Genomic DNA, 144,179 nt, shown 5'->3' with positions numbered 1-144,179 from the left:
GTGCCAGTCAGCAATTACTTAGCTGTGCCTACCCAAGGGTATGGGAATGGAGTGGACAGTCATTCTGCTCTCCTTCTACAAGGGCAACACGTGTTTGTCCAGAAACAAATAGGACAGAGGTTTCATGTGTTGTTCTCATCAATGATCTCATTGCTGAAAAGGTCCTGAATAAGCAAGAGGATTATTTTAATGAGTATAAAACATAAGTTTAAAGTAGCTGAGCTAAGTCAATAAGTATTCTTTAAAAGTTGCTAGAATTCATTCTGTGTGATGGGATCCTTAGGGAAATTTAGCTCACATGCTTGATTAAGCATCCTACATTCTAAATAGGCTTTTGAGTGGGCTTATTTGAAAATCATGAAGTATGGTGAGGTTAGAAGAGACTTGGGGCCATATTTTATGAAATGAGCCTGAAGTTTATGTAAGTGGCCAACTAATCTGAGGGAGCAATTCATCAGGTTTTTCCTTTGCCTCTTTCCTATGTCTCTATGTGAGGGGAAAAAGCTGATGTGATCCAGATGGATTGAGCATGCTAGTCAGATTATCCCTGTGGATGCCCTTCATCTGCTCACACTGCTCAGTCAAAAAAATCATCTGGCACACCATATTACATTCAGAAAAGCAGGAAAATGTATACAGGCCAGCTATAATTGAATCTTTTTTCTGAACCAAAAATATGCAGGGTAGGTGACTTTTCAGGTAAACATAATGTTCAAATATTGGCTGTGATATCTAAAGAAGAAAGGTTTGTGATTCCCTGTTATTTTAAAATACCCGATATATTAAAAAATGACATTTAAAAATCATTTATGGGTAGTTTTTTTTATTTATCCTTTTCTCTCTTCATCCCTCCAATCAAAATTGTACACAAGTCTCTGAAGGCAGCTGCCTAAAGAAATTTTTGTTTACAGATTTCATATGGCCCCACATCTCAGATTTTATCTTACTCTTACCTGGAGCTAGGTTTTTTTTTTCCTATATAACCTCTAAGAAATGCTGATCGATAAGAGAGATGTCAAGGATTTTTCTTAGTATTTTTATACCCTGAAAGGAGAAATTATTTCTTGATCTTGGGGGCAAGAAACCATCTGTTGGCCTTTTATACATTTATACTATTTCAGCTACTAAATTTAATTTTAAAGTGCCAACAGAATAATGTCATAACCTGTACGGAATGAATTGTTTTCCCTTTCAGAAGGGCTGGCTTAGACCATTGGATCCTCAAATGATGTAAAACTAAGCACCTCTATAGCTTAGATCATTGCTATAGTATTTTACACCAGCAAAGAAGGTAGTGCAGTTTATACTATATAAAAGTAAAAATAAAAATGAAATAATTTGTGCTTGTATTTGAATATCTGTCTCAAAATGGATGAGACCTTGAGAACTTGAAATTCTCCAAGATTACCTGAATGTGTGCATTTTTTCCCCACTTGATGCCAAGTAACATTGCTGGATCTGAACAGAAAGGTTTGTCTGCTCCTCTGGGAGGGCGGCCTGTCTGGCTCTTCTGGGGCAAAGACCAGTCTGACCCATCCAATCTCCTTTCCTAGAAGATCCCCCTGGAAATGATGGGGGTTGACCTAAGATTGCAGACGTCTGTTCTGCCATTTTTGGCTTGGTGTTCATTGAGGACACTCTCAAGAGCAGTTGCTCCAGACTTGATAAGGACCCTTGGTAGACGTGCCTAATTGCTGTGTGTTTCTGGGGGATAGAAGACGTCTAACCAAATGCAACAGCTATTACTGAAGTTAATAGCTTTTTCCTCCTGTGCAGTTATACAGAACACGTCTATACATCAGGTTTAAGAGTTTAATTCCTCCATTAGCACTGTATGGCTTAAAGATAAAAGGCTGAAGGAGACTTTCTGGTCCAGTGAAACTGCACGAGTGGCTTTTCATTAAAACCTAAGAGGATGTGCCAGAAAAAGGTTGGTTAACTCATGGACACAGTTTTATGATAAGGATTTCCATCCTTATCATGGCCAGTTTTATGATATGGATTTGCTAGAATTCTGTGATCTCTGGGAGAGGGATCACAACAGGTTGTAGGAGAATGAATACATGTGAGTGCTTGAAGCTGAACACTGGAAGGTGTAGGTTACTCAATATCCTATCTGAGGCCTCTGGAGACAGGAGGACACTGCAAAGCAGAGACATTTACTCCAAGGAAGTGGCCTGGACAGTAGAGTTGAGTGTCATCAGTTTGCAGAGCAATGAACACTTCAGAGATCAAAAGCTGTGCCATCCTGAGCAGCATCCAGACCCTCACAGCGATAAGGTGGGGCTGTCAGATCTTAAATGTGTGCTTAATTTTAAGAATGTAAGCAATCCCATTGACCATATGGTTAGAGTGTACTCCAGCCCAGCTTGCTGTGTGCTGCCTGCTGAACAGGCAGACCAGAGGGGAACAGTGCATCACCACCACTGCTACTCACTGGACAGTGGCATATCTGGGTATGGCTGGGCTGGCACCGATATTGTGCACCAGTTGTGTCTCCCTGCCTCCTGTAAACACACAGAAGTTTACAGGAGCGTTGCTGCAACAACACTGTGGTTTAGTTCAAAAAGCAAGTCTGCTGGCAGGCTGAAGAGGTAATCTCCCCTCACTCTCCCATTTGTCTTTCAGCTGGAGGGAACTATGCCAGCCAGTATGTGAGGATTATTCTGATCCTGGCAGGAACATTCAAAATGAAAAGGCAAGTGAATAGGGGTGGAAGGGGGAGGCTTTGATTCAAACATAGTCTTTATTCTTTTTATTGGGTGCCAAGAGCTCTTGTGATCTGAGTGAAAGCTGCTATTACTCAAACCTTTACTCCAAGTCCTCCAGACCTTTCTCTACACCTGGCAATAGGATGGGCGGAAGTTCTATTACCTCACTTACATACCTAAAATTAGTCATCTAAACCCAGGTCAGTCCCCTCAAATCTCCTGGGGAGAAAATACCTCCTTCAGGTGTAATTCTTCATGCCTTAAGGCACCTGGATACCCATTTTTCTTCACTTGGTGTAGAAGAATGCTTGGGGGTATAGAGGTTTGGGTGTTTAGTGTCTCAGAGGACTGTACTTTTAAATGTCTGAATAATAAGAGATTTTCCTTACTAAAATGTGGTAGAAAAATATCAGTAGACATGCTGGATCAGACCAAATTTCACCTACATGGATTTTTATGTGCCTATGTCCAATGGCAGTGTCTGGGAAGGACACAGAAGCAGGGTGAGAGTTCAGAATACTTCCATTCCACTGTAATTCCTCTGTACTTTATGTCAGCAGGATCCTCAACCTAATCTTTCACCAAGAAGTTAAAAATCAGTAATCCCAAAACAGAAACTGTTTGCCCCCAATTCTGCTTTCAAGTACCTGTCTAATATTAATTTATGAGTAGCTTTGCATGCACCCTGAAAGCAACTTGCAACTCTAGTGACAGTGCTAAAAGACATATTGCTTTTTTGATTCATTTGGCTTTTAAGATTATTTAGGAAATTAAGATAAAAGTTGTGCAGTTAAAATGAGAACAAACTGAAAAAATAGGTATTAAAAAAGGGTACAGCCAGAATGTTAAATTTACAAGGCTGCTTAAAAAGATCAGTTCAAGCCATCATGTGCACAGATGCATCCCTACTCAATAATGCTAATTTAAAGGAGACTTGAATTTAATCCAGCGTGATCCTGATCCCTGCATTTCCTTTCCACATCACTAAGCAGCTCCATATTCCACTGCTTATACACCGTGAACATTTACCACCTTTGTACTCCATCTTCACTGCAGTAAGGGATTTTAATTCCCCCACCTAGACTTTGTGTTAACACTTTCAGCAGTATGTCTGCTGCTCTCCCTTACTCTCTGTGGGTGAGCCCAAGAGCTGGAGAAGGGAGGCAGCAGAGAAGGGAGGCAGCCAGCATCTCAGTGATGGTTGATCTCATGCTGCTCTGTCTAAAGGGCAACTTAGCTGCAAATTCTGTTAGTGTGACTTGTCAGCACCCAAATGGTTCAGATATAAGAATGAACATTATCTTCTTTTTATCTCCAGGAGTCCACAGAGGACTGTTTAAGGGTTTTGCTTGCCAGAACTCCCCAAGTTTCAGTACAAAGTCAGATGTGGACTTTAATTTTACTTCATTTATCAAATATACTTGGAGTTTGTCTCTTCATCTACATTTTTTTCTTACCTCTTGCCTCCTTTTTTTCCTCATTACGGTTCTAAAATCTGCTTTATATGGCAGGCCTAGAACCCACATTTTTTGTTGGATGACATTTCTTCAAGCTAAGTGAAGAAACAGTGTTATACTTGAGAGAATCATCTAAAGGTAGTTTATCCAGTATAGCAGAGCCTGTCAGCTGACACAGGAGTGGTGTGTCAGGTTTGCACACAGAACTGGTGGAGCAACACAAGCCAGCTCTCCTTTTATCTGTTATAGCTTCCCCTTTGTAAGTTGAAGGTGTTTACGTGCAGCATAAGTGTGTATGTGCATTATAAACATTCAGATATCTGCTGGGGAAAGAAATTGTACTCAAAATTACTATAATATGTTTGGGATTCCCAGTTTTCATATTACCTAGAAAACTGGAGTCCTCAAAGCAAGGACCTCAGTGCAAAGGTCTTATCAGCGTTCAGACTGGAGTGTCTGGAAAACAGAAGTTGGGGACACCACGAACAGATAATTCCTATGTACTAATTCATTAGCCTCTGTTGACTGAAAATCAACAATCCCTTAATTTCACACAGACTTATTCATCTGGAGTTCTTCTCCTCATCTTGTTTAAGTCTTTTTTGCCAAGAATTATAGGGAAAAGACAGAAAATATAACAAGGTCCAAAAAATTTATCCCGAAACAAAAACAAACTTTTCATTCCCACATTCCTCATCCCCCCAGAAAATTCATCTATCCATTACACAATTAAGTAAACTATCTTCTTCTATTTTTGCTCCTCCAAAAATAAGAAGAGCAGGGTGAGGGGTAGAGGAAGGGTAGAGGGTATCTACACACAACTGGAGGAGTGGACAAAGAAACTTAGGCTATATGTCTGGAAAGAGTTTTTCACTCTTCCAGTGAGAGATGTGTAAAACAGGCCTTTGCAAGACCAAGAACAGCAGGGTGTTCTCATCTGTGAAGGATCTTGTCCAGTGTGATGTTAGTGCAGAGCAGGGTTCTCTGTGTGTGGGCTGGACTGCCTTCCCACACCCCAAGTCCCCCAGCAGGATGTGCAGCCAGGCCTCCCAGGCTCTTGGATGGGGCAGGGGATGGTGGCCGTAAGGGCAGTGTGACTTTTGGCACAGGCTCTACAAGTCTGCCTGAACCCCCTGTTCCTTCAGGCTCTGCCCCCAAGCTCATTCTGCTCTTGCGTGAGCTGGCCTAAAGTTTCCTGTCTGGGACATAGGGACACTTAGATAAGTGCATGTCCAAAGCCAACAGTCCCAGGCAAGCATGGAGCTTGGTGCTGCTGAAGTGAGGCCCTCAGTGCATTACAGTGAGGGTAGGATCCACCTCACCTAAGAGCTGAACGAGTTGGTCAGGCTGCCTTCACACAGAGAGAAATGGGCACAGCTTAACTCCTCCTAAAACAGAGATGATTTGCCCTGGGAAGATGCACTGTGGACATCTAAGGCAAGGGGAAACAAACCCAGGTCTAGAAACCCAGCTTTTCACATCTGTTTCCTAAAACTGTAGCTGGAGTTTGCACACATTGATCCATGTTACACTGGATTCAGTCCATCCATTTTCGACCAGCACAGACTCCAAATGGAGGAAATGTGTTACAAAAATCCAGTCCAACAAACTTTGCTCATTCTTATTCTCAACCATTTCCGATTTTTATGCTATTATTTAAAATTCTAAGTTTGGTGGAGCAGGAAACTGAGTGTCACTTCAAGTACATGAGATCACAAGAGCGACAGCAGAAACCTCTTGAAACCTTACTGGTGGCTGAAACTAGATGCATGTTTCTCTGAAATTACCAGGTTTGTTTATAAACAAGGCACCTCTGTTTACATACAATCTCTAAAGAAATATTATAAATCTATTCAGCTTATAGTTAATTGACTCTTTGTAGCTAGGATATCTCTGTTCTTCTCAGTTAGAAGCAGTGAGTTCCTCTATTTGAGCTGCTTATGAACTCATCTCAAAGAATTAAGTCCCCTTCACAAGGCATTTGCCTTTGCTGCACGTGTATGTACCATGTGAACAAAAACAGTAATCAGGAAATTCACTTGGAGATTGAACACTTTTCATAAAAACACACGTCATAAACATAAACAGTAAATATTTGTAGAAGAAGTTTACATTCTTATTTTTTCAAGTGTAAATAAATTAAATTGAAAGAGGCTATTACATTAACAACTGGAAAGCTGTTCTCTTAATGCCTCATGCTTCCATAACTACAGATCCCAAAGAGCAAGAACAGACACAGGGCATTAACAGCCTTTCCTCCCTCAGCTGACATCTCACGTGCAAATATACACGTGGGGATATAACCCTTGTGTAAAGAATATTTTATTTACAGAGCTTGCTTGGCCCCCCGAGCCAAACCAAGGTCTGTACTGGGGCATAACCTGCATGCTTTATATCACATCCCTTTTCTCAATGGTCTTGGATGGGATAGCCACCCAAGTCAGGAAAAAACCTCTACTGACCTCAGCTCAGGCCAAAGCTCTACATTCTGCTGGGAATGGTGATACATAACTGCTTGACCTTTCCCTCTCCAAATTTTTATTGTTTTAATTCATTTTTGCATCTTACAAATGCCATGTATCCAAACATGTTTGTGGCAGCAATGTTTTTATAAGTACTGCCCATAACATGTTAACATGGCAGAGGGCTAAACTGGCCTTTGAAGGACTTGGTCAAAGACCTCCACATTTTGTCTGCATTACATCTTCACAGGTCCATTGCAGATCTTAATTCAGGAAGTGTTTGCTCCACTTGTTCTGTTTTGAAAGATGTTGAACAAACATTCCAGTGAGAATTCAAGCCAAACAGTAGAAATATTTCTCATGGTTTTCATTTTTCAGAGCTTTCACATTCACACCCAAAGGGTGTTCCAGGATAAACTGAGGACCTTGAGGTTGACAACCTTCTTTAACTTAGGTCTTAAATCTTATATATCATTGCATAGTTCAGGCAAGAAATATCTATTTCAAAATCAGACCTATAGTGCTGGTGGAGTCACATACCAGCACTAGTGATTACTTGCTCTGGAAAAGCAAGCCATGCCTAAGTTAGGCAGCTCACTTAAAAACTGTGAACAGGGGTTTTCATAGGCATTACATGTGTCTTTATTCTCTGAGAAGTTTCCAGCATCCTCAGGCAGAAAGCACAGCAACAGCAATCCCTGAAAAACTGGCAGGAAGGAAACTAGTATTTTTGCCAATTAAAAAGGGTGATAAGTGCATGTTATAATTAACAGAAAAAAATGTTTTGCAGTTTAGTCCCCTCCAAGTCAACACCACACAGCTCTTTTAGCTGATTAGATATATATAATTAGGCTTTGTCTTTCATCACTGAGTATAATTATCTCATAGATAGTACATGGCTGTCCTATTTTCTAGTGGGATTAGCACCATCCTGCCAGTGAACAGAAATGACCCCTCCAAGTGCTGCTCAGTCCTCACATCCATTAGCAAACACCTCCTACAGAATGCTATTCTAATGGCATTTGTTTTGGAACTGTCTGCACAGAAATACTTTTGCCTATCAAAGGGTATGGGTTTACTGCATTATTATATTCAGAGCTATATTATAGCTCTGAATTTGCACAAAAAATTGATGCTTGGTGACCAGTATTTTCTTATTTTTTAAGGTTTTCACCAACAAAGATACACAATGGGTTTATTTCAATTGTGTATCATTTGATTTTTATATAATAAATAGAAACCACATAGACATCTCCATACATACTCTAAAATTCTTTTTGGTTTGGCTTAGAGCAGTGAGTAATGTAAAAAGTTCTCAGGTCATATTAGGAGATCTGAACCACTGCCCACATACTACAGGCTGTAAGGATCCTGTGTTGTAGGGTGTTGGGCACCTTCCACCCACCACCTTCCTGCGGACCATCCCACCAGCCAAGCCACCTTGGCTCCATCTTGGCCTGTGTCAGTGCTGGAGCTGCACACCAAGGCTCCTTCTCTCATGCTTGTCCATCTGCCTGCGTTAGCACACATCTGCAGGGAGCACCAGCTCGTGAATGCGGAAGATGGCACGAGGCTCATGCTGTCCCTCTGTCAGTCTGCCAGTCACTGGCACCCATGGCCACGGCACAACAGGAGCCAGGGTTTGTAAACACAGCCTTGCAGCACCCAAGAGCAGAGAAGGCATGCAGGGTGGAAAGAGCCCTCGCTGGTCTCTCCATCATCCCCAGTACCCTATTCCCATCTGCCAGCAGATGGCACTCATCATGTGTTTGACTCGTCCACAGCCCAGGTGCACTTTGCAGACCACAGTGAACAAAGGTGGGACACTCGCTGTCCTCCCGTGTGTCATGGGCCGTTCCTTACCTTTCACACATTCATCTCATAGTAAGGGCTACGATTTCAGCAGGGTCCATACTCCAAGGAAAACTAGAAAGGTGAGGAACGTATGGACAGGAATGTCCCTTGGTGGCTGTGGCATGGGCTGCAGGGAGGCTGGGACAACCATCTGCCCATGTATTAGGAGCTGCTGGCCATGGCACCCCACCTCCAAGCTCTACGCACCCATCACACGGCTGAAGTAGCCCAGAGAAACCATGCGGTGAGAGGTGGCCAGTGTGGCAGGTATTGGTGAAGGAAGACCACTCCTCCCAAGTAGGGTCTGTACCAGCTAACTGCTGGGCTTGGACCAGCTGCACACACAGATGGCAAGAGATTTATCCTGGATCAAAGCACATCTTTTAGAAAAATACCCAATCTCTCCTTCAAGAGGCTGGGCAATAAAAAATCTGCACTAAGTTACCTTCCTGCTTCAAAAAGTTGGGACTTACTTATTTCAAGTATGAACTGGCCTGCTTCCAACTTCCAGTCATTGGGTTTTGTTATACCCCACCAGAAAGGCTGAATATGCTGATCTGCCATCACAAGGATCACGTCCAGCCTTCAGACTTCTGTAGCTGTCTACATTGTTCTACTTCCTTCTCTCAGGAATGCTTTGGATGTATGCAGAGCCCAGGGTGTTGCACTGCCATGGACCACCAGCTGTCTGTCCCCATTTCTGCAGTGCCACCACACACAAGCATGGCACAGTGCCCTGGCAGGGTCACCTGGATGCCCTTGTCTCCACTGGCCCTTCAATGTTGTTGTATGGAGAGGACTGCCCACTCACTCTTGGTGTCTGAAGCAGGAAACTTCTTGTTCAGTTTTCACAAGAAACATCTTGAGTGGAGGGACATTGATAAGAACATCTGACCCCCATGAAAATTTTAAAACAGAAACCAGAAAGTTTTCTGGACCTCCTTAAGGAAAACTGAAGAAATTGCACTTTTTAAAGACAAAGTACTGAAGACCTGAATCACCTCAACTCCTTTCCTATAGCAATTGCTTTACCAGAAGGTACTTTTTGCTATATGAAGCTGTTGGTTGGCGAAGAAGCAGATCATGCAGATACTGGGACAGGAAGCCCTGTATGATATGTGCTAATCCTTGCCAATATTTTTAGGAGCTACAGGAATCCTGGCATTTAGAAAGGTGCTGGTTAATTGTAGCTAGACCTGGAGCAACAGGAAACTTGTGTCCATCCCTATAGTTTACATTTTGCTTCCTGAGTTGTTCCCCTTTTCCGTCAGTTCACACCTCTGCTCCAAGCTGTCAAGATCATGGTGAACTCTTACCCTGTCTTCCAGTATTTTGGAAAGTTGGCACCAGATATAAATTGAATAAGGATGCTCTTTCTTTCATCTTTCTGGTCATTGAGGAAGACAGTGAATACAGCTTTCTATGGGAGAGGTCTGTTTGTGTATCCAACTTCCAATGCAATGTTGCACCGCTGAGAGCTACTCCTTGTATATGGCTTCCAAACCAGTTTTGCAACTGCTTGGTTCCTATTTGCCAAGCTGTCTTATAAGAATATCTTGCAAAACACTAGGAGAAAACCTTACAAAGCCATGATGTATTGCATCTGTGATTCACCTCCTTCTCAAGACCTGTCATTCTGTCCTTGAAAGGATGAGGAGTGGTTTGAAATTACTTGTCTTTGAGATAGCTGTATTAATTGCTCATGTACCCCATATAGGAGATAGAAAAGTGCTTTCCTTCCATTTTCTTTAGCAGATCCCCTTAAAGTTCAACAAGCAGACCCAAGTCATTGTGTTAATGCTTCAGAATTCTTTTATCTGGACAACCAGCTCTCTTGGTGGTCTGTGGATTTCATGCTGTCTGTTCCCATCTGCTGATTTGTTTGTCTGTTAATCACACCCACTTCCTTGCGTGGGGCTCCCCAGCCTAGGGGCTACCAGCATGCTCCATATACTGTGTGCTGGCAGGGAGCACAAGGGAATTACAATCTTGCAAGAGCTAAAGTGGCTTTTTACTGAAAGGAAAAACTTCCACAGATGCTATGAGCAAGCTAGCACTCAGAGCAAGTACATGCCAGCTGACTTCCTATTTCCCAATAAATCAATCCCATTTTGTCCCACGCTTGGAGACTCCATAGATTCCATGCAAGCTGTTGTGTTCTAGAGTGGGGGAGTTCAGAAACCCAGGTCTGAGTGCCTTCCAGTCTAGGGTGGCCTCATATTGAGGTCCCTTGATTGGAAGCAGCTCATCTGGTATTTGACTCCTTTTCACACCATCCATCTGTGCATGGTTGAGGGAGTTTGTGCATAGGAACCAAGACAGTCCTAATAAATCATACTATTTGCTATGGAAATACTCAGTAGCTTCAGAGTTGTACAGACGGTTATGAAGGGTGGCTGTGAAGCTGACGCCTAAATAAATAGCCCTCTTAAATATTTCACTCAGTCAACTGAGCCTTGGGATGGCTCAGGTTCAGCAGTGAGTAGTTTTACAGCCACTTCATAAGAGAGGAGGGAGGAAAACAGTAATTAAACTATCTCCTTTTGGCAGCACAGCCCCTGTCGCTCAAACTAACGAGGAAGTTTGGTGCCAGACAGGAAAGCACATGGGAGCACAGGGTCTGCAGCAGTCCCCTGGCATGCCCTGTCTTCAGATGCCTTTAAAGGACAGGCTGTACCTGAACTGAATTCAGCCTCACATCTCTCCTGCCGAGTCTGAGGAGGAGGCAGGTGTTGGGGCTCTGAAGGAGAGAAAAGCCTCTAATATGCATACACACACACTTCCAGGTCTCTGGGAAAAAGCTCTGTGCAGATAGTTTTCACTGGACTATCCAATCTCACAATTATTTTATATAATTTAGAAGTTTCTGAGGCTCACTAATTTGTGTTCCTCTCAGAGAGCTGCTGATATACTGAGAAATCTTCATCAGGTTCCAAGAGCTGATGTTTCACTCATACTCTTCTAGCCCCCTCATAGGCTGCTTCCAAATCAGCCATACCCCTGGCCTGTTCTAGGTTACAGTAGTGTTTTGGTGGCTACACAAACCAGTAGATATGGAGATATTTGAGATGTTGGACCTGGACACCAGTGGAGGCAAACCACTTCATGGACAGCCACTGGGACTCTCTAGGGGCACAGGGCATCACCACTTGGACAGTGTTTGGCTGATGGATGTTTGTGTCTGAGCTGTATGGGGCCCATGCCCGGGACCACAATCACCACCCATCACAGTAATGCTGACAGCACTCCCACAAGAATTTCCTCTTTAACTTTCCTTAGTTTACTAGTTCTGCCTGGAAGGCTTTTGTCTTTTGTCTTCACCCAGAAGTGCACACTGAGCTCAGGTCTGCTCTTTCCACTGGCATAAGTCAACACCATTTACCAGCAGGGGCTTGGAGTGTTGTTTGCTTTCTGTTTGTGTTAGCAGCCAAGCCAGCACTGCTGGAACTTCAGCGAGGGAACTGAACCACCTTCTGCCACCTCTTCTCTTTCTTTCTCTGATATGCAGCCAAGCCCCAATGCCCAGTAGTCCTAGGGCAGTTCAGTTTAGGAGATGATGGGAATTCAGAAATAATATATGTTTGCTTTTGTTTCCTTGCCTCAAGGCTTTTGAGTCTTCAAGACTGTACTTTTACTAGCCTGCATTGATCTGGATCACCTTTTAATGAAGATCTAGGCCAGAATTCCTTCACTGTCATGGGACAGTGTCCTGAAAAAATTACATTGGATATTGCACTAAATTAGTCACTGCTTTTTCTGCTTCCTCTATTAATTTTTTACTGTGGAGATGAGGGACACATTTGTGGACGGTTAGTCACATTCTTCTAGTCAGCTGAGACCTCTGATATTTGTCATCATTGGCATGAATAAAGTTGGCTAAAAGGAAAATCTTTGTTCTGAGATCTGAACCCAGCAAACCTGCCTAATTTACTGCAACTGGCTTTCCTGCTAAAACAAAAGACAAAGAAGACAAAGAGATTTCCATCATTTCAGTAACAAGTTTATCCATAAAGCACTAACTACTTTTTGCTTTATGAGACATTAACTTGTCTGTGACTAGCCCAGCACCCTCTATCATTGCAACAGCCCAGTCAACACCCATGTATCCCAAATGACTCCTGTTTAAATCCACACAGAGTGGGAATACAGGCTATATTTCTTGGCTCCAGTCACAAGCTGTGTGGTTTTAGAGACATTTGAGTACCAATATTGGTTTTGAGTTTCGCTGTTGATGCTTTCCAAAGACTGTATATACAGTTAAACTGCCATTAAATGTAATATTTTTCAAATCTGTCTTGCTCATTACACTGTAAGTTACAAGCTGAAACCATATAATCTATGAGAAGGCTGTGTGTCTTCTGGTATTGGGTAATGGAGCATGCTGAAGATACTTCCATGTTGCCAAAAACAACAGCAAAACTAAGAGACAGTGTGTCACATTTCCCTTATAGACTGATCCAGCTCTTCTCAAAAGCCTGGAAAATCACAAGAGTGAACAGCCACAAGAGTTAGTTTCATCAATGCTACTCATTTGACTGCCAGAACCAGCCTAAACGAACCTTTGATAGCTCTGTTTTACAGGCAGGGAACTGAGAAGTGGCCTAAACTGTCTTGAGAGTGCATGGTTTGTCTCTCACCTGACCCAGGCCTCTTGCATGAAAACAAGAGCAGGAAGGAGGGGCACCCATCCATTTGGCTCCACCTGGGGAGTGCTTTTTTCCAGTGAAGAACACCGTGTGGTGGGCTGAGAGTTCTGGTGGTGTTCTCACCTCTAATCCATAGCCCAAATGCCTTTTCTCTTTTGGGGCAGATCTCTCAAAGGCCTTCTCATTTCATGGATTGCCACGAATTTTGGCAGCATCCATGAACCACAGAGTCTTCTGCCCTCCTACCCTAAGGCTCTTGTTGCCAGCAATGTTTTTTGGTTTACAGGGATTTTTCAGCCAACCAGCATCCTCACATCTACAGTGGATTATTTCTACAACATGGCTACATGAGTTTTGTCCTTCACAACACAAAGCATCAAGAGAAATTGGAGAAATGTACCAGGAAATGTACCAGGGCAAGTAGGGTCTCCCTGGCTGGGTAACAGCTACTGCTGGCAGACCAAGTAGTGCAGCCTGCCAAGGAGTCCCAGGCAGGCTCCTATTAGAGAAAAGCTTCCATGGAAAGCACAAGGTAAGGATGTTCCTACTTAAACTGAACACCCACTTTGTGATCAGCTGTGAATTGCCTTGGTTTGGCAAACCTATGCAATATCATTAGTATTATTTGGACATGCTTCAATTTCCTGCTCTTACTTATTTCCTTCTTAAGTTTTGAGAAACTTTCACCAAGAACCTGTCAACCAGCACAGAAGGTCAAGCAGCATGCTTACCACAAAAGCAGCATTCTTACCACACCCTTGAGGAAAGACAAAGTTGAACAAACTCATGCATAGTTACCAATACATGAAGAAGAGGCATATGTGTTGGAGCTTTTTAAAAGAAAAGTGCTGCAACCCATATTAGCCAGTTCTTCATTTAGTTTCAATTAGAGTTGGAAACCAGTTCAGACTAAACATTTTAATTGATGAATATAGTCCCTTCATGCCAGAAATTGCCCGTAAACAGACTATGACTTCTCCAGAAATACGTACTATTAGCTGAAAGTTTTCCACAAGCAAACATCTGTCTGTGGCTCACAAGTTGTTCACCACAACTATTTGTTCATGTATCTGAGATCCAATATTTTAGCTACCCAATTAGTTAGCCAAAGTCACATGGCACTGCATGTCTCTTCAGCCACATCTGACTGCCTACAGGAGCAGCTTCAGCACAATGCTTTTTGAAAATACTGTCTTTACATGATTAATCAGCACTGGCTTGCAGCAAATGCTGTCAAAAACAAAAGCTCACCCCACCAGTGACTTTGATATTAGGAAACATAATAAAATCATAATAGGTTTAGTGTTGACCGAAATCTTAGAAGGATTCTTCACTCAACTCTGGTTTCACCCTAATTTGCCACACTTTTAGCCTGTGTTCATAAAGAACTAAGGCTTCTGTAGTCAGAGCAATATCAGTGTATACCTTTGCATAGGTATCCCTAATAACTTTTAAATCCCCTAGCCAGTTTTTCTCAGATTTGAGAGAGAACAGATGCAGACATCAATTTCATATTTTGGGGAAAGACACGACAGTACAGGAGCTACTTAATTTTTTAGTGCCACCAGAAAAGACAAGACTTCGGTATACCCCTTCCCTTACCGGAAAGACTCCAGAAACTCCAAGTTTGAGCCTCAGCAATTTGAAGCAAATCAAGTTTCACTGGCACTATTACCCACCAACTCATGGATTATCTTCATTTGCAGCATACAAACTAGGTGCAAATTTGGACTTAATTTAGGAAAGGGAAATATGTTCTGTTTCAGATTTTTTGTTCTTTTTGATCATGCCCCAGCCTTTACATATTGTTTTTCTAGGCAACCTCCTTTGCCAATTTCACATGCATCCTCTATCTACAGGCTTTCATCAGTGAACCTTGAACAACCTTGTAATAAAAGCCTTTATGAAGAATGGAGACTTGTCTCTCTTGTCCTTTCAAGTGCCACAAGCAGAAGCTGAAGGAGCAGAGGTAGGAAACCCTTGTGGTCTTGCAGTATGGAGGAGATGAAGCTATGTTTCAGAAATTGTGTTAAAGTTTGGTGTAAAATGCTGAGTAATTATCATCTGAGCATCTTTTCCCTGAACATGTCATCTGCTTTAGTGGTAGAAGTGCAAGTCAGCCTTTATTTTCAGCCAAAATAGGCTTGTTTTCAATCAGCATGATTGAAATAAGTGATTTTACAGTCTGTAGATAAGAAAGTGTATTATTTTCCTACGTGGGAGCACCAAAACTGAAGGCTGGAGAAAAGATGAAGGACTTTTCAAAATCCTAGTCTGGCTCTGACTTGTCTTGCATCAAAATGCAACGCAATACAGGAAGGAACTCTGTTAAACCCTGTTCAAGTATTTTTGAAAACCTCACCCACGTTTTTATAGTGTTAGTTTATATTACTCCAGTTTGCCTACAAACTTAAAACAACTTTTTGGTAATTACACAAGTCTCAGGACATCATGACCTATGAAATGAACTGTTGAACCTCCTTCGTTGTTAAATATTGCCTTCAAAGATTTTTTAAATTTCATGTTGAAATCTGCTTTCCCAGTCTCCCAGCCGTCTCTAAACATTACCATGCTTATGGTGATAACAAGGCATACACTTATTCAGTCAGGACCCTTGGGTGGTTTGTTTGCACTACTGGAACTGCCAATATGACACAGCTGCATTTCTCTGTTCTTCAAGGTCTATGTTCTGAAAACAAGAGTTTAATTTGTTTTACAGGGCAGCGGAACTGTGCCCATTCCAACCCTTTAAAGTTAATAGGACAGGTAATGACATAAATAGAGAAGAACTTGGCCCAGAAACTGCTTATTCAGGAAACTGTTTCAAGAAGGTAGAATCATAGCATAGTTAAGATTGGAGAAGACCTTTAAGTAGACCTTTAAGTCCAACTGTCAATCTAGCACCACCACCATGCTCACCATTAAACCATGTCCTCAAGTGCCATATCCATTCATTTTTTGAACTTCCAGGGATGGTGACTCCACCACTTCCATGTTCCAACGCTTTACAACCCTTTCTGCAAAAAATATTTTTTTAATATTCTCCCCTGATGCAACTTGAGGCCATTTCCTCTTGTCCTGTCACTAGTTGCCTTGGCAAAGAGACTGACACTCACCTTTCAGGTACTTGTAGAGAGCAACAAGGTTTCCCCTGAGCCTGCTTTCCTCCTGGCCAAACAACCTCAGCTCCCTCAGCCACTCCTCATAAGTCTTGTGCTCCAGACCCCACCCCAGCTTTGTTGTCCTGCTCTGGTCTCACTCCGGTGCCTCAGTGAGGGGCCCAGAAGTGGACACAGGAGTCGAGGTGTGGCCTCAGCAGTTGAATACAGGGGGACAGTCAGTGCCATGGTCCTGCTGGTCACACTATTTCTGTCACAGGCCAGGATACTATTGGCTTTGTGGCCACCTGGGCACAGCTGGCTCATGTTTAGCCATCTATTAATCAGCACTTCCAGGTCCTTTTTCCCCAGGCAGGTTTCCAGCCTGTAGTGCTTCATGGGATTGCTGTGACCCAAGTGCAAGACTCAGCTTACTGTGTTATTGAATCTCACATAATTGGCCCTGGCTCATGGATCCAGCCTTCTTCTGCAGAGGATCCCTCTGCAGAGATTTCCTACCTTCCAGCAGATGGACACCCCCACCAACCTTGGTGTTGTCTGTGAACTCACAGTGAGCTCAATCCCCTCATCTGGGTCCTCGATGAAGATTGTAAACAGGACTGGCCCCAGTACAGAGCCTTGGGGTGCCCCACTAGTGGCTGGCCACTAGCTGGATTGAACTCCATTTGCAATCAATCTCTGGGCCCAGCCATCCAGTCAGTTTTTTACCCAGAGAAGAATGCATCCATCCATAACATGGGAAGACAATTTCTCCAGGAGAATGTTGTGGGAAATGGTGTCAAGTGCTTTACTAAAGTCCAGATAGACAACAGCCACAGCCTTTCCCTTATCCACTAGGTGGGTCACTCACCTGGCCATCAAAGGAAATTAGGTCAGTCAAGCAGGATCTCCCTTTCACAAACCCATGCAGGCTGGGCCTGATCTCCTGGTTGTCTTGTACTTGTTGCATGATGGCACTTAAGATGATTTTACTCCATGACCTTACCTGGCACTGAGGTCAGGCTGACAGGCCTGTAGTCCTCCTTCCAATCCTTCAGATAGATGGGCATCACATTTACCGACTTCCAGTCACCTGGGACCTACCTGGTTGACCAGGACTGCTGACAAATGATTGAAGAGGCTTAGTGACCTCTTCTGCCAGCCCCCTCAGTACTCTTGGGTGAATCCTGTCCAGCCCCATGGGCTTGTGCTGGTCTAAGTTGCATAGCAGTTTACTGACCATTCCCTTCTGGATTGTTGGGGCTTCATTCTGGTCCCTGTCTCTGTCTTCCAGCTCAAGGGGCTGGGTACCTTGACAACAACTGGTCTTATTATTATATTCTGATGTTAGCACCTGAGGCCAAAGGTATTCCAACAGTTTCAGGACAATGGTTTTAAAAATCTCCAAGCATAAATTGGACCCCCAGCTTCTTCATGACTAAGTAATTACAAGTGAACCTTACTAAAATTACTGTTTGAAAGATTAGCAATTTTATTTTGGAAGTGCTCCTCATTTTAGCATTCATCTCAGGAAAACACTGGATCAGTTGCATTTGCATCAGAGAATGTATAAGTCAAGAAAATCTTAGAGAACTCTGCAGAGACATATCTCCAGAAGGCCCCAGTGACAGAATTTGACACCTTCCCTAGAGACATCTTTTCTGTTTTGTTTTGTTTTCTCTAGGTCCCCTTCTCATTCTCTCCACACCCATGAGGGCATTTGCTTCTGAGAAATTTTGAAAAGTCTGTATTTCAGTTATTAAATGTTTCTGGTTTTTATCCTCTTGAGAACTTTGCCAAGGTGCTGGCAGCTTGAAAGCCAGTCATTCAACTCCACTGTTCAGCCTCAGCAAACAGCAAGTGACAGAGTATTTTCCACCTATAAGCCTTTGGGAGTCCAAACCTCTCATGGCAGGGAGCCCACTGAGCTTAAGCAGAGCACAAAAGCAGGGAAATTGTGAGGACCAAGACAGCTTTTTGTGGCATGGCATAAAAAAGGGGTTGCGGATGGCTCATGCCTGGTGCTGAGTTGAATGTGAGAGTTGAATCTGGAGTGTCCCCAAGTGGTCATGCCAACGGGCATCTATAAATATGGTATTTATTCTGCTCCCCTTGGTCTGAGAGAAGGGCACAGGCAGACCCCAGGCAGCAAGACATGCTCTCACAGCCCCATCCACATGCATTCAGTAGTTCCAGTGGGATAGGAAGGGAAAGTCACCCAAGGGACAACCTGACTGCTTGGAAAGAGAGGACAGAGGCCAGTGGCCCAGCCCCAGCCCTGCTGCTTCTCACGTTCCTTCTTAGTGTGGGGGCCTCAAGCATGCTGAGCCTTCCCCACACATCAGGATGTACAGTGCAGTGGATTTGGTGGTGAGCTGGATAAGTGCACTCTACTGGGGTGACTCAGAGCACATGTCATCTGTGGCATGAAAAATTGTGTTTACTGAGAGACAGTGCCCAAAACAGCATCCTTCTGGAGACAACTCACCAGTTTGCAAGAACACTCGCAGTAGGCTTGGGATGCCACACAAGAATGTGTTAAGATCCTCTCTGATGTTCATTTAAGTTGTGGCTTTCTGTTGAAGTAATGAACAGTCATGCTCTGGGTTTTATTAATTTTCTGGTGCAGGATACGACCACATGCATCATTTCGTCCCCTCCTGCTCTTTTGGCAGGTGCTTCACCACCATCTGTTGTCTTAGGCCCAGAGGACCCAGACCCCTTCATCAAAGGACAGCAGTGGGAAGCAGACAATCATATGCATTTTTAATGACTCAGACATCAGCATGATGTCCCTCACACCATGGTTGTTAACAAAACAATTAATAACTGACACTGATCCTGCCATACTCAAACCTCTCTTGATGGGAGAGAGTTTTTAAAGTCCTTGCCAGGAGTTCAAGAAACAAACGGGACTCTCAGTCTTCGCTGCTTCTTGATAGTTGTTTATTAACTCTTATCAGAGAAAAAGAGTCACTAGCATGATCCAGACATATAGCACAAAGCAGAGAATACAGGAGAAAGCCCAATTATCAAGATTTACACAGCCTTTTAAAGATAAATTAACCAATAGTTACTAAAAATGTACATTATTTTTACTTTTCTACCAATTATTCAGTAACACAGCCAGGAACTGCGGAATTCTTTGTCCAATCATTCCACACTACTTTTACTGCAGAATATGGAGTAGTAAAAGAAGAACAAGAAGGTTTGGAGAACAACAACAATCTTCCATCTTTATGTTTTTTGCTTTTATCTATTTACTACATTAACAAACCCAAAACCTCTAAATTTTTCACCCTGTACATATTAGTCTATCACCTAATTTACACTAGTGTAGTTTCTAGCTCTTTTCTAAGAGTAGGCAGTTTTTTCCACGGACAGAGGTCAAAAGCTGTGTTGTTCAGGGGGGTGAAACCCCTCAAAACAGGCAGAGAAATATTCTCTGTAGTCTGTGTTCCCACAATAATGGTTGGAAGACAATGACGGGATATAAAAGCATCAGCATGACCTTGTCTAGAACCAACTGCGTCAGACCAATCTGGTTTCTTCCTCTGAAGGGATAAGACATCTGGAGAATAAAGGGGAAACAAGCAAAATTTTCTTGCTTTTTTATAACTCTCCACCCTGATTTTTTTTGTGAAAAAAAGTTAAATAGTCTCTGCTGAACCACCATGCACAACCAGTTTTATAACCATGTGCAAGGAGCAGTTGTCTGTGTGTCATGCTGTCCAATGAAATAGATACCTTCAAAAAGGAAATCCTAAGGTTTGATCTGTATCTTCTCCTATTTTCTATTTGGATCTGGGCATAGAGAGAACTCTGTGAAATTTATTCACAAGACAGACAAGACCAGGCACCAAACCTAAAATTATTTTGGTAAAAAAGAGAGACAGTACTGAAATTTCATCAGACTAATTTTTATTTTTGATTGTGTACAGCTATTTGACCTTTCTCTGTAACATTCTTGCCTGGCTGAATGCTTTCCCCTTTGTATCTGTGCCTTTCACTTCTGTCTTGTAACACTTTCTCTTTCACAAGTTCCCTATATAGCTTAAAGCAGAGGACAAGAAGAAATCCACCTAATTTGTGGCAAAGGAGGTTTTGGATCAATATGAGAGAAGATTGTAATGGAGAGATGGTTGGACTTATCTACTGGAAGCTCTGAAGAGCAGATGTGATGAACATCTGTCAGGCTTGATCTCCCAGGGCTGGATTGGTCCCACATTCCAATGGTTAACTTTAAGAGAACAGCTGTGGATCCAGCAGTTGCACCAAGGACATGTGTCTCTAGAAGTTGCAGAGCAATTGACAGTATTATAAAATCAACAGCTGGATTTTACTGAAAAAAAGCCAGTATTTCCCATCTCTCCCTGCACAGAAGCAAACAAATCATGCTACTCTGTGCCTTGGACAAAGAGAAAAGCTTCTGCTATTAAAGTATAATTGTATTAATTTAGAAGTTCTTCACAGGTATGTTCATGTGTATACATGGCTCTAGGTATATTTCTAGTTGACATTTCAAGAGAAATGAATAAAAGCTGACATTTTGCACACCCCACTGGCCTTCTCAGGACAGCTGTAGAGATGGAGCGAAACAGCTTAGACAGCGTCTTCACTGGCTGAACTCTCCACGCCAAAGTTTGTGCTCAGCTTCCTAGCAGTGGAGGAAAATTCAAAGTGGTTGCCACAAGAACGAGGGGCAGGTCTGGAGCCATGAGACCTCATCATGCCTGTTACAGGAGAGAAAAAGGGAGGGAGAAGGAATGGCAAGAAACGATCTCCACATCTGTTACATTCCCATCCCTCCTGTCACATCCCTTCAGAGGTGGCAGACCCTGCACTAAAAAAAATGCACAATTGAGCCTTGACCACTTCACTGCAATCTTCACTTGACTGCTGCTCTCCATTACCTGTGTCCAGAGTCTGACTTGTCCCACTTTGCTTTTTCAGTGAATTATGTCAATTAAATCCTCCTGGAACACTTGTATGAGCTGAGCCCAACTGCAGGCTACAATGCCAAGTGCTGGCTCTCTGAAAGCTCCTAATGGGACAACAAAAAAAAATGCTGCAAATAGCATGATTCTCTGTGTGTAATGCCTGGCTGAGTAGCTTCCAAGTGCTGTATCACACTCTGAAGGAATGGTGTTTCTGCATTGGGCTGTCAGTGTCTTCAAATAAGAAATTCTGGAACAGCAGGTTTTTGGCAACTTGTGTCCTGGAGGTTGGCAAGAGCTCTGCCAGGCAGGACAGACACCATGGCTTTAACCTCATGGTAGAAACTAAGAATTCCTTTATTTCCTGATGAGGAAAACTTTGCTTGTCTGAATGCTTGAGGTGGCTATTTCAGAAGAGATTAATACAACTCACTCTCATTTTACTGCTCTTGATTGTAAACCATTCCCATGCTGCTAGGACTGGTGGAGTATAAAACCCCACAGAACTGAATCATTACAGCCACACAAATAAGGCTGTGAAGACCATTTTTCATCTACTTCATTAAGTTTATAGCACAAGAAAGCAGCCTTTAGAAATATAAATCCCTGTGTTCTTACAATTAACAAAAGTTTCATTTATTTTGTGGGCCTTTATGGATCTGGCTATAATACTCCTTTAATTTTAATCTTTGCCTGTTTTCCAGCAAAATATTCAAAAATCTTTTTAGAAATGAGAGCAAACTGTCTGAAGGAAAGCACATCAGGCCAATCACACCTGTTAATAAACAAGGTTTCTTTAGGACTTGAATGTCTCAAATACTATGCAATCCATTTTGGTATGCTTGCTGAAGATGCTTGCTCATTAATTCAGAGCTAAGTTTTTCAAGTTTATAGACAACTTGGCAGCACCCTAAAATACTCTAATTTGACGGCATTTCTTTCTTGGTCTGCCAGCTTCAAATTTAAAGAGGATGGTGTCTCCATGGCTGTGCCTATGGGTGACTGGGTGTCTCAAGAGACTTGTCAGCAGATGACAGAAAATCCTCATGTCTGGAGCTCAGCTCATCGCTGAAGTTGGACTCATGAAAGGACCATTCAGTAGCTGTCACTATCTGGAAGAGCACCAGAGATGTTGAAATGATGTTTGCAGGAAATCATGTGGGATTTGACCATCTTCCATTCAGTGTAAGCTAAGCCATGGGGGAGATGTTAATTACTGTTTATGCAGCCTCTTGGCAAACTTGGCAGCCTGCTCTGAACCAGTCCTGCAAGCTGGCGGCTCCTCATAGAGGCCAGATAAGCCCAGCCTCAGTCAGTCAAAGCACTGCATGTGTTCCCTCCCTTTGAGACCACAGTGGTGCCTCTCCTCCTGCCTGGCCAGGTGGTGATTGGTGTGCACTCCTTGTCATCCACTGCTTTAGGTTTTGGAGCCCACATGCTTGTCTCCCTCAGTCTGAGATTTTTCAAGCTGAGACCAGCAGGGACACTTGGAGGAAAAGCTGTACCCTAGGAGCCCTAGATAGGGGAGCAACTTGCAGAGTTTTCTTCTGAAACAACCATCATCTGCCCTTTCCTTTCACTCCATGGTCCTTTGCATGTGGACTGCAGGGGCTTATTGCCAAAAGGAAGGCATTTATCATATCCACCTTCAGCACATCTTTACACTCCACCCCAGCTGCACTCTTCTCCATTATTCTTCTGGTATCAGCAAATGGAAAGGTTTAGAGAGGGATTACTGTGGCTGGCCCAACACACAAGCCAGCTTATTTTAGAGGGCTGCTATTAACTCTGTGGTTCAACACTGGCAGCCAGAAAGGGAGACAAAAAAATGTAGAGGATTATTTCCAAGTGAATTCCCAAGAGTGCATTCAATTAGAGATGTTGTTTTTTGACCTTTCACAGGCTTCGTTAAAGCCCCTATCACTTTTCCAGAAAAAACAATTTTGGAAACAGATGGGAATAAATGAAAAATTTATCCCTGCAATGCCACACAGCCCAAAATGAGCAGTCTTGAGTGATCTCTGCTGACTACCAGTGTTCAATTAAAAGGATGCTTATGAAGTCTTCATACTGTGAAACACAAATACTTGCCTATAACCTACTGGGAGCTGCCTCATAAGAGAAAAAACATGCACTCTATTAACTCAGCTGCTATAAAGTTTAGCATGTAGGCTATAAAGTGGCTTAGAAAAGGGGGTTTATGGACACTGGTATTAATCACTATGTGATGACACAAAGTGAGAAAAAACAAGAAAGAATTATTCATTAGAAACAGCGTTAAAACACACAGGAAAATTCCAAGAAAAAGTGGGAAATAAGTTCGGGAAAGACCTGAAAATGTATTTCAAGGGCCTAAAATCTGAGATGTTCTGGGGGAATAAGACGGTTGTCAAGTCAGTAGTGCAGGCTGGTACTCAGAAGATCTCCCATTACTTACAAAAATGAAATACTCTTTAATAGGAGCATGGGATCCTGTGTTGTTTTCTAGCCCATGTGTGACTTTGTTTAAATTCCTTTTGGATTTAGCCTCAAGGGCCTTCTGATATCCGGAAGAGTTGTTTTCCAGCTCTCCGAGCTGGAATTATTTGTTGGAAGGACTCTACATCCCACCTGTGTAATGCTGGGTGTTGTGCCTGTCACACATTGACAGCTGGGCAATGCTCCTCAGTGTATGTCACAACAAGCTGTCCCCACTGAAAGTGACTGCAGCTCTTTTCTCCATCTTCATTTTGAGATTAATATAACTAAACACTTCAGACAAGAGAATAAATTTAGATTAGGTTCCTTTAACTAATTTTATCTCTATTCCTATCATATGCTTAATACATTGTTTGTGTAATAAGCTATGGCAGAAATAATTATGGTAATTTGAACCAGCTCTCCTGACAAACCTTCTCTAAGCTATTTGAAACATGAGAGAGTGAAAATGGTTATGGTCTGTTGCATTTCAGCTAACTACTGAAGAGCTTTTGGATATCAGAGCAGGAACAAAATGTAATTCTCCTTGTGGAAATCATCGTAATCAGACTGATATAAACCCAGGCAACCTGCAGTCAGTGCTCACTGAGCAAGCTCAGAAGTTCAGCTCTCTGGAAAACATATGAACCAATTTCCTTGTAATCAGCTGCTTGCTTTATTTCTCTGCAAACATTCTGTTGGAGACATTAGTGCTCATATGATGGAAGGCACAGCTAACATTATGCCTAAACTGAGCTTCATCTGGAACGAGAATAACTGTGGTTATTTTATTATGCCAGTCGCAGTCTGTTTCTGTTGGGTGCGATGTGTTTACTGGTTCTGCCATGAACATTACTTCACACAGTCCTAATTCTTGACATTTTCAGCTCTGTATATTTCTAAATGTCTGTTATAAATAAATAAATAAGCCCAAGCCATGTCTTCCTATGGAAAAAGATACTTCTTAACATTTGCATTTTTAAGGATCTTCACTTTACTTAATGTGTGAACACTTGAAAATCATTCCCTGACCTATGACTTTGTGTACTTTACAAATATTTCTTAAGTAAATTTTAGGGGGGACAAGAGAAGAGGGTTTAGAGTTGATCCTAGAACCTTCTTTTACTTCTTATATGAGGCCAGGCACACCAGGACACACACTCAGTTCTGTGTAAAAACATTCACTTCTTACTGAAGGGCAATGACAGGAAAGAGGGAAGGAGGAATATTTGTACCTGCTTGTGGAGATTGACACTTTCAAGCAAGGCTTTTAAGCTTATAATAATTTACTGCTGCTTCTAAATATCACCCTGTAATCTATCCTTTGAAAGGAAACAAACAACAATAACAACATAAGTTTATAATTGACACCATCAGTGAAATCTGCTCCTCTGGAGATGCCACAGGCATGCACTTCCTTCCTCAGCTCTGCAAGCACTCAGAGATTTTCTGACTCTCTTATCTGATCATGTGATGCTGACACAGGGCTGCCCAGGTGTAAGGTGTGCTACAGCTGGACGTGCTTTGTCTTGCATCCCAAACTAAATTCATAGAATCATAGAATGGTTTGAGTTGGAAGAAACCTTAATGATCATCCAGTTTCAACCCCCGTGCCATGGACAGGGACACCTTCCACTAGACCAGGTTGCTCAGAGCCCCATCCAACTTGACCTTGAACACTTCCAGGGATGGGACATCCACAACCTCTCCGGGCAACCTGCTCCAGTGCCTCACCATCCTCACAGTGAAGAATTCCCAAGATCTTCCTCAGCAACTGTGTCTCTGGTTCCGTGAGTTTACCCCAAGGAGAAAAATCTGCAGCTGGGTAGAACAGACCTAGAGGAAGACCCTTGTTATTCTCAATGGCTTGACACTTCTCTTCAAAACTTTTTCCACCATGTTCCTCGTTAGGCCTTTGTGTGTCAGAAACCATCCAGCAGACAGGAAATATGAAGAGAATCATTAAAAGATGTACCCAAGGCCTTAGAGGAGAGCCAGGTCAGTACTAAAATTTGCACAGCTAAGCGACTTCCTACTCCATCCCCATTTCTTTTCAGAACAATATGTGTTGCAGTTTAAGGAGGAACACCAGCCACTACAGAGCTGAGGAAGTTGCTTGTTGGTAGATGAAATTAGCAATTGAAATTGCAAGAAGATGGAAGGAAGCAACATGAATTGTCTCTGGTGGAATCAAATCCCCCCCAGCTGCAGTGGGTTCCCACTGAAGTAGGCAATGTAGCCTTGCCCACAGCTGAAGCTACTTGCAGTGATGTTCATTTCTGCAGGCTTTAGAAACACTAGCCCAGTCTCTTCTCCTGGAGGAAAGCATGTGTAGCCAGCAGAGATGCAAAGCTATTTAAAGAAACACTACATAAAAATGAGGAAAACATTTATTCTGTGCATCTAACCATTCAGCCTCTTCCATTTACATTAACCAAGACTTTGGGGAAGTACCTAAAAATGAGGATTTATAGCTGCATTAAGTCCAACAGTGTATCAGTGAGCAGCATAAAGTCAGTAACACTTCATACCAGTGTTCCTCTCCTTCAGATACTTCTTCCCTGTGATCCAGAAGCTTTGGGACAATCACTGCATTTCAGATTTTCAAAGAAATGACTGGTTACATGGCAATGATATTATACTTTTTATTAGATCTTTGACACTGGTACTGCTTGCTGTTGATTCACTTAGTAATTCTTGTCTTGAACTCTTGTCTTGAACAGATGGAATTAGCACAAATATGGTGTTGTTAAGGTTCAGAACTTGGCAAACAAAGGCGCTTTGTTGCTAGGAAAGCAATTTCTAACAGCACATTTTTAAAACAAAAATTAATGTTTTACCCTTCGCATGTTGCTATCCGATGTCATGTGTCTCTAGTAATCCACTTCTCTCCTCACAGCAAAATATTCCACTCCTGGACTCCAAATTTTCCTGTCTGCTTGGGAGCCATGAGAATACAGCATAGAGGAAAAAGTGATGCTCTTCCAGAAACCAGCCATTCCTCAATGTTAAGGCTGGATATCAATTGTCTTCATGCTGAAACACCTCTGCAAAAATCAGCATCCTTTTTTAGTGAGGAATCCAAGCCCTATGTCTCTGATCCAGGGGTGTCTTGCTAGTATAACTATTGGCCCATAATTGAATGTGTCCAACAAAATGTACTTGCGAGGAGAACTGGAAGAAGTCATGTTAGTCCACTGTGGGCCATTTGGAAAACAACCATGAAAAATTAACAGATCAAATCTTATTATTCTCTCCAGAACTGAGAACAGTGGATCTGCTGACAGGATGTGATGAGGGCAGAAAAGTGCTTAGTATGTACCAGCTAGGCTGAGAAGAAATCAGGTTAAACAGACAGACCCATGCATGGATTTATCTAAGAATCCAGAGATCTGACTCCAGTACTGCCACTGAAGGCCATGTGGTCATGCAGCACTGCGAGAGTGTGAGTTCTGCAACAGGCACCTTAAACAACAGCGCTTCGTGATAAATGACTGACACTAGCAGGCAAAGCTAGTCACTCAGATGCTTTCTGAAACAAGTCCTGCTGACAGGTTACAATATACCTGTCAGCAAATCAAAAACAGAGGGAAAAACCATCTCCCATAACGCCCATGCAATAATGCTGAAGGAGCTGTGCAGCCTTCAGAGCTGAGGTGTTCCCTGGCCATGGCAGGTGGGGGTGCAGAGCATCTCACTGAACTGGGCACACCCCACAGCTCAGTCCCCACTGGCAGACTCACTGGGGCTGGCTTTTCTCCCCTGCACACCCCTGCACCAGAGCACCTCAGCTGCTGAAAAATTTAAACTGGAGGCAACCTACTGCTGCCCCTCAAAGTATGTCCCCCATCTCTGTTTTACTGGGAGTGATAACAAGGCAGCTGTTCAGATGGAGAACTGCTAAGAAACCTGCTTGTCGGAGCTGGCGAAACCAGGGCCCAGGGGTTTGCTCCAACTCTGCCTTGCATGGGGCAGCTCCAGCCTGCAGTGCCACTGCTGTACAAGCAAAGAACAAACTTAGTTTTCACACGAGGACAGAGGGTACTTTCACTACCAAAGTGGAACAGGGCAGGCATGGAAAGGGTTTGTAACCAGAAGTGTGTTCTGTTCCTGGTCTGTGGGATGGCTGGCACATTCAAACTGAGGCACCAGCCCAGGGATCCATCCTCAGAAGCCTAAAGGGCAGCAACAGGACACACCAGAAACAGCCACCCAAACAATTGCACAAGTTCTGCATGGGACAGGAGCAGAATCCTGTTTGCCTTGTACTGACAGGCTTGTGCGTGATGCTGCCCATAAAATGCCTTGCCAAATGGCACAGCTGGTTAAGCCTCTTTCCACATTTCCTCTTCTCCCCAACTCTTAGTTTGTCTCTGTTGAAGTCCTGGGGGCTTGAACAGCATTAACTCTGCACCTGTCAGCTCAGCCAGCACCTTTCATCTGAAAGCCTCCATGGAACCACTTGCTCTGAAACTGTGGGAGCTTATCATGCCAAAATCTTGCCTGGGCCTTGGACTCTACAGGGATATTTTCATTACACTGTTACTATACAAAAGGCCCAGAAGGAAAAATAAAAATTAGGCACCTGCACAAGCCTAATTTAGCCTGGTAGACATGTTGGAGGTCTCTGCAGACCTGTGTCGAGCAGTAACCTCTCAGTGCGTTTGCAATCATTACGTCTGAGTTCAGCATGCCTGAGCAAACTAACCATCAACAGGTCTCAGCACTGAGATTGCCAGGGCCTGATTTAACAAAGAAATTTGCAGAAGCCCTCAAAATGTTGTCTTGCCCAGCAAAATACAGCACTAGGCCATTGGGACAGGAGCAGAAACCAGCACTTCCCAGACTAAAACCAGCAACATGACCAGTAGCCCATCAGCCCACTATGAAAGCTGTGGGCGCTTTGCAGCCTCTGATGGCAGAGCAGACCCCCCTGCCCAGCTCTGCCTACCACGTTATGCCTCATCGCTGCCCCAGCTGTTTTGCACAGGGCTTTTGATGCAAGGCAACCCCAAACTTGACGCAGACCTGCTTCTCATTTTGCCAACCCAGAGTAAAGCACAGCTTGGCAGTTGACCCTGCATGTGAAATTACCTTTTCTGCTCTGATAAACTTCTTCAAGCAGAATAAATTTTTTTCTTTTCTGTGAGGAGTTATCACTTCCAAAAATCATCTCAAGGCAAGCAAACCCCATGAGGGAATGTGCTTGATGTATAAGCACATTGATATCAACAGGCAATCATATATGCCCTCATAGCTGGCAGCTTTTCTCTGAGACTGTATCCAGCATGTCACAAGTTTTGTGAAAGAAAGTTGGCTCCATTTTGCTGAGACATCTTTCTTTTCTGTCATGAAGTGGCAGAGTTTGAGGCTCTGACACAGCAGAGCACTTAATCACTTCTCTAACTTGAAGTACCTTAGTAACTGGCTTCACTGAGCTGAAAGTTTTCTGCACTTGGAAAGGCTCCTGGCCTTCTCTGAGTTGTTGCTTGCTTAACAGCACAAGTCTTCTCTGCTGTGGAGCTGTGCCTGTGTTGTTCAGTCAGACTGAAAAATGAAAGCAATTTAAAAATCTACTCAGACTGACATCTCCCATGTGGCTGACCTGGCTCTGCAGACAGGGCCACTGGCCATGGTACGACCAACACCCTGCTACCACTGCATGCCCTGGGCTGGGGCTGTGCTGGGAGGGGAGTGCACCAGGCAGGGAGGGAGATGGCATCGGCTACCACTAGGAAAGGGTGTAGGGGAAATTTGGCATTACAGGGAGGCAGGGGAAGGGAAACCCATGTAGACCTCTGCAGGAGGATGAGGTGGTGCCTGAAGTCAATGAGAAGTAGAAGAAAGTCACAATTGAGATGCTGTGGGAGAGGAGAGAGTGTCTGAGAAAGGAAGGTCAATTTGACAGGCAATATAAAGACCCCTTCTTTTCCTATCCAACTACTGGCTGCTTCTACAGTCCAAAATTAACTACTGTAGTCCATAACAATTACAGGCCTCATTAAAGCCATGGAAGAATGAGCTGTCAGACTGAAGAGCTGTCAAGCCCTTCCGTCTACGGAAAAGAATCAGAGTCCAAGGCTGGTGCAAGGCACACAGCAGGCAGCCTCAGCCAACAGGCAGGGACTTTCTCTGGCAACAGGCTTGGGGTGTGTATCAGAAAGGCAAAGCCAGAGGGATTTGTGCCCAATGTGGGTGGCAGCTTGAGTCTGACAAGCTGCTGTGCTAGCAGGTTTAGGAACAGCTGAGTTGGAAGGCACTTCTACTACCCCTGCCTCTGGGAAATGGGGCTGCCTTACTTCCCTAGGGATGCATGATGGGGTCATGTCAGATAGTCTCCAGTTGTGTAACTGGTTCTTACCCTAAGGGAAACTGTCCACAAGTGACTTCCCTCAGTGACATCTACTGGACAGTGCTGCTGGCTGGGCCATGCAAGGCAATGCCCTTCAGATGCATTCTTTCATTCATTCATTCATTCATTCATTCATCCATTCATTTGCGTTTCAGCCTACAAAAATATAGATTTTATGTACCTTGGGGTGTGGAGGGGAAGGCAGGACTGATCACATAGGCTAAGCCAATGCTAACTGCCATGTACAAATACATGGCTCTGCATGTTGGCACAAACACTGCTCCTTCAGCCAGTCTCACATCAGCCAGAATTCAGTCCTCTGGCCTGTGCCTGCCAGATAAGAAGTTCAACAGCATGTACTCTACACAATATCACTTATCGCCCATAGTGCAAAGGTGTCCTTGCAACCAGATTGCAAGTCACCAGTTCCAACCCCTCCATATTCACAGCATTTGGCCTGTTTATATTTCCTCTTTTCTGGGAGAGGGAATGAGATTTGAAGACTATTTAATGCTTAAAAAATCCATGCAGCCGTGTTCTACTTAACAGAGAGGTTTTACATGGAAAATGTGTTGTTTTTTCCATTATGTTAACTTCTCACAGCTCTGCCTGCCAGCTGAGCTCCTTGCTTTCAAGCTACTGATGAGCCTCAGCATCTGTTCTTCTGGGCACCCTGACCATTTGCAGATTCTTTAAAAGCAAAAGCCATTACATGCTCTTTATTAAAATGACTGAATGTCTTCCAGGGTTGCAGTCAATTAGCAAAACAGGCCCTCAATATATTGCTGATATGATGTTGCAAGAAGAGTAGGTTGACAGCTTGTCCATTCACTCTAAGGCTACTCTGCCACCTTGTATTCTAACTCCACCAGCAGAATTCCCCTACCACTGGGAAGGGGTTGGAGAAGTCAGTCTTTCTAGTACATATCAAATTGGAAAAACAGTTTTGAATAGGGCCAACAGCCTAGATGCTCTTTAAACCCACGTTAGAACAATGTCTTCTGACTTGGAAAACAAATCAAACTTTTAACAAGGCAAAAGTGCAAGCAAAATCTCTGCATAAAACCCTGGTGGCATTTTCCAGCGAGTAAAACTAGAACCTTACATTTTATAGCTGGAAAGGAAAGTATTCAACAGCTGTATGGGAATGGAGCCAAAGTTTTGTGACAAAGATTGTCGCTCCTTCACTGTCCAGCCAAGTTTTACCCATGGAGCTTTTTGACAGTATTGCTTTTCGTCTTAAGTGAATCTCACACAGAGCACACCTTATCCATTGCTGTTAATATCCAGGCAGGCAGGAGAGTCCACAGTGAGAGATTATCTTTTGCTAATCTTCTCCAAATGAAGGCTCAGAATTTCTTCTGAGCAGCAGAGTTGAAGGTTTTACTAAGCAATGCACAGAGCTTGGCACTTTCATCACTGCTGAGGTGTTGTTGGGCATGTAATTTTTTCATACTACTGCCAAGTCTGGGGAAGGGATGGTAGGATGCCTAAATGTGAGTGAGAAGCAGCTTTCAGTGACTGCAAAGTTTTCACTTCATTCCTTGCTGTAGCAGTTTTGACTGTTCATCCTGGGCCATAGTCACTTTGGGGGTACAAGAAACTGGAAACTAGTATGACAGGAATGGAGATATAACCCCAAAGTTTATCAGAGTCTGCTTCCCATCCCTGTCCAGATCCCTCTTGAGAAACTCAAAGAAAGAGAGAGGGCAACGCAACACGTCTGTGTAAACTTCCTTGTCACTGCTGGCGCAGTGTCAGTGTGCACGTGGCATAAAACTGTCAAGCCCTACCTTCGTGTGCCTCAAAATGGGAAATGGACAGGAATAAGTCAAAGTGCTTCTCAGTGTATGTATCCCTTGGCCTGGATGCAAGTCTATTAATCAAGCTCCTTTTTGATCTTCTTTTTTTCCATTTTCATCAAGTTGGTCTTCCACAGACATTTTGTCTCTTTCCATTTTCCCCCCTTTTAATCATGCAAGTGACAACAGCACTAAGATGGATGTGTTTACAGCCTAGAACTGGGCTGGTATCTCAAATTCCTCTGCGCTGCAAATAATTGCATGACTTCACCTACTGGTCACACAGCAGAAGGCCAAGGGGCTGCCAGCCAGCAATGTCCAGCAGCGTGCCGGACTGGCAGTTCCCAGCTCACTACTGGCACCTGAAGAGATGAAATGCAGCAAGGAATATAGATGCAGCATGCCTCTGGCAAGAGGAAAACCATGGGGAGCAGGCTGGGGATGGACTGTGCCTGTGTGTGTCTCCACCTCGCAGTTCATCCATCTGGAGGGACTGAGCAGGCTCGGGTGCATGTGGTGAATTTGCACCATACCTGGCTAGCCACAGTCTGGCACATGTGTGCACTCACAGTGTGTGTGTCACACCCTGCCCCGGCGCACTTTAATGTGGAGCTAAGTCTTGCTCCTGGTCCCTGCAGGACAGCCCTACCAACTATTCCGGATTTCTGAGGCAAACAGAGGGAAACAAGCCCCCTTCTGAAGAGACCACTGTGTGGGCAGTTCAGTGAGCGTCATATCACAGCCTTGCATTCTCCAGGTTTGAAATTTAGAGGTGGCAGAAGGGTAACTCCAGTTGTTTTACAGACAATTTTCTTGCAACTCTGGACAAAGATTAAATGCCCATCTTCATTTTAACTTCATAAATTCTCTGCTGTTATGTGGGCTGAGGACATTGACAGTACCTGATCTTGGCTTCTGCTTTCCAGAGGCATATAATAATTTTTTGGCTTCTGTCTTTAACTGCTGAAGGTCTGAAGTTTGCTGTAAGGTGTTGGACAGTACGCTGTGGCTGCCAGCACTCGGTATTTGGGGTCTGCCACTCCTCCCAGCACACACAGCTCAGCCCTGTTCATCAGCCAGTCACAAGGACAGGACTCAGAAGCCCAGGTTTTTCCTGACCCAATATTGCTTAAGACAACAGCAGAGGTGGCAAGAGGTCCAAGACAACAGCAGAGGTCCAAGACAACAGCAGAGTTAGGTTTCACTGTTTCAGGGTCTTTCAGAGGCTTAGCAAGGCAAATCAAGTTGACCATTGCTATCTCAGTTTGGGAAAAAGAAGATGATTTTATAAAGGGCATTGTTTTTCTCCCATTGTTTTCTTTAGAAATGTCCTCTAAAGCAATTTCACATTTCAAGTAGTTTAGGAATGATGGGACTTCATCTCTGTTTTCAGATACTTCTGCCAGACAGAGGGAGTATGGAGAAGGTTGGTTTGCAATGAGCAAACAGCTGAGGCAGGGATATTTGCTGCCTCCAATAGATTTCCCCATCCCAAGTTTCCCCATGGGAATTTCCCTATTTCCCCATGCTGTCCTACATATTTCTAAGAAAATCTTCTCTATGAGAGATGATCCTGAGACAACATTTTTGCTTGGCTTTTTCCTGGTGATTTTGTGATCAGATGTGTGGACTGCTTGTGTGTTTCACCACCTTCATTTAGTATGAATTGCCACCTCAGAAGCACACTACTGATAGCTGGTCCCACAGCTGACTTCCTGAATCTTTGTCTCTTCCTGGAGCAGAGCTGGAACTCTTTCAGTGCCCATTTCTAGGGCAGTCCCAGGCCAAATGCATATTTTAATGGATGTCACACAAATGCAGAAGATAAACCACATCATATTATCAAATGGGTTAATGTGTACGCTTTCCAATTTTGGTTCTAGTGCTGAGTGGAGTGTATGAAAATAGAAATAACCACAGAGAACAGAAACCAAAAGCTCTCTGCAGATGTATGCTAGTCAAAAGGACAAATCTGAGATGCATCTTTGAACACCCTTCTCTCTCAATTTCTGTTACAAGAATAATACTTTAAATAATAAGAGAAACACCTGTGGTTTCACCTGATAAAATACATCCTTTGTCCTAGGGATTTAAAGTGGTCACAGCTTGCATGGTAGAGGGATGTTCTAACAGGTATTATGAAAGAGATTTTTTTCCTACTCTGTTGTTTCTCCACAGGAAAGCCATTGCAAATGGGGAATGAAGAAAAACTGAAACTTTGCACAAATAGGTGAAAAAATAAATGTAAGGGAAAGAGCCTAAAGTCAAAGAGCTACAGGGCTGCATGGCTTTTCATAGATCTTTCCTCCACCACCAATGTGTAGAATCATCAGCTCCATCCCTGAGGCAGCTAAAAGTGTTTACAAGCCATTTTGGTACTAGGGAACATAAAACTCCCACACAGAAGAGGTCAAATCCCAGCACGAAAATCCGTGATAGCACACTGTGATTAAAGTAAGCATCTATATTAAAATGTACATAATTCCAAATTGTTGCACATGTCAATAAATTACAGACACCCTGCTGATAATGTCTCTCCAGTGCCCCTGTAACAAAATGTAATTTCTAATACAAAAGAACACTGTCGTTTCCAATCTGATCTCCTCCAATTTTTCCTTTCATATCCAGAGCATAAAATGAGAAGAACTTAGATCTGAGAGAGCTGATGGTCTTTTGTTTTGTGTACTTTCTCGTCTTTGCTTTACATACCCAAATCATAATTACTTTGCAAATGGAGTTTTTGCATCATTAAAATAAGTGGGACCCATAATGTAGTGAGCTAAACAATGCTGTTTCTAGTGAGAATGCCAAAAAAAAAAGAGAGGTGATGATCAATATTTAAAGGTTCAGACGAGCTAGGCAAAACAACACTCCTAGCAGCAAAGAACTTGATGGCTGTGTCTTTACATCCTGTAATTAGAACCCTTCCCAGAGACCTTTGCACAGAAAGGTGTGGTGTCCACACTCTGGCCTTTGCTTTTGGGGAAGGGACTGATGGGACTGAAGCGGAGTATGTTTGCCCCACAGCTTATGGAGAAGGGGGAGACAGCCACCTTCACCTCAGCTGAGCCAGGCATCTCCAAAGCAATTGATGGCAACCTTCATGCTGCAGTGGCTGCCATACTTCTGGTATTCAGGTTACCTTGTTCAAGGCAAGCTTATGTATCTCTGAACTTACTGTGCTCTGTTATAGAATCATCATTCAATCATAGCATGCCCTGAGTTGGAAGGGACCCACAAGGATCACTTATTGAGTCCAGCTCCTGGCCCTGCATAGGACAACCCCAAGAATCACGCCATGTTCCTGAGAGCATTGTCCAAACGCTTCTTGAAAATCTTCTTGAACTCTGTCAGGTTTGGTGTTATAACCATATTGCTGGAGAGCCTGTTCTGGTGCTCAACCACCCTCTGGGTGAAAAAACTTTTCCTAACCTCCCCTGACACAGTTTCATATCATTCTTTCAGCTCTTTCAGGTCTGATGGCCAGAGAGAAAAGATTGGTACTTGCCCCTCCTCTTCCCCTCTTGAGGAAGCTGTAGGTTCCTATGAGTTTTCCCCTCAGTCTACTCTTCTCCAGGCTGAACAAACCCCAAGGTCTGTGTAGATGTTCCCATGAAAAACTAATTTCCTGACTTAGGAGAACAAAAATGGAAACCAGACTAAAAATTTTCTGAAATTTACTCCCTGGTTATATTTAGTTCTGCATTAGCTTTGCAAAAACTCAGCTAAATCTGCAATTACACCCCACAACCCCTCCAAGGAAAAGAAACCAAACCAGAATCTTAAACTATCCTTTGAAATTTCTGCCTCCTTCAAGGGTTTGGCAGGGCTAGGTCTTGCTTGTGAAATGTAACAGTCTCCCAGTGTAGGACCACTCATTTGTTATTACCTTCTCCTCTAGGACTGTGGAAGTTTTAAAATGATCAGGGAAGTCCATCAATATATTTTTTTTTCTCCAGCATTAATTTCCTGTTCTCTTTTCATGTGAAAAGTTACCTGGACAAAGCACAGTGAATGATTTGCCTGGTGTGCCTTTCCACATTATTGTAAAATATAATCAGATCAGAAACTATTCAGGGTGGATTAATACCAACCAAAAACTGAGGTTTTCTGTGGAGAGCATCCAGTAGAAATTTCCTTTTTCTCACCACAATTTTATATGGGATTAAAATCGTATTCATCAGCACTTTTGCAAATGCTTTTCACTGACATTGCAACTGATGTTTTCTCTTACTATTTTAAACAGCTTGATCAATTACCAAGCACAGTAAGTTCCCAGTAATTCCATCTGTGTTATAAGAAGCAAGGTGTTTTACTAAGGTTTGGAAATTTCTGTTTACCACAGACATATGTTCAACACAGCCCTTCCAAGAGTTTTGGAGCCACAGTTGTTAATTTTCTTCTTCCTTGGACGGATGCCTGGTTATAATGGAGGTTCTTTCGCTTGTTGCACTGCTGGTGCATGTAAGGACTAACACTGCTTGTAGAGATCTGTGAAAAATTAAAGTTTGGGAAGGAATAAAAGGAGAGTGAGGTTTTGTCTAAGGCTGCAGTGTAGTTTGTGCCCATGCAGCCCTCCTGCCCCAGGCAGGTGACACACAAGAAGGCTTCCCTGTCTGGTTCATCCCAAGCAGTGCTACTCTCTGCAGACCATCCTTTAGCACGGGCATTAGCACATTGCTTGTGACGAACAAGGATTTCAGAACTGATACTGTAATGTGTGCAAAGCTCAGCATGTATCTGCTTTGCCAGGCCTGGAACACAGTAGCTGACTGAATTCTGACTGGTGACTGAGTGATATAAATTGGAGTGAACAGAAAATATATTCCCACTGTGTAACACTGGCCCTTTTGTTATTTTTCCAGTTGAGGCACCTCTTGTGCCTCAGCTCTGGCTCTCGCACATCCATCCAGCCTCCCTGAGCTCTCCTGGGCATTTGCACTTGCACTCTTATTTCTAACATCCCATGCAGGATCTAGTTAGCCTGGACTGATAGTTTCTTAGTTTCCAAAATCCACACCTGGCTGGTCACCACAGTGACCACACTTGATAGCAAAGGAAACAACTCTCAGATAAAGGGGTTTGCCTAACCCAAGTCACAAGCCACACTGCCCTCAGCATGCTTTGTCTTCTCCCAGGTAAAAAATGATGCCAAAGGGTGAATGATACTACTGGAGCCCAGAATTTCCTTCACTTATTCTGAATCTTTCTCACACAGGTGATTCTTATACCAGTGACATAACTTTAAGGGTATGCTGTGTGAGGACAGATGGTGGTATTAAGTGAAGAATCAAGGTAGTCTTGATTGTCTTCAGGAAACTCTGCCAAGAGATTCCTGTCCTACTTCTGGGGCAAATACCCAAAGCTGGACGATATGAACACTCTCTCTCTCCCCTGCCCAAGAAACCCTATGTTCCCCTCCAGCAATGTTCCCATGTAATTCCTTTGCCAGGTGCTTTTGGCTGCAGCTAAGGCCAAGCTCAAATTTGTATTTAAATTAAGCTGTGACTTTAAGTCATGACCCAGTGTTTATGGCCTCACTATATACAATCCCACAGTGCTCTTTCGAGGCATTAAGTTCCCATAAGAGTAAAATCCTGGCATGAAATGACTTCACAATGTAGAAAAGACAGCATGACCTAATAAAAGGAAGCACTGGTCCTAATGAACAGCAGCTCAAACAGATTCTAGAGTAACTCTGAGACCATATTCTGCGTATACTGAATGTGCAGAAATCCCCTTCAGTTGCCATCACGCCACCTCCTACAGCCACACCCACTGCAATTCCTGTACTGGTTTTGTGCTAATAAGTAATACAGTTGCTGTATCATCTCTTTCAGACCTTGGGAAACCTTGCTCATCTTTCAGGTGTGGAGAGAATAGCAAGGAGAAGAAAATATAATGGTAACTGGGATGGGACCATCAAATCCATGAGCGGTTTATTGTTTTCTGGTGTTACATATGCAAATATGAACTCAAGCTCTTGATCAGTAGTTGTAAGCCAGAAGGAAAATGCTTAGGGATCACAGGATCACAGAATCATTTAGGCTGAAAAAGACCTCTGAGATCATCAAGTCCAACCTTTAATTGACCACCACCTTGTCAACTAAATGCACTAAATGCCACATCCAGTCATTTCTTGAACTCTTCCTGGGATGGTGACTAGCACTTCCCTGGGCAGTCCATTCCAATGCCTGGCCACCCAAGGTGAAGCTTCCCTGGCACAGCTTGAGGTCATGTCCTCTTGCCCTGCCACTGGTTGCCTCAGAGAAGAGACTGACCCCCACCTATCTGCGTGCTCCTTCCAGGTAGTTGTGGAGTGATAAGGTCTCCCCACAGTCTCCTTTTCTTCAGGCATGGAAGCAGTCAAAGACCAGTGCAAACCAGGCCTGGCTCCTGGTCTGGTCTAGGGAGCCATGCTGGATTCAGCACTTGGATCCAAAGCCTTATGTGTCTTCAAACCATGATACGGGACAGCAGTCTGCAAGCTGAGGTCAGAACAGTCTTGCTACAAGCTCCTTCAAAACCACCACACATTATGTTGTGGCCCTGTGTCCCATGCTGATATCCAAAAAAAAATGGGTTCTCCATAAAATTGAAAGGGAAAGGGATACAAGGAGATGCATCATCATTTGTATCCTTTTCATTCCCATTGCTATCTTGATCTAAAACTGGTCCAAACTAGGCGATCTGCAGACCACTCTCATTTACCTGCTAGTAGCCCTTCAGACTATTCTGCACACTTGTGTTGGGGCACAGACACCCCACAACTCTGTATTCTCTGCCCCACACCATGCCCCTCATTGTTTTTAACCTCTGTAGAGTTTACAAGTCTGTAGCTGTAGCTTTGGATCTGGAGTCAGGAGGAACAAGCCCTGTGTGTCTTTAGGACTGTACCACTATTCTCCTGAACCCCTGAAAGTCAGAGGCAAAGCCTGACCCTCCTTCACAGGTGCTTTGCTTTGCGTTCTCCTTTCTGCCCTATAAAGGTGAGGTACAAGATCAAGAGCAACACAGAGCAAAGGAGGATAAAACCAGACTGGAGATGGCCACCTGATTACCAGAGAGTGAGGCAGCAGGATTTATCCTCCCCCTTTGGAGGCAGACCCAGAGCTGAGGGTTTGTCCCCACCATGGGGACAGCCATGAAGGCATCTCACTGGCACAGGTTGCCCCCCACCCTGGTCCCCAGCTCCTCACCCCAGGAGCACCCCCCAGGGGTCCATCAGTTCTGTCCCCAGTGGCAGGCCACTCTGTGGCAAAATCCCAAGCCCTGTGCTTCAGGCACAGTCAGGGGTTGGTTTTTTGATTGCCTTATTTTCTTTTTAATCCAAACACTGCAGGGTTAGCAAAGTATCGGCTTACAGAGCACACAGGGGCTGCTGCTATAAAAATAGCTGGGTGATGCCAAGTCCCTGCAGGGCTGTTGTCAAAATATTTGACACTGTGAAGCGTCCCAGCACAGCAGCCTGCCCACCTCCCTGTAGAATAAGTGATAGTCCAAAACAACTTGATTGATTAATAAGAAAGACACTTATCAATCAATTCACATACAAAAGTTCATACAGCTGCACCAGCTTCAGCACATCAGGACAGTTTACCATGGGTGAAGAAAATCAGTACCCCTGACCAGTTGATCTGGAGGCCCAAGGTGGGTCTGGCTTTCAGACTCCCCGTAGAGGTAGCATACAGTGCATATAGGGTCGGGTATCCCAGGAATGGATCCCAAACTGCCAGCAAGTCAAGGAAGGTATCCTCCAATGACAGTACTTCAAATGTTCAGTTTCCAGATCTACACAACCTCCTGCCAGTAAGTACTGTAATCACTTCTAGATATCAGATCTTTTCAGGTGTGGGACCTTCTGCTTTGAAAGAATGATGCTGAATCTTAAACCAAAAAAAAGCCAGAACAAGTGGTTGAGCTCACATATGCATACATGAATGATTTACTGAATAAGATGAAAAGCAAGAAGAGACAGAAGCAAATGGATAAACAAAGAGTATAAAGGTTTAGTGGAATACACGGATGAAATAGGAGATCACAGCCAAATCACAAGATCAGAGAAGAAACTCAGATAATTTGTGCAAAGAGAGATAAGCACAATAAAGAATGCCTGAACAAAAGGTAAATTACAGAAATAACATTTTAAAAATCTGTAAAACATACAGAATATCCCTTGATGCATCTTAGGTCTGTGTGTTTAACAACCATAAGTGGTGATCAGGAGCAGGGTATGCACTGAAAGGAAAAGGCAAAAGCGCAGCTACTCTTTTTCTGCAAAAATGGGCTGGTCTTTCCCCTGTAGAGCTTGTTTCTAAGCACCTGAAGCAGTCTGTTTGGGGCAGTTGCTTCTCAGCGGTCACATGGATAAAATGTGAAAGTGTGTGACAGTATTTCCACTTACCACCAGCAGCAGCAGGCAAATGCCTGGTTTCACTTCTGCTGTCCAGATGAGCCAGGTTTACCCTCCATCTCTGCATCAGACTATGTGATTAAGGTAGATGGTTACACTGGGCATCTGGAGGTGTCCAGCTGTCCTCCAGTCTTCTAGCCTGTGTAAGATGATACTCACAGTTGGGTCAAGCTTCAGGACAACTTCAGTGTGAGACAAGTTTATGACAGCAGGTTTGAATGCATGCTATGCTTCTGGCTTCCCACCACGTTCTCCTGGACGTTGAAATTTTAGAGGGAAAACAGTCTTAATATCTGAAAGAAAGAGATAATGAGCTACAAAACTGCTGATTGCCATAAGGACTCATCCTCCTCTGGTGGACTTGAGTTTCTCCCATTCAATTGCAGAGATAGGCTTTCTGGAATGAAAATGACTGCAGTCCAGTATTTCACCTGTTTGATGAAATGGGAATAAACACCTCACAGCCAGTAGCTCTTTCCAATATTCATTCTGTCATTACTGTCCTTTCCAGCTCAGAAGGGTGAAGTCTTGTGATAATAGACTGGGTGAGATTTTCCTTAAATCTTCAATCTATACTTGCTTTCCAAGTCACAATACTTTCCAAATTTTACATGTTATCCCCTACTTTTTTCTTTTTCTCTTCTCTTCTTTTCCTTTCTTTCTTTCTTTTTCTTCTTTTCACAGTGGCAGTTAAATGTTCCTTTGATTGATAGCAGAACTCAGACTCCATCAAGGTTCAAGCCGCAAATTCCCTGTGGCAGCCAAAACCACTCAGTAAGGGAGCCCAGCTTGGAAGGATTTAGGGGAGAGCGGTTCTGGGAACTCAGATTTGGGATGCCTGGAAAATGTTGGGAATGAGGTGCAACTCAGTTTAGGGCTTTCAAGATGTCATGTATTGTACTTCAGAGTAGCAAGCTGGAGAATCATTGATTCTGGTAGGCAGGTGGGTAAAACCAATGAAATTGTTTTACATATCAGTCTGAGATTCAATCCTAAAGCTAAGAAATCCTGTTCTAGGATCAGTTCTAGGATCAGTATCATTAAAATCCATCAGGTGGCTACTTCTCCCTAAGAACTGAGGATGTTTCCCTGGCATCTCTGCATGGTTCTGCTGGCTGCCAGACCATTCCTCACCAATATTCTTTGAAATTATACAGTGGCAGGCAGCGTAAGCAGAGAGCAGAGAAGCCCCCATCCCTATACTGAGTGAATATGTGGGTCATGTCTGAAAGGAACAGGATGCAACACCTGTCTTATAAGAGGAGTTGATGTGGTCAGAAGCAAACTGAAACAAAATGGGGCTGTTGAAGACTGTAAGTACCTCCAGCTGTCGCTGCTGACACAGCTGCTGGAAGGAAGACAAGTCCTTATGGCTTTAGGGCGAAACCTCACTCACACGTACCTTTTGCATGGAGTGGGAGGCCACACGGGTGGTGGGTGAGGGTCCTTTTGAAGCTGGCCTTTGTGGGAGCAGCCAGCACCAGCCTGGCCACCAGAGCCATGCCATGGGCAAACCCTGTCTCTAGCTATCCCCACATCTTGACAGGGAGCTGCCACTGCACAGAGTCCTCACACCCCTGTATGGCCCAGTGCAAAAAGAAAAGTTGGGGAATAGCTGGAACATTTTGATGCTCTGGTATTCCAAGGATTTCCTTTCTAGCATTTGAAATGGCATTCCCTTTTGAAAGATTTGTTATTTGAGAAGAAAAAACATTTGGAAACATTTTTAAAAGGTCAAAATCAAAATAAAGATTTAGAAAATAGAGAATCCAGTCACTCAGTGTGAAATGTTCATTTCCTTTGGAATTGTTATGTATAATTTTTCTTTTTTTTCCAGGACTTCAACATTTCCTCTTTTCTGATCAGAAAAGAATGTCGGATCCTGACAGTCCTCATGAGGCTGGAGGATCGTCTCCTGCCCAGCCCTTGTGTGGACACATCATTCATATCAGACTTTGGCCCTTGGACCATAAACCAGTTAAGCAATTTGCTTCCAAAAGGAAACCACCACCAGAGCAGAAAAAGATGCTGAGAACAAAAGTTATTGTTTAATGTCTTAAAGAAAACCAGTGTTGAAAACAGCTTCCACTCTATTCTGTTTCCTACAGCTTTGTCATTTGAAAACAAAGATTCTTTTCTCTCCCTCTTCCACAGGCTTGACCTAAAGCTTATCTTTCTCACAGTTATGTGTCACCTGAATTCTACCAGTTTTACACTTCCTCTCTGACTCTGCTTGTCGGGGCCACGGAGCAGGGACACAGTGGTTAGTCACTTTCCAAAGCACAGCAGGCTACTGCTCCTTGATGCAGGCACTATACCAGTACAGATAATAAACAAAGGGGAACATGCCAAGCCAAACAAGAGTTAGAACTTTGAAGTTTTCTCTCTCTGTTTTTCTCATTGAAATTTTAATGTAGTTATTTAGAAGTTAATATATTTCACCCTTGCTGCTCACTGAATATCCTCGACTCAGCAGAGATGTAGAGCTGCTGAACACGCTTAAAGCAAGGAGAAATTGATTGCCAAACAGATGCAGAACATTATTACTAATTTCTTGGTTTTCATCATTCTTCTCAAGTAAAGAAAAAAACAATCAAATCATTAAAGTCTGAAACGGGTAACAAATCTTACGGCATTTGGATTCTGCAATAAAAGAGAAAGCCTGTGTCTGCAATCAGCCAGCAATTTGTCCTTTAGCCTAAATGTGTTTGTTGTCCTTGGCATTATTTTCAAGACATCTCTATTTCAAAAGTGATCCTCTGACAAGTGGGGATTTCTAAGGTATTGGTAGTGCCCTCTCTCTGACCCTGTGGAAGCAACAGTCTGAGATATCTCATGGTTTCACTGACTAGGCTATTGGTAAACACAGGCTTAATTACCCTGCCTTTATTCTGACTGTGCACCTGATACACCAAACGTGATGAAGCCACAACAAATATTTTTGTCCTACCGTAGTGCAAAGAAACCTGAGTATTAGGGATGCTGCCAGGAAGAATTTTGGCTTTGCCAACCCCATGCATTCACCTTCACTTCCTTGCCTAAATCTAGGTGTCTAAGGATAGGCACCCTGTGGGGCTGGGGGGTAAAACACCAGACCTACAGGTGACCCACAGCTTCCCATGATCATGTCTAGGGACCACACAAGATACACTATTGCACCTTAGGGAGAGACCTGTGTCTAGGCATCTGAGTCCTACCTCTAGGAAGCAGCAGGCACCAATACTCAGGTGTTTGCCTAGAGCTACATCCCTTCCCCACTTCAGGGTGAGATGAGTCTTTCCACAAAACCTATCAATTTCTTTTCTTTGACTGTACAGGAAATCCACCCAGCTGTGCTGCAGGTGCTGGAGACCCCCTGTCTAGGAGAACGCTGTGACCACCACCTCCACACAGGCGAACATTGAGGGATTCTTCATGTTTGCGTGGCAAAATTCTTTGGAAGTATTGACTTCTTTCCAAGGAAATGTTTTATCCATTTAAGGTGGGGAGAACAGAGGGAAATGATTTTGTTTGTTCTAAAATAAATATCAGGTTGACAAGTTTCTTTAACACTGACTAGTATGCATTTCTTTCCCATTTCAGTTTTGAAGTCTGCTAAAAACTTTGTGACTGCATATTCATTCCTCACAGTGATGTTAAAGGCAAGCAGCACTGCAGGCTGAAACCTCATCCAGCCAAAAATTATGGAAAGTCTCCTATGAACAACAGTAAGGGCAAGATTTTACCCCTAATTTTTATCGTCAAAATATTTCCACAGATTCTAGTTCTCCAGCATATGATTGTTAGCTGGACTAGATCGGGCACCACAGAGGAAATTCAGACAAGTTGCTCTGAGATCCTAAAGCGGGGCAGAAATACCCTCAAATGTCACATGCTTGCACAGGGATGCTACAAGGGGATTTTAAAGCAGTAGAGCAATTAAAAGCTGCAGGAAGCTCTCAGGAGTAGAAATGGTTCTGGAGGAGGTCGGAGGAGGGCAAGGTGAAGACATTTCTCTGTACTGTGTGAGACTGCAGCTTGAAACTCGGTGAAAGTTCAGGGCTGTGCTGCCTTTATCCAAACCAGATTTCCTACCTTCAGTCTCTGTTGCAGGATTATTTTTCAGTTACTATTTCCCAGCTTTCCCATTGCTGTATGTAATCGCTCCAAGGAATGCTCAGCTCTTTTCAAAACTCTGTGCTTAACAACCAAGGTGGATTTTTGAGGAGGTCACAATTTTGTCTGCACCAACATGCAGTGTAGCACAGTTGGAATAGGTCTGGGAGTGGGTTGGTGCTGAGGACCCACCTCATACCACTCATCTCTCCTCCAGCCTGGTTCAGATGCCCATTAAGATGTGGCACATGCTGCAAGCACTCCCAGGAACCCCTCTCAGCCTGGTTTCACCTGCCAGTCTGAGTTCCCTGAGGCCAGTCTGCAGTACAAATCTTTGCACGTTGTACAGATACTCACTTCAAAAACACACTCCTGCTGCAACTGAATGCTGGTGTTGGTACAGCCCCAGGTGTCTGTAATGCAGGGGCAGAAGAGTAACTTCCCTCTTTTCCCCCATTACAGCAGACAGAACCACAGTGCTCCTACGTACAGCCACGCTGCTCAGTAGTGTCAGGGGCACCAGAAGGGAAATGAGCCTGCAGGGCTGGACATGGCTCCTATCAGGACATTAACTATGTGCAGCTCCAGCTATTTTTTCCATAAGCCACAGCAAACCATGCTGATCCAACCCATTCAGAACACCTGGGAGTACAGAAATTACTGTGTAGGAAGTGGTTAACAATGAAACATTAAGCTGTCATTGTTAAGAAAGGGAGAGGGAGAAAGGTCCTTTCTGGTAACCTCTCCCAAATCAGTGCTAACAAACTGAGCTATAAAAATTGCAATAGTTCAGCTTGCACTCAGGTGCTGAGAGCTACCTGTTGGTGTGTGAGTAACACCTGCCAGGATGCTTGCAGTTCATCCAGTTTGTAAAAACATAAATCACCTAGTCTCTGGACTGAGCTTGAAAGGAGTCAGTAGTTCAGGCTCATTTTAATTGTAATTTATATGACTATTCCTGCTTGGAGGAGCACACACCAAAGAGGGAACACACTGCATTGCTGTCTTCTCTGTGATCACTGACCCATCTCTAGCCCTACAGGGATGACAGATGCAGTTTGTTCAGTGGAAGATGGAGCTGTCATGCAAGAGCCCAGTGCTGCCCAGATGCAGCACTGTCAGCTCTTAGGGACAAGTTTGCCATCTTTGAGGGCAATTCTTGCAGTGCTTGATATTCTGCTTGCCCTCTAACTTCTGAAATCAATGTAGCAGAAGTGTATCAGAGGTATTCTATTTCTTGAGCCCAGCTTTTGCAACCTCAATATTGTGAGAGCAAAATGCTCCAATTCAAGAATGCAAATGAAGAGAACTCTAAATATGTTGTCTGAAAAAATGTTTCATTTTATACAACTGTCTTTGGGGTGAGAAGTAGACTAACACTTGGTGATTTTGTGTGAGTTGCAATATTTAAATAGCACACTCTAAGGGCTATCTAAGCTCTTCTCTCTTTCCAATCTCTCTTCTAAATTAAGTCAGCACCTCCTATATGCTTGTGGTCTCCTTCTCCAGGAATGGATTCTCATCCCTGAAAAGAGTTCAGAATATTCATCTTCAATGACCCGAAACCTTTGCCAGGATCCATAATGACATAGTTCCTCCATTTAAGTTGGAAATTTCTTAAATACAAATGTTTCATGATCAGATCCTGCAAATGCCCATAGGTAAATAAATCATAGAATCACAGGATATGCTGAGTTGGAAGGGACCCAGAAGGATCATCAAAGTTCAACTCCTGGCCCTGCACAGGACACCCCAAAAATCACACCATGTGCCTGAGAGCATTGTCCAAACGCTTCTTGAACTGTGTCAGGCTGGCCCTGTGACCACTTCCCTGGGGAGCCTGTTCCAGTGCCCAACCACCCTCTGAGTGAAAAACTTTTTCCTAATATCTGTACTAAACTTCCTCGGACTCAGCTTCATGCTGTTTCCTCGAGTCCTGTCACTGGTCACGAGAGTGAAGAGATCGGTACCTGCCCTTCTGCTTCCCCTCGTGAGGATGTTGAAGACCACAATGAGGTCTCCCCTCAGTTTTTTCTTCTCCAGACTGAACAAACCGAGTGACCTCAGACACTCCTCATACGGCTTCCTCCTTCTTACCCTTCTTGAAAATCAGGACAATATTCACCAGCTTCCAGTTGGCTGGGACCTCTCCAGATTCCCAAGACCACTCAGAAATTGCCTGTGGAAATTGCTCACATGCATAAGTATTTCAGAAATGGGTCACATAAAAGGATCTTTTTAGCAATGGTCAGCAAAATGCTGGTTCTACTTACATAAACCTTGTGGATCAAAAATGCCTGGTTGCAAATACAAGCAGTAAGAAAGTAGAAAGAATTTTAACATTTGTACTATTAGTCAGACCCCTGAAGAGAAAGAGCATCATGAAGAAGAAAAAAACACTGAACTTCAACTGACCAAACTTTGCTAAAACTGCAATCTGTTGTTGCAGATGGAAAGAATATGATTACCAGAAACAGCCGACCTTTCCAGGTCCATTGCAGTCAACCCTTCAGCAGACCTGTAACTTCAATCTTCTTGTTTTCTGAAATGCAGAAATGTCACTGCTCCAGGCTTCTGATCACAGTAATGCCACTGTCCTGTTGGCTGGTGGCATCAGTCCCCCCAGGCCTCCAGGATCCTGTAGGCAGCTGACCTCAAGCCCATGCAAGTGTTTCACAAGCAGCACCATGACCATAAGTGCAAAGTATGTGAAGAAGGAGTCACAGATCTAAACAGTCAGCTCAGCTTGGTGAAGGAATACAGACATTTTCCTTTGGCTCTCACTAACCTCATAAAGCCAGCATTTCACCACCTCTCTGAATTTCTGCATCAGTTTCATGTCTTGCAATGCTGGATACAGCTCCACTATAAGCAGGGACTCTGTACAGTCATGCAGCTCGGTACATGACACACTTGCAAGGGAGAATGGGGGCCTCACAAGGCAGAGCTTTCAGGGAAACCTAGGGGTGGTGCAGGTCCCTTAAGTCTCAGAAAACCCATGGCTAGTGTTTTGTGCACCAGTCACACAGATATGTAGGAAAATGGATGAGCAGTTAAAGATTCAGGCTGACAGCACTACGGACTTTGGTCTTGTGCTAGACAGGGAAGAGGTGCCTGCCCAGAAAGGTCTTGGTGTAGGGCTGGGAGGAGGATTTAGCTGTGTGAATCAGATAAACAGTAGTTTCCTCTACATTCATCCCTTGAAGTTTTAGTAATTAGCAGTTTACAGATTCACTGGGTTTTGTGGTTCAAGGCATTTTAGCTATTTTTTTGAATTGGTTTCTGCATCCCCCTGTTGCTCGTCTCTTTAGTTCACAATGGGAGAAAAAGCCCAAGTACTGAGGCTGAAAGCTGTTTACTCTGATCCAAATTCTGCTCATAGGTCTGCCAGGATAAAATTAGTGACTAATTTAAGCATGAGCAAAATCAGGACTCTTCTCTTGTCATTTCTGTCCAAAGGCAGCAGAGAAGGCCAGCAGCTCCCTGGGCTGTGTGAGCAGAAGCACAGCCAGCAGATCAAGGGAAGTGACTGCTTTTTCCACTCAACACTCGATAGACCACATGCAGAATACCGCGTGGAATTTTAAAGTTCCCAATACTAGGAACACATCAATAAACTGGAGAAATTTCAGCGGAAGGCCACCAGTATGGTCAGGACTAAAGCACTTGCTTTGTGAGTAGAAGCTGAGGGACCTGGGTTTGCTCAGCCTGCAGAAGAGAGTTTCAGTGAGACCTGAGAGCAGCCTCCCATGCCTTCTAGACTAATTTGTGAAGGAAGGTATGGGTGAACAGGGAACAGCTGTGGTCTGTTGCCTGTCTTACGGTCCCCAGCTGTCTGACTTCCCTCCATCCTTATGCCATTCCATTACTGGACATCATTAAGGGACCCAGCCTGTCATAGTGCTTGGGTCTACTTGGCTCTCAGCAAGGAACATGTTCCTCACCCCTGCTCTGAAGAAAACATCACATTTCAAAAGTGTTCAAATAGCTCAAAAGATGCTTAATTCAGACCAAGTCTTTGTAAACACTGAATTCATAGTGAGACTTAATAGAGTTGGGGGTGCTGGGGCTCTTTTGGTGATTGCTGCACTCCACAAATTTCTAATGGGCTTGTTACAGTACCTCGAAGTGCCAAAGAGGGTATTTAATGTGGGTCTGCATTTCAATCACATTCTGGTTTCAGCATTGTATTCATAAAATGGAAAATGAACTACAGTTGTAGAAATTATTTGCTACAGCAAACTTACCTGTGACTTGCAGGAGGCAAGGGAGGCCTGGACCTGGAATAGGATATCTCAATCACAGAGGAAAGGGATTTGGCTTGAAAAGCACAGTGTTAGAGCTGCCCCATACCACCACTCTGTACTGGCAGTACAGAGCAGACACGAACTCATCTTGGCCTTGGTCTAGATGTAACAACATGTAGGTACCCACCTCAGAATGTTCTGGCTCTATTAGGGCTTTGCACTTTCCACTCTTGGCCCTTTATCCTACTTCATACATTTGGGAGGACTATTTAAAACATGGATGAGGGAGCAGTGCTCTGGCAGTGGCATTAGCAGGAGCTGTGTATTTTGGAATGCCTCCTCAGCACAGGCTAAACAGTGAAACCACTGAAACCCCAAACCACACTGATGACTTCTCATTTCTTGAGGGATTTTTATCCCTGTCCCCAGCATCTTGGAAATGGCAAGGCTTAGGAATGTAAAATTATTTTGCAGTGTAAGATATTAAGGACTTTTGCAATGTTCTTTAGGAAAAAAATATTCTGATACTTCAGTGCTTTGAAAGCTTTATTGGTGGAGGGTGAGGCGGAAAGAGCAAATATCGGCATATGAATAATGTGTGGATTACAAAAAGGGGAAATATAAATTGGGTTAAATATTTTTTCTTATCTCTAGCCCACTGCACTTTTGTGCTCTTTCCAGCTCAGCAGGACTTTTAGCCAGCTCAGATGTTTCCTCAGAGACCCATAAAAGTTCTACAGCCCAGAAAAAGCCCCATAAAATAAGTAAAACCTCCCAGTGTGAAGCTCTTCCTCCCTCCCACTCAGCAATTAACTCTTCTTCCTCCCACTTTCATAGGAGTTGGCTTCCCACACACTGGATGCCAAGTGTTCTGCTACTTCTTTTTCACATCAACCTCAGGAGAAGGACAATGGATTTTTAACCATCCTGTCCTTGGACTGTGCTGTGTTCTTCTCGTCTCCAGATCTTTCCTGGGACAGCTGAACTCTGCTATGGGCCTGTCCCAGTTTTACTGGCCACTGAAGGACACTCAAATCTCCTTGCTTTCAACTGCTCCTCCTACCTAACCATACCTAAATATCTTCCTCTCTCTTACTACCATCTGTGCTACCAGCTTTGAGAGAAACACTCCGGCTACTGGAAGCAAAGATCTGGTGAAGGTCTTGGCATTTGGGAGCTCTTTTGCCTCGTGTCAGGCACATAGAGAGGTTACAGTAAAACAAAGTCCACTGGTCTCAGGTAACTCCCACATGTCCCTGTGACACCACCCCAGCACTGCCCTAGCTCACATCTCTCCTTCTTTGTTGGTGGCAGACCTCCAAAAGGTCTCTTTTAACACTCACATTCACCTTCTTACTTTGTTTTTTGCCCCTTTTATTTTCTGGAGGATGCGAAATCACTTCTACCCTTCATTTCCTTTTCCTGCAAATCTAGATTATAGTTCCTTACTGTCTGAGCATGTTTGCTCAGAAACCCTGGAAGCACAGTGCAGTTTGTTTTAAAGACCATTTGCAAGTGGAAAATATAAAATGTTGGCAGTGGTGCCAACATTTATTGTATGGAGTTTCCCCTGTAGCTGGTTCATATGAAGTATTCATCGTAGGACATTGCAACATGCGTGTGATTGATTGACTGGCTGTTTTCAGGAACAGTAGAGTCTGTTCTGTAGCTGGCTCCCAGCTCCTCGACAGCTGGCTAGTTTCTGCTAGCTTCATAGGGACAAACTGGATAAGCAAATTCATGTGTCTGGATGTGGATACTTAAGCTCCATACAAAAAGTTGACAGCTCCAGAATACAAGTCTAAGCGAGCAGGACATATTCAGTTGTGGATGCACCATTCCCGGAGTACTTCCTGGAATTCAAGAGCAGGTTAAGCTGTCCGTGTCAACACAGCCATCAGCTAGACCATCTGCACATCAAGGGAGCCAAATCTGGCACTGATCTGTTGGCTTCTCTGTGGCTTCTCTGTGGCTTCTCTGTGGGTCTATTTCCTATCTAAGTGCAATTCATCTGAGGGTTGACTGTTTCTGTCAAACCATGTCTGCATATTCTGGTGTGCATTACTTCCCATTAGATCTATTCAGATCCTGAAGGAGAACCACTTCCCAGTTCAACATCTTAAAACACAAAGCAACATAACAGTAGCCAAATCAACATTTCTCATAAAACAGGGAAACACGGCAATAATGTGCTTGTAGAGAAAGCCACATTAGCTGTGTGACTAGAACAGATGCCTAGAATCGGTCAGGAAGGGGGGAAATGACAAACAGACCCTTACGTGGCACTGTTCATTCTTTCTAAAATATTAATTTTTCTATAGTCACTTCTGGCCTCAAAGTAATGACCCTGTTCGGTGAAGCTCAGTAGAGGCATCTCTGCTGACCCATGGTGTGAGTTTGTGGTCACATCTGCTCTGCTCTCATGCCAGCACATGGGGGCAGAAACTACATCGTGAGCCCGAACAAAAGCATCCAGTTTACTGCATCTGTAAACAGTTAGTTGTCCAATTTTATGTACCAATTTAAATTCAAGACCTCTAAATGTTCTTCTGTGGAGGCTGAAAACTGAAGTGTAACTATAACTTGTCACCGGTCCAGTACTGAGGTAACTAACTACTAAATAATGTCCCTTTTTTAATAGGAAATCTCAGCTTCTCAGAAGGCAGATTTTGCACTTTCAAGAAGTGAAAAGGTCTTCTACTACAATATAAGGAAGAAGGTGGGGATTAATCATCTGGTCTGAAGCCTCCAGCTCCAGATAGTCTCCTTGCAGCTGTTGGCAGCTAGCTAACCCACACCCTGATGACCCAAATGAAGGAGGAAGTTGCAAATCCAGCTGTTAGTTGAGACCCTGAAAAGGACTACGGACCCATGTGTGTGAAATGTTTGGAGTCTGTACCAAAGTGCCTTTTTACAATGTTTTTTCAGGCTCCGTTACAACAACAGAAACAAAAGCTGGTGGAAAAGATGCAAGACTGAAAATAAGACCCCATACTGAGGGTCTTTTCCTATAACTTCCTAAACAATGCACAAGTCTCTACAGAGCAGTGAAACTTGGAGAAACCCATGACCAGATTTACTCCCATGCTGAGAGATCCCCAAGATATCTGATTCCAGTTCTGTGAAGCACCAGGAGTCAGTGGGGATTCCAAAGAGTCCCTTTTTATACTTCTGTAATTGCATGAAGCAACATTAAGACAAGGATAATATTTATCAGGGGGTTTTCTTGCAGAGGAAAACCCTCAGAGATTTTTCCATTGACATTCTTGCAATCTCCTTTCCTGTTTTTCTTTGGCAGAGAGAGAAACAAGAAGACCAAATCAGCATTGCCTTGCTGTACTTCTATTGAATGAAATGTGAGGTGTTTAACATAAGGAGACCTCAGGTTTAGCCACGTGCAAGGGATGAACAAGGGACACTTGGCAAAGTCAGCAAAACCCCAGAGGGCACTGGGCTATCATATCAATTCTTGTCTCTTTGTCTGTTTGGAAAACAAATGTGTTGGTTTTGATGTGGCTGGTGGAAGATCACACCTACAGAAAAGTGAATGCACACCATGGAGAAGCATGCTCCCTTCCACAAAAATGGAACCAACAAAAAAAGCCTTGAAGGGAGAGAGGCAAATTAGGCAATCTCACTGGTTTTACCCAACAGCTATAAAAATCTCAACATTCTACACTCTGTAGATATTAACCCACACCACAACATTTTTACCTCCCAAGTGATACATTACAGAATTATTTCAAGAAAATGTTTTTCACAAGCCTGAAGCTCTTCTTTGGAGCTGCGACCTCTGAGGTGAACAGAATGTTTGTAAAAATGAAAATTTGGATCACAAGAATGGAAAGCTGCAGTTATACACTGAGATGACCGGAACACCACTCAGCACAGAGAAACTAGACACCTGTCTTCAGCAGCTTGCTTTTGCTGATGGAGAAAAGATCCCTGAACCAAGAATGTTTCCATTGGCAGACTGTGGTCTGGCTATTTTTGCAAAGGAAGCCAAGGCCTGGGAATCTCAGAAGTTTGAGGGATCACAAAAAGTGCATCACATTTTGATCACTCAGCTTAATTGACCCCAAGCTGTTTGGAGTAACTGGCAGTACCAAGGGACATTCAGCCTCTCGAGAGTGCTGTAGAAGGTGAACAGTGAAAGATTTCCAAATGTTTTCAGAATTTTCCAAGTTGCAAGCATCATAATTCTTCTAATACTCACTTAATCCACTTGTTAGAAACATCAGCATATCACGAAAACTCACTAAGAATTCGCTATGTACCATGTGTTGTTCATGTTATATCCTTCAGTGTCATATATTTTTCTCCTCAGATGCAACTCAAACAACTCTTATAAAACATTTTGTCCCTATATCTTATATGATGTCTCTTTGAAGCAATTCTGTTTTCAGTACAGGTTACTCAAGTATCTTGTGATATATTGATGTATACAGTATTAAAATATACTACATAATAAACATAAGAATTCACTAACTGTATGAATAAGTGGTATGTCAGTTTCTCTGAGCATCATGGTTTTTTTCAGGTTTCTGAACCTTTAAGCTTCTAAGGAAAAACGGTTCAAGCAGATTTCTCAGCACACAAGATTTCAGAATAATTTTCAGGAAAAAAATTTGAAAGGAAGAAACCAAAGTAGTGTTTCCTTTGTAATAGAAGATCTTAAAGCATATTTCAAGTAGGGAAACTGAGAATACAGAAAAATAATATAACCTTAAAATATAAAATAAGAGTTGCACCAGCAGTAAAGTTAATTGGGAAATGCTTGGTCAGCCCTGACCTAACCTAGACCATTTCTGTGCAAAAAGCAAGCAGTAAAGCTAGGAATCACCAGCCTTCCCTTCAGAGGAAGATTCCCCATCATCTTGAAAGTCAAGCCATGTTTGTTGGCAAGATAAATTCTGAGCCTTTGCAGACTGAGGACTAGCAGAGGACCTGGTAGGAGAGCAAAGGGGCTGCAGCATCACCATGGACACTGTGCAGGAGCCAGGCTGATGCAGTACAGCAGACAAGACCATCAATGTGCAGTTTTGCAAGGTAAAGTTTCAGAGCAGGAGAGTACCAAAAAATGAAGAGTAGATGTAATAGTAACACATAGCGCTACTTGAAAAGAAGGGACAAGTCCTTGTTCTGGTTGGTTACTTCTCTGTTCTGTTTAGGTTGCACTGCCTAAAGCTGGTGTTGACAATAGTATTCATTTTGTAGGTTTTGTTTTTTCTCACATTCAGGGAGAGGAAATTGTAACATACCCAGAGCATGGAACAGTTTTCTCTTGTTTATTCACTGCTGATTAGCAGCATAAACGAAACAGATGTCAGCTGACTTGTATCTACATACTCTGCTGTTTCAGTACAGAACACAAAAATACAGTGTATCTGCTCTGGGCAGCCTCTCCTGTGTATGCTCTTGCCTTTAGGCAGTTCTGTCTGTATGGGTCACCATGGCACAGGTTTGGGCTCTCACCCTGCCCTACCGTGGGGAAAGGGACTCCCAGTGTCTGCCCATGGATGTCTGTCGGGATGAGGGGTGCAGCTCTGCAGATGTCTTCTGCCTTTCTCAAGGCTGTCCCAACCAAGAGCAGGGCAGCTGGAACACTCTGAAGAGCCATTTCGAGCAGCTCCTCCCCTCCAAAGCTGATCTATGAATACTGACCTTCCAAGGCCACCCAAAATGACTCTCATCACCCAGTGCAACGGCATGTGTAGTCTGGGAGAAGGTGACTCACTGGTGAGTGACTCCAGCTCATGAGCTTGCCCCAAGCAAGACCTGCAATGCAAGCACTCCTACTCAGTAGGGACACCCATGGGCAGCACAAGAAGGGCTAACACAGGAGAGGTTTTGCAGCCTGGACCAGGCAAGACAGGGGCCAGCATGAAGAGAGAGATGCTGGGTGAGGTGGAGGAGCAGAGAGGGTCCGATCCCAAGTCCTCTCCTGTGTTTTATTGCCTCCGTTTTATTCCCTCATGATGCTACTGACCAGAGGGAAGGGGGAAATGCTGCTACAGCGTGTTTTGGAGTTTGTGGGATTAACATCTGCTATGTTTATGTGGGAGAGAAATGTGTGGGCAAGGCAGGTTAAACATCTGCTAGAAGACACTGAGTGGGACAATACAGATCATGCCCACGGGTGCCAGGGAGGAACACCAACCTCCGAGTGATCCATTGTGAAATATTTTTGGGTATATCTTAGATCATACTTGCAAGACATAGTGATTCAAGAAAGACACTCAGCTCCAAGAAAGAATCTCCAATTACCAATGGAAGAAAGTAAGTGAAAGAGAAAAATAGAGGTTCATTGTTGCAGTGGTTTAGTTTCCTGCGTTGGTTTAGCAAGCTGCAACTTTCCCAGAGAGCACAGCAGGGCTCTCCCGTAGCTTTTCGGACAACACGGTGACAGTAAAGGAGGCAGAAGGGTCCCTGCATAGCGATCTCAGAGGAACTTTTATTTTACACGAAGACAAGCCGATTCCCAGAGGCAGAGAGAAACCACATGGTCAGGGAGCCTGGGATTTTTCTCAGGGCGCAGGGGTGGTACATGGGCGGAGTTGGGCTACTGGAACCAATAGGGAGAACCCGAGGGTGTGGCCAGGGCTAGGGGCAGGGAAGGGGGCACAATGTGGAAGCGGCAGACATTTAGTAAGAAAAAGAGTTGGGGAAATACAGCACTGCAGTTAATGATGGAGAATCAACAAAAGCTTCTGGGATCTTATCAGCAGTTTAAACAAACGCAGCCCATATTTTTAATGATGAAGAAGACCTTCACATAGCAAAGACCTTTGGAAGGATGGAAGTGTGGAAAGCACTTAGGTGGGCAGAAACACTTGCTATTACATCCAAGAAGAGTTTGAAAGCCTCCTGGAAGAGTCAGTAATGCTTTTATTCCTACTGCAAGATAAACTGGTTCTTGTTGCCCAGAGTACTCCTCAGAAAATCACACTGCTTGCAACCTTAGGAAAAGTATCACCTGTGAAAGCCCAGCAGGATCACACTGTGTTTTTGTATCTGTTTCAACTTAGAACCTTCCAAAGCTTCAGACAGAGCAGACTGCAAATTTTGTCTTATAAGGGATGGACTTCTTCCTTAAGATTCTCTCTAAGACCTGCGAATGGACTTTACTGCTCCTGAACCAAAACTGTGCCTTCATTAAAAGAATTTTCTCACAATGTGTGTGAAATAATGAATGCACACAGAATAGAATCACAGGATATGCTGAGTTGGAAGGGACCCATCAGGATCATTAAGTCCAACTCCTGGCCCTGCACAGGACACCCCAAGAATCACAGCATGTGCCCGAGAGCATTGTCCAAACACTTCTTGAACTCAGACAGGCTTGGTGCTGTGACCACTTCCCTGGGGAGCCTGTTCCAGTGCCCAACCATGCCCTGGGTGAAAAATATTTTTCCTGATATCCAACCTAAACCTCCACTCTTGCCACTCATCCCCTGCAGCATGGACCTGCTGTAAGGCCCAGCCAAACAGTATCTCCTGCCATCTAGAGGCTTCCTGCAAAACCAGGAGGGTACTGCCCATACTCACGCATGGCCTGATCCTCAGGCTTGGTTGAGAGCGTTCACAAGTCACATCTGGAAAGCATGTACAAGAACTACTCTCAATAAGAAACCAAAGAAACCAAGAAATTCTTCATGGTAGTCTAGCAGGCTACACTCCTTCCCTGCTTTTGCCCTCAGAGCCTCCCTCACTTCCTCACAAATGATAATGTATTATCTGGGAGCCAGCTTGCAACTTCCATTTAGGAAAAAAAAAAAGGCCTTTTTTTGTTTGTTTGTTTTTATTGAAGATGTTTCTTTCCTCTTTATTCAGTGTTCCACACTTGGAGTCCTCTGTGCTCAGTTACAGGTTCTCCAGTACAAGATATGGATATAATGGAGAAAATCCAGTGAAGGGCCATGAAGGGGATGAGGCAACAGGAGCACTTCTGATATCAAACGAAAGGCTGGTAGACCTGTGACTTTTCAGTCTGGAGAAGAGAAAGCTCAGTGGAATCATATCTGATGTGGAGAGTAATAAAGATGGATCCAGGTTCTTCTCAGTGGTATCCAGTGACAGACAGAAATCAATGGGCACAAACTCAAATACAGGAAAATCCATTTAAACAAAAGAGAAATATTTTTTTATTGTGGGATGGTGGTTAAACACTGACACACGTTGCAGAGAAACTGTGGAGTTTCCATCACTAGAGATCTTTAAAATGCAAGAGGACATGGTCTTGCTATAGCTGACCTGGCTTTCAGCAGGATTGGACTAGATGTTTCTCAGTGGTCCCCTCCCATCTCAGCCATTCTGTGAATTTATGATGATTTTTGTCCAATAAATAAATCCACTGTGGAAAATGTCTGGAGATTTAACTTTGTTTTTTGTGAAATTTTGGTTCTGGTTTTATCTGGCTGCATAATATAGTGGCTGGTATCATTCATAGACTTGTACATTTCTCCAGGTTGGAGGAACCTTTGAAAATCACATCCAACACGCTTGGACCTCAAAGCAAGGCCAAAATCGAAGTTAGATCATGGCCCTCTCCAGGCCAGTTACGAGCACCTTTAGGGACGGAGTTTTCCCTGCCTCTCTGGGCTGCTGTCCCTGTATTTGGTAAGTTTGATGATACACACATTCTTGTAATACTTCTAGGAAGTTCTTTTGTGCTGCAGTCTGTGTCCATTGCCCTTCAGCCTTTCAGTGTGTGTATTGCTCACAAAAGTGTGGGTCCATCTTCTTTATGATCCCATTAGGCCATGTGAAATATCAAATCACTGCCAGCAAAACCTTCCCTTCCCAAGTCTGAACAAACCCAGTGCTCAGCCTTTCCCTGTATGCCGTATGCACCAGTCTCCTAACCATCGTGGTCACCCTCTCGTTGATGTCCACCAGCTGGCTTTGTACAGGAGGGCAGAAGATACTCCATGTGCAGGCTCTCCTCTGCTGTAGAATGTGAATATGTGCTTCCTTGGCATGTGCCATGTGGGGGTTCTCCAGCTCTTTTTCTGCTGGTCAGGCCATGTTTGGAGCTGGGTGACACTGGCACTGGTGACACAATTGGCCCCAAGGTATTATGGCAACTGTTGGTACCTGAGGACCTGGCCCACAAGCTGTCACCTTTGACACCTGACTTGCCAGTGTTGACACCAGGATCTTTGCACTCAGATACAATTCTGGTGTTTTTTCTCCAAGTGCTCATTCTCATCAGGGTCGTACGTTTCACTGACTGTTGTGGTGCAGTTGGCAGAGCGATGTGGCACAAGTCCTGTGGGAGTGCTTCCTGCTTTATGGGACACACAAGCAGGATGAGAAAGGGAGCAGCAGTACAAGGCATGTCTTTGTTTTTAAATGTTACCAGCGAAGGGCCCTCAGGCAGGCTGGCAGGACTCTGTGGGTGGGACTTTTTAAACATCCATGGATGCCAGTTTTGCCTTAGGAAGCAGAGCTGTGCTACTGCCACATTGACCTCATTCCCTTCTGCATTTACCTCTTTCTCTTCTGCCAGAAGACGACAGTTCTTCACTTGAATAATATCTATCTGCCTGGTGAGAAAAGAGGGCATGAGTTCTGAGGACAGAAAACTGTACAGTTCCTTGTAGAGAGGAACTGCAAGGATCTTTTCACATTGTTCAGAGGGCTGGGTTACCTCCCATGAAGGCCTTCTATTATCTTTCCAAGTGACACTCAATGCTTCCTTCATCACCAAAGAGTTCCTCTGTTCACATGCTGGGTCCACATGCATGGCTTTGGCTGCCCCTGAGAACCGTTGGCATTTGTCACACGTTGGCAATTGTTCCTGCTGCCTTTGAGGCAGAAATCCCAATTCTCACAAAAATATGGTTCAGTGATCAGAGATTAGCATCTGGAACTGACCAGGCCAGACAATGCTTTGAGCAGCTTGCTTGTCTTTTCGTCCCCACCCCTTCCTCCGTTGTGTTTTCATCCCTTTCTTTTTCAACTCTGTACAATTCCCCACCAGGCAGGGCCCTGGCATCCCTCCACCCCTGAGAGACTTGGACCGGAGGCGATGCAGGCCCAAGCTGTGTGAATTTTCTCTCTGTGGGGATCCTTCTTCTCCTCCATCCTGTTCCCTCAAGGTCACTTAGACAAGAAAGCAGGGGTGGTGCAACACCCCTCAGAGCCTCTGAAGGGACATGGCATTCTCTGAGCTGGCGCCAAGAGCTTGAAAACCAGATGCAGATGTGGTGTTGCCAGTAAGAGGGGCATGGGAGGAGAGCTGAGAGAGGAAAAGACCCGTTCCTCTCCCATTAGCACTATCCAAAGTCGTATGACACTCCCTGATACGCAGGACAGCCACAAAGCTGAACAGCTGCTTCAACTGAGAGGAAGTTTAGCTCCCAAGCGGGTGTGCTGCTTCTCCTATGGTGGCATGGCAGAACCAGTGTGTCATGGGGGCAGCAAGGACATAGGGAAGGAAAGGGGAAGGCAGCCCATTGTTCAGGACACTGACAGGGCCTTGGAGAGAGGATCTGGATGGGACATGGCTTTCCTGGCCCACATGGTTTTTAGTCACCTCTGTAATCCCACCACAAGATCAGCATCATCTCATCAAGAAACTACCTGGTATCACAGTAACATGTTTACCCTACGCACAGGGCAAAGGATGCAAATGTGTCAATCAGATCACCTCATACAGCACAGAGGACTTACCCAGACCTCAAAGTGAAGGCAACAGGCTGCACACCACTGTACTTCACATGTTTCCCTGCTGTGCCCCACTACTGACTGCCCTGGCTAGTTTAGCCTCAGAGAAGATTCACACTGGAGGGGAAGAGTGCACAACATCCTCCACCCCTGCCCCAGCACCCCCACTTCCTCCTCAGCTGAGGCTGCAGAAAAAACTACTGTATCAGATCTTCACCCATAATGATTATCTCTGAATGGGACTGTCCCACCCCAAAGGTATTTCCATCAGAGAATGAAGAAACTATGTCTCTGCAGATGAACAAATCAGAATTTACCTGTGATCTCTGAAGGTAAAATGCAGCTCTTCTGCAAAGCTGCTCTCTGGACAGTCATCCCAGCCTGTATTGCCACAAGGACCAACATGGGGGACTTTTCACTTCCCTTTGCTGAACTGCATGAGTTTCTTGACATTTCGTTTCTCCAGCCTGTAAAAGTCCCTCTGTTGAGCAGCTCTGCCCTCAGCACATAAACTGCTCCACAGCCCCAGTTTAGTGTCAGTGGCAAACTTGCTGACGGTGCACTCCATCCGTGCATTCCACTTTAAAGACCAAGTCTCCAAGCCATGTTCCACCAGTTTCAATACAAGCAGACATTGGGAGACCATGCCAAATGCTTTACAGAAGCCAATGACATTCCCTTTTCTCCCCTGTGCACAGAGGCAGTAATTTCAACAAAGAACATGATCAGGGTGGTCAGGCATGATTTGCTCTTGGTAACTCCACACTAGCTGCTAACCATCTTCAAAAAGGAACAACACATTCACATGCTTCAAGTCCCTTACAAAAAGCTGACACTTACTCCTGTCTCAAGGAGGACTTTTTGAAAACTAACAATTTGTCACTTAGATTAGTTGACACAGATGACCAGAAAGGATGAAATAGAAATGGAACCATGTATCATAGGTTTATTAGGGAAAAAAGTTATACTTCAAGACCATATATTTGGCACTGTACTGAAGCCAAAGAAAAATTAAAATGTTAAAACCCGAATCACCATGAAAAAGAAAATGCTCTTTTAATCACTTTAGCTCCCTTTTTTGCCCCCATGCAATTTAAAATAACTACAGGAAGCACCTCAAGAGGTGTTAGACCTACACTACATGTAAGCTGGAAAAAGAGAGATGGACCAGAGATTGGATCTGTCCCCCAGGTTACTGCTACTCTCCCAGGCTGCCAGAACAGCTGAGTCTTACTAACATGAGCAAAGGTTGTTGAGATGTTACCATAAAACGTTAAGACTATGAATGGTACTGAAGAAACCATTAATGGTTGCCCAGAAGGACTACAAAAATTCTACATTATTTCAAGCTTCCAGATGCCTTCTGAAAAATCATTATTATACCTCTCATTCATGTCAGTTTCTGCTATCTGGTCTGTTTGGAAGAGATGTCGGTAGTATTTAAAAAGAAGTGTATCCCAATTTGTCCCCATGGTCAAATGAGCCCCTGCTAGTTGACTCCTGTATTGGTGGCTTGGGCTTCTTTTCAGAGAGCAAATAAGTTAAAAGCAGTTTCTAATTTCCAAATTACTCACGCTATGCCTCTGCACAGTAACGGGAAAGATACCGACAAGGAATAAATAACATACAAAATAAGATGAGAATGGATTGACGGAAAGTTGCATTAAAACTTTTAAATAGTAAAGGACAGAAAGCTTAATTGATGCTGATGAACTGCTGTGTATGTGTTTTTTCTGGATGATACAGTGCTACTCTAACATGGATAGAGGGGGAGAATCCCATTGAATGTCCAGTCCAAAGGCTGCCAAGGAAGTGGGACACAAGTCTTTTATCAATAATTCAGATGTTACATCAACAGTACTCACAAGAAGAATACAGCTCTTTCCTTGGTTAATATATTGTGCATAGCAATATTTCAAAGAATTAACAGCACCTTTTACATAAAAATTCCAAACATATTTATCTAGTGAACAAGAAGATCTCAGCATCTCTAAGAAGTATTTCTGCAGATGTACAGTACTGTATTTATATAGATACAGATACAGATATATCTCAAAGTGAATTTACACTGTGACCTGGTGATTAGTCCAGCAGTGGGTGAACCCACAGGGTAAGTCTTCAGGAGAATATACTGCCTTTGGTGGGTGGCCAGTTACATGGCATGATTGCATAGGGGAGCCCCATCGGGCAGCAAAAGACAGTTTAGCATCCCATTAAGCAAGCACAGCATGCTTAGGTCGTTCCTGTAAGATATAATAAACTTCCAAATTTTCATGGCTAATGCAGTTCTAATTTTCACAGGTTGCACACATTGCAACCTTCTCTCTGTGCCTTAAAGACATAGAGGAGGAGGGTAGGACACCAAACTTATATCTTATCCCTGCTTCCAAGCAGAAATCAAGTAGCACCACAGATTTAGGCTGGTAAAGGGTGTCCATGTTTGTCTTCACGAGGGTTTCTTGAGCAGCTGGTCTTCACTGGTTTGCCCCATTTATCCTTTTTTTTTTTTCCTTTTCCAAATCAGTTGCTCACAGTCCTCTGGTAGAAATAATTCGAAAAGCATGGTCTACTTAAGACAGGAAAGCAGACTGCTACCATTTCCCTGGGATGGGCACACCACACTCATACCAGCCCACATAGTAGTAAGGTGTTGTGTATCCAATGCGTCCAAATGATACAGGCTCCTGGCGGTACTGGCGGTAATACCCTGTCAGGAGAAAAACAACCATTTGTATTCCAGAACAAAGACACATCAATTTAACAAAAGTAGCAGATGCAGTGAGAATCAATCCCACAGCACAAATGAAAATTTATAAACTGTCTGGCAGGGAGCTGTATCAAAAGGGTATTGGCTTGCCCTGGTATTTGGCTGAGATCTTTCTTGAATGATCTAACTCTGGTCCTTCATATTTCTTGTAGTTTTGATTGGTTTTACTGCTCAAAATCTCTTTAACTATTGTGTAATGCTGTGGTCTGCCAAAGAGCTTCTGCATTTCACTCAAAAAAGTAGGCATATTTCAGCTGTGTTTACGAAGTTTCTAAGTCAGTTTAAATATATGAAGGACTCTGGGGCAAAAAATACCATCAAATCATATTATCTCACAGGGCTTAATAGACTAAAAGTCAGCTTTTCACAAAACAAAAAGGTATCATTTCATGCAGTAAATACTGAGCTAAGCCCTCCCTTCCCCTTTTAATTCATCTGCAGAAAGAATGTGACTGCTTAAAGCATTAGAAGAGGTGCAGCATTCTTGTCCGCATAGCTCGTGCATTGGAACATCTGAAACACTCATGGCTTGTGCCAATAATAAAACTTTTGTGTGCTCTCTATCTCTGTCTCCCAGACCTAGTATATACACATCTGGATTAATCATCTGTCTTCTGAGCTAAGAAGTGCAGTACTTCACAGTGATACACAAATATCAATCACTATTTCAGTTTCTTCCTGGTAACGCCACCATGCAAAGAATATCAACACATAATTTAACCTGAAACCACTAAAGCTAACCGAGTAATTTAAAACAAGAGACTTACTGAAAAGATTGCCTGACTTCCATGATTGGTTTCATTTTGTGAAGCAAGCTGTCACCCTCTTGGTTATGTGAGGTGAGCAGTTTGCTCAGAGAACTCCTTCAAGGTAAGAATTTTCCCTCTGAGAGAGGTATCTACCAGGCCAGAATGAAAGTACTTACCTTAAGTCACTAGACATATTCCTTTGTGTTTTGCATTGAATGAACTAATAGAAATCGTTCACAAAAGCTGTATTTGCAAAGATGTTGCTGGCTCCTTTAGGCACATGGAAGAGGTTTTGCACCTCAATTCAATGAGGCAGGTCTTATCAATAAGAGAAAGGTTTCATAGACCTATACCATTTTTTTGTTTGCTTGATTTTGCATTTTGTTCCTGCATAGTATCTGCATGATATGCCCCTTTCTTTCTGTCGCTGTCTCTCTCTCTCTCTGCACCCACAAATCCTGTGGGTCTTGCATAATGTTCTCAGCTACTGCATCAGCTGGACTCCTTGGAGAGCTGCCAGCAGCTGTGGACAGAGCTCCACTCTGTGCTCTGCTCCTCACCCCTTAATCCCACAGATGGGATAACAGGTTCCTGGCCAGCATCCCACTCCCCCATTGCTGTACCTCGGATGGTGGGCAGGGCTTCAATGTATGACTGAGGTCCCGTTCTTCCATCCAGGTGTGAATCCACAAATTGGCAGTGGTCCTCACCCCTTCCCCAGCTATCCCCAATGCTGTAGAAGGTATCTGAAGAGGGATACAGACAGATTACTTAACTCAGCAATACTTATGTTTGGGATACTCTTTACTGCCAGGAAAGCAGTTGTGGAAGAAAACGGGAAGAATGTTACAGTGACATACACAGTATTACCAATGAACAAACAGTGACTGGAAAGAGGGAGAATGCTACCTTCACAGTATGGAAGCAGAAATTATGGAAAATAAATGGGTTACAGCTCAGTAAGGAGTAGTCCCCATTTTGCAAGTCCATGGGCAGTGTACTACAGGTGACAGGTGGAGAGAATTTCAACTGGATTAGTTGAAATATATCATGTGAAAGTAAAAAATGCTCAATATGTCAATGCTGTTAGCTTGACTTCAGTCTCAAATGAAAATTAAAAACTGTGGAGCTCTCTTTCTCTAACAGACATTCAAACACTCTATTGAAACTATACCAAGGCACTACAATAGTTATTAGCATAGCCTGAAAGGACATTGAGATAATCCCATTATCCCAGATCAACAATATGGAAAGTTTTCTTCATTATCTCTCAGCCAATGCACCCGTGTAAGAGTTACTGCTAATTCTTCTTGAGAGAAGGACTCCCATAGTGGTCACACAATTCTGCCACGCATGAAATGAAGAAAGCCAGAAGACAGGAGATGACAAGTAATCATGCAGCAGGAAATTAATCTTGGTGCCTACCTTTCAGGTCATCACTGAGGTAAATTTTGTACCTTAGGGAGTTGCAAAGAACCACTCCTACAAACTTGCGGTACCAAGTTCGTTTCACGTACTGCTTGCCAGCGCAGTCTGAGTAGGTGGGGTCATATTTAAAAGTGAAAGGGATCCAGATAGGCTCACCGCCTTGGAGGAAAAAATAAATCCCACAATAGGGACAGACTTTAACATTTAGTCCAAGCTTTGCAGAAGTTAATATCTAGTATGTTTTACAAGACATGCTGCAGCAGATTAATGCATGACTTTTTTATATTCAGAAATAGTACTTCAAGAAAAAATACTATTTAAAAATATCTTAGAGACTTCATTAAATCCCTCTTAGGCAGTAGACAATAATAACTGTTTAAATGATTAAAATACTATTTCATGTACTGAACCACAGCTTTAAGTACAGACTTAATTGTTTTAGTAAGATTTCTTCTCTACCTAGTATTACACACTTTCTTTTCTTAACACAGCTTGATCTTAGGTCTGACAGTGATTTGCATTTTAAGACTAAGTATAAAACATAACCCTTTTACAGAAGAACAGACGTTAAGAACTCCGTGGTGAACAACAGCCTGCGAAGTCTGTTCTTGCTATTTGGTTAAAAAGATCGTATCACAAATGTACTTTTCTGTTTTGTTTCCCCAGATTACATCAAAACAGATGAGTTTCCAATAACAGACAAGTGAAACCTTTCCTGGGGAACTCTGTTCAGAGCACTGCTGCAGAGAAGACTGCCTAACTGCATTGCAAAAGACTAAATATTGCTACTGGCTTACCTAAATGTTTGCTTTGTACTAGCCAAGACATTATAATTTATTTTGAAAATGCTGTTGTGTTAATGAATACAGAATGATACAAAAAGCTTCCAATGTGATAATTGGTATTTTTCTCTCTAGCTACAGCCCAAAGCCCTGTTTTTACTCTGCTATTTCCAGGTGGTTTACAAATGAGATTGAAAGTTTTTTCTGTTAGTCATTCTTCCTCTCACTAGGCACATGGACCAAATCCTGCAAACACTTCCACCAGCAATCACTGCTCAGAGACTTCAGAGGACACAAAGAAACCAGACTAGCAAGCACAACAAAACAGAGAAGGAAAGGCTATACTGGACACTGTTTTCATGAACAGTGTAGCAAAAAATCCAGAACCAACCATTTTAACTCCTTAGGAAAGCTGACAGAGCGTAATAACCACGAGGTCTTTTTTCCTGCATCTCTTCTGAGAGCATGTCCTGCCTGGGGTTACCCTACCAGTGTTCTTGTCAGCAAGGTTAGTCCCAGCACCAGGAAATCAGATTTTCTGATTAGGGGCTGAACTAGCTTATTGCAAATTTGGAAATACAAAGCAAGCTAAAGAGCTTTGTGGCATGTCATTCAGGTCAGTAATATATTCTTGACTTTTTAAGCATTTATAAGGGCATGATGATTTTTACAGATAAGCACCAGAACTAGGGAGAGAGAGAGAAACCTGATCATGCCATTCAAGCTATGCTAAGGCAACTGAAAGACACAGATACAGAAGTAACATAGTTTACTGCTTATTACCAAGCAATTAAAGCTGTTGTACCAGGGAAAAAGATGGGCCAAAATCAAGTGCTTATTCGAACATATCTTTACAAGGTTTCTTTCCAGGAAACAGAATAAGGGGTCTTAAGACAAAAAATGTTTTGTGAATTAGTCCCATGAATTACTACCTGTTCCTGTTTAAAACTGTACCTAAAACTGCATGTTTAAAAATGTTTCTCATTCCTGTATTCTAAATGTTTTGCACAGGCTTTATGCACTTCATGAATGAAACAACAGAGAAAGACATACCAGGTGGCCTGACAATGAGGAGAGGATTGTCTAGAAGAAAAAAACAAATAGAAAATTTAGTATTTTGTTCCAAACCTTGTTTTATAACATGAAACATACAGTCACTGATTGAACATTTTCAATAAGGCGCTTCATCCTATGATGGCATTCTTTATTGAATATTCCCATCAGCTCAAACCTTACACTTGCATTAGAAGAGTACTCTGAATTAGCAATTTCTTTCTCTTATGATCTATTCCATCACTGTAATTATACCACCGGGCCTTGCATTTAGCAACCTGTTTTTGTACTTGTGCCAGCTGCAAAGCCACTTTTAAGTGGCTTAAAAGATCAGTGCTGCAAACAAAACTTTAAATTTGGTGTATATAGCATGTTAAATAAAGCTCACAAAGAAGCTGATTTTAGATGGGAAAACTAGGCATTCAGGCCCATATACTGGCAGCAGGAAAACAATCTGCAAGATACAGCACAGAATCATGTAGTTGTTTAGGTTGGAAAAAGGTCTTTAAGATCACTGAGTCCACTGTCAACCCAGCACTGCCAAGTCCTCCACTAAATCATGCGCCTCAGTGCCACATCTACATGTCTTTTAAATACCTCCAGGGATGGAGACTCCACCACTTCCCTGGGCAGCCTGTTCCAAAGCTTGACAGCCCTTCTCTAGAAATGTTCCAGCACCTCAAAGTCTCCCTTGTAGTGAGGGGCCCAAAACTGAACACAGGACGTGAGGTGCAACCTCAGGAGTGCTGAGTACAGGGGCACAATCACTGCCCTGGTCCTGCTGGCCACACTATTGCTGATACAGACCAGGATGCCATCAGCCTTCTTGGCCACCTGGGCAATGTCAAATATTATGCCTGAATTAATACTTGAGCCTCTTATTCATTTAAGGAAAATCTGAATACATTATCCAGGACCACTGACTTATCTTGCATTTTTGCCTCCCTTCTGTGATGATTTACTTCCACAGTTCTTAGTGGAGCTTCTGAAGTGAGCACTACAGAGTGAAGGCAAATGAGCAAAGGCAGACACTACAAAAACCCCATGTCATTAAAAGGGCAAAATTTGCAAGAAACAACAAGACCTTTCACTCAAGTAAAGACTGAAAAATTTGTCCTTTATTATTCAGTGGAGTCGGTGGCCTCTGGCTTGATGGAAGTAGAAGAAACAGGAGAAAAATAGCTCATTTAACCTACTATCTTTAGAAGGGGGTGTTGCTCTTGATTGTACTTTTAGCCTTGTGAAAGAGCAGCATGACTTGTCAAAAAAAAAAAGAACAGAGAACTTTGCGCCTGTCTGATGGAACTATTGCTTTCTGTATTTCTTCCAGAGACAACTGCTTCCAACTGTTTAGCTGTTCACAATTAGGAAACTAATTTACTAAATTTTTGGTCAATCTATCAAAGACATTTAACCTTCCCATTGCTTCTGTATTGTTGAACATTAGTAGTCCTTTGTATTTGAAATTCAACTTCCTGTTTCCCCGGAACTGACTTTAACATTACTTACATTTTCATAGTGGCATTAGGAATGCTTATTATTTTCCTATCTTAACTGAAAACAAATAATTAAAGTAAAAGTACCCATAATCTGAAAGCAGCAAGTCCAGAATAATCGCTGTTATTGGCATGCTGGTTTCAGTCTTTGCCCTGCCACATCTGTTATTACGAGTTTTGAGATGAAAATAAAAAGCAAACCATACCAGATTCTGTGATAAATGAGACGGAAGAGCTAACAGGTCCATAACCAAAGGGATTCTTTGCTTGGACTTTAAAATAATACCTGAAACAAGAAGAGAAGGGAAATAATATTAAAACAGGTTCCAGTGCAATGGCTAAATTATAAATAATGCTAAAGCAGGGTAAGAATCAAAGCAGAATTCCACTGAGTGTCCTTTGCATTAAATGGAGTTGGATACTGAGCCAGAGTATGAGCTGGCTGTTACAGACAAACATCTCCTTTTTGCAATTGCTCCCATGCATATTTTTGGAACACTTATTTATGTATCATCCCCCTCCCAAAAACCACATACAACGACATCCATTCTGTATGAAACAACTAATAGCAAAAGACTAAAATAAAAAGTTGCAAGGAAATCGAATTTAGATCTCAGGAACAGTTTTAAACCTGATTAACTCCTAGGAAAGCAGTGGTGTAAACTGCAAACTGAAATTGGATCAGATTTATATGAGATTAGAAGCTAAGCTTTTAACCTTTCTGTAAAAACTCCAGCAGCATTAAGATCACAATACTTGAGTAATAGAAGAAAGCATCACATGATGCCTTATTGATTTCCCCAAAGTATTTAAATCACATGCTTAACTCAAAGCACATGACTCACCCCTAGAACTCCATTCTTTGCTCAACAGAAGCAAACTTATCCTTACCCTTAGAGAAGAACACATTTAAGTACATTTTTAGTTCATTTCCAAATACAGTGATTTTTAGCTGATGCCTACCCTGACAATTTTTCCCGGATTAATGTTTTCTTCTTTTCCTTTTAAATTTGTAGCAGCCCAACAGAAACCAACTAGAATGAAAGATTACTTAAAAATTTCCAGCACAGAATTTTTAAAATTCCCTAGTTTAGGTTTTCCTTTCTTGCCTGCTTGCTCAACTTCATTCTTGTAAAGAAATTAATCAAAAAATTAAAAATTGCTGTACCTCTGTAATATCCACATAGCATGTGGATCTTGATTTAGCCTCTCATCCAAAAGCAGACATCTCCAAAACTCTACGCACATAACACGGCAAGCAACTACTTGCATGGATGGCTGCCACCAAGCACTGGATTACCTCACATGACAGTGCCCCATCTGAATGGCATGCCTGATGTATCACAGCTGATGAAAGGGAGTCTGCCCCATCAAAAACATCAGGCTGCTCTTCCTGGTGAAGCTCTCCCCATCCTGCACAAAAGCCTGCCAGTGCTGCTTCATTTGCATGGGCCATGCTGAGCTGAGACTTAATGCTCATGCTTTACCAGGCAGCAGGGAAATTCAACAGAAGCCTGTTGCAAGAACTTCGCTGGTTTTAGTCTGCCACTCATATTTATCATGTGCACTTTCCTGCACCATCAGCTGTATCTGTTCCTCTCAGACTTAACCACATAGCAGGGCACGGAAGGCCTCTCTACCCTAAGCATAGCTAAGCACACATGAAAATACTGACAAGAATAAACCAGAGAGGACATGGTTGACCCAGCCCTTTGGCAAAGGTGATTTTTTTTTTCTTTCATTAAAAGGAGTATGTTTTGTCAATTAAGGTGAATTGCTTTGCCTTAAAATCAAACTGATCTTTATGAAAAGGCTGGAAAGATGTGCAAATAGTATTCTTCTTTGCCCGAAGGGTGGTAGTCACATGAACACTGGGTTTTGCCAAGAAGCAAGGTGGTTATCTCCAGGGTATGGGCCAGGGCATCTTGTTTACTCCTTAAAAATTACAGGTAGGTTGTCTAGGTGAACTCAATGTGCAAGCTACCAGAATTGAAATATTCTGGACTTCATCCATGGCAACAGATTTACCTTGTAGGTGTGTCGGACGTGGAGCACATGCATGGTCAGACCCTCTGTGGGACATGTTCCCATGTCTGCACAAGGGGCATGTCCCCTGTCCCCGCTGTGTCCTGCAGCTGACACCAGAAACCTACTTCACTCCTGCTTTCTGCAGCTAGTTCTGCCTTTAATTAAGGAGTATATGATGCTCACAGCTTGTTTTAAAAGACACATACGCTGTGGCAGAAAGAAAACACACTAAATGGCAGAATTTAGCAAGACTGTGCTTTTTGCTCATGTCCAGAGTAATCCTTTTGTTGGCAGAAAAATTTGCCTGTTTTTAACTATTGACCTGGATTTTTTCTATAAAAGAGTGTTTAGCATGTCTGGGGAAAGTGGAGAGGGAAGGCAAAAAGCCTCCCATGTGCTCCTCCACTTCTGGCCAATGCTGTGATGGGGCACCTGCATCCATCCACACCTCCCTCACTAGCACTTTTGTCACCTGGATCAAGACAGGGGCGAGCAGCACGAGCCTGTCCATAGGGATGGGACACAAGGCAGCAATTCCTCACTCTGGTTACCAAAAGAGCTGCAACACAGCACCAAGCTTAACTGACTCAGCTCAGGGTTTGCTGTAACCGCTTCAGAAGAGCAGGAGAAAGATGTTTTCCAGCCCACACCTTTTTCATAATGCTTCAAAGCACAGTGGAAAGTGTGGGTACCTGACTTCCCACTGCCTCCGAAGAAGTATAATCAGATACCACCTTTCAACACAGTGGCACTGAGTAACCCTTTTAATACACATGTATTCATGGTAGCCTCAAAGCATTCCCATCAGACATATGAGCGAGATGACCCCCCTCGAAACAGCAGAGAGAACACCCCAAGAATCTTGTGCAGCTAGTTAAGTGGGGAAAAGCATGCAGTTTTGTACCCAATGCATAATGCAGGAACTGATTAGCTATGCAATCAGGACAACTGAGCATTCAGCTGTCCTGTTACGTACATAGAAGCCCATCTAGGACATACAATGGTTCATGTTGCCTGCCTGTCTAAAAAAACAAACCAGTGATGAAGTCATGAGTACATTTTTCTTTGCTAAATTGGAAAATTGATTCCTAAGCCTTTATATACACAAGAAGCCTCTCATTGTACCAGAAAGAGAGCCAGATCTCATGACTTGCTGACCTGTGATTTAAACATAGACAATGCTATGACTACTGTATTAAGAATGTCAATAAAATAATGTAGTCAGGATATACTTCTTTCTCAGACATGCCAAATAAAAAAAGAAATTGCCAAAGCCATTCTAGATCCAGGAATCTGACATTTTCATTAGTCAGAATCCTTCAGCTGATGAATTTGCCAGGAAATCTCAAATCAGTATAACTCAACTGGTTTTCATCACATAAATACATGAACAAAATTTGCAATATATAATTTGATTTACACTTTGCTTAGGCAGAACCATATGAATTGTTACCATTAGGCACAGAAGAATCACAACAGATGCAGTATCATTTGTTGTTCATTTTCAATACAGACAACAAAAAGGCTTTTCCTCCTAAGAATAAACTTCCTTCGAGATTTTATATACCAATTCTAGTGAACTGTAACAGAGCACTGAATATATAATACATTTTTTCATTAAGGCTACATGACTAATCATTCAACATGCCTGTCATTAGGAGCAAAATTATTCTTTGATTTAATTCAAGGTGTCTCCCTTCTGTTGGAATTAAATAGCTGTCACTCACAGCACAAAGTGAGATAATCACTCAGCGTAATAATTAGGGAAGCAACTTTTTTAAAAAAATTAGTTAGATGCAAATTCCTTTTTCCAGAATTTCCAAAGGCATGCCTGCATGGATCCTGAGCCCTGCATTCCGTCCAGTGGCAGGCTGAGATGGCAGGATGCACCCCCATGGCAAGGGCTAAAATCCTCCTCCTACAACTACACCATCCCTCCATATGAAAAATGTGCAAATCAGTGTTTGCAGGTTCACAGGTTAATGCAAAGTGTCTTCCTCCATCTAAAACGGCCCAGCACTACATCCCTGTTCAATATTTACAACAAATTTTATAATAAGACATTGGAGCCAAGCTTGAAGAGGACCTTCCTACAGAGCTGGCGTGAGGTAGGTATGTGCCACACAGGTCTACCACTTGCACAGGACAACGGTTTCATGGACATTTTAGCTCTTTTGTGTGGCCCTCGTGGCACACAAGCCAGCTGTGGTTGATGCTGCTTGTTGTACAGACCGTGGCTTTGTTTTAATGGAGATGTAGAAAGGAAACAAATTTTTGGTGCATCTGGCTCCCTGAAACAGAAGATCCAGGCTCTGTTTGCAATTTTAAGTCCTGAGTAAATGTTTGAGAACCTCCTATGAAATACTCTGTACAACACTGGAATTGGTAGCAGGCACTGTGGGATCAAAATATCCCCAGATGGAACAAAACCCAAGTGGACAGAGAGAAAGATTTCAGGAGACCTGGAGATATGATTGTGAAGGACAGTGTTTTAAATCATGAGACTATCTAGTTACTCCCATCAGGCACTGAGACAGATTTCCTAAAAAAGGCAGGAAAAAGCCTAACCATACCTAGGAAGGGGACTGAAATATTTATGGCAAGGATTATAATGTTTCTGAGTGCAGAAGACTGGATGTAGTGGTTGAGCAGATGCTGTTCAGCCCTTTGCATCATCTTCTGTGACAGCTGGGAATTAAGGTTAGGGAAGGGACCTTGTCAAAACTACTGGTTTAAAGATTTAATATGGTTTAAAGTAGTTTAGTGTTTACAATCACGTGGCACAAGGAAGCAGCTCCTGTGCCCACTGAATCTGATTAGAGTTTCACTAATGGAAAAACTTCCACTTCTCAAATGGAGGTCAGACCAGGCCTCAGAAGAAAACTTATGACACGGATTAAACACAGATTTCCGTTTTGTTTGTAAAACCTAAACACCAGGCAAATGTTTTCCAGGAGAGCTTGAAATCTTCTCTGGTGCTGACTTCAGCCAAGATGCCAACCTGTTTCTCATACACTGCCCATGCTGCAAGATTGCACCACCTATAACCCCTCATGGGACACCCAGCAGCCAATAGCATCTGCTTAGAGTAAATCCGACTTATCAGACGGAGTAATTTTAATGCAGTCCCTCTGTAGCTGTTTACTTTCCCCCCCAGTCGCCACAAATTATTCCAGTATCATGTGAAGCATGCATTCTCGTTCTGCCATTTCAGTCAGATTTTTTGCAAGATAAAAACCTAAAGCTCCTGCCAAACTGACTTCTGAGCAATTGCCACAGCCTCACTTTATACTACCAAGCCTTCTCTTCCAGCACTACATATGTGAACAGAAAGCGAAAACAGACTAGTGGGCAGCATTTCCACAGCAGCCCTCAGGCACCAAATCTTGGCCACACGTATGTTGGAATGACCCACATCACATCAAGTCACATCACGGGTATATTTTAGCATATTTTAGTATATTTTCCCCCCCAACATTTGATTCAGTTATGCAAAAGACTAGAAAATGCATTTTGAAACAAGATTTTCTTTGTTACTGATATGTGTTCTTATACATGGGAACATATATACCATGTATACACTGCCATTGGCTCCAGGGTTAATTTGGTAAAGATATGTTGTTGTGCAGTTTGTAGAACAGTTTGCTGTCCAACAGAATGAGTAAAATTTAAATCAGATGTAAGCATTTATACTAAGACCAAGAAAAACAACTGACAATTCTCAAAATTTGTTTTACTTCCTTAACAGAGCTGAAAAGGAGTGGATCAAATCCTTACCGTGTGTTGGGCTTCAGGTTCTCAATTGGCAAGTGAGTAGACCCTGCAGTCCTGGTTGACCACTTATTCTTTAAAAAGTCATCATAGGATGCACTGTAAACCAGATAGCCTGTAAACAGGAAAGACAAACAGTTGGGAGGATTCTAATTATATTTTAAATAAATTATATCCCTAGGTGTCACAGTAAATTTTATGGATTAAAAGGAGTGGAAACATCTTTGAAATATTAAAGTGATTCCATGCCTAACTCTCCTGGAAAATCCCAGCCTATAACAATTTCCTATCATTAGCTAATAATGATGGAGCATTACATCAGAGGATGGCATCCAGTTGTGAATTCTGATTTAAAACACAATGAAGGCAAAAAGATGACAGAGGCAACCCATTCACTGTTTTAAGTGACACAATGATTGTGCAGACACTAATACAGTCAGAAATATCAGAGTTTTTTTGGGAAAAAAAATTAAAATTATACAAAATTCTCAGAACCTTGCTTGTCAGACTGTTATTTGATCAAAATTTCAGTAAAACAAGCTAAGCATTGCCTTGGCCCCAGATTCCAAGATAACTGACTGTGAGAATTTACATTATTTTCCTACAAAAAAAGAAAACAAAAGCAGACTAGAAGACCACCAAGCCAGAAGCCCCTCCACAGGCAGTCCACTCCTGTAGCCACACCCACAGCCAGGCAGGACCCAGACCAGGTCCAGCCATGCAGTCACGTCTGCTTGTAACAGACTGCAGCCAAGTGTGAAAGATGTTCCAAAGCAGGCCCTGGGGGTGGCTGCAGTGAAGCTGAGGGCAGTACCTGGGGGCAGAAGTGCTCAGTCAAGCAAAGTACTATTACAGCTACCACACAGGCAGGATGTGATGCCTTCAGAACCACTGTCACAAAATCAGTGCCAAAATCTCAAGATCTGGACCAACATGGGCTGCTCACTCACTCTGGCACTGAGGGATGACTGACGGACCTTTCTCATTCCTCAGAAAGTAACTCACCTCCCTCAGAAAACTGCAGTGGAGTGAGAACTTCATGAGCCATCAGCTCAGTTTAAAGTAAAATGGTCATTTAAGAAAACCTTCACCTTCTCCACTCTCCCATCAGGAGAGAAACCCTCAAGAGAGTACCTGTTACCATGTCTCCTTGAGCAGGTTTGGCCCAGTCCACAATGACAAAGGAGTGACAGCCCTCAACTGCCACGACCGTGATGTTGTGAGGGGCTTTCAGGGGACGCTGATCTTTCTCTCTGAAGTCATTAGGGATGATTTCATCAAGGCTCTCCACTTGGAAATGCTCCAGGGCCTCTGTCAAAGAGCAGGGGGCTGCTGGATCCTTATTGAGATAGGTCACATAAGGAGCTAGAAAAGACAGGGAAGGGTGGCACTTAGTTAGCAGTTTGAGGCATGCCAGAGTAGCACACAGGCTGGCAATTTCCTAAAGAGAGTCAAGTTTTGTGGTGCATTTTAAAATTCCTCACCTTCCAGCCCAGAAACTGCTGTCAACAAAGCATGGCTCACAGCCAACTTGATTGATGAGCAGCAGGAATGGGATGCCAACATTCAGGTTTACTCCACACTCACAACTGCACCAAATTATGCAAAGACGAAGGACTGTCTTTGCTAGAAGAGGCAGAAGAGAGCAGCCTGACTGCAGCACTCTCCGCACGCTACCTCCAGCTGCTCTGGACGGTGTGATGAAAATGTCACCCAAATTCTGCCTTTCCACACATGGGAACACATCCCTGCCAGGGCCTTCAATCATCTAAGACTTTACAGGTCTAAGTAGTTGATTCTTACACAAATATCCTGAAGCCGGAGCGAAACAACAAAAGAAACGTAAAGAGTAATTCCAAGGTGAAGTCCAACCAGTTTAAAGGGATTGTTGTGGTCCCCTGGGTACTAAGGGACCAGGAGTCAGGAGTCCCTGCCTTCCAGGCATGTGCTACCAACCGGTAACTTCTATTTTTAAAAGCTTTATACTTCCTGGAATTGCACTTCGGTTCAGAAAAAGATTAAACCATCTTTTTATTGCCTTAAAAGTCACCGTAACATTCAAAGTAACGACTATAAAACTTGCTTTGGAAATGTTTATTCAGTTGCAATAATACAATTCATTGAAATGGTAATATTATTTCCCTAGTGCCTTGAAATGTTCATAAACCAACGTTTCTTGGTTTATCTTATTGGATTTCATGCCCTAAAGGAATTTTTTCCAGATCTCGCAATGAAGTTAATTTTAGCCTCTCCAGCTAAATGAATCAAGAAGCACTGTCAGTGAGAGAGCTGAATAGAAACATCATGAAATTGTTTGGACAGAGAAACTCAAGATGCACTGGAAAAAGTTTGGCATATATAAAAACAAATCTTTTACTCCAGCAGCAGAGTTCCACTCTAAGCCACATGAAGCTTGTGGATATTGGAAGGGAAGCCAAGACATGTCAAAGATGATTCTGCATCCCCTGAACTCTTTTCTGAAATGCTAGGTGAGTCAGCAGCTGACCTGATCTCAGTTCAGGTGCCAGAAATATGTAAAGGGCTTCAGGGGGTGTCACCAGCCTGGGGTGGAAGCTGGAATGCAGTGCCCTACAATCTCCAAATCCCTCTGTTCTGGGCCCCAGCTGCTTCTCTGTCAAAGAAGCAGAGCAGCTCTGAAGTCAGTGCTGCAACACCAACCTACACACTTGAATGGCTTGTGTACACAGGAGGCATGGCTCATGTAATGGGGGCTCCTTCATCAAATTCCTTCTACTGAGAAAACATTCAAATAGCAAAATCATATTTATCTCTACTGGATTTACTTTTTGGAAAGTTCATATCCAAAATACAATTCATTCCTTGACTTTGAAGCATGCTTTTGACACACATGCTTGTGCAAGGTGGATGAAATCATGTGGGTTGGACAGATCAGTGTAAAAGAATCAGGTCCCCCAGAGGAAGACTCACACCTACATGGAAACTTGCACTGCTGGAACTACTGGTGTGAAGTTAGATGCAGTCAAGCTGTATCAAGCACTGGTGTAGACACTCTTGCTCTCTTACTAACTTCAACTAGACCAAACACAATGCAGAACACAGAGCAGAGCACTCAAAATGAAAGAGGTTTGTACTGGTCCAATGAAATAACTGTGGGCCCACACACAGACACACAAGCATCAAAGCAAGGAAAAAGGTACTGCTGTTCGGCTTCCCAAGGTGGCAATCCTTAAAAGAACCACACACAAGTCTACTGGATGTGTTTGTGCAATGGTCTCAGGTTAAGGGCTGGCCTTGCTGGAACAAGAACTCTTTGCAGCACAAGTAGTAAGCTACATAAACCAAAGGACATCCTTACCAGTGAAGCGTTTCTTCCCAGCAATATCATATTCTGACACAGGGCCAGTGCCAACAACACTGGTCTCTGGATAGACAACCTCCAATTCTGTCGTCGTAGAAGCAGTGGTGGTGATGACAGTGGTGGTGGTGGTTGGTGGCGAAGTGCTCTCAAAAAACTCATAGTCTTCAGAGGAAACATAAGATGAAAATGTTAGCATGCTTATCTAATTTTGGCTGAACTGAGAAGGGAAACATTTCTGTTGCAATCCCAAAGGAGTGCCACACACCCTGCCCTGGCTGCTGCACACTCTTTACAGGCCTCTATGTAGAGGCTGGTCACACCTCAGCCTTGCAATGGTTTCTACCAAACTGATGGACAGTGAGCACAAAGTCTTCGCCTCAGAACCCTCATGTGATTGCTGATTTAGACCTCAGTCACACGATTAAACAGGATGACAATTAACAAATGTATTTGTACAGCAATATCCTGAATGTGCATCTGCCACCTCCTCTCACAACCCCCAAGAGACAATGGCACTGTAATTGAATCCCTGGCCAAAGCCCTCAGATGCCAAAGGAAGGAGATAAGGGAGAGGAAAAAAATGGGTTTTTAAGAAAACTGTGTTGCAATTCTAAAGCCCCAGAGGTGGTTCATACCACCCTCAAACCCTCCTGCGATGGAGACGTGGAGTCCAGTACTTGCCATTTGTGGTCCCTCCGGGGCCACGAAGGAAGGCAAATTTCCCTACATGACTCTCATGGTGTTCAGTCCTATTAAATTCAGTGCTCTTTGAAAAGCTAGTGTGCTACCTGATTGGTAGACAAAATGAAGGGAAAGTAGCATTTGGCATCCCTGCCATGACCTCACGCAGGCTGGGGAACTCAGCTCATGTCTTTGATTGTTTTGTGCTTAAACTGCTAAAGCATCTGTTTTCTGCAGGTGACCTGTACCTAAAGGGAGGCCTGGCAAAATACCTGTGCACTGAGGATATTCTGCATCCATGGAGATATAGGGAACATGGGATATGTGTCTTGCGCAGTTTCTAGTTCATCCCCTCCTCTCCACATTCTAAATGTCAGTCTCAGTATGAAGTGGTCAGAATTAAAAGTACAAATGTCTATGTTATCTTCCACTCAGCTGCTGCACTCCCTTTTTATATGTTTTCCTGTCGTTGGTTAGACTTAAGATCCCAGCACTACAACCACAAATAAAAAAACTTTCATTGTTCTAGAGCCATAAATTCTACTAAAAAGCTTTTTGTTTAACTGAGGTCTGTACTTACCCACTTTCATATGCGGGGATAGGAGCACAAATTTGAGGATTAAAAGGGATAGAACATCAGATGTCACTGATGGCAGAAAGTGAATGCTGTTCCAATAATTGAGAATTTGCATTCCCTATGCAAACTTACAATTAAATGCTGTGACTTGATGCTTCCTCTTCAGCTAAGTTTTGTATATCCTTGATTAAAATATCAAGATGGCATGAATATAACTCTGAAAAAATATTTCCCTCTTTTTCTTTCATCTGATTTTAAACTTCTTTGATTTAAATTCCACATGAATTGAGCTGATTAGTTATTTTATATGTAGGTGATCTCATTCAGTATGAGCACACTTAATTGTCTAAATACAGGCTACCCATTAAAATAAAACAACTCACTAAGGTATTTCAAGCTTCCAGGGCTCAAATGTTATTTGGATTTTGTATTTTAGAGAAGGTAATTGACTTAGACTGGACTGGAGTTAGAAGTTGTACCAGAGAGAGCAAATCCAGAAGTGATGCAGTGTCTATATGACACAGCTCTAAAAAGTAATTTTTTCCTCAATAGGCTCCTGTTAGATTGCAGGACTGATAGAAAGGGACGTCTATGTCCAGAAACAGGTGGATTTGCACCCTTTCTCTTCACATGAGATGCAGAACTGTTTTCCAGCTCACCACCACTCGCTTAAGCTCCTATCTACCAATCTGTCTCCTTGAACCTAGTTCCAAAGAAAGAAGACAGAGAAAAAAGCAACATGACACTTGCAATAGACTTCTATAGTTAAACAGTACCATCATCATATATCACATATGCCTCTGGAGTTGCTGTCACATCTGCATCCAGTCCTGAGAATGTATCTATTGAAGGAGAAAGAAAAAAATGCCATAAGAATTCAATAAAATAATTCTGGAGTAAAGTTTAAAATAAAAATATTTAGCCAGTTGAATTGTAAAGAAATAAGCTAACTGCCTAGTTTCCAAATAACACAGTGACAGTCCACTCTGCATATTTTGAATAACAGATGAGAAGCTAAGTGCAGTAGTCAGGAGTTTTGCTGGGGGAAAATGGGTTCAGGGCTGCTACACAAAATAAAGAGTCCAGAAGCTCTGCCCCAGGCCTCAGCTGCTCTGAAGCAAAGGTAGGCTGCCAGCAACTGCATAGTGCTCACATCTGGATTTGACAATATTTTATAGTCTCAGAAGCAGCAAATGTGAAAATATTATATGCCAAAAATACCAACCAAGCAATTAAATATTTCTACCCAAATATTTTTGTGGAGGTATAAAAACAAACAGCCCACACAGCCATGACATTTATAGACCCTCATGTCAATGGTCTTGCAAGTAATGCAGCCCAAAAGGAATGGATTTGTAGAATGAAGTAATTAGTGCTGGATTTTCTGGAGTTTTACTCTGCATTTGCTCTACTCTGATCCTATGGAATGGCTGCCAGTTACAGATTTGGCCACATAGGTATAATCCTGAAGCACTGCTTCTGCTTTAGTTTCATCCAACATGAATTCAGTTCAGGAAATCAGAGCGAGATTGCTCCAGGATGCAAATGAAAGCATAGCAAGGACAGATATTATGAGGTGCACATCAAAAACATTCTCTTGATCCACCCCAAAACCCAATGCAAATGCACCAACAGACTTCCCAGATGACTATTCCTTTATATTATCTCAGTATCTCCGCAGGACATTAATCCAGCACCAGATACATCAACCATCAACCATCTGTTGAATCCTGAAGGCTTTCCTCCACACTCTGAGGAAAGCATTTCTCCACATGTTATTCAGGGAAGCCAAAGATTACACAAAGCTCAGAACAGTCATAAAAAGCCATGCAAACAAAGCAAAAGCACTATGCTGTGACCCGCTGCAGGTACCATCAGAAGTCTCCAGTGAAATGCTGGGGCTGGGGAGTGGCCAGCGTGTGAACAAAGACAAGAGAAAGACAGCTTTGATCTCAGGACACTTCACATACACTAGTAATGTTCTGGTAACACTCAATAGAGAAGCAATTGTGTTATTTTTACTAAACCAGTACTGCAAACAGTGCAAAATTTCAACTTCCAATGTTGATTAGTTCACAAATATAATCTGATACATTTTCATTTTGCTGATTCTTTTTAGAACCAACAATTACAGTATGACTACTTTTTTCCTCCTAAAATAATTTTCTTTTAAATACACTGTGTGATTTTAATAACAAAATAAACTTTAAAACACAGGAAATGGGTTTTTTCTTGTTGGAATTCCACATATTAGAATCTGAGACTTCCTCATGATAGACTTCTACAGCCACTCTTCAGGAGATGATCCCCTTGGAAGTCACTTGATTTCTCTGAGAGTAGTCAGTCACAAAGTAGGTTCTTTGCTGAATTTTGCAGATCTACCCACAACTGTCCAGCATCAACCAACATCTATAATGCATGCATTTACCTTTGACCACCTAAATCCAAGTAAACAAGAGGATCAGATATGCAGAAATTTGAAATCTTTCATGGGCAGATTTCAACTCATCCATGTTTATTAGCTATTAAGTCTTTGGCCTACCTACAATCCAGCAAAGCCAAATTTAATTTTATATTTTTGTACTCAATTTCAGTGTCTGTGCTTGTTTAGCATTAGCTATTTCATGGTGATGATAGGGGTACTTCCCCACAGACCTCTCATTTTAATATTTTCTGCACATACTCCAGCTGCCGTTCTTCTTGCTCCATCACCCTTCGCTGAAGCTCTTGAGTAAACCCTGCCTGTAACAAATAAGGCCAAGTCTTCCTATGACCACTTGCTGCTGACTTTTGGCATCTGTAAAGACAGTCTTGTTGTCTTACTTGTCTTACAAAATCCATCACTTGATTTTATCACATGCAACGCGTGGTTAAGTCTCCACCTGTTCTTTTTTCTGTGAGTTATGAATAAAGTTTAGTCAATTTCACTGACAAATCATCCTTGTGTGGCCAAACTCCTCCTTGAAAGTTAAAGACTGCTGAATCTAGTGAAAAGCTGACAATAAATTCTGCTGGGTTGAGAAGAAATCCTGCCAGAGATAAAAGAATTTGCCAAAGTTTAAGTAGAATATTTGGCGGTGGGTTTTGGCACTTGCAGCCCTGTCTGTTTGTGAGTAAAGCACTAAGCAACAAATATCAAGCTTTGGCAGAAAAAGTATTTCACTAAATAATGAGGAGTGTTTTCTAGACTCAGATTAAAGGGAAAGACAAGATAAAAATATATTTCAATATGATTTGGAAACGGTCAAGTGAAAACTGCATTAATTGTTTAGATAATTCAAGTAGTAGTTGTTTACCCTCTTGAAATATACACTTCACTTGTTAAACAATAACAACCATCATTAAACAAATACCACAAAGATCTTTTCTTTTATAGCAAGTTCCTTTGTGGAACAGGCAGGCTGTTTTGCTGTGTTTATCTAATCCTGAGGCAGGTTGCTAGGATTTAAAAAAAACTAAAAAAAAAAAGACTCTTCAGAGAAGCTTTTAAAATTTCCAGGTAGGGACTAATATTGCTCAAGCTATATACCAGGTAAGAAGCAGAAATTCAGCACCATCTTGTCCTTTCACTCTTCCACTGTGAGGCATTTGCAGACATACTGTCAAAATGCCAGGCAGTTTATGAGTTACTTAAAGGCCATTCTCATTGAACACACAGACTGAATAAAAACTTAGTTTTGATTCGTGCCTCTGTGAAGTTCAAGGATTCAGCAAGCCCATCTGGTAGAAGGCAAAAAACGCAAGCAGAATTTTTTAAATGTTCAGAAAATCACACGAAAATTCCCCAGCCTAGAAGTCTGCTACATGTAACACCACAAACTATTTTGTTGCTCAGCTTCTGGAGCCTACTTTCAGTTTAACCCCAGACATATTTAATGAACTTCTACTGTTCTTACAATGTGTATTCTCAGATGACATCCTCCAGGTACCAAACAGCACAGGCCAAAAAAGAGGAAACATTACGGGACATAATCAACATTTAAGGTAAGAAAAGGAGCTGGGGGGTGTGGGAGGGATTCTAACTACCAAAAATCACGGTTTCCTTTAGGCAACTTTGAAAGTATGAGAGTGACCAAATATAACAATATTTGTAACACTTTTGTAAGTACAATTAAGAACGATGAACTTCCCATAGGGAAAAGCAAAAATCTTCACAGAAATATTTAATGATGAAGTAATTTTTATATATATATATATATTTGTGTGTGTACACATCTGTGCATATATACATCTGCAAGCACACTTCTATAAATGCACACTGTCAAACATGGCTAATTGTTAATAAATACTAACACTATAACTCATTGTAATTCCACCTGCAGAAGGAACTGACATTCTGACTCATTAGTTACCTAGGACAGCTGGGAAAGGAATTTTTGTTTTCTGCTTCTGAGATCCTCTCCCAAGATGCCATCCTTAGATTCACTGTGAGCTGCTGAAGCCATACCCTCCCCCAGATTACTGCCCTTTTCAAAGTGATAGCTCAGCTTCCTAGGCCATGGTTACATGACCTGCTTGTAAATCTACTTTGACTTAAGAGATACAGGTGTATGGGAGAAAGGTGAGAGGGTTTCATTACCCATTAAAACAGGCCGCTGCAGTTGTCAGATGTCTGACTGCCAACATGCTGGTAAAGTTATGGCTGTCCTGCTATTGCCCATTAGCACACTGGGTTGAGGATTACAGATGGGAAGAATAAGGGCTACCATGGGGCTCCCTGATCTGGTTTGGCAAAATAAGCAGCTAACTCACTAGCAGTGCAACATCCAGGTGCTGAAAGCACAAAACATGATAGGGAACAGGCTCAACACCCAAAGATTCTAGTGCATATATACGTGTTTACTTTGGATTTCAGTTTGGCACCAAAACCTAAGCTTGTGTAACTGCATCAAGGAAAAATGACATGCACTGACACTGGTTTGTATTTTCAGATAATAAAGATATCAGTGTACAACTTTCTGCCTTATCTGTGCAGAACCAAGGTTGCCTGTCACCAGCTTCATCTGTGCTGTGCTGCATTCCTGCTAGACAATCTATCTCCAAGGGCTGGCAAGAGAACAAGAATATCACTTTGCAAATGCTGTTGCCACCATGGCTCAAAAGAGACACTTTTTAGCATTCATTGTGATAAATGAACACAAAATAGACAAAATGTATAGTTCCCCCACGTCCTTCCCTGACCTGAAACTGAATGAGAAAACCTTTTATCTAAGTGCTTTGACCACAAAGCTACTGCCTAAACTTGTGCCCCTGTGAGTGAACACATGTGATAAAAGTGGGTCCAACACAAGGGAAGAAATTTGCTGAAAACAACACAATTCCACAAAAAACTTCAGCTATGATGAAAGTTGGCATTTTCCAATGAAAAACCATTTAACACCCAAACTCTTCTTCATATGCTCTAATCTCAGCTCCTACCTTATCAAAGGGACCAAAATCTTCAAGGCAGATTCGTTCCCATTCTACATCCATGTAACTGTGCCGTACAAATAGCACAGCCATGGAAATTCAAACAGCACAAAAGGGAATTACCTTCTGCATTGCACTCTGGCAGGCCATCAAACCCCAGGAGCAAGTTGCCTTCGTCATCATACTCTCCATAGGTGCCTGGAGGACAGGTTGGTGTGGGTTTCTCGGTGGGTGGGTCAGTGGTGGTTGGCTCAGGAGTGGTGGTGGTGGTGGTTGTAGCAACAGTTGTTGTAGTGGTTGTGGTAGTTGTGGTGGTTGTTGTTGTAGGTACTGTTGTAGTAGTAGTTGAGGGAGTGGTTGTTTTCTTAATCATTTCGAGACCAATCAGAGGCTTTCCTCCAAGGCTTATTATGGGTTTATCTTGTGCACTCGCTACAGGTTTACTAAATCTGCTATGTCCAAACAAAGGTAATCCATCAGGACTCACCACTGGAGCACCCTTTTCATCTAGGAGAGAAGAACAAAACCAAAAAATCTCACCATTAATCCCCTTCAGGCTTATAGCATTAAGCATTACTGTGTTTTATCACAGTAGATGCCACAAGAGTCTTGACAGTGTGAATACAGCCTCCTGTAACTAAACTGACAGAAGACAGAGGGTGTTACTTAGGAAAGAGCCATGGCTAAGGAAGCTGGAAAATGGTTCAGAAGAACCTCAGATAAACCACAGTGGTGTTCACATTTTTCAGTTGTTTGATAAACACTCCAGGGAGGTTTCACTTCAGAATCACAATGTGCAGACAATGACTGCATTTCATCTAAGTCACTCTCATAACTGTTGATGAAATGCATGATGAATCCATATTCTGCTCCTTAATGTCAAACATGTGCAAGGAAAAACTGGGATGAGCTGGCAAGATGCTGTCACTGCAGATAAAGTTTTGTGTGCCAAATTCTGGATACTGTAAATATTCATGGTAGCCAGTTTAACAAGAGGCACTGAATTTGTATTTGAGAGATCTGTACAGATGGACTGACATGCAAACAGCAGTGTCATCAGAGAACACACACAGGGTTTCTTACTATTTGTGGTTGGTTTTAGAAGAAAAAATGAAATAAACACACACACATGGCTGGTACAGTGCTAGCAATGGGGAGTAATTATTTCTGTGTATATAAAGATATAAACAATCATCAGTCTTTATTCTAATCATCAATCCTTATTCTGGCTCAGTTCTGCAGTCCTTTCTAATGCTGATACAAGTGAGATGGACTTGAGTAACTCTTGCTGCCTCATACTCAGGAGTCCCACAGGATGTCTCAAAGCCTCCCCAGGTCCTGAAATGTGCTGACCGTCTGGTGGAGACTTGAGGTACAAGCCACTCCAAATGGCTTGCATGGGACCTGGGGATGCCTGAAGCATTCAACAGCTCAAAGACTTGTACTATGTGTACAAAAACTGTAGAGCGTCTTCTGTAAGAAGGAAGTTGTAACTTACCAACAACTGTACGTCCATCCCCTCCTAATTTCACTCGGAGAGGGTTGCCTTGGGAATCTTGGAGATATTTTCCTTCAGCATTTAACACTAGCCCTCGGTCAAGATCTACAATCTAAAAGCAACAGATGGACTCAAGTTTAGCTAGCATGAGAGGGGGTGAAATGAAATTTCACAGCAACAGAAATCCTGGGGAAATTCAGATACTAAATGTGATGTTCAGGAATAGCTACAACACACCTGATCTTTTAAAACTAAACAAGTGTATAGTAATCACTGAGATATCACTGCTGAAGAAAGCAGATTTCCAGAAGCTGGGCCCCAGAGATGCACAGCCATATTCCTATCACCGACTGTAGCTCTCATGTGCCAAGGAGCAAAACCCTTGATTTTCTTGGGCTGCACAACTCCTAAGGTGAATTCCTGTAATACTGATTTCATTATGACCCTGAATAATTTTGAAGATGGGATTTAGAATTATGTCTAACCAAACAAAACTTAAAAATTAGACTAGTTACTTTATACTGAAACGGCAGTGAAAACAAAGTAGCTAAGATTTTAATTGGGATAGGAGACTGAAGAAAAGCCTCTGTCTCATAAAACAAATATGTCTGAGAGCTTGGACTGAATTCCAGAGCTAACTGCAGTTAAAATCCAGTCCTCGTTGCTATTTCAACCCAAAACAGCTGAACCATATGCTGTTTTAACCTAAGGTAACAGACACTGAGCCACAGAACACAAAAATGCAAAAGGTGTTAAGTGCTGGGAGGAAACTGGGAAGGGGACAGAAGCAGCAATTCCAGGTTGGCAAGAGACTTACATCTGATGCTGAGGAAAAGACTGCAGCAGGAAGGACAGCAGATGATGAGATCAGTCTCTGAAGCCCTCCAGGCCCCAGATTTGGCACAGATCCTCTTGCTGTACAAGGTGTTCATCCTGCTTACAGCAAAGCCTTCCCCTCGTGAGGCAGAGAAATGCCCCATGGCCTTCCAAGGACCTTTCTAGCCCCCTTTCTGGAGTCTATTTGAAGTACTTTGGGCATGCTTTTCAAAATGCCTCCCTTGAATGTGACACACCTGATGTTCTTTTTTATGTTCCTCTAATGAAAATGGTAAGATTGAAGCAGCCATAAAATAAATGTTGTTATGTGTCATGCCATGTGCGAGCAGCTCTGCTGACGCCAGGGAAGCTGATCACAGACTCCTACTGCTCAGCACTTGGGCAAACATGCAGGAAGCACCAGTTCCTTCCCTGCTTTCCTTGGTTAAAAACTCATTGTAAAGGATTTTAAAAGACAAGGTGTGGGCATGTAGGCAGCTTGTATGGCTTTCCTATCAAAGGCATCTGAGCTCTTCTGCAAATACCTCTGGAAACACGTCTGTAAGAATGGCAAAACCTACATAAGTGCATTTAAAGCATCATGACAGTTATGGAGTCACTTTTTACTTCAAAACTCTTGCTCAGGAGCTTCTACCTGGAGTGCGAGTCTGGGAGAAACATTGCTGAACATGTCTTTCACAGCAGCTATCCCAGCCAGTATCCACTCACACTGCACAGCAGACAAGAGCTTATCGTGTCAAGCCTGTCGTGTCAAGTCCCCAGTGACTCCCTGAGTCACTGGGGAGCACAAATCTCACTGACTCTGGAGAACAAATGTTTCTTTAAATTTTATAGGAGTAATGTTATAGTTTAAAATTCAACCCATCAGGCCTTAAATTTAAAATGTTACAATAACAAAACCCAGAATTTGTCATTAGATTTCAGCGGAACAGTAGAAACCAAACCACTAAGTATAGCTTCACTTTACAACAGCTGCATTGACTGAGGCCACTGCTTGCCTGTCTTGTTTTAATGAAAATACAAGTACAATAAAAGACCAAAACATCTTGAATTTGGAGAGAAGGTCACCCTACCCACTTTGTTCCTTGAGGGCCATTGATTACTTTCTGTCCACTTGGTTTTCCATTATTACCAGGGATTACTTTTCCATTTCCATTTCCATTTTTCGTTGTAAGATTTGGTCTGCCATTATAACCTGAACAGGGAAGAAAACACACTATTCTGAAGAAAGCTGTGCAACCTAAAAGCCATATTTTCAATTGCAAGTAAATGTATTTTCTGGCTGATCTGAATATAAACGAGAGCAGAAAGAGCCCTCACTGCACTTCACAAACCAGGCACTCCATTTCTTCTTGAATTGTCATATTTCTGTAGCTGACACAAGAATCTGAAATTGTTTTTCTGAAGAGGTTAAACACTCATGGTCTGTTTCCATCATGTTTATTTGGTCTCTTTATTCCCTTTTTTTTTTTTTTTAAGCAAGCAGGGCAACATTTCTTGATGGCACTACAATCATTAAAATGTTTGTGATCTTTGTAAGCATTTCAGAAATAGGATGAGGGAAGAAACAATTATTAAACACAATCACCTTATACAAAGCTTTAGTGACAAACTGAAAGGAGAGGGGATGGGAATTATCTCTACACCTATGTTTTTTAACCTGGAAAAGGAAGGAGTCTTCTTCTCTAGCTGAAAAAACACTGCTAAACAGAAGCACACTCAGATCACAAGGGGAGAAGCAGCAGCACTGAGCTGCAGGTCCCCCAGCTCCAAAAGGGCAGCAATTTTCACACCTTATCTCAGAGACTTGCCTCCAGAAAAATATAAGGAGAAAAAATATATAGACTGGAAAAAAAATTAACTGAACACTTGTTGGCTATAACTTCACAACTGCATTGCTAGTAGTAAGATTATATAATCTCCATATAGAAATCGGTTTTTTTCATGCCATATATCTCATCCTCCATGGTATTATTCAAGGTCTACTCCCATCTTAAAGCTCTACCTAGCAAAGTCAGTGAGACTGTCAGGGATTTTCCATCAATACCTTGATGTGTAGTGGACCCTCTATTCTACTACCCAGGTCAGCAGATACTCTGTCAGAAAGCAAGTCTCTAACTCTTGGGGTAAATCACAGCCATAAATATATTAGATGGCCTGGCTGTGATGGGCACAGTCCTCAACAGGTATGGACAACCCTGAGCTGTCACTTCGGAAAAAGAGGAAATTTGCTTAAAAACTCATTAAAGAAAACATGAATGCCAGGGCATCATGAAGAAACACCTCACTGCCTAGGCACTGGCAAGGTAGTACTATGGAACCTACAAAGGCCTTTTAGCAATCCACGATGAAGAGCTACGTACCTGAAAGGTTGTCATATTCTGAGTACAAATGGGCTTTCAATAAGCATTTGGTGAAGTCATTGCTCAATAAGGAACATAGCCCTTTTCCAACTTAGCACCTAACTCTGTCACTCTCTCTGTGGATCACAGGGTCCTGTGCAGATCAGATGACAAGAGAAAAGGTCTGGGGCACCATATTACACCAAATAGGCAATGTCCTCAAGAACTGGGCTTCCCAGGAACCACCAAAATAAAGAGCAACACATTATACTTAATAACTGAACCTGCATTCTGCTGGAGGACTTTTCATCTAACTGCTGATCTTAGGAAAAACACAGTTAATGAGATTGGTACAACAAAGGCAGGATACCTGGTCTATAAGGAGGTCGAACAAATTGCCGCTGAGAAGGGCTCCCTAGCCTGGAGTTCGATAGTCGCTGACGAGGAGATGAAGTGGAAGAAACTGCTGGAGAAACGGTGTGTGTGGTGGTAGATGCAGAAGAACGTGGCCAGACAAAGCTTGGTTTAGATGGGGTATGCTTGTTAGAGGACTGAGTAATCCGTGATGCTATGGCAGAGCTTCTTGATGATTCAGAAGACACTTTTAATATTGAAGGTTTTTCCATCTCTTCCTCTTCAGAACTTACTTTGTGAGGTAGAAGAGTGTCCACAGATTTTCTTTTATTGCTAGTAGTGTCTTCATATACATTTTTGTTACCTCTAGAAACAGAAGGGGACCGTTTTGCTGCCAAAGATGTGGGTTTCTCTTCCACTTCTTTCTGATCATATTCACTGTAATAATTGTCCTCTTCATTAGAAACTGACTGATGAGATTTAGATGTTTGAGGAAGTTCAGCGTTAGACATTTTTGAGGGCAACGGGCCATATTTCTTCTCTATTTGGGACGCTGTTCTTGTAGCAACTCCTGAGCGAGTAGGTAATGAAGGATGAGCTTGTCTCGAAGTGGATGACAGCCTTTGATTATACTGGCTGTCTTTTGCTGTATCACTGGCAGAACTGGAATCTGGCTGAGTATGTTTTGGTTTGTAGGAAGGTACCTGAGAACCTGGCTGCTGTTGCTTTGATCGAGACGAACTTGAGCTTCCCTGAGAGAAAGATGCAGGTAATCCCCTAGAAGAGGACACCTCTTTAAGAAACACAGAGTGCCTGCTTGCTCTGTCACTGCCCTCTGTTCCATCCTCATCATCACCTTCCTGCAACTCTTCATTACTTTGGGATGAGATGTGAGATGGGAGGCGTCGGCCCCTTGAATGCAGTATGGAAGGACTGGTTTGTGCCTTCTGTGGAGCCTCCGAGTGGGAGGTCTTCTCCACTGAAAGACGAGAAGAGAATGACTTTCTAGGCAAGGACTTGCTTGGTTTTGATTGAGCAAGTGTTTCTTTTACCTCTCGACTGCCCTGCTCTTCAGGTTTGTGTTTGGAAAGAGAAGACTGCAAAACAGAATGCTTTTCTGGAGCAGCTGTTTGACTTTGTCGTTCTTCTGAGTCAGAGCGGGGTGATTTTTCACCATGTGTCTCTCTGGGGTGAGAATCAGAATCAACCTGAGGATTTCTTCTCTTGGAATAGATTGCTGAAGAAGGCTGCCTGGAAGAGGGCAAAGAAGGAAATAAGGGATTTTCATCTTGTGAGTCCTCCCTATAATTCTTATCAACATTCTTTCCCTTGGATGTAGTGCTGGTGGAGGAGTGAGAGTGAGGTGAAGTGTAACCAGAAACAGCAGACCTTGATGAGACTGCCACTGCAGCTAATTTCGAATCCTTCCATGTGCGGGAACTGGAGCCTGAGGATAGCCTTGTTTGCTGTGACTTAGTGCTGGGCTCTCCTGCTCTCTCCTCTGCTTCTTCACTGTCAAACTCATTATGGCTATCACGAGCATGGGAATCTGCTGATTTGGAAGCAGGTTGATGTGAGTGACCTAGAGAGCCAGACCTACTGCGATGGCCTAAGACACCCTCATGGGAGACAGCAGACTGCCGATTTGATGGCAAGGCCTGGCGACCAGGCTCTGAAGTCTTAGATGACACTTTCCTCAGCATGGGGTCTGGCTTCCCTTCCACATTACTCACAAGACCATTACTTTTGGCAGGCAGAGGATGGGAATAGGTCTTAGAAGGCACATTATTGTTGCTTTGCCTCAATTGCTTTGTTTCATTATCTGTGTATCTGGGAATGGATGAAGCAGAAGAATGTTGTGCTGATGACGGTAACAGTTCTGGTGGCTCACGCTTCTCTGTGCTCATCTGGCTTGACACCTCAGATGTGTGGGTTCGAACAGAGGTCCTCCCTGAGGCAAGGACAGGGTGGACTGGCCGACTAGGGGACAAGGGTTTAACATTCCTCCTCTGGTCCTGGGCTTTTGGTGGTGATGTTGTAGCTTCCTGGGAGGAATCGCCATCATCTGTCACCTCAGTGGACTGCAGGTCAGGTTCCAGCTCTCCTGTCTTTCTAGAAGGTAACTGAGATTTACTTAGGACCCCTCGAGTCAAGATTTTATTCTTATATTCAGAAAGAAGACTCTTTTTATCACTAACACTAGGTGAATGAACAGACAGTTGCTTAGAAGAAGGTGACGGCTGGGCTTTTGAAGAAACAGAAGAACTTTGAGAAAGAGATGAGCCAGCATTCCCAGTCTTTTTAGCCTCTGAATTATCTTGAATATTTGTCTTTTGCTGAGCAACTGAATCCTCATGAGCAGCTAGGGGCAAAAAAAAAAAGTGTTTATTCACAGCAATAGAAGATGCACAGAAACTGACCAAGAGAAGAAACCACCCAGGTAGCAAGAACAAAACAACTTATGAGACTATGAGACAGTAATTATTTCTGTATTAACCAGGCTGTGGAGTCCAGCCAAGCTAAGTTTTGGGTTGTATGAAGGTACCTATGTGGAATTACTGTAGCGTGGGTAAAACTTAGACCAACTAAAATCAAATACCTAAAATCAGGGACTGCAGCACCCTTTCAGTGGAACCAAATCTTAAGCAGAATTTTGTCATGTTGATGGCATGGTGCTGCATTATCCCATGTAAGGCTGTGGCCCATCTTTTTAGCTAACCCAGCAAATGTTCTGTCCCTACAACGGCAACTTTTTGGCAAGAGTCAAACACAAGGAGTAGTATCCGAGTAAGACACTAAGTGGCTTTCAAGAGTGGGAGCTCTCAGGAAGAGAGCAGCCTAAGACCCAGAGCATTGCTTTCTTTGCCCTTTGGATAACAAGAGCACATAATACTGTCATGGAGCATGACATGCATTTATGTAAGAGGCTAAAATGTCCATAAATATGTCCTTTTACATGCTGCAGAGTGGCAAACATTTATTTGGACAATACACTCATGAAAAGGGCAAGCAGAAACAATATTAAGGAAGTAAAATCCCGCAGGTTAGATAGAGTGCAGAGGAGTTAAGTCAGCAAGAATTAACGCAACTGGGACCAAGGCAAAAGTGGGTGAACTACACCATTGGTTCATGGCTTGATGCTCACCTGCTGGGATGGCGACACTGAAGGCTTTTGACTGAGGACCCGGTCCCCTCCTGTTTGCTGCACGAATTTTGAAAATATAGCGCTCTCCGGCCTGCAGACCATCTATAATGGCTGATGTTGTAGCTCCAGAGTAGGTGATGGACTTTGCTCCAAATGGCTTGAGAGCCGGGGCGTATGAAAGAATGTATTCTGAAATGATTTGGCAGACGGTTGGAAGGAGGAAACTGAAAACAGTCCTGTTTCCAGCGGACAGACTGTATGGGTAGGATGAATTAGAACGTGCATTACTAAAATTAATACACTAGCAATGCACGCCGAGTCAACAGCTGGAGTATAAAGACATGAGAGAGAGATATACGTATGTATGTAGGTTAAGTTGAATATTTGTTCCTATTCAGAAGAGATTCTTCTACCAGAAAATATCAGCACTGCAGATTTGCCAAATGGTAGCAACACCATGTTTGTCCAACAAAATCAAAATCTGACACGCTGTGCTTAACCAGAGCCAGGGCCAAACACCACAGCAGAGAGCAAAGCAAGGTCTGGTTGCCACTTTGAAACTCACCCTGCTCTCACCTTTGAGTTTTGAATTACTGTGATGCCTGTGCTCTGTCTTAGTTTTCTGCATTGAGAGAAATTTTACCCCTATAGGAACAATTCTGGGCATGAAGAGAAATCCTCCCATTATACTCCCAAGGAGTGCAGGTGAGATCTCAGACATGTGCAAGCTCTGTATTCTTTTCAAATCTTCTGTAAGAGGCACAGGTATCAGACAAAACCAGGGTTTTGATAATGAATTTCATGGGCTGCCAGCTTTCTCTCTCTACACGAAAACCCACAATAATACCTGAGGAGTCACAGTGCCACAACAGGAGAACTCTAGAACATAATGTCATCTTTAAAAATAGGAAATGTAATTTTTTTCTTCTGATGGTGAGCCCATATTCATTGTGTTAAGAAATAAGCCACACACAGTTCATCAAAATCAAGGAAAAAGACATCATCAATATTTTATATGCACATACATTTAATGCTCCACTGAAAACTAAATCAATGTATCAGAAGGCATGGTAACATTTGAATCTTTTTTCTTTTTCTATTTTTACACAGGAGTTGCTTTCATTGCAGAGACACTGCTGTAGCTTCTGATAACTCTGAAATGGCTACTGGAGAACATTTTTTCCCATTATTTTAATATGTGGTATAAATATATAAAAGGACAGGGTTGAAAAACAAAAGGATCAAAAGACAAAAGTTCCTGATTACCACATGCTATCAAAATGACCATGAAATGCTAATTCAGTGATTTTATTTCGCCAGTAAAAATATCTTGCCATTTATTTAGTTTAAAAATAAGACCTCTCATGTAACACTTTATACTCAAACAATGATAAATTAGATGAGTATAAGCATTCAGCCCTTAAATATTAGGTATCGTTAAAATGATTGTCTTGGATGAATCATCTAATAACAATGCAGACAAAACTGAAAAAAGGGCTACAGATTGGTCAAAGTCAGGAGCAGACTCGAAAGATCAGATAATGTCCCTGCATGACCCTACTTACAGAAATAATGATTCTTGGATACAATTGCAGCTCCATTGAAGCAATTGGCAAGACTTCTACTGACTTCAAAAAAGGAATTCCACTACTGCCCTGAAGAACACATAAAGTAGGTCTTGCAGACACGGTGTACCTCCCTCCAGGCCAATGGGTTTTTAAATCCTGAAATGTTGCAGTGCTGATAAGGGACCTCCAAAAACTTGTGTAATTTGAGAACACAATTCTGTCAACCACTGGAGAACAGGAGGCTAAAAAATCAGCCTCATTTTCAGAGGGAAACAGGAACAAAAATCCCAGAAAGACCTTTTTCTTTAATTCTATGCAAAAACATAGCCAACTGGCAAACTATCTTTATGACTACGTACAATAACACTATAGTACACAAGATTTATGCATGATATCTGCTGAAATCAGATTTGTGCTTGCTTCTTAAGGTGAGGATTTCCTTGCACAACAAACTAGAAATAAAACACAACATAAACCCACTCACTTTCTTGGCAACTACCCAACATTTTCTTATTCAACTAATTCTTAAAAATCTTTCTGGAAACTTCTTTCTTGAGCCTCATTTTGACCTGCTTATTAACGGGAGAAGTGGTAAAATGTGCATGCATGATACCCCAGGAAGCTCTGTGACATCCCAGGCAGACAGTGACGGTGGCTTCTCAGTGGTGCTGTGAAGACACTGGGCTGGAAACATGAAAATCTTGCTTGGGTTTAATCAAGTGAAAAAGTCCTGGCACAGCCAAGGTTCCAGCTTACTGCAGGGCAGCAGTCTGACTTTGAGAAGACCACCTCCTTGAGGGAGTTAGAAACCAACAGCGAAGACTCACCTTTGACTTTTCCTTCGCTCTCTGGAAGAGCATCCCAGGATGCTGCTACAGAGGTTGGTTTCCCCTTTAGTGGCCAAACATCCAGATTTTCAGGTGCACTGGCAGGAGCTGGGAAACAGCCATACGCAGAAGAGGCAAGTAAGGATCAACACAGTATACACCTTTTGCTCCATCTTCTCATAGCAGAGATTCCTATACAGCTATTTCAAAGATAAATGTGAAGAGTACACATGGCTCAGGTCCATGCTTGCCTCTGTCACATCTATCTCTCAGATGACCATAGTGAAATTTTATTCCATATTTTTAGGAACATGAGGTCTGCACAAGACTGCTATTGTGGCTTAGCTGGAATGACACAGTGATTTGGTTTTTATGGACCACTTCCCTGTACCAAAGGGGCCTGACAGCTTCTCCATGGTGGAGGGAGGATTTAAATTTGCTGGGAGAGTAATGGAAGCCAGGTTGCTCTTCTCAAAAGAAGGGGCACATCTAGCTGCAGGGGTCAAAGGTGCTGACCTGTCCCACAGAAATACCCAAGTCATCTCCCTCTGTTCTCCTTGCACCACAAGAGCAGCTTGGTGTGCTCTCCTGGTGTGCTTCACTACTGCAGGGATGCAGGCAGCAACACTGAGGCCTTTCCCATATTCTCAACCCTCTACTGCCCCAAGCAGTCACTTGGCTCGTTCTGGCTTTCCCTCAAGTCAACCCTATTCCACAGCTCAAACCCTAAGACCTGTGTTACCCCAAGGACTCTTTGAATACATACCTGCCTCCGGGGTCCGCTGGTAAACAGACACGCTCCATTTGCCTTCCTTTTCTCCCTCTGAGATTTGGATGGCAAACTCGTACATAGTGTCTGGCACCAGGTTCTCCACCAGTGCCCGCCGGTTGGACACCTGCTTGTAATCCCACCTTGCCGATTCCCCCTTTTCCCGATAGCGAACATTATATTGCCTGGCATCAGAAACACAGGAAAATAAAAAGTTTGCTTGTGGAAGCCTAGCACTAGCAGAACCAGAGAGGGACAAGGATGCTTTGCCCTCAGGTAGCCTGCTGGGGCTTAGGGAGGAACCTACCGAAGTGCAAACAACAAAGTACCAACAACAACAAAACTCAGCATATTTTAAACAAACATTTTTGCCTTCCTCTAATGGAGTGTGATTGCTTTCACCCCCAAGGATGGACCGCTCTTTCAAGACTCTTACTCAAAACACCCTCTTCCCTGGGGAAAGCTGCAAGATCTTCTGAGCTGAGCCAGGCATCCTGGGGGGCTCCACACCACCATCTCAGTGCCCCATGGCCATGAGCACGGCTAGGTTGCTGGCAGGCCCTTGCTCCCAGAATAGCACCAGTGGCTCAGTTCCCACGTATCTGCCTAGATAACTGCTTCCACAAAGAAACAGAGAACATCTACAGTTACTAGTTTTCCTGCTGTGCCTCTCAGGGTATTTCAGCACCAGTTTGCACAGCTCTTCAGTGTTCCCAGGCTGAGCAACACAGTCCAGTGCTTTCAGAGCTTTAGCAGTTTCCAGCCCATTTCCTTGTTTGTTTTGGTCTCCAACTGCTGCAGCATGCTGCTACAAGCCAAGCTCTCACTCACAGGAGCCCCAGCCTGCTCAGCCTCAGCTACACGGGGCTTCTGCAGGATCAGAGGATGCAGGGTGTGATGATGGGTGTCTTTCCCACTGCAGTGATGCTTCCTTCACCCACAGCATGGTCATCTCGAAGCTGTAGTCTGTTTTGACAATCCACCTCAACACCTAACCTATGTGGGCTGTACCCTGTCCCCCACTCCTTCTCTCCCCATGCACACTCGGGGATTTGCTGACTGTGGTGATATACCACCACTGGAATAGCCAAATACCCCAGCTGGTGCCAGCAGCATTTCAGAAGAGATGTAAACCCCTAGAACAACACTTACACAGATCTCTAAATGCTAATGAGCAGGGTCCTGGGAGGCAAGCTAAATTATTCTCATAACCAACAGCAATTAAGTAAGTGCAAAAGCATTCAGTAGATATCTGGCAGCAGTTCCCCTTCAGTACCCGTTCAAAAAACCCAGGGCTAAGTACCTATTTGCTGCAACCTTGCGCTTTTCATACAGTGGGTCTGTCCAAGTAACAAGCACAGACTGAGAGGACATAACTCGAACAGTTATGTCTTGTGCCACCTCCACCTCTTCCTCCTCTGAAATGGCAAAACAAAACAGCATATCAATAACAACATTGGCGTTCTCGTAAAAAAACAGCAAATGTCTTCAACTGACGCTGTAACATTCACACAGTACAGCTGAATTAGAAATACAGGTAGAAGTGGAAAATCAAGTACATTGATTAATGATGGTATTCCACAGAAAGATCATTTCTTTTGTTAGCTGTGTGCCTACAAGACCAGAGTTCTAATACATTCTACAGTCCTTCAATATTCTATTGGTCCCCAAACTGTTACCCACAGCAAATGTTTTATTAGCATACTGATATTCACCATCTCTGGCAAATGCACTGCTAGAGGTACCAGGAGAGCAGAAATTTTGTCTTAGAGAAAATCTTGAGATTTTAAAATTTGGGTTAATTTTGAAGGGCGATAAAACCATTCTTCACAAGGGAGAATTACTGCATATTTTATGGCTTTAAGTGCTTCAAACACGTTGTTTAAATTCAGCTTTTAATTTTTTTATGGTATACAAGGAAAGAAATGGAAAAAATCATTGAAGCGGGCTGTTTTGACATATCAGAACACCTTTTGCAAATATTTTACAGAATTTTACCATTAAGTGAAACTAATTTGATATTTTGAGGTTTTGAATTTTGATAAGGTTCCCTTTTCAATCTGTCCATCAGAGTTGTTTTAGTCTAGTCTATCTACTGGCCAATGAAAGATTTATTACTTTTCCTTACAACTGTAACAGCAACTATTTCCAAGTGTCCCAAAGGCACAGAATGTACAAGGAACAAGCTTTCAGCCAGAGTTTTATAGACAAGTAACACTGGAAAAAATATCAATGTCTCAGGAAAGGAAAGGAGCCAGTAAATGCTGAAGGATGACCTCATTCTCTAGGGATCTTATGTATGACTGAAATTCAGGGAGGGATTGCCCTTCTCTTCAGCAAGTGGCACATTAGCCTGAAATCCAGCACTGCCTGCAGAGATAGCAGGCAGCAGGGAGGCACATTTCCCCTCTTCCAATCAGGTTTTTAGTGGGGAGGGTTCTCAGCCAGTTCCAGGTTTTCCAAGCCAAAGAGCAACTAAACAAAAATGGCCAAGAGGACCCATCTCCTACTCACAAGTGGCTTAGGGGGCCTATTTACAAAGTTTTGCAATGGGAGCACCTGAAGAAAGAAACTGAGCATGAGAAATGGGTGGGTATCACCTCTCCAGAAAAGGTGTGAGATGGGATTTCAGTACAGTTCAACCACAGCTCTCAGTTCTGGCATAGGTGTTCATCACCATCAAAATATCCTAAATACTTTGCCATTCCTATGCTATTCACATCACAGCGTGAGGGGGTGAAAAAGCACACTGGCATGGAGATGACTCAGAATCTCACTCATCCTTTTTAACCATGGCAGCAGCATGTAATGCCTTCTTTCCAAAAGAAAGTGAAAACTTTTGCTGACCAGGTTGACACTTCTGGTAATCAACCCTTCAGAAAAGGGGTTATGGATCTGAGAAGAAAGAAGGCATATGATTTTGGGAGTCCTGGCTTTGATTTAATCAAGTCTTGTCATGCAGTTACTGCAATGCACAACACTTGTCACTAGATAGAGAGGAGGAGATTAAAAAAAACCCAAACCAAACAATACCTCAGAAACTCAACCAACTATGTTACAGAGTTGTATTATTTCATTAATCCTGCTTGAATTAGAGAATTGGAGACATCAGTCAAGCTCTTAAACACACAGACAAAAACCTAGTAGCTCCAGCACCAAAAGAGTAAATATCACAAAGCTATCTCTGCATCCAATTGTCTCCACTCATTGACAGTAGATGTGAAAGAAACATACCTGTGACTTTTCTTTTAGTTAAAGATGACCTATAGACAGGTTGGCTCCGTCCCTGTGAGCTCCTTGATGGAAACGAAACCACATGAACTGACTCAGAGGCTGTGCATGCAGGGAAAAAACAGAAGGTTTCCTGTAACCTTTTTCATTTAAAAGAAAGAATGGATTTCAGAGCAGTCCCACCACATGCAAACAGAATTGGAGCTATGGCTCTTCTCTCCACCCTTTCCCTCTGCTGTTAATATGACAAACTTGTAAATGGTGTCTCATTTAACATAGCATCAAGTTCTCCTGCAATTTCTACCCTATTCTCTAGGCAATACCCTACCTCTGCAAAGATATAGAAGAAAATTGTAACAAGTATTTTTATTTATAGGAAGAAGGGTTTTCAATGGCTAGGACAACATGCGATCTGTGCTCACCTAGCAGCCACAGGGGATTAGAGAAGTGTGCTAGCTAAGCCAGGTGCTCTCAGGGAAACCTGACTCACCTAGTTTTCTCACTTCCTGGTTTTGTCGCTCTTGTGGCATCGGAGCATAGCTCATCCTTCGGCTGCTCTCTCCATACCCACGGGGGTAGCCTTGGGATCTGCTGCGTGGACCTCTGAAGCCTGCTCCATAAGGTGGTTTCCACCGAAAAGGTAACGTGCCATCTGGAGACTGGGCTCGCACTCTCAGAGGTCTGCTTGGCATGTCTTTCTCTTCAAAAAGTAAGCAAACGGTCACAAAAACCCCCTGACAGTCATTTTGAAGCACATTATTATGGACACGTACAGCAGTCCACATAGGTCTGTTACAAGCACATCTATTAGCATCAGAATAAAGGGAATAATTTTATAGTTTTTTAATTTTTTCTATAAAACCAAACTGCAGTAACAATAAGCTTTCCAAGCGGGAAGTACAATACTCAACAGTGTCTCTTCCCAGGCCCTTCAGACAGACTGGTGCAAGATCCTGAAAGTGAATACATATCGTGATACAAGGACTCCTGCCAGAAACTGGGGATGTCTTGTATCTTTCCTGTTTAAATCTATTCCTTTTCCTTTTTTAAAATCCCCTTTCCCTAGTTCAGGCACACCAGTACATTATTTTTTGGCAAGTGCTGAAGTTCAGTATAAAATGAAGCACAGAACAGTTTTATTATTAAAAGCAGGTTCTTTTCTCCTAAACCCATCTCTTACGGTTCTGCTCCCCAACAGACTCATATCTAAAATGTCTGTTCCACACATGCCTCAACTCCTGACTTCCCAAACTCCCATTACATGATCCCTTGAGCATCCAGCACTGTAAAATGTACCTCATGCAAGTTGGGTATTTTTTAACATTTGCTGACACATTGACAGAGTTCTTTTAAGAAGTGGCAGTGATGCAAGGATTCCTCAAGCAACCAGTCAGGTTCTCTGAACAGCATCTCCAGTTACTGTGCAGGCTGCAAGCAGGAAAAAGGGGCTGGTATCACCAGCCAGCACTGAGATCTCATACTTGTAGAGATTTTTCCCTCTTATCTTTTACAGTTCACACTCACAACAGGTTTTTCTGTCTTTTCTAGTAATGCCATTCCACCAAGTACAGAGGTTACAAGGTATATTCACAGCTTCTCACTCGCTAGCTATGCAAACCATTGCAATCACAGCAGTGTCAAGAGAACAAGAGACTGGGGCAGACAACTGTCAGAGGCCTGGACAGACAACAAAAGAAATGCACCAAAGTACCCCGTGTCAGGGCAATAGTGAAGTCATCTCTCCAGCACCAGTTCAGGAGTTCGTATTTATTCATTACAGCACTTAAACATGTTACTTCAAGTATTGATGTCTGCATGTCCATAAAAATGCCAAAAATAGGTGTTTTTCCAATATTTCTATTTGGTGATACCTTCTATAACCAAACTGCTCATTGGTCTTGATCTGCTGACAATGCTGCATCTTCTTAGACACTCCCAACACACATTCTTCTATTAAATTACCATTCGGAAGGAATCATAGCAACTCTCAAAGCAGTTTGCAGAGTTTCTCTTGAAAACTCTGTGAGAAATACAAGGTTTCAGTGCTGATGAGGTATATAACATATGCAGAGAACCACACAGTTGCAGGGACTTCTGCTTTTCTACTGAAATATTGGGCAGCAGCTCAGCATGGTAAACCTTGCCTTTTTATTTTGCCTACAGAGACATGGATCATCAGTTTAAACACATGGACTTCAGCAGCTTGTCTCTTCTGGCTGCTCCTGACCACGCCAGCAAAACAAATCATCTACAAAAGCAGATTAATCAGCCAATTAACCTGATTTTACAGAAACTTTTCATGCTACAGCAGCATATACTATCTGGATCACAGCAGAGGAACTGGTCCCAAGTATTTAACAAACAATAAATGCTTTTTGCTATACCATAAATATAGTTGCTTTCATGAGAGTCCCTGACCACTTTCCCAGGAATGTTCTCAGTCACATACTCTATAAATAAACTCACCTGTTCCAATTGGTTTCTTTTTTTGGCTCTCCTGAGCACTTGCTCAGGAGATTTCAAAAGCCTGAGTGTCACTACTCATACAGGCACACAGGCTTCATTCACAGTAACATCATGGAGCACTGAAAGAGGGCAAAATCCAAGTTGGAGCGGACACCTGGACATCTCTTCTCAATCTCCTGCTCAAACTATCTCCAACACAGCATGACGCCAGATTTGGCTTTCCCTAGCTCAGTCTTCAAAACTCCCAGGATGAAGATGTCACAGCCTTCCTGTGGATCTGCTCCAGTGCTGTACCAGCTGCCTGTAGTGAAGGCTTTTATCATACAATGATGGAATCATTTAGGTTGGAAAATCTGTTTAGTTTAGTTCCACCTGTAACCCAGCACTGCCAAGTCCACTACTAACCCGTGTCCCTAAGTGCTGCATCTCCACATTTATTAAATATCTCAAGGAATGGTTACCCAACCATTTCCCTGGGCAGCCTGTTCCAGTGCTTGACAGCCCTTTCAGTGAAAAAAAATTTCCTAGTATCCAACTGAAACCGCCTCTTGGGCAACTTGAGACCACTTCCTCTTGTTCAGTCACTTGCTGCTGGGAAGAAGAGACTGACTCCCACCACTTTCAAGCAGTTGTAGAGATTAACAAGGTCTCTGCTGAGCCTCCTTTTCTCCTGGCTAAACAACTCCAGCTCCCACAGCATTCCTTTGTAAGATTTGTGCTCCAGATCCTTCACCAGCCTTGTTGCCCTTCTCTGGACTCACTCCAGCACCCCATTGTCTTTCTTGTGGTGAGAGGCCCAAAACTGGACACAGAACTCGAGGTGTGGCATCACCAGTCCAAGTACAGGGGTATGATCCCTTCCCTGATCCTTCTGGCCACACTGTTTCTCATACATTTTCCTAATGTCCAACCCAAACCTCCCAAACAGCTACTTGCAGCTGCTGCCCAGTGTTACAGCGCTACATGTGCCTTGCTCCCACCAAGAAGAGGCTTTTCTTGCAGTCTCTCACCAAGGAGCAGTTGGCTGCTGAGAGATGTTGCCCTGTCCTCCTATTAGACTGTGCCGTTCCCTCAGCCTCTCACTGGAGCCCATGTGCCATTGGTAGCCACCACATCCCCAGATCTCAACATTTCTCCTGAGCATGCCAGCCCTGGCTGAGGGGAGTAACATCTCCCCTCGACCAGCCATGCTCTCCCAGGTGCCTGCAGTTTTCCAGGCTGCAGTGGAAGCACACTGCGCTGGCTTCCTCTCAGCAGCCCTGTATGTTCTCGGAAGAGCACCACAGCCCAACAGCTCTGCCTCCCCAGTCAAAGCTGCAGCTTTCATCTGCAATTAAAACAGAGTTTCAAGGGACGAAGGATACAAAAGGAACCAGCCCAGCCAGAGAGCCATATGGAAAGTATTCAATCTTAAACAAGTGTGGTTTTAGGAAACGAGAATTGTATTGACCCTAAGGCTGAATGCAGGGAATCAGATCAGATTTTAAAACCAGAGCTTTCCAAGGCTTCAATTACTTTCCTCATGGTAGCACCACACTCCATGGTAGTAGAGTTCCCATTTCACTAGTTAGTTCCAGTTTCTGTTTATCGTTCCTCATCACAGTTTGACCGGCAGGAGTCTGAAGGCACCCAAGATGGTTATCAGCAATGGTTAAAATGGCATTGCTAATAACTGCTGATCCATCAAAAACAGCTTTTTTGTGTGAAGTCTGTGCCAGGCTTTACTAGAAAGGGATTTTTCATAAAAAATGAAGAGCACCAGCAGGAGCTCACCACAGCCCGGGAGCCATCAGTCTGGTCTGGGATAAGAAGATGAATCTGGGTTCACACCTCCTCATACAAGTACCTACCAAGCTGCTGTCCCACCAGGTTTAGACATGCCAAAGGCTCAGCACTTCCCAGTCAAAAGGACATTTCACACTCCTTAAGTCCCCAACAGAGTCACTGTCTCCTGCAGTCACAGCCCCTGCACCTCACCATTCTCGTCCTGGTCTCCTGCTCTCATCTTGGTTCTGGGAAAAAAAAGGTGGATTTCCATGAGGACGGTAACCCTAGGACTGCAGAGACTGAGCCACAAAAAAACTCATTGTGTCCTAAAGACCAGAGTTTTGTCCTCCTGGCAAGGCTCATTCATGTTCAAAAAAATTCCCTCAAAACCACCACTGCCACCACCACCACCAAAAATCTCAACAAAAAATAAAACTGAACTAAACAAGCTACACTCACCAGAGAAGGGATAGGAGAAGGAAGAAATAAATCCCATGCATCATTTAAGTCATTCAACTCCTAATGTAGTCCCTTCCTGTGGGGATACTGAACTTCCCAGGAACAATAGTCTTAAACAGTCCTAATAGAATTAGCTACCAAGTACTTGACTGAACTTAATGTTGAATCTTCCTAATCTGCCCATTATTTACCCCTGTAAATATCCCTTAAGTATTTTTTCTCTTTTGTTTCAAAACTGATTTAACAGTTTTCTGGACCTCCACTCTAGTCAAACTAAATCAACTGGTAATCATCCTCAGAACTCATCGAAAGAGCTACCTGCAAGTACATTAAAATAAAATGCTTTTCTATATTCTGGAAAATGAGAGTCACTCCCTTGTACTCTCTTCAGTACAGAAATCCAACATTACTTAGAACTGCAGGAATCTGTGTATAGTACCTTGGCCACAAAAAATTCAGGGCTGATTAAAGCCTTGGTATTGACTTTTCACAGATTAACTGTCTACAAGTATTGCCAAAATTTCTCTGTGTGTCAGCACTGTAGGAAAGCATTTTCTAAATTATGTAAGCCCAAAGCACAAGGTCTAAGCTGAGGGTAAAACATCCTCTGAACAACCACACAAGGAGGCAGCTTGCACTTGCCAAATCATACAGATTATTCAGAGGGTCTCATCAATTATCTAGCAAAGGAAAACACAAAATAGCTCCAGAAGAAAAAGGAAGTACTGACCCCTAGCAATCAATCTATAACTGCAGGGAAAAACATACCAAGTGACTCAAACCTATTAAGATACAAGAACAAAACGTAGTTGAAATTTGAGGTCACAAAAAATCAGGCACTTCAATTTACCAGCACAAGTCTAGATACAAATTTTTCCTTTTGTCTTCCATAGTCAACAAAAACTTTTCTACACTTTGCTTCTATGTGCCGTAACTTCATGACTGGAAAACTGGACCTATAAAATGTGTTCTGCTGCAGAGATAAGACATAACTTGGCACAGTCAGTAGACAATATCCATATAGTTTATAAAAAACTATCAATCTCTCTTTTTCCTTCAGACAGAAGTCTGGGAGACTGAGTGACCCAGCCAGGGGCAAAGTAACAGCTTGCAGGCAGAAATTGTAGCTGCTGAGAGATAACAAAGTCATCAGAAAAGGCCAAAAATGGTAGCTGGCAAATGAAATCCTGCAACGGGCAACTTGACCAAAAATCATCATAGGCTGCACTGCCGCAGCAAACTGGTGGAACTTGGGAGTTTTTTTAGGGGCAAGGTGGTGTTTTGTGTTATTTTAAATTAAGTTCTAAGCATCAAATGAGACTTACTGATTCTGAACCCTGTGCTTGAGACTACTGCTGCTTTACCAGACATAACAGTATGAAAGAGTAAAGAAAAAGTGCCGAACTGCTCAGTTCATTCATCCTCCTCAAAGAGTAGATCCCTGTCTTAAGAAGTCCTTAATTATTCCCTAAGCTCAACCAATTGTCCTCTGAGGTAAGAACCTTGCACGACTGACCATCTGCAATCCTATTTCACAGCTGAGCAACTCAGTTTATGGACACCCTGCAGTTTTCCTCTCAAAACCCACCACCAGGACTAGAAATGTACCTCAGCCAGATTCCTCAGCCAGTGGTTCCTAGATTTCTGAGCTATTTCTTTGGAAAACAACACTCTATATGCTATGCATTCCATAAGCATCCAAGCCCTACCACCATGAAGGTGTCACCTGTACTTGCAGCAAAAAATGATAGGTAATTAATGAACAGAAAAAAAAAGAGGCATTATATTTTGACTCTTCAGCTGGTAACTCTAAATTTAACTCCATTTGTGAGGTGAGACTCTTCGTAAAACATTCACACTCATATTGGCCACTCCTAGATGTAACCGCTTGAGCGGTGACACTCAAGTTCAGGACACACACGCCAAACACATCCTAAGGCAACTCTACAGGTGCCCTGTTTTTGGCAACTTGTGAAACCAAGCCAGGATTCTGCCCAGGGGTGCTGAAAGACTGAGGGATGCCACCCCCACAGAAAGGACCAGGGCAGCCTGCGAGTAAAGCCCCACACTTACGTGGCAGTGTTCATGTATTGGGTGTATCATGGCCAGACCTTACCAGAAAAAAGTTTATTGTTTTCAAAAATACTTTGCAACATGATCACTTCTTTCTTCTTCATGACCCCGACAGGTGCTATTTTCCACGTGGTGCTCTACCATCTTCCAGTAGGTAAATCACTTTGTAGATTGGCTTTAAGGGTTGGGGCAATTGTGATACACCATCTTATTTTCTCACCCTATTTGAAATAGGTTATGAAACAGTGTATTTGAAAAGGTGAAAGCAGAGCTTTACTAGCAAAGCCAGACATCTAAGCTCTTTAGTCCTTGGTGCAACTTAAGGTTTTCAACCTTTGTTGATTAGTCATGAACAGGAAAAGAAAAATGTCATTTTACTGTAACTGAAGAGCACAGGGGAAAGAAAACATCTCACGTTTCTCATCCAGCAAGCCACACAGGGGTGGCTGCTCTCCTCCTCATCTTCACATACTCTGACTGTTACCTGTCACCATACAGCTAACCCCAAGCCACATGAGCAGAAAAGGAAAGAAGAAAGAGGACAGACACAATATCACAGGAAGATACTAATTTTCCACCCAAAAATTAATGCCCCATGTCACTTTGGCAAAGTGTTACTGGAATTTTTTTAAGTTGATGGTTTGATGCAAATTTGGTTGAGAAAATGTGAGCAATTCCACCAGCTTCAATGAGGGCTGGATTGGGGCCATCCCAAGAAGAGTTCACTCTGCAAAGATATTTCCTGCAGTGGGTGAGCCAGCTCAAACAGTGCTGATGTGGCCCTCCGAACTGCGATGTGCTGACTGCTCTAAATGCACAAGACTCTAAGCTCAATGATTTCCTTCAGACCTGCCCTGGCACAGAGCAGAACATGAGCTCCAGTAGGGATCTTCAGAGCACTGCAGCAGTTAACACGTGTAAAAGCCTAAGTATGTGACCAGATGAAGTAGGACTGAAATGGGAGAACAAATCTACCCTGAGGCTTACTGGGTCGGTAGGTCCCCTAACGTTTTAAAATGCACTGTTAACCTTTTCCCTGTGTGGGCTAATCAACTCTTGCTGCTAATTTATACACTCAACATCAGATCTCCTCCTGGAAATAAGCTAATCAGTTAAAGCAGTAGAGTCAAGTGACATAAAAATCCTTTGTTTCTAGCAGAAAAAATAAAAAATCGTTTAGCACATTTCCACACGCTTCTGCTTGGCACAGAAAGCAGGGACTGGAACGCTTTCGTTCCTGCAAAGCACAATGGAATCTGTGCCATAATTCACTGGGCTCCAGTCAGGAGTTTTGGGCAGAGGACCAGTATCCAACGGTAATGTCTGATTTAAGGAAAGCGATTCATTATACATCTGTAGAGGAGTTACCTGGCATCCGGAGGACATTCTTTAAATTGACAGCATCAACAGAAGTTTCCAGTGCTCCCTTTGAAGAGCCCTCTGAATGCTAAGCACAGAGGACCAGGGCGTTTTCCAAACTCAAGAATGTAATTCTACACGATTAACACGTGTATTACGACTTAGGAAAAACCAACAGTTTTTCCTAAGCTATTGAAGGCTTCACGTTCTCCCACTGACATCAATGCACAGGCTTCCTTCTGCATCAGTGACCTTTGAAGGGAGCCCACTGAGGCTGGGCTGTGTGTCTCTTACACCCACTGACTTTGGATGCCTCACATCTCAGCTTCTCCAATGATCAAACCACTGTGGTGGCAAAGGCCCCCAGGAACCCCACAAAGGCTGTCAGAGCACACTGCAGCCATGGACCTGGTCTGCAAGTGCCTGTCCAGGGTGTTGTCCAACACCTGCCTGTTCAGTGAGTTGGAGAAAAGACGGTATTGGAGTGGCAACAGCTTTGGGGACTCCTTGCAGGGACAGAGCAGGTGAAACCAGCTGGCAAAGGTACAGGGCTGCCCTCACCATTGCTGACTTCACCCAGAGGCTGAGCTGGGGGACTCCTTTTCATTAATTTATTGGGCTATAATTGTCTGTCTGTTCTCCCTGAAGACTGTGCCCTTGGTATCTTGCCCTAATCATCATCTTGCTCATCTACATCTGCTAGTGCATATATACAGCCAAAACCTTTAAATTGCAAAAAATCATCGGTGACCATGTTGCTCATCAGGCAGGTATGGGCACAACAAAGAACTCCAGTATCAAAGCAAATGAAGCACACAGTCACTGCAACCACCTGTGAGGTACAGACAACAGGTATAAGGTTGTGCACATTCCTTGCACGACATCTTCCTCTTGTCAGTCACCCTGAGGACAGAGCTGCCTTCTAACCCTGCTGTCTTGTAGGTGTGACTGGTTGGCGTGAACAGGCATGGTTTTAAAACTTGCATTTTCCATCTTTCCACATTCTTCTCAAGAGATGCTGTGGACAGTTACACCTTAAAAACAGCCCCTTTGCTTTATTCTACATAGTTGTGTCACTACAGCATACATTTTTCACTTATAATCATCACTTGGAGACTGACATTAGTCTCACAAGCACTTAAAAATATCCCTCACCACATGCATTTGAGTTCTTTGATTCAAGAATTCATTCAAAAGTGTTCAGTGATCTCCCAGCTTAAACCTTGGTAGCTCCCAGCTGAAGCCTTGGTAGCACACTTTGTCTCCAACTCATTTTGAAACCTACTCCTGCTCTGGAGGGATCAAGTCATTGCTCCTTTAGGTCCAATTGGAGGACAAAAACCCCTGAGAGTCCAGAAGAATTGAGGAGGTGTTTTGCACACTCTCCTGGATGCACAGCTCTGGCCCTGAGGCTCCCTGTTGCCACTCTCACTAATGTGCATGGCCCGGTCTCCAAAACACATGGTTTACATCAGGCCACTGTTTCAGTTCCTGGAGAAATACAGCCCACTGCTCAACTCAGCAGCCACTTCTGGGAGAGTAAAACATAAAACCTATTCCAGCAGCAGGCCTCCTGAAAGCTTCCAAACATAAGGCACTGAGATGGATATGGATGGATATAGCATACTCTGTAAATTCAGGCACAGTATGTAGGGGTGTCACCCTTCTAAAATAAAATCCTCAATCACTAAGAGAAAAGGGAGCAGCATTTATGAAGAATGTACTTTGTATGTCATAAAAACTTTAATTATTCCCAATTCCCTAATAAGTACAAAACAGAAAAAGCTGATCATTTGGCAGACCCATTTCGGAAGTGTTTTTAAAACCAGCTACTCCAAAACCAGCACTGGAAGGTGGCTTTTAAACCTGCCACTCAAACTATCCCTGTGTCTAGATACATTTCCTCCACCTGGCCGTCTAATACTGACTTGCATTGATATTAGTCCATTTTTCTTTGGGCTCCTCATCAATGCATGTTTCAAGGTCCTGATAATATTATCTTGCATACATTTGAAGTATTTGAAGTTCTTCATTTGGTGAAAATAATTTTTTTTCTGGTGGATTGCTCTCTTTTACATGGCTTAACCATATCAACCAGAAATACTGCCAAAATGACTGACAACATAAGGATTTTTCTTCCTGTGCAGGACAGAGCCATAATTCCAACTCCAGCTGTTCCCTGAGAGTCCAGAAAACAGATGATTAGATGGTATCTTCAGCAGAATTAGGCTTACAGCCTTTAAGTTTTTGATAAAAAATAAAAATCAGATCTATAATATCTGAGTTTCAAATGTTAATGCAGGTATCCTTTCAATTTTTGTTTACTGACTTCAAGTCTAACCTTTTCTAAACTTAAAAATGGAAGACTGTAAGGAGGGACTGAATGCCTGTGGTACTCCACTTTGACCTGAAGCTCCCTGGCTTCACTGGAAACCTGTACTTTATCATGCCTGTCACTGAAAATTTAATTTGCAAGAAGGGGGACTCACTGATTTTACAGAAAAACAAGTTTATAGCAAAGCTCACCTATTTCTTTTACATCAACAAAGAGGAACAGCTTGAGGTGTCAATGGATCTGATAAAGCCATTGATCCCAAATGATTCCATACACACCCCTTTGACGCCTCACCTGCAGGATAAAGTGAGTATTAGCGCTTCTCTGCTGAAATGCACCTGAGGTTTCCCAGTGCTGACACAGCACTGCCTCACAGGACTCCTGGCTGTCTCAACTGGCAGCTCCTGTGACACTCAGATTCTTCCTAGTGGGCAAGAAACTCACATTCCTTGGCTTCATTGGATATTCAATTGTAGAAATAGCACAAATATCAACTTACAACATCTTAAGCCCTGTTTCTGAGATAAATCAGAGCCTGAGGCTCCTTTAAATGGTGCAGTCTGAATTTAATCTGACTGAAATCACCAACATGACAAAAGCAGAGGATGAAGTTAAAACTGAGCTTGTTTTCTTCCAGATAATCCTTGTACCAGCTGTTCTTTATCCCTAGTCCAAAGTTCAGTGACAGGAAGGAAACCTGCCTGAGAAAATTAGAACATGAACCCACACCAAGCAACTCATGACATGGCAAGACACTGTCAGGAATAAAACACCCCTCTTCAAAGTCTGTGTCTTTCCACGCTGTGTTCGTGACTGTAGACACCACACTGTTTTACCTCCAATTTGTTCTTGTTTTCATATTCATGTTCTTTATTTACTATAAATTGTGGTAACTTCTGTGTGTAACAGTCTAAAATGAAGCACACACTACATCAAAACCATCTCAGGAAAGCTAAGAGCAAACATAACATCACCACAAAGCTAACAGACCTACAATTTTGGTTAGTTTCCTCTCGAAAATTAGTGACACCTGACTCATACTACTTTTTAATGCATATTTTTATTGTTAAAGAAGGTCTTGAAAATACACTGTCTATTGAAGAGAAGTGGAAAGCACAGAAGATAAACCCACAACACATTCCTGAATACTTGGAAGCCACACCTTCCCTTGGAATCCCTGACTTCCAGCTGCATGCATGCACCATCCTCACACTCTCCTCACAGCCACCTCTACAAAGGCTGGGGCCTTTAACAGCATTGGCCCTGGAAACACAGCTTAAACCATGTTAAAGAAGCCTGTTGGTACCACAAGTGGTAACACTCTCCATAGTGGAGAGAAGTGGGCTTTAAACACAGCTCACATTGCTCTCTCTGACTGCAGGAGAAGGTGGGAGAAGAAATCCCTGAGAGATTCCAAAGGCAGCAGGATCCCCCTGAGCAACTCCATGGCTCCTGAGGACAGACCCAAGGGCACTCACACATCCATCTATCACTGGTGCCTGGGGCAAATTCATGGGTTTCAACAGGCTCTTCCATGCAAGCTCCTGGAGAGGAGAGGGCTTCCCTTTGCTCTCCACTACCCCAGTCTACTGCTTGTCCCTCAAGCATTTCAAAGGCTGTTGGAGGAATGGGGATACTCTAAGTGCCACTTGGAACCCAGGCAGGATTTTGGCTGCACAATCCGTGATGAGCAGCAACACTCTTTCCTCTAACAACCTGGCAATTTCCATGACAACAGCAGAAGAAGGCATGAAGACAACACCAAGCTTGCACCAGGATGGATAATATCCCTCTTGTAAAGTACACTGACTCCCACACTGAGAGCTGTCACCTCTGAGACACAATCTCTACATGTGTTTTTATGAGAAAGAATTGACTGCTGGTACAAATGCACATGGTAAAATCCACCATGGCAGTAAGAAGAAATTACATCAGCTGCTAGCACTGCTCCATTTAACTGAAGTTTCTGGTACTTTCATGAAAACCTGGAATAAAACAGAATATTTGCTCAGACTGACTTAGTCTCGGTGGCTTTTTCACATTCTGTGAAGCTGCCACTGAGGATGTGTTTTCTTTAGAGATTTCCACATGAAAGAATATATGCAGAGCTTTCTTTAAGTTGAAGGTGAAACTGATGCTTCTCCACCCACAGCTGATGCCCACACAGGTATGGCTGGATGGGAAGGATGACAGGATTAGAAGCCCACAAATGCTCTTCTCTCCAGCACTGACACCAGCATGGAGCTTGTATGGTGCTGCCCTGCACAGACTGGATGTGGGTCCTGGATGTGTGAGTTACGTTACTGCACTGCACTGCAGCTTGCCCACATTTATTCTCACCCCCACGCATGAGACAACTTATTTCCCTTTAGCTGGACCTCAATGGATACCCACAGGCGAGGTAGTAACAAAATGAGAGATTATTGTTTCTAGGCTGTCAGGCATCCCCTCCACCACTGCTCCCTCCCACCATGCCCGCAGCCTGAGGTAGCTTTGATGTGGCTTGGCAGGGGACACAAGTCAGAGCCAGAGCATGTGCTTCTGTGAGCCAACCTCTGTCCTGCTCCCCACAGCTATGGCCATAGATCTCCAGTAAGGAAAACACACCTATTAAAACTGCACTACTCATTAGGAGGCTAACTAAACCGTGGCATCTTTATGCTGTGCACCTGGATCATTTCTTATGAACCTAAATCTTCACTCCATTGCTCTCCTTTCATATCAGTGCAATCTCGTTAAAATCAGTGACGTGCTACAGAAGCAGTCAAGTGAAGAATGAGGCCCTGCTTGTTCAAAGGCTGAAGAAAACATTGTACGTAATTATCCTGATGGAAGATATGGGCTAGGCTTATGAGAAGTCACAGCAGGCAGCACAGTTCTCTTTCTGCACCAGCTTTCACTCCAACCTCATCAAGCAGTGGTCACCAACATCAATAAAGCGCAAAGCTTTGCATGTTTCGTTCATATTATTCACTTTATATGAGAATTTTATTTTTCATTAAATACTTCTATCCAAACACCCAATTTCCTTCCAAATTTCTCTCAGCTGTTGGTTCCTGGGATGTTTCATGGCCCTTCCTCAAACCAGGAGACAAATGGTAGCCTACAGCCTACTCTGTTTTGGTTTGTGACAGGCTCTGGGAGGAAAGTGACAACTCTCAGTCACCTTCACCTTCACATCCCCTGAAAAACCTGTTCATCTTGGGCACTTGAACACCAGAAAGATATTTCTGAAATGAAGATTGGATTTGAATCCAAAGTGTTGGCAACCTGGATGCTGTGGCTCTGCTTTTAGTTCATTCCTTTATGGATACCACAGACTTACCAAATCATGCTCAAGCATCCTACTTGCGGTTGGGGGGGTGGTTTACACCTCTCTCTGAAACCACCTCATTATAGATAGATACATTTGCTCCTGTACCCAATGAAATAGCACAGATTTTTTAATCTACTGGAGATTCATATGTTTATGTAAAGTCTTTCCATTCCATCTCTAGTTGAAGTGCATGTTCAACTTTCCATTCAAACTGCCAAAAATGCTTCAGACTCACAAGGTCAGAGAGTAGGAATTCAGGCTTCATCATTCATTGAAGGAAAAAAAAAATTTAGAACACTCCATTTTTATTTCATATTTCAAAGCCTTTCATAAATCAGAAAAGTTGCTTTCCCAAGGTGCAGGTTTGCTCAATGTTAGTCTCTGCTCCTTCATTAGCAGCTCTCAGAGATTAAGTTTCTTCACAGAGACTGGAAAACATACATCTTAAAATAACATAGCCTTTGCTGCTTCCTCTTAATGGAAAATGCAAATAAAACCCACTAAAATATTATTTATCTGCCTCTAATATAAAACTGTTCACAATTCATGTCTTGAAATAACACCTGGTCTGATTCTTCTAAGTAACTTTTTTCCACATTATTTATTGCAAAAGCTCTTTCAGAAAGTACACACGTAGCTTTGTACCCTAAAAGGGAAGCTGGTGGCGCACACTCCAAGGCTCCCAAAGTGCAAAACTCATAGATCCTAGATAAAGTGCATGCCAGGGAAATGGACACAATACTATTATTGCTATTCTTAGGAGCTCGTATTAGGTTGGGCTCATATAGGCACAGATCTTCATTACTGATAAATTACTTTCTTATTTCATTTCATTTCCAAAGAGCAACTTTCTGCAGTCATGTTCAAAGCAATGTCTCCATGCAAAGCCCTGGGCTGTTTCACACATTATAAGCAGTTCTATCATAGCTGAGCAGACACAACTGTGACACACAGCAGCAGCCACCCAGATTCACCTCATCATGGTTTGTCACGCACTAGCTGGGACAGCTGGCAGAGATTTTACCCAATTAATACCCTTGAAAAGCATCTGAACATATCAAAAAGATGCAGTCACAGCTCTGCAGGTTTGCAAAAGAGAATCTATGCCATCTTCCTTGGGTTAGCCCAGGGATATCTAAAACTGAAAATACACGTATCTACATTGGTTTGGTCTCCAATGCTGAGGTGCAAGACTTGCAGCTTCTCCCCACAGAGCACAGAATATCCCTGACCAGTGGGATATACAGCAAGAGGAACCTCTGGGAAAGAAAGTCAATCCTTCATGTTAACAAAGCCTCTGCAAAAATCAGGAGAGCAAGTCTCAGGAAGGGCTTCCAGAGTCTTTAACATGCCATAGCTAGCAGCCTGCTAGACCTGTACATTACTGATGTCCATGGACTCCTATTTTATGCTATTTATGTTTGGTGTTTGAACACCCAAAGTAGGAGATTTGGAAGGATGGATGCAGTGGAAGGGTGTATTGATGCAGCCCACTCTCCGACTGCTGCTGGGTGACCTGTGACACCGAGCTGACACTGGTGCAGTTCAGAGGAATGAAGCTTTCTAATACCAAAACACCCACCCACCATTGCCTGCTCTGCTTGTGAGCTCTGAACCACCCATCACCAATGCTGGTGACCTATAACGAGGTAGTGAGGAACAATAATTCCCCTTCTCTTCAAACCTGAGCTTCTGAGGAAAACCAACCCTTACTTCTGTGGCAGTGGTGTATCCTCTCCTGTCGCAGGGCTTTGCCTACATCTATATGGCATGCAAGGACATGTTACTCAACAGAGTTATGGCAGCCTGAATCTGGGTGTTCTGTGTGGCCAGTGGGAAGCAGGCCTGCAACAACAGCAGAGACAAAGTCCTACCCTGCATCCTTCAAAACAAGGCTGGCTGCTAAGGGCAAGGCAAAGAAATTTGCACTATTTTACAAGTAGCTTAAGCAACTTGCTACCGTTTTGTGGGTTGGCCATCTGCTACCATTCAGTAGCACAAACATTTTGCTAAAGCTGCAAAGCTTCCTGAAACACAGTGATTTCCTTCCATACAAAGGGGCCCCAAATTACTCAAAAGCTCCTACAGACATTTTTAAGTTTCAGTATTTGCCTTCTCAGTTTTTATAGGGACTGCTTGCAACCATAACAAAAGGAGGTTGGAGGCTTTAAAAATATATTTATATAGCACAAGTAGAGAAAAAATATATTTGCAGAAGGTCTAACTGCTGAAAAAGCCAAATGGCTCATTTCACATTGCCAAAAATTTTGCAAACTCTGTATCTAATTTTATGAGGTTCTTATGTTTGGATTCATAGGGTCTGTTTCTGCCACCCTTACTGAAATTACTAGCAGCTTGTTCTGTAAGGGTCTTTTTAGATTTTTAGAAAAATCTTGCTTCTCCAAAAGGAAAGCAACAAGTAGAAAGGTAGGCATGTGCTAAAAATAATTCCCCCTGTCTTCAGGCACACCACCTTCCTTCAGAAACATCCATACTAACTCATCAGATATTCTGATGCTTATGCCCACCAGACCAGGAGGTCCATCAGTGACCTGAGCTCTCACTTCAGCTTTCTCAACTGAGCTGAATCCTTCCTCTCTCTCTGCTGGTGGTACCAAAAAAAAAAAAAAAAAAAAAAAAAAAAAAAAAAAAAAATCTTGCTTTCTCTTGCATTTCCTTCTCCCTTCCCTCTGTTGACACGTGCATGGACATTTCCTTCCCTCCACTCCCAAAGGCAGCATGGACACCATCCTCTCCCAGACACACTCCTCCTGTGCTGCTGTGCAGGCAGAGCTGTGCCCACACCACACTGCCTGTGACTGCTCTGTGCTAGCATAACACAGGACAGCTGGCTTGTCACCACCACAAGGAAAGACTTAAGCCAATGCAAAGCCATTTCTCTTTTAACTTCACTTAAGTTCTGGTTTGAAATCTGTTTCCATCCCTCCAAGGTTTCACACTCATTCCCATTCCCACGTCACATCATCAGCTGCAGGTTTCCAGCCCTACCTGCACAGTGTGATACCAAACACAACCAGAATCCCACAATGTCTCATAGCACTCACCATCCCTCCCTGAGAGTAATTTAAACAGCTGTTTTGCAGAGGAAAGTAAGTGTGTGTGCAGAGGTGTCTGGCCCTCAGCAATCAGCACTTCCAAGGGCCATGGCACATCCTGCACTGGGGGCTGACATGCTGGGAGGGCAGATGAGGTGCACATATGTTCTGAGACATCTTGTGGCAACAAACTTGTACTCAGCAACTGAAATCCAGCAGCTCTGACCTGACTGGGAAGGGCTTTCATGAAGACATGTACACTGCCCGCTGAGCATTCAGTCCCCTGACTCCCATTTAAGCATGTACTCAGGCTCTTGGAGGACTGGCTTGATCTACAGTAGCCATTAAGAGTGAAGAAAAGGAACTCAGTGCCCTGGCACAGCAATCATCACATGGCAAACACAATAATACATTACTGCACACATGTAACATGAAAATTCGTCTTGCTAATATTGCTGTTTAAGGTTTAGACTTTCTAGGTTTTCAATACTGCTGCTGCTCCATCACAGAAGATCTTTTCTGTTTAATTTCATTTTCTCTTGACTTTGTTTCTTTGTAAAGACAGCAATTTTGCTTCGGCATACATTCAGCTTTGGGCAATTGGGCAACTCACAAGATAGCAGTCATTACTTCTTATTTGGAAAATTTGAAGTAGAAGAGAGTAGGGTATTAGGTTGGGCAGTTCTTCGGCACTGCAGCATGGGAGAAAGCATTCAACTCATTTTTAAAACAGGGCCAGTGGAGCTCGGGAAAGATGAGATGTCACTTTGAAAGTTTGTCTTAGACCTTTGCATGAAACCAGGCCTTGTGATCCCCAACCCACATCCCCAGTAACACCACCTTAGACACGTGTCAAATACACATATTAAAAATACATGTGATCTGAAATCAGCCTGAAGTCTCAGACCAGCAAAGCCAAATGGACCAGTTCCACGGCTGCCATTTGGTTTTAAATTGTTTATAGCACCTCTTCTTTGGGAGACCAGAAACATCAAACCAATGGCACAGCTGGTGTCATACATGAAATCCCTATTTGTGCTTGGTCTTTGCATATTAAGTGCTTTAATTAATTAATTTTGAGTTAAATATTTTTAGATTAAATCTTAAAATTAACCCATCAGCCCAGGTACAAAAATCCAGTTCCATTATCAGTGTTTTCAATTGTTCAAAATAGTTTATTAAGAGAGTTGCACCCTTCCCAGTTAAAAATTCCCCAGTTAAAAATCACTAACTTGCCCCTTTCAAACTTCAAACCACCGGTACACCATAAGAGCTACCTTTCCTGTGTTTACTGTATACTTTAACAAGTGTTTTAAGATGTGTTGGATGTATTTTAATACCTTTTTTAGGTGTTTTCACTTGCATTCTGATTCCAAGGCCAAAAACCCCAGTTCTAACAGCCAGCAGCTATTTTTAGCCATGGAGCCATTACTCTGCAGGCAAGCTCCATGGCAACCTGAATACCTGAATTTTAATGGAGGCATTGTAGCTCCCTTAGCTCAACTAATATCACCCCCTCTGACAATGATGAGCCATTGGTGGACAGAGATATCTATCAAAGGGAAAGAACCAATCACTTTAAACCAAAGGGGCGGGCTGTGGGCAGACTGGGGGCGGAGCAAAGACACTTTAAAAAGAACGAGGCAGCGAGGCAGGGAATCTTTCCTCTCTCGCTCTCTGCAGGCTAGCTGTGGGGGACGCCAGTGCTGGGTGTTAAAAGCCTACTCCTATTAAGGAGCCGTTAGTAATTTTTTCCTGACTTTGGACCAGCTAAAAGTCAGCCCAGCACTGCAAGTTCTTTTTCTCTACCTGAGGTCTAGTGCTATCTCAGCCAGAAGATCTCAAATCCCTGCGCTCTTGGGGCATACCATCTACCGAGCCGTAGGATCCCAAATTTTTATCTTTTTCTAATTTCTGTAATTTTTCAATTTTTCTGTTTTCAATAAATTAATCTTTTTAAGAGTTGTCTCATTTCTCACAGCTGGGACAAAGGCTGACACGAAGCTCAGCTGATGCAGACAGCAAGGCTGAAAACACGTAACCCAGAGCATCCACTCCTGCAAAGTGCAGTGAGCCCTTGGCCAAGGCACTGAATCGCTGTTGGCTTCACACTGCTGCAGCCTCTTGGCTCCTGAGCTGAGGGCCATCTGCAATGCATCCCATGCTAAAGACCACACAAGTACGTCACCAAACTGGGCATGGCTTCAAAAGGTGATGAAAGGGAAAGACATGCAGACTATGTGAAAGTGCAGCTTAATTGCTCATGCAGAGCCAGATTCTGATGCCATTAGGTACTTCCATGCGGCTGCCACATGAAGCAAGACACTACCCAGCAGGAGTTACAGCATCTAAATCCAGCTCTCCAGCTATCTGGCTACAGCCTGTGTCCTGCAGTGCTCTCAGAGCTGCCCGAAGATCTCAGCAGCAAAGGCAAAATTAAACACTGTCTTCCTGAGGCTGAAAACATGAAGCCTGGCTCCTTCTCAGGCTGCAGGGTGGGTGCTAGGGGTGGGCACTGGGTGCTGCTCCCACACTCCCCTCCCTCAGCAGCAGGAGCATCCAGGGGCTCTGAGAGGGCTGGCCAGGCAGATGGCAGGGCTTGGGGCTGGACTCTGGGTATCACAAGCTTCCAGTCATGGCAGCATGTTTTGCCAGTTACATCTGCTTCTTTCCATTGTGGGAATTTTAAGGTAAACTCAGTAGTTTTTCCTTGATACCTAAACCCTTCTGTACAGCCTTTCAAGGATGCCACTCTGAAAGAAGGGATTAAGGTCTTCATAACAGAATACTAAAACAAATTATATTGACTATTCAATTTCTCTTATTTCTGTCTTCTTTTTAGAGACAAGGAAACACTAACATTCCAGCTCCAGCCATCCTGCACTTTTTCCCAAAAAGAAGTTTCAGTCAAAATATTGCATTCAACTATACAGTAAACATGACTAATAACCATTTGAAGAGTGGCCTCTTATTTTACAGCAAATGGACAACCAACTCCTGCAATGGAAAAATAATCAGTTTAGTGCAGGAAGAATACAACAGTTGGAAAGATTTGCTGGAACCAGGACCACTGCAAGATGCCTGAAAGGACTTAATAACTATGTAATAGTGAAATAGCTGCACTGGAACTGTGAAACATGAACACACTCCACAGTCCTCAAAGAGTACTTTACTCTGTTTAATGAAGAGCTGATTTGATGACTGAGTTATTCACTGAAGAGGGCTGATTTAAAATGCACACTTCTCCAGACCACTTTTTAATGCGTACATAGTTAAATTTGGATCTATGTTTTATGTGTTCTTCCAGGATGAGGAGAAGCTTGGACTGCCTTCCTTACCACAGGATTTCAGCATTACATTTGATGTAACTAACAATTTCTCTTTGTTTAGGAAAAGCTCTCTGTTTAGAGCACACAATTTCTACGTCTTGGGTCTTTCTTCCACTTTTCCTTGCTTCACCACTCCTTGAAACTATTTGCGTTAAATACAGACCTGCCAAACACAAGCACCTATACTTGGTGGAGTACACCATGGAGACACATGCAGGCTGATTTCAGAGGCACTGACAAGTGCTTAGCTCTCAGCACAGCACAGCAATGTGACACAGCCAGGGCACACAACCCAGCCTGGCACGTGGGACAAGCTGCTGTCTCCCACTGCACAGACGTCATTTATGAAAAGCTAATGGTGGGCCACAGCTTACAAGTTCAATGAGAGTGAGGTACAGGGACTGCTGCTTGAGAAAGGTACAATTTAACCCAGAGAGATTTTAACTATCCTGAAAGTGCTGTGAACAGAACAAAACACGCTGAAGTTTAAACACACATTTGCAGAAACCCTGAGTAGGAGAGAAGACCTTACACGACATCCCAGACAGCAGTTCCAGGGAACTGGGGAGGAGGAACTGCCATTTCCAGAGCTACGTGACCCAGAAGCCACATGCCTTAGGAGGGCAGGACACAGGACAAGAGATGTGGAGAGAGGTGGGTACCAGGTCCCACCCAGCAGAGAGGAGGCAGAGGGAGCTCAGCAGCCTGCACAGGTCTTGCTGGGGACCAGAAGCACATGAGCTGTCAGCACAACCTCTCATCTCCCCACGCAAATCAAGACCACGCAATGAAGGAGACGCTGTGCAAACACTGTTTGAAGTCGCTCTTGTTAACTCTGCTACCGGTACAGTAGTTAAGCACTCAACCATGTGGTACACTGTGGAAAAAGTTATTTTTCATTACAAGCTTGTCTAAAGAGGAACCAGGGAAAGCAGACACTTTCCAGGTGCTTGTACATCCCCCATAGGAAATTCAACTACAGAGGTGCTGCAGGCAAAAGCTCAAGTAAGAATAAATGTGAGAGCTGGGATCAGAGTGTGCATTGTCAATCTAGCCAGGTACAACGGCAGCACAGAATTCCGCTGGTCTAAATGCCTCTTTGGTAAGAGCAAGCAGTGGAGATGCAGGACTAAACCACACCACCCCTCTAAATCCCTAGGCATCCATGGCATGGAGGAAAGTTAAGGAACATGTGTCCTGAGACTCAGAGAACAGACAGCAAAGCAGAAGATCTCAGCAGTTCTTGTTGTTTTTTTTTTTTTAAATCTTGTGCTATTTAAGCCACTGTCTTGATCTTGGCAGTGCTTATTTTGGCACTTCAGTTTGTGAACATTCAACACAGACTGTAGGTTTTGCAGCCAACAGTGCAACAGAATAAACAGCAGTATAGCAAACACATATAAGAAAATGTAAACATGATTTCAAAGGCTTTCTATTGGGTCATGCACAGCAAAGGATTTTTCAGACAACCTCACATTTCTTCTAGACACCCATCACTCCTCTACTGACCTGAAAATGTAAGCCATACCACTCCTCAGGGGCTATGGTGTTAGTTCAAACATAGCCAAAACGCAAGTTCTCAACCCACGTGGAAGCAAAATACTTGGGCTTCTCATGAGACAGAGGGAAAGGATCTGCTCAGGTTCAGTATCTGCTGCTCCCCTCTGGATTTCACTGCCTCACAGCCCAGCAGTTCATTGCTCTCTCTCGTGCTGGGCAGGGGCACTGGCTGGAGAAGTGAAGCCATCTTTCTCATCTTGGGGAATGATGAAAACACTCATAGATCCAAGTGAATTAAATTTCAACTGCATTCAAAGGAATAAAAACAATCCCGCAGTGCAGCACACCAGTGAAAGTGTTGCTGCTTTAGGGAGCTGTAAAAGAGAAATGACACGTGGCAGAAAAAGAAAGGTAGGGGTAGAAAAAGACAACAGGGAGTGCTTGCACCTCCCTGAGGGATCAGTGCAGAGTCTGCAGGGCTGGGAGAACCCTCTCAGGGCTGCACAAAAGTGTGGTACACCTGCAGCTTGGGGGAGAAAATAGCAGCATGGAGCTTCCCACAAGGAAGGCACATCAATGTCCACACCATTCACTCTGGAGAAGTGACCACTTCTCCAGCTTAGTCATTAGCAGTCTGCAGGAGACATACCTAGCATCTGTGCTCCCTTCCTCTTTCCTCGCAGAAAGCACAACCAAAGGTAAACGTTCCCATGATACATGCATGCACCTAACTATGGTTCACTTGGGCAGGCAAAGAAGGAAGTAAAGGAACACTAATTTATGAAGACAGGTAACTCAAGTTAAGCAAGATAAGCAGATCCTGACACTTCAAATCTAAGGGGGGAAAAAAAAGTGTTGATTTGGCTGCATTTTTTTGCATATTTGGGATCACACCGAGGCTACTGAACATGGGTTCACTCTAGAGGTCTTTGGTTACGAAAAGGTTCCAGTCCTGATTATACCTGAGCTGCAACAGCATAAATTTAAGAGACCTAATGCCTGGTGCCAGCACATCCCAATGCCAACTTAGCCACACTCCTGACCACTTCCTCAGTGACAGAGGGAGATATGTGACATAACTCCTAGCTAGAGAAACCATGGATCCTAGACATGCACCAGAAACTGAGTCTGAAGGAAATACTGCTGTTCTTCGTTGATGTGAAGACAACAGCCCACATGCAGACAGCTGCATAAAATTTGAAGCAGATCTAAAGTCCAACCCAAGTTATCTTGAGAACTTTAGAAGTCACATTTAAGTGTCCTACATGGGAAATATGAGCACTGAATGTGTCTGAGGTATATTTTGGGGCAATTGAATGCTCACTCAACACAGGGGATCATAGAGACAAGATCCTATTCCCCTTGCTGGCATGTCTTTGTCTTACTGCATTATCTACTCAGCCCCCCTCTAACTTCTTTCTGTATAGATCAGCTTCTGAAAGCATCTTCTTAACCATATGTCCAGCCAAAATCAGTCTGCGTGCTGTCTGAAGAGCTGGAATCACAGACTTGGACAGCACAGGAGCTTTCATACATCTGACACGCCCAGAGGCTGGTACAGAGCTATACAGTTAAGACCATTACAGCACTGTCCTAAATAACTGAGAAGATACATTCCTTAGAGCTAAATGAAGTGGAAAGTTTCCTTGGAGACCCTTCTGCTTTCTCTGTTTATGTCAGACAGTCTAGACACGGAAGGAAAATGAGAGTTAGTATTGCTGTCAGAAAGGCTCGTGCTCTGAGCATAGCCTCTTCTTAATGTTTCTCCCAAGTTTCTCTCACTGGCCACAGGTGGGGCTTGTTTGTCTAAGCTAATAAGGTGGGTTTATATAGCAGGACTGTTTTCCATAGTCAGTATCCATTCTTCCCCACATGGGATCTGGCAGCAAGGAACAAATCTCTCTTGGCAGTACACAAAGCGGATCTGCCCCCCAAGCTGGCTCCAGCACAACACCCTTCTCTTACGCTTTCTTGGCTCGAGGATTGCCACAACAATCCTGGGCACAGGCCCCACACTGACTTTCAATTTTGATAAACAGAGCACAGTCAATGACAGCACTAGCCCAATGCCAGACCCTTACTGGGGAAAACTCTTTCCTTTCTTTCCACAGATGAAACTTGAAGGGCTCTTTCACTTCGCTGGAGCCCATCCACTGAGCCAAGGCAGCCTCCCTGTCTCCCAGACATGGCACTTGGACAAAGGCTCCAAAGTGCAGAGTGAGTTTGGGACAGGTCCCCTAGACAGAGCACATGCAGTGAAGGTGGTCGGCAGGGACCATTTCAAACACAGCTAGAAGGTGAGAAAGCAGGACCAAGGGCAGCAAAAATGCTCAGCAATGGCTTTTACCCCGAGAAAGAGCTCGAGGATGCACCAGCCCTCCAGCCTGAGGCTGCACTTGTTCAGGACACAGTCTGTGTTTAGTAGCTTATAAACCACTCTCTAGACTGGAGAAGGAAAGTGGTGTCCACTCAATGTGGCCAGCACACCCCCAAGGACAGGGAGCACACATGCAGCCCACATCCAGTCCTGTACAGCCACTCTGGGGTTAACAACAGTATTCCCACTCCAGCAGGTTTTGGTGTGCTCCAGAGTTCCATAGCTGGGAACCACACAGAGCTCTGTGCAACACTATGCCAACACATTTGCGTTTGTTCAGAAATTGGCCTAATTTTTACAGCACATTGGTGTGGGACTGCAAACAAGGAAAGACTATATGGATATTACATGCAAAATTTTTAGTGAAGTATCAGAATCTCCAAGAATCACTTTACACAGTCAGGAAAGCAATAGCCTGCAAGCACTCAACAGTTAAAACTTTTCCTCAGAAACTATGACACTTCCCATGGATATTTCCCTCAACAGCAGAACACAAACTCCTCTGCTCCCTTCCCTCCTCCTTTCACTTGCCAGTAGGCAGCCCAGAGATCCAATTCCCCCTCCATTTACCACTGCCACAAGGGAGCAGTATTATAAATCCGCTTCCAGGGGTGTGATCCCAAGCTTAACCTGGATGGGCATAGCAAGTTACAGAAAGAAAGATTGCGGTTCCAGGTTAAACAGATCATTCCTTTCCGGTTGTTTAGCTGCACACTAAAACTCACTAGGAGCCACGGGTGGCATAAGTCCCGGGCTCTGCTGCACAGCCCAGAGCTGCAGGGAGGGTTGGGGAGGATGCTGTCGTCCTTGGCTGGCTCCTCTGCAACTACAGCACGGGGCTGGAGATGGGACAGCCGCCACATCCGGAGCCTGGGGACAAGTGTCCCTGTGCCGCTATGGCCACTGTAGCCCCAACAGATAGAACCTGGCGCTGAAATGCCTCCGTATGTGTGTCTGTGCCTGTCTTCAGCCGTGCTCTAGTGCAGACCTCGCGGGTACAAGCTGAGGAGATTCGGTTCGGCATTGCCTGCGGTGCAAAAAGTGCCGCGGGGGCTGCAGTGAACGTACACTGCTTCCACAAGGGAAAGGACGGGGCAGATCTGCCACTGCCTCCCACAAGCCCACCTCCAGGGCAGCTTAAACCAGAGGCTGAGAGCCCGGAGAACTCTGACAGCAGCGCCAGCCTCGCCCAGGCTGATACAGGGTTCGATCCACAGGACTCCGGCGACGGGAACGAAGAGAAGAGGGATCTCTCCTGCCTTCCCGGGGAGATGCAGCGCTGGGCTGCCCGGTGTCAGTGCCGCTAACCGCGCGAGCGCCGCTCCTCAGCAGAGCCCAGACGGGACGATGGAACCAGCACGCGGTTCCAGCGGTAAAAAGGCATCCACGGCTTGAAGGCAAGCGGGAGGCTGTCACCCTCCGGTGCCCTCTGCTCACGTCTGGCCGCGAGCGTCCTTGTGGGCTGCAGCCCTGCGCTCCGGAGCAGCGGGCTAACCCCCGGAAGGTCCTGGCCGCTCTCCGAGAGCCGGGTGACCCTCGGTGCCGAGACGAACCCGGCTTTGCAGCTCCCCTGCCCGCTCGGGTCTCCCTCCGCGCCCGCGGGGGGCACCGGCCGAGCGGCCCGCACAAACAGGGGGCAGAGGCAGGTGCCTCCGCCGGGGCAGGGAGGCGGCCGGCTCGGCCAGGGTGTCCCCCGCGATGCCGCCGCGGTCCCCGTCCCCGTGCCGGGCGGGGGCAGAGAGCGGCGCCGCTGGGCATCTCCAAGCACCGTGTCACCCGTGAACCCCCCGCCCCGCGGCACCTCCCGCCCCACGCCGCCGGGCAGCGACACGCGTGGGACGGCAGGCTCTCACCCCCGCGCGGGGTGGCTCCCGCGTACCTGGCAGGGCGGCGGGCAGCAGGGCGGCCAGGAGCAGCAGGGCGGCCCAGGGGCCGGCGGGCCCCGCCATGAGGCCGGGGGCGCGGGGCGCGGGCGGCGGGAGCGGCGGGGCGCGGAGCTGCCGCCCGCCCGGCGAACGTCTCGGCGGGGCTGCCCCGCTGCTGCCTGCGCGCCCCGCCGTCTCCTCCTCCCGGGCTGCCGGGACACTGCAGCGGGGCGGCCCCGCGGAGGCGGGAGCTGGCCCTCCGCCCCCCGCGGCGCCCCGGGCCCGGCCCGCCCGGCGCCCCGGCCCGCCCCGGCGGCCGGTCCCCGCAGCATCCCCTGCCTTGGCGTGCGCGCACCTGGCTCCTTCGGGAAACATCTCCCCAAGGAGACGACGACCTCCGAGCCTGCCCCGAGCCTGCCCCTCGGCACCCAGGGGAATTCCACCTGTCCCCCGCGTGTTACACGCACCCTCCGTGCTGCCTTCTGTCTTGGCCCCTGTGGCACTGCACTTCCCAGCTGGGGTGGATATTCAGTCCTGCGTGGATACAGGGTTCACTGTACAGAACTTTCTATACCAGGTTGTCTTTCCTTCTTCACATCATCTTTGGTTCTTTCTGAACCTCCACTCCATATCTGGCCGGGGTTTTTGCTTCAGTAGCTTTGCACTGGAGAGATGCACTGTTAGATCTATAAGGCACTTTGCAGTCCAACTTGTCTGGCTCTTCCCACAACACTCCAACCCATATCCCCCATCTACTTTTTGCTGCATTGCTGAAGGATATTTCTGCAACAATTATGGGTCCTCTGCTGCAGAAACTAAGCAAAAACCAAACCAAACCAAAACTAAATGGGGCATAAAAATTCTTGCCTGCTATGAAAGGAGAGGAAAGATATGGGGAAAAATAAACACCATATTTTCTGGGAAAAACAAACAAACAGACCAAACAAACAAAAGAACAAATAAAAGGAAGGCAAATAGCAGGGGCAGGCTTTGCACAGGAATCTGGCTCCACACCTGCTTCTGCCCAGACACAGGCTTTGGCCTGCTGCCACACAGCTCCGTGGCTGAGCACATGGAGGACTGGCACAGAGTGGCTCCAAAGTCTCGGGCTACATCTCTGCTGAGGGATGTACCTGCTTCTGGGGCTCTGGCCCTACTCCCCACTCTGGGCCTCCTGGCCAAGCTGCTCAGACTCCCCCGCCCAGAGGAGTGGGGCTGTGTCCCCACTTGTATCAGTGGGCACACAGTATCCTTCGTGCCCTGTGTGTTACATATGTGCATTTTCATTGTGTTCAGCATCCAAACTGAGGTGCAGACAGTGTTAACTGATAAGCTGAATGTGTGTTCATAGCAGAACACTGTAGGCTGCATACCCTGGTGATGTTACAGTGGGATGGTGTTGGAGAGCTCTGTGGGATGTAGGGAGCCAAACCTGGCAGCTGCTCATCCCTACTGGGTATGGGGCAGCCTCCTGAAAAACTGCACCTGGGTTTTGTTTTGCTGCAAGGTGATCACTGCACTCTGTGAGGAAGCCTGGGAACAAGCTGAGACTGGAGCAGCCATTCACAAGGTAGGGACTGTAGTCCAGAACTAAAGCAGGAAGGCACACTGGGACAACCAAAGGGAGTCCTGAGTTGTGGGCCATCTCCAGAAGGCTGTCTTTCACCACCCCTGGAATATTTCCTTCTAGAACTTGACTGCTACAGCCTGGGAGAGGCTTTTAAAAACAAAGCAGCATACCAAACAGAAGGAGTCTCTAGATGACGGCGTTTCAGAGAGCTCGAGTTAAGGCACATCTGTAGTACCACGTGTTCAGTATATCGCTGTCTGTTGCAGCCTCCTGGCTTTGCATCACACTGAGCAACACTGGTCACTGTACCCCTCATTGCTCTGAATGGTGCCCCTGCTGAATGGTGCCCCTGCTTCTTGAGCATCACTATGCTTCATTATCCTCTTTCAGCTTTGGTTCTCCCCTTCCTAAGTGACATTCTCAAGGATGTGGTTTGCAGTGTAGTAGCATCAGTCATATAGTGAGGAATGGAATGCCGAAGTGCAACTTTGAAAGGCCTTTTCTGGATTATGAATCAAGGACTGACTTGAACACTGACTGGTTAAACACATGCAATTCTCACATGGGACACCAGCTGTTTCTGACAGAAGACAGCTACAGAAAAAAACCCAGAAACAACCACACTGATCTGGGTATTTGGGTCAAAAGTTTTAGCAAATAAACCTGGGTAAAGAGCATCTGTTAGAGTCAGGGATCTTAGCATCACAGAAATACAAATCCTGCCTGTTATCTGCAGCAAGAGCTGTTCTGTGTAAGGAAGGTATTGTTGTACACGGTGGGCATTTGGGAATGACAGTGGATGTAGTTAATGGCACAATGTGACTGTGCCATTACTCCCTGGCAGGGATGTGTGAACTTGCCCTAAGAGAAAATGGTAACTGGCAAGGCAGGAGGAACAGCCTCAGCATGCCCCTCCAGCATTCATACAGCCCCCCACACCCACCAGTTGGTCATGGGTGGCAGAGGCAACGCAGGGGACCCCCCATGGGAGCTGACATTGCTCAGCAGGCTCAAGCGCACTTGCTGCTTTTTAAAGCACAGCTCTGAAAAGGGAAAAAACACGGCACTTACCAACTGGAGCTAAAACGCTCTATAGGTGTATTGGAAAAGGTGAATCTTTGCAGAGTACACAAATCTGGAAGGGGTTTTATTTTCCTCAGTTGTTTCTTCATTGCTTGCTCTATGCAAATGCATCCAGGGAAGACAGAAGGTTGAACATGCAGGAGTGCAGCCATCTCTCTGGATGAAACTATCCACCATGCTCGCCTGCATGGGTTGTGCAGTCTTGGATGTTTTTCATTTAAAAGACAGAATCCCGTTGAGAATGTGGATAACTTGGGAAACAACCAAGATGCCATGCTGCAATGAGTATGGACTTGTTCCTATGGCACTGTGAAATTTGTTTCTTTGCAGGAAAGGAATTTTCTGTAATTAGCCCGGTTGATATTAGTGTAACATATAAGATTAAATTACAGCTTAAATCAAGACAAAGGGTATTTGGGATTGCTGATTCTTTCTCTCTTGTTTATACAAATGCTTCTCTTGAGGCCAGACAAATAATCACTATATGCCGGAGAATCCTGAGCAGATGCAAAGCACCAGCAGTTTGTTTTCAGGATTTCTAGAAAACTCATTGAAGCAGGTCATCAGCTGGCACAATCTAGCAGAGCTTCTTTCCTCATGTTTTTTCATCCTCTTTGGAGCTTTTTTATTTATACCAGCTAATGGAGCAGCTTTCTGCATTTGGCAAACAAACTTACCAACTTTTGACTTCTAGAATGTTTGTCATCGATGCAAAGGAAAGATAGGTGCAGGCTGGGAGATAGAAATGGTACTCCCAACAGTTTGTAGGGGGAGGTTTACAAATGGAAGAGACAGGCAGACATAAAGGAAGAATTTTAGTGAGCCAAATTGTCCAGATACTTATAAGCAATTTCAAGGGCTCTGTACAGAGAGTTTCTCTCCTCTGTAATTCTCTACAGCAGTGGCTGCAGCTCACTTGGATACAAGCAAGCAGGATTCAGCCCCAGCATCAGCCCAGGTATGGATGTGGCAGCATGGGCTATGATACAGGCATGGTTCAGCACCCAACAGCTAAACCCACATCTGCTGTGGAGCGTCTTCTACACAAGCTGCAATCACCGCTTCAGATCCAAGTGAAAACACTGCAGCCTTTCAGTAAATTCCAGTGACATTTGCTTTATTTATGCACAAGAAAGGAGGAGGCACATTAAACACTGCCAAGAATGTTTCTGACCACTTACTCTAATGGCAAGCATCGTTCCACACAATTTTGTTTAAACTACCTAAGACCCTTGTCTTGTAAATGTTTTGCATCTGTTTAACACTAAACCTGCAAAAACTGCAAGGAATATTTATCTACATAAGCCTAAGTGCCTATTTTACTCCAAAATGAACAGAAACAGTTTTAAGCATGTTAACTATGTAATTCTTTTGAGTTGAAGTGTACAATTCTGTCGAAGGCCACTAACAGAGAGAAAAGAGGCTGAAAGAGAGCCAGGAAATATCTTCCAGCAATGTAAAACTACATGCACCTTGTAACCACTCTTTTTCCTTGCAGGTTGCCCTATTTCAGTGTGAGCTACAGGTTGGTAGAAGCACAAACAGCTGCATCATGTAAAACAAATGCTCATTTTTAAAAAAGAAGACAGCACATAAGATATACTTGTTATGGGCAAATCACAAGTAGCCAATAATTTATCTGCTGAATTATGCCTTTTCTTCTGGTTTACTTGCCTGGAAACAATTTTTTAAATGTATTTGTTAATTATTTACATTTATATGCTTTGGTAATCCTCCCACTTAAACTAAAAGAAAGATTTCTGTTGTTTAATAACAAAATGATTCAGGCATGTGTTCTTGAAGATATCTGGGGTATTTACCAAATTCAGCTTCTAGGTAGAGATTAAAAAAAAAAAAAAAACCTGCCAGAAAAAAGTGAAAACCTGCTTAAGTTAAATGAAATTCCCAGATGAATGTCACTGGAATCTGAATTCTTGTATGCCGATCTGGTAGACTCATTTAAACAAAAACTAAAGAAGAGAAGATTATGTCATTAAAGAATGACTGCAAACAAACAAGGAGTAACTGAAGTTTTTTAGGCAGCTGTAGAGCTGGCATGCCTTGTTTCTTGTGTCATGTCTGAAGACATGTATTTTTTATGCCATTCTTCTATAGCAATGTCAGTGTTTTGGCTTTGGTTGAACTCGATGATCTTAAGGGTCTTTTCTAAACTAAATGATTCTATGATTCTATGACTTTTATGGACAAAGTGCCCAGCATTATTTCTGTTCCATTTTAGCGGCTCCTCCTGGATGCCAGGTGCCCACCAGAGCCACTCTATCACTCCCCTCCTCAGCTGGACAGGGGAGAGAAAATATTGCAAAAGGTTCATGGGTTGAAATGAGAGTAGGAAGAGATCACTCAACAATTACAGTCACAGGCAGACAGACTTGACTTGGGAAAATTAGTTTATTTTATTACAAATCAAATCAGAGTAGGGTAATGAGAAATAAAACTGAAACACCTTCCCCCTACCCCTCTCTTCTTCACCAGCTTACTTTACTCAGATTTTCTCTACCTTCTCCCCCACTGCAGCACAGGGGCACGGGAAATGGGGCTGTGGTCAGTTCAGCACGTTATCTCTGCTGCTCCTTCCTCTTTGAGAGGACTCCTCACACTCTTCCTCTGCTCCAGTGTGGAGTCTCTTCCCCCGGAGACAGTCTTCCATGAACTTCTCCAGTGTGAGTTCTTCCCACAGGCTGCATGAACTGCTCCAGCATGGGTCCCTTCCACAGGATACAGTCCTGCAGGAACAGACTGCTCCAGTGTTCTGGCACTGCATCACAAGTCCTGCCAGCAAACCTGTTTCAGTGTGAGCTTCTCTCTCTCCCCATGGGTCCACAGTTTCTTCCAGGAGCCTGCTCCAGTGCAGGCCTCCCAAGGGGTCACAGCCTCCTTCAGAGCATTCTGCTCTGGCATGGGGTCCTTCATGGTCTGCAACTGGATCTCTGCTCCACCATGGACCTCCATGGACTGCAGGGGGACAGCAGCCTCACCATGGTCTTCACCAGGGGCTTCAGGAGAATCTCTGCTTGGGTACCTGGAGCATCTTCTCCTTCTGCTCCTTCATTGACCCGGGTGTCCGCAGAGCCGTTTCTCTCATATATTCTCATTTCTACAGCTAAAGTTGCTGTTGTGCAATTTTTTCCCTGTTCCTAAACACGCTATCCCAGTGGTGCTGCCACTGTCACTTGTAGGTTCAACCTTGGCCACTGGCAGATCTGTTCTGGAGCTGGCTGGCATTGGCTCTATCAGACATGGGGAAGCTTCTGGCAGCTTCTCACAGGAGCCATGCCTGTAATTCTCCCACTCCTTGTCATGTACCACAATACAGAGTGGAGGTAATGCTGCTCCTCTCCATTAAACTGCTTCAGCTTCTGGAGAAAATTAGTATTTTCCTTTGAGTGTTTATGCATACGGGGATAGCTGTGTAATTCTACCATGCAGTTTTGTCAGAACAGTGAATGTAATAATGCCATATCATGATCCCCTGTTCCTCATCTCTTGGTGACACTGAGTTGATACAACTCAGCCATTGCTGCCTTGCCAAACACCTTTCAACACTGCAACCAGTCAGCATTAAAATAGCAGAATGTAAGTGCTACTTATGAAAGTCTTTGCTAAATTTATATTTAAAGCCTCAAGAACAAGTTCCCTGTGTTCCCGCCTGGTGTCACAAAACCCAAGTCTAGCTTTGGAAATGACAACCTAATGAGAAGCAAGGTGGGTAAATCAAGAAACCCTGAAGCATGTCAAACCTGGGTGCTGTTGGGTGCCTGCAGCACACAGTCCCCAGCGGTACGGGATCTCTGCCAGTGTGATGCCTGGACATCAATGTTCACACCCTCAGAATTGTCAGGAGAGAGACTGATTGACAAAAGCTTTGATGATAGGCGCCATCAGAGATGCAACACTGGCTGTCCAGGTTCAAGACCATTTCAGCTGCTAAAGCTCAGTCAGCACAATAAAGTGTCAAGTCCTGAAGGCTTCATCATGGCAAGCAGCAGTCTCATAAAAGGTGTGTCAGCTTGGCCACTCTTACCATGGGTTCTTCCAAGTTAAACATGATTGTGGCTGCTTCTAAAACAGGAAAAAATGCCTCATTCTTCTGTACGGAGCCCTCCACAGGAAGAACAGTGAACTGGAAAGGCACATGGAGTGATTCTAAGCTGCCATTCCTGCATGGTGCTTGTGCCTCCACATTGCAGATGGTGGTAACTTTGAGACACGGGGTGGGGCAGGGGAAGCTTCCAGTAGAGACTTGGTGAGTTTGAGGCTCTACACAAACCCCTGCCCTTTGCCATTTTGTCAAAATAAACAGATTTTCATGACAACTCAAGAGGGTAGAGGCCATCTGAGTTGCATGGACAGGCCTGGCAGAACAGCCTGTCTACATGATGAAGAGCTTAGGACTTCATTTTCACCCTCCTCTCCTTAACTCCTACAGCAGTCAGCTACTCTGACAAAAACTAGGAGCATTAAGGACATAGTCCAGGAGGGGATACCCTTCCTCACTGCTTCTCTTTGCCTGATGAGACCATGGCCAGTAGCTCAGAGCAGTGATTGCAGGGACACTCGTGAGCTGCTGGCCCAGGGAGAGTGACTGGGATGGGGACGGGGATGGGGATGGGGATGGGGATGGGGATGGGGAGCTCTGGTCCTGTGAGGAAAGAGCTCTCACCAAGCTCGGCAGTCACGGAATAGTGAGAGGATGTACTCTGTGAATTTGAGAGCCTCAGAGGATTCATCTCCCAACTAATAAATGTCTGCTGGACACATATAAACTCTACTGATTTACAAAGTTGTCCAAGCTTGTTTGCCCCAGCGCTCCCCCTGCCCCACTAGGAGCAAGTGACAGCCATTCCCAATAGGCACCTCCATGAAACTCACGTTCCTGGAATCTTAGGAGTGAGAAGACAACTCCAATTTTACAGCAGTAGAGGGCATTTGTTCTCTGATATCCTTCTGTTAGAAGAGAAGGTTATTGTTATGGCTCTATTTGGCAAGAGGAGAACTAGGACTGATCAATGGCTTGGGCTTACTGTTTCCTTAATGACTAGAACGGCTTTGCTCTCACAGTGTTTTTTTAGGGATATTGTTTACTCCAGCCTCAGCCCTACTCAGGATCCTTGGAATTCAAATAAACTGCATTGCACTGCATTTTCTGGCAGGGACCCAATGCAATGAATTTCAAACTAGTGTTTGATTTTGACAGCTACAAGGCGGAGAGGCATCTCACTAGTCAAGACTAATTTTTCCAGTTGCTACACAGCATGACCCTATGAATTTACTGTCAGTCACATCACTGAGGTCACATTATCCCTCAGTAACAGTACCCTGAAAACATGGTGAAGTACAGATGGTGATCTGCAGAGTTAGGTGACTTTGGATCTGTGGTATTTAAGACCTGAAATTAACTGTGGGTGTATCTACTGATACTTGGAAGAAGGATAAAGGATTTTCAACCTTTAAGGTGACTCATATAGATTTAAAATATTTGGAGTTATCTGTCGTCGAAGACCTTAAACAGATAATTGAAAAAAGTGTGGGACAGACATGACTTTTCATTAATTAAATAGAAAAGAAGAATAAATGAACTTTGCTTGAGGTCAAGAAATCTTCCCCAAAATATTATCCACCATTCCACCCCCTCCCCCCTCCCCCCGCGCCCCCCTCCGGCCCCCCCCCCCCCCCCCCCCCGATGTTATATATATTTTCAAGTCAGGGTTTCTCAAAGAGCTTTACAAAATGCTGCTTGATGAGCATAAAGTATGACTTAGACTTATTAAATACTCTGGCCCACACTATTTTTAAAGGGGAATCCTGGCCAAGGCATCCTCCCTCCCGCTCATTTTGCATATAGGAATTAGAGCCCCACAGGTTCCTCACATGCTCCAAGCAAGTCTCCAGCAGCACTGAGATGTTTGTGCTTCCTCTTCTTCTTCAGAAAGGGCACTCATGCTGAGCAGCTTCATTGCCTAAATCTTCATGTCAGCCTGGTGACTGGAAACAATGCTGCCATTGCACAAGCCGATCCTCAAAACATTGAAGCGTTGTGCCTAATTTCTTCATGAATGGTCTTCCTGTCACCAGGGCCATGAGGAAGGCCAGATCCATGTGCAGTCCTGGCTGCCACCCTACAAGAGCTGGCTGCTCCTGCTCCTGAGCTCAGCAGCAGGCACTGTTGATATCTGGCTCTTAGGACTTGTCGCCTGAAGGTTTCCCTGAGATGGATGCCCCCAGAGTGGCCCGGTGTTGCCTGGCTGACCTCACGGGGACAGCTTGGAGGGCAGCATTGCCCCTGGGCACAGCTGGGGCTGCCCAATGGGGCTGGAAGACACTATCGACACAGGCCAGCTGTGCCCGTGACCCAGGCACAAGGAGGATGCTGCACTGAACATGACACTGCCATGCTGTGAGGGGCACGGCTCTCTTCCTGTTGCCTCAAAAGAAAGTTTTTTCAATGCATGGTGGCTCTGCATACTTGAAGCACTGTTTTGGAAACACAGCACAGGGTAAAGCTCTTCTGTGGTATTTGTGCCATTCAGGGTGTTCTATCATTAAGCTTTGCATTGATGAAGTTTTTTCTCTGCTTCAGGGACAAGGTACTTTTATTTGAGACACCTGGCATGGGACTGTGGATTATGGGCTGCTGGGATTCAGGTGCCACGAAAGGAGAGGGAACTCAGCCTGTCAGAGAAGAACCAGTAGTGGTTTGAGCACACTGCAACTACCAGAGTCACCTCTGAGTCACAGGGACCTGCATTTTCCTCCCCTTCTGTTCAGAATTGCAAGAACCCTAGAGGTCTTTTCCACCTGCACCTGCCTCCCTATCCTCTCCAGCACTATTGTTTTGTCTTCCCTCTTTTTTTTGCCTAATCATATTTCCTCCCTTTTTATTAACTTTTCACTCCCCATCCTCAAATAAATAGCATCTCACCATTTCTTCATTCTTGTGGTCATCTTACTCCTTCCTTTTCTTTCCCACATATTTCTTAGCAATTAATTATTCCGGAAATAAAAAGTGGAGAGAGGTTGCTGGGCTTTTCTTCTCATTATTAATAATTCCAGCACCTCCCCTGCTCTTTCTCCCCCTCTTCCCATCATCACCACTTCATTCAACTTCTCTACATGTCCCGTCTTGACACTGCTGTGCCATGATTAACTCTTGGATGACCTCCCTTGGAGTTCGCCTTCCCCTCACATCATTACCTTTCAACAACACCCTCACTAACTCTCACCTCCACTCTGGTGCCCATCTCATTACCTGGCATCTTTCCTTTCTTCCATTGATTTGCCTCTCAGCTGTGGACTATATTTCTATATTTCATTTCCACTGAAATGGATCTCGCCTTTGCTATGGACTACTCCCTCGCTGGTCTGCTTGGCTGTGATGTTGATATCTGCTTTAGCACTGCCCTCAATACCAGATTCCTCTAAGCCCCCTCCGCCCTGTTCCTGGATATCATCTTTCACTTATTCCCTCCTCTGGATATGACTGTTTCTATGTCTCAGCTTTCTTATCTTCCTCAGTCTCTCTAAAATCTGTCATTTCTTCTCACATCATTTCATAGCCCTTCTTTCCAGTTTTGTCCTCTCTTGCATCCACTCCCTCCAGAGCATTACTCCCAATCATTTTCTTAACTCTCTATTTTTGTCCTCTTGTTTCCTAGCACTCACTGGTTCCACCTCATCAAAGGCTTCTCTTTATCTTTCAGACCTTCCTTAGATTACCATTCTCAGCCTCTGTTGTCCTTCGGCCTTTGATGTTGCCTTGCGTTCTCCCGTGTAGATTTTCTGCAACTGACAAATTGCTCTGAAGGGTTGATCTCTGCTCAAGCCTTATCTCTTTAACAAGGTACTCAATTCTCTCATTTCTGACCCTAAGAAGAATGGTTCCTCTTCCTTCTGTCCTTCCTTCCTCCAGCCCCAGCTTGGAAAAGAGAATGATGATCTCTTTGGATTCTCTTGGAAAAGAGAATGATGATCAAGAGAGATGATCTGTCTCCCATGGAAAACTCAAAAAAAAAAAAAAATCCAGTGGAACCCATAAAAATTGTGAAGTGAAACTGGTTTAATAGCATCAACCAGGTCATCTTTACTTTGAACAAGAACACCCATGCAGACAGATAGAGATGAAACTTAACTAATTCCCTTTGCATTTATACTTCCAGGTACTCTAGATTACCTCCAGAGGCACTCACCTTTGAAAAACCCTCACCACATCGTGGTCATTTCTCAGCAGTCTCTGGTGCCTTGCTCTTGTATGTCTTTCCTTTTTCTGCCTGTAGGCACTTCTTGGCAGGGTTAATCTCTTTTCTTCTGCTGTATGAAACTCAGAAGAACCAGACCTCTCCCTCTGTTGGACTCTGGCAGCACCAGAATGAACAAGGTCTATGGCTGGTGTGCCTCAGAGTCAGGGCTAACATGGGTGGCAGCACCCCATCCAAACCACACTGCAAGGGGAACAGCCATCCATTTTCTGGGAGATGAGGCTGTCTGGAGCAAATCTGCTGCTGCAGGTCAGATGCAGAATTCAGTATTTCCTCATACTTGGAATACTTGGCACAGTGATTATGAAAATAAATGACAATCAACTATTTTTCTAAAGAAGTGGGTATGAAGATAATTTTGATGCAAATTCTTTTCAGAAACCAATCTTCCCCATGAGAATGCTGGCATTTAAATGCATTTTAAGAGCTAAGAAAAACACTTAATTTATTCTTTGCTGCCAGAGAGGAACACTGTGTTTCAGATTTGTCTCAAAAACTTCCTGAGCAAATGGGTTTGCCTTGTTAACCTCACTCTTAGTTGTGGTTAGCTTCTGCTAGGTGCCAACAGTGCTTTGAACCTATTGATTGTTTTTCAAGATATAAAGAGATGAATGTTTTGAATACACATCAGAACTTACCTACACTGTTCAAAAAGGACACATAATTGAAATAGAGATAAGGCTATTGTTTTGACATAAAATAGGCAGAAAATTATTTTTCATTTATTTTTCATGAGGACACAGAACCACTCATTCTGATTCAATAGGTCAAAATTTTTGCTACCCCTCTTGGGTTTTGCTATCTTGAGCAAATGATTTTTCACCATTCATTGGAATGGTGTAAAACTGAAAGAACTGGATCTTCACTGATCAGTGCTGTCAGCACCTAGATGGTTAATCTAAGGAATCTGTTACATTCAACACTGAAGTGATTTCCAGTGGGTCCATTACAGCTTCTCCTTTGAGGTGGTAGGAATTTAGCCTTAGGACAAACAGGGCCTGGGAAAACTGCCCATTAGAATTGTTCCAAGTCTCTAAAAGGGCAGTTGAACATGAAGGCATCATCTCTAGTTCAGTGAATCCCTCTGCTGGAAATCACTGCTGATCAGAGGAGTACTGTGGGGAACAATTGCTATACATTTGCTCTATTCTTATTCTCTTCCCTAGGCATCAGCCTTTGGCCATTCCCAAAGACAGGACACTGACAAAGATGGGATCTAGGTGAAGCTTTGGTTTCACTCAAAAAAAGATGTTCCTGGCACTGTGACCTGAGTTGCCACTACAGAGAGCAGCTACTCTGGTCAAACAGTTTCAGTAGAAAGCTCACATAAGGGCAAGGGGTCAAAATCTCATCCCATCCACATCCTCCAGGAAAAGGATCTACACAGACTTCCACCAAAGATAACTGGACCCCAGCTGCATCTTTCTGACCCATAAAAGAGCATGAACCAGGGCTGCTCTGAGTCAAACACTCCCTGCATCATGCAGAGAAGGCAGCTATTCTTCATCCCAAACTGGAGCTGAGGAAAACTGAGGGAGATGCTGTGTTTTTAGTCAAGTACTGTTCAGTATGAAGTCTTAATCCTGAGTACATCCATAAAGCAGATAGACAAATATATACAGCTTCTAGTTATCTACTTAAACATGACCTAGCATGATCCAGACTGGACTTAAGCAACTTGTGTATATAAGCGGAAAGCCATGAGAATGCTCCTTTCCATGCAGCCCATTAGTGTGCCGCATCCCAGAAACACAGGTCACTGCAGACCACCCTTATGCACCCCTGCTGCTCTGTCACAGCCTCACAGAGAATTGATTCCGGTTCAACATCTGAGACACTCATCCCAGAGTCACTGTGGGGTTTGGGTCCCTGCTATCCAAAAGGCTTCCTGCTACTGTAATGTAATGATTGCAGCTGACAACTTAACTCCATGTCAGGGCAGCAGTGGTTGGGGTGCCAGAGTCTGCCTTGAGAATTCTCATGAGCCTAAGATTGCCAAGAGGTGCGGGGAGCCTAGCACTGCAACCCTCCCCCCACAGCAATCAAGCTGACCAGTTTCTGGCCCATGGGGACACAAGTCAAGGCCAGGTTGGATGGGGCTTTGAGCAACCTGGTCTAGTAGAAGGTATCCCTGCCTATGGCATGGGGACTGGAACTGGGTGATCTTTAAGGACCCTTCCAACCCAAACTGTTTTATCATTCTGTGACAGTGGTGCCTGTTGGGACTGGGCCAGAAACATGAGGCAAACACTCCTCTCTCTCCCATTCATTAGTTTCCCAGTAATTCCGAAGAACATCACTAGCATCTCCAGGGGCACAATAATTCTCACTTTTGGTACAATGATTCTGTTCTTTGATGTGTCTTAGGTGATGATATTTTGGCTTAGTTAGATTCTGCTGGTACCAGACAGTCTGGGACCACTAAGATTCTCGAGTGTGAGGTGCTATGGCCTGGGGAGCTGTCATGCTGATCCAGGATTTCCTCTGCAAAACAGGGAGGAGAGAATACACTTTTCAAACTCTCCAATCCAAAGGACTTTGTGAAATTCCTTCAGTTCTAGTTCACTGACAATGCCTTAAGCCCCACCTTCTGGTGAATGGATAAAGTGCAGGGAGAGACAATGCTCCGAGTAAAGTTAGAACAAGAGTTTTCAAGACAATACTATTAAAATAGAAAAATGCCTGATTCTTCAGGAGAATGCACTGATCTTCAACAAAGCATCGACAAAATAGCTTTTAAAAGCATCATAGTGTTTTTTAAAAGGCATCAAGTAGTTTTATCATGCTGGATTCCATTTTCTTCACTTGATATAAACTGTCATGCTATAAAATAAACTTTATGTTTTAAGCAGTTTTCTCTCTCTTCTCAGTAGTGGCAGTGAGCACACACAAATCAAAACTAGTCCCATCGTAACCACAGGCTGTGATTGGATGACTCTAGGAAGATGTGAAAGAGCATGAATAATCAGGGAGAGGGCCCAAGAGGGTGCTTGAAAAGCACCCTCTGCAAAGAGATTTCTCACTAACTCGTGCTAACCAAGAGGACAAAGCATCCATTTCTGAAATCTCTTAAAGTTACTGAGGAACCTCAGGCACAGATTTTAAAACCTGATCTACAGACACCACATCAAGCCAAAATCACATCAATATCTTCTTTCCCATCTAAACTACAGCAACTACTGTTACCACAGGGAAAAATCTCTCTGAAGTAAGGCAAGCTACAGAAACACAATCTGTAATTTAGGTATGGCCATTAATAAAGATGGGAGAGAGTTCCAGCTCCTTTTGGCACAATTTTTCGAAGTCTTTAATACCAAGCAGCTCAAACTTTACAAGATACTGTTCTAGTCCTGATAGAACTAGAGATGAGGCATGTTCCCAAATAACCCCAGTAAAGAGGCTGCACAGGAAGAGCCAGCTGGAAAGACAGCAAGATCCTGTTCTCTTACTGTAAAGCCATCTAACAATGTTGTTTCAGAAATTTTAAAGTCACTCACCACTATCAGTAAGGATTATAAGAATATGGTAACGCTTTCATCTATTAGTCCTATTGGAGAGCAACTGAAAATTCCTCTCTTTAAGGGAAATGCTCTAATGATCTACAATGATCAAGTCTACCTTCCATGTGGAATGAGGCATAGCTGGCCACCATATCTTTCTTAGGAAAACCATGGTTTGGATCATTACATGTTACTTCTATCTCTAGTCTGACTTTCAAAGTTCCACATCCACTGCTGTCAAGAGAGGATGCTGTGAAACAGAATATAAAATGTCTTACAACCTGTGCTACCCTCACACACCAAAAGAAAACATCAAATGAAACAGATTTCTCTTCACACAGGATGACTACCATCTCTCAGCCCAAGAACTGCTCCCCTTTTACTGGGAGAAGGCAGCAGGTAGTGATGAGAAGGTGAGTGTCTGTGTGTAGACAGTAAACTACTTTTCTCTTAGACACAGCTGAACACAAAGTGCACTATTTAGAATATTTGCAACAGGGCAAGGGCTGTGAAAGATGAGTGACCTGGTTTTGTTTACACTTTTGTGGGGAAGCTAAACACAAATTCAGTGCATACAATCACTGCAGAGGAAACAAAATTAAGGCTTGCAGGTCTGTAAGACTTTACTCTTTAAAAAGAAAATGTAATTAAATAACGACACATCCTCCTTCACTCACGCTTCCCCAGTCTGTCACCTCACCTCTACTCAAAAGAACTTAAGCTAGACCCAGCTACACAAGCAAACACCTGGGCTTATCTGCCCTGATGCAGAGGTCTACTCATGAGGATGAGCTGTATCCAAATCATTCCCGGATAGGCTCAAGTACTTTCTCAAAGTTCACAGCTCTTGCTCCTGAATCCCTCAAAGCAAAGTGTGTTCTCTGCACAATAAAATTTGTGGTGCCACAGGGGGGAGCTTGTGCTGTGGCTAAAGCTCATCACTTTCAGATCAAGAGAAAAGGGCAGCTCAGCAGCATTAACGACTGCAGCCACTGGAAACTGATCTGGAAAGGCTGGTTGAAAATCGTGACACATTACATACTGTGCATACATAGTGCACAATCACTTTAATAAAGATGTTCCTTTTCAACACGATCTTAGGTGATTGACTTTGCCTTGAAAAAGCAGCTAACCCCATAACTTATAGCAGAACAGAAGTCTTACGCAGTCTTTATTCACTACAGTTTGGGAGAAGATTATGAATGCAAAAAAGGACCACATTTTTCCCCAAATGCACCCGTGAAAGTATCTGTTGATTTTCTTTGAACACCTGCAAGAGAGGGAAGCCATTACACTACTAACACCTTTATCCTCCTCCCCAGCAAAGGAAGCAAGATGTCCCAGCACAGCGCTAGGAAATACCTACCTTTTTTTACAAATTATTTTCTAAATGGTGCTAAGTTTTACTGTTTATTCATTTTTTTGTGTTGGTACAAAGTGTGAAGAAAGGAAGACACACGATTTTAATAACTTGCACAGCAGCTACTCAAATCCACTCTAAAAATATATTCTTTTAATTAGGCAAGAAATGTGCTTCCTTTGGACAATGGGCTTGGTTCACAGCAATACCTGTGTAATTAATGTTTATTTATTTAAAAAGCATCCCTGAATCAGTAAATGGGGCTATTGACTCTGCTGCAAACCACTCTGTCAATCTGCTTTGGTACCTTTGAAAATGTAAATCATCTGCATTTACTAGGAAAACAGATGACCTGTCCTGATTCAAGCTGAAAAACAGAGCTGTAATTGAAAAAGCCCAATCCTGAGCAGCTGTTGTGTTTGGTGCTGCAGGATGACAGTGTAGCAATCTTTTTTTTTCTTTAAACAATACTTTCTCATGACCTTAATACAACGAGTTCATGCTACTTGATTGTGAACTGGCCTGCTGTCTACAGTATTACTATACATAGCCAAAAGTCAGTGTAATTAACAAAATGGATCAAATTCATTCTTTTGGGGGAAAAAAAAAAAAAAGAGACTGATTGATTTTGCTGAGGTTTTGGAGAGCTGGCTTGGTACAGAGCATTACTTCTGTACCAATGCATTTTAAACATAAAGAAATCACTGGCTAAAAGACTGATGGCTAAGACAGCATTTTCAGTGGTAGTATCTTATACTGCTGGAAACTAAGTTACCAGTGATATAACATAAATCAAGGTAGCAGTGCATTAATTTAAAGATATGTAAATATTTATTTGAACGCTGCAGCATAATAGCAATTATTTTTCACTGCTTTGATATCCAAGGATTCCTAGTACTACACAAATGTATTTTACCTTCTTCATTTTTTAGTTTCAGTACTTACATTCAAAGCAAAGTAACCCCCATTTCTTTGTACTGCACTGAAATAAAACTTGTTTCAGCACATAATGCTTTGCTTATTCTTTCTGGTCTGTCTCTGTCAGTGTTTGTTTCTATGAGCACCAAATACCAAATACTAGCCCCTAGTGTCCAGCTCCCAGTACCCTGGCTCCCAGTCCTCTGGACATACACGCCCCAAGAGCACACCAGGCAACACTGTCAGACCACCTGGTGCCTCCTCCCAGGGCTCTGCAGAACCTGAGCAGCACTGGCACTGGTGCCAGACCACTGGGACTTCTGCAACATGATCCTCTTTTCTACTAGAAAACATTAAGATTCTAGTTGGAATCTGGGAAAGCAGGCCCTACACTGCATTTCCCATTTCTCAGGAGACTGCCAGAGTCATTGTGATTTTCTGTTGCGGGAACTGCTGTCACATTCTGCTAAGACTACAGGAGTCTAAACAAATGAACACAAATCCCCCCCGGTTTCCATCTAAAAAGCTTCTAACCAGGTCTATTGCTAAGTATTTTGCTCTGGAGACTCATGTTCCCAGCAGTTTGGAAATGAGAACACTCAGGAGCAGATAATATTCATACAAAAAGGTAAAGACTGACAGGAGGTGGGAGAAAGCGGAATTTCCCAACATAAGCACTGGCCTCAGTAGCATGTGCTTCTGTACGAGCTGTTTTCTATTGCACCAGCCAGGCAGCTTCCGACTGCACAGGTCACAGTGAGGTGAGCCATAACTGGCTGCACTGTGACCCCGAACAGATTTCAGGTGCAGCAGGAGTGATGAGGTCAGAACAAGGAGGAACAATCAATTCCCATGCAGAGAAGCTTTACCTTAATTCCCAAACTACTGATGTCCCCCATTTTTTTCTAACAGCATCAGAGCACCTCACTTTCACATTTCATATGCTTTTTGCAAGACAATTATTCTACTTGTTTATTTAGTGCCGATATTCACAGAAAATTAAGTATACACAACGAAAATCTGCATTTAGGAACTCAATATTCTTTTCACATAGGCAGCTTCACAACAATCATATGAAGTTGGAAATAAAATATTAGTCCTGTTTACAGACAATGAGCTTTAATTGCTTATTGTACTCTGTATCACAACAGTTCGTTTGCAAAATACAAAAAAATTAAATTTAGCTGCTGACATCTATTTTCATGTTAAATTTCCTTTCCAAATTGCATTTTCTCTAGACAGATATGCATGGAAATGTTCAGGTGCATTCCATGAGAATATAAAAAAAAATTTCAATCCCACTAGCTGAAAAGAAATCAGCTGCAGTGTCACAGCTGCAGTGCAGGCCATTGCCACTGGACTGATTCACAGAGAAGGAAAGAATTTTATCCCATTCCCTGCCTTTGATCACATCCAAGAGGATTTGCACTCTTGTGGAATGAGATTATGGTGATGGTGATGTGGATGCATCCCCTCTCCATTCAGAATCATATGCACTAGAATACAATGAATAACTGCTTTTTATGAGACTGCCTAGTCCTAAACTGGCCACCTTTCAAAGAAAACAGACAATGCTTCCTTACAATACTATAATGTTTTTAATAGGATACACCCTTTTTGGCGTTGATCTCCACCTCCAAGGCAGGACATAACCTTTTATCAATTGAAGTAGGGCACCTCTTTTGAGTATGTAATTATTGACTCGCTGCACATCAGGTAATGAATCTGATTTTGTGGACAATGCTGTGAGTAGGCTTCCAGGGAGCCTGTCCTGGAGGAGATGTGGAAAGCAAAAGACACACAGCCACACTGCCCCAGAAGCAACCCCCTATGGCAGAGTACTCGTTTTGATGTGGAGCACTCAGCTTTTGAGTGTGGTGCGCACTGAAGGGCTGTGTGCTTATTTTACCCAGTCTACCTCACAGATATTAATTAGAGGGTTTCAAAACTATTAACAGTGCCAATATTTACTGTGAGTACATGGTTACAACATGACCTGCAGTACAGTGGGCACCCCTGAAAGGACAGACAAGCAAACAGAATTTATTCCCTTCCTGTAGTGCAGATGCTGTAGTGTGTTCTTGGGCTTATGTGTTACAGCTGAACTCATCTAAATAGGCTTGTTGCCTTCAAAACAAGGGATCCACAGCTCCCCAGTGCTTCAGGACACTGTCTTCACCTCTTTCCGGATCATGCTCTGGTACTCATCACATAATGAGTTGGTCCAAGTCGCTAATCTGCTGTAAAACTATTTCTTTTTTTTTATTGCTGAATTTGTTTTCTGCCAGATTAGTGACCTGAATTGACTCACTGTACAGTAAAATGGAACCAGCGAAGGGAAAAGGGGGTAGCAGGAGCTGGGAGTGCAGAGGTATGTGTAGACTGGTAAGAGCAGGATCTCCTCTTGCAGTAGCAGTAAAAGTAATAGCAGCACCTTTATAAACAGCCAAGCAGAGAGTTCACTTTTCAACACTATACTGCTGCATGATGCTCCTGGAGACAGTGGGCTGGTCCTGGGACCAAGATCTGCACTGCAGGACATTGTATTCTGCCTCCATATTGTGCTAGTTCTCAAAGCTGTTTGTGCTGTCATCGAGTGGTTGGCAGTGTTGTATTGTTTTTGTGAGCTTATTCCCAGCCTGTATGTCAATCCAGAATTGATTCAAGGTTACTTTTAAGCCATCCATATGGCAGTTATTGACAGAAGAAAGCACTATAGCATACATTACATTTATTATTCTGAAACTTTAGGAGGGATGTAAATGGTACATCAGTTTCATGCAAACCTGTGCTGTTTAAAATTTAACTATTTACTTGCTATTTTAAGTACTCTTACTTTGCACTTCAGTCAGAAAGCATACTAACTGAGGGCACTCTTTTTAGTCATAAACGAAACTAAATCCTAATTTTTATCCTTTTTCTTTACACTGGCTTCTGCCTCCTAATAACCTGAGCCTGTAATGAAGGTTCAAAGAAAAAATGGCTTTTCACAATTAATTAAAAAAGTCAAAGACATCACTTCTCACTTAAATAAAAACCTAATGAAATACAGCACTTCTGGCACACAGCAGCTCAAGCAGTAGTCAGTCTCAATACCATATACTTAAAAATGTTACATGTTCTAATAATAGTTAAAAATGTCAGGACATGTCCACTGGCAGACTGGAGGAGCCTAAGAGCCTTGCAGCTGAGCCCAAAGGGAAGCCCTGTTATGCTCCCAGCTTTTCCTAGCACTGAGTAGCTCCTCTTTCACTCAAGGACAGTTCACTGTGAAACTGATCATGAGTTATTTAGTCATCACAAGGAATTTTACTATTTACATTAATTAAAACTGTTATGACATCTGTTATGCTATGAAACTAATGAAAGCTTTGAAATTTGAAGAAAACAGAAGTACTTGAAAGCACTTTTAGTCCATAATTTTTGAAGTTTTAACTAAGTTGGAGGAGAATAAAAAGAAAGAAAGAGGATTGAAGAAAATGGGGTGCAAAGGACTGAAGAAAAAGGAAAGAACAATGGAAACAGAAAGAGAAGGAAAGCATTACTTGATAGGTAAGTTTACCAGGCAACTTGCAGACGGAGAGAGTCAAAAAAGAATAGGCATTCATCTACTGTTCCATTTCAGTGAGATGCTAAATTCCTCAAGGTGAGCTCAGAATCCAGCCTGAATTTTGCTGAATCTATAAATTCTGCAGATCAGGGATCTTTGCTTCCCTACA

At 43.5% G+C, this 144,179-nt stretch overlaps 1 protein-coding gene across 1 annotated transcript; it reads right to left on the bottom strand.

Annotated features, from left to right (window-relative positions):
• Positions 1–61,793: 61,793 nt before the first annotated feature.
• On the bottom strand, positions 61,794–123,822 carry FNDC1 (fibronectin type III domain containing 1; the record flags this gene model as incomplete). Its single annotated transcript, XM_082277129.1, has 20 exons — positions 123,771–123,822; positions 98,345–98,554; positions 97,858–97,956; positions 95,927–96,041; positions 94,621–94,808; positions 93,855–93,962; positions 91,460–91,648; positions 88,331–90,676; positions 86,692–86,813; positions 84,782–84,893; positions 83,407–83,790; positions 78,651–78,716; positions 76,614–76,778; positions 74,411–74,641; positions 73,283–73,391; positions 67,684–67,763; positions 65,982–66,011; positions 64,144–64,305; positions 63,342–63,464; positions 61,794–61,909 (listed from the first exon to the last, which is right to left on the bottom strand). The coding sequence occupies exons 2-20, from the start codon at positions 98,544–98,546 to the stop codon at positions 61,794–61,796; spliced, it is 4,947 nt and encodes a 1,648-aa protein (XP_082133255.1). The 5' UTR covers positions 98,547–98,554; positions 123,771–123,822.
• Positions 123,823–144,179: the final 20,357 nt, after the last annotated feature.

This window comes from Coloeus monedula (assembly GCF_965178545.1).
Source record: "Coloeus monedula genome assembly, chromosome: 2".
NCBI lineage: Eukaryota > Metazoa > Chordata > Aves > Passeriformes > Corvidae > Coloeus > Coloeus monedula.
The sequence above is the reverse complement of the archived record's forward strand: the minus strand, read 5'-3'. Positions and strand labels throughout refer to the sequence as shown.